Below are 113,831 nucleotides of genomic sequence, written 5' to 3'. Positions count from 1 at the left end.
TTTTTAACGAGGCATCATAGTAGAGACTAAGGGAAAATAGGCTATCAAGACCCTTAGTAGCAAGAAGGTACCTTCCTAATTAATAAAGATCTTTTTTCGTTCATAATATCTCTTATATCCTTATTTATTTTTCTAAGTCCTTCTACGAAACGCGCCGACTTAAGCTCGACAAAACGTGAAAATCCCATGAACCGACCTAGATGGTCGTCAGGATAAAACGGCGAGGTACAAGTCGGCGTAAAGAGGTTACATGAGTCGATCGTAAAAACTCGGAAAACAAATCCGACTCATAAGTCGGAACAACATTCCGAGTAGGTAAACTCGGAAATACACCGATCCTTAAATCGGAGCGTAGAACCGAGTAGAAGAAAAACGCATTGCAAAAATAACCTAAGTCATAAGAACTCGCTAAAATGAAAGTCGAGTATGAGGAACAACAAAAGAGATATGAAAACCTAAGAAGAAGTTTAAAGGGCATCCCAAAAAAAAAAAGTCCTTAAACGAGAAAGTCCGAAAGACAAACAAATCAAAAGGTTTTCGGAAAGAGATCAAAAGGATTTTCAAAATATCGAAAAGCATACACGCACAAGGTAACTCAAAACGCACAAGGTAACTCAAAACCCTTATCCAAAAAAGGGACATTCACTTTTGTTTAAAAACCCTTATCCAAAAAAGGGCACAGATCAGAATATTTTGTTTACGGCCTTAAAAGGCCAAAGGGAAATTGTTCACACAACCACCAACAATGAATAAGTTTAAAAAAGGGGGGACTCACAGGCTGAACCCCCATATAGCCATAAAAAACAAAGTTATCTTTTCAAGGGAGTAGAGGAATCACCACCGCCAGACTCAGGAGGGGCGCCGCCAGGACCAGTCGGAGGAACGGAGGAAGAACTCGGAGCTTCTTTAGAATGAGGAGGAGACTCAATGATCCTCTGCCCCCGAGTCTTCAAATCTGACTCGGAAACAACCTCGGGAACAGGAGGATCCACGATAGCACCATCGATGACGACTTTATCAGGATGTAAAGGAGGAAGGTCCAAGTCGGGAGCGATAACTCTGACTTGTTCCAAGAAAATTCTCCAAGACTCCTCGGCACCATCGGCAATAGAGTCCTCCAACTCGGCGTATGCGTTCCGAGAATTCAGCAAGTCCTTCCTCACAGCTACAATATCCTGAAATAAACTGTGATAGCTGTCTTGTGCCGTTTTCCTCAAATTCGCCTCCAAAGTACACTGAGCCCGCAGCTTACCCTCCTCCTCCTTAAGGTGATCCCTCTCCTTCCTCAATTTATCTCTCTCCTCCTTCAACTCCTTCTCATGTTTTTCAAAAATAAGAAGCCTCCCCTCCAACTCCTCAACCCTCGAGGATGCCCCCAAAGTGCTGAGGGGAGTCTTCTCAAAAATGTCCAAAAGTTTGCCACAAACACCCGCTGCCCTAAAACTCTCCTCGGCCATGGTGGCGAGGTGGTTTCGAACAGAAACATCATCCATACTTATAAAAGGATAGATGTTCTTTCGGACGAATGCCAGAGCATCCGCCTTAACCCCACCATCCAAAGAAGAGCCAAACTCCGAAGTCTTGCGCTTCTTCTTCTCTGGCTCGGAGAGAATTTGGGCAGAAGGGGGTGGTCGAGACAAACTTGAGGAAGAAAGTATAATGGGTTGAGAGGGAGTGCCAGTATTTTTAGGAGGAGGAGGAGGAGGAGGAGAGGTGATCGCCCTGGCACCACCAGACCTAGCCCGGGACTTTGCTTTAGCCTCCTGGACCCTTTGGTAAGCCTCCTGAGCATTCTTCCTCGCCATATCTACAAGAAAAACAACCAACAGTTATAAGTCGGCAACATTCAAGTCGGTAGAAACAACTCGGAAATCAGGAATGCATGCACTACCTAATTGAGATTGAACAAAAGTCGGCGTTCCCTGGAGGATTTTTCTGGTATCCAAGTATGGGGCCCTCCCCCACGCTTCTCGGAAAAACCCCACAATGGCCGCCTCCACCTCGTCCAGGTCATCTGGACCATACTTTTCACAAGGGGAGGCCGCCAACCAATAAAGGGGAAAGCGAGGGGAAGAGTGCTCATCAAGGAAGAAAGGGTGGTGACCCTCTACAGCTTGTACTTTGAAAAAATAGTTTTTGAAGTCATGAAAAGATTCGTCAAAAAGGGTGAAAATCCTCCGACCTTGTATGGCTCGGAAGGATACCCACTGCTGTTTGTTGTTTAACCCACTAAAGGGCTTAGTCATATGAAAGAGAAAGAAGAAAATCCTCAAAGAGGTCGGAAAGTCCAGAGCGTGGCTAATAAACTGATAGATCTTCAAAAAACCCCAAGAATTGGGGTGAAGTTGAGTAGGGGCAACTCTACAGTGGTGCAAAACAGATATCTCGAAATCAGAGAAAGGAAGAAAAACACCCAAACGGGTGATCATACATTCATACATGAAGAAAAAATGAGGGGCCGCCTCATTAACTCTCCCAAAACAGACCCGGTCTTCAGGACCCGGGATTATCAGTTCATATTTTGGCTCGTCCTCTTCTGAAGTACAAAGCCGGTGATGAGTACGAAGATGAGTGATAAACTCAGCGTCGACCAGGGGTTCCTCCCCAAGGACAGTGTCATCAACCCACAGAGAAAGAACATCTACGGAAGCCATTTTTTATATATAAAGAAAAGTGGCAGAAACCTACAAAAGGAAAAAAGAAAAAGAAAAATAAAAAAACACGGCCCCTAAAGAGGAGAGATACGAAGCTAAAATCTACAGGCCAACCTATCCACCCACAAAACAAAACATGCAAACACAAGGCATGACATGGAAGAAATAAAACTAACCTTTATCCAAGAAATGAAGGTTGGAGAGAGCGGAAATCTTCAAGCACAAGAATACAGCACGAACAAGGAATAAGAAGTTTGAAAGATTGCAGAAACGGAAAAACGAAAGAGAGGGAAAGTATTTATAAATAGGCTAAGGGGCATAATGGTAAAAACGAGGCAGTCATTAATGAGACTGCACCGTTACCAAAGCCCTCAATCCCTAAACGCTTCCTCAACGGACACGACGCTTGAATTGACGTAACTGTCAGAAACAAAAGGTCGCGAAAATCACGTCGGTTTCAAAACCCGTGAAAGTCGGCTACGAACCCGAGCTAAATACTTGAACCCAAGCCTTAAGAGGATCTTGGGCTCAAGTAGGGGCACTGTTCATACCCTGGCCCAATGTTAAGGGCCCAGGTCCAACCAAAAGGCCTGATCCAATAGATTAAGCCTAGCAAAGCACCGACCTCCACTTAAGAAGTCGGTGTCAACCACGACTTAGTATAAAGAAGTCGGTTATGAGATTGGCTGGCAGATAAACACTCATTCAAATGAGTAACCGCCCCTAAAATCTCTCTAACCACTTCATAAAGCCATATCTTAACCTCCCTAAGATAATGGGACGGTTAATATCCTAAAGATACGGCACTACTCCAACGGTGGTTATTGGCTCACCACTATAAGTACACTGACACGCCTCAGGTATCTCTAAGCCCAATACTCTCTAGACCTGCTCACACTCTTGCTAACTTAGGCATCGGAGTGTCTTTGCAGGTACCACCCCCCATTCACTCACGCGCGCAAGTCGGACGGAGCCTCCCGAGTTGCAGATACATCCGGAGTTCTCCTCCTTCATACACTTGGGCCGTCAAACGTCATCCATCTTATTAATCTCCGGTTACCCACCGTAACACTTAGTATATAGGCAAAAACTTCTGCAATCCATATAGAATTCGATGATTACATTAGCAAACTTGTCTATAACTCTATATACACAAAATTGGCACCAGATTCAGTGGTTCCAAAATGTTTGGACCATTAAATGATCTCGTAACAAAATATGTTTTTTAAGTTTTTTAATAACTGTTAAATAGTTCTTATCTAATTTTAATTTTAAATTAATCCTATATATTATTTAATTATAAAATCTATTTTTTATTTTATAAATCATTATTTTATCATTCATCTATCATATTTATTAATAATCAAAAACTAAAACAATGACAAATTAGATCTTCCATTAATCGTAATAAATATTTTGCAATCTTAATCAATCATAATTTTATTATTGATCTGTTACATATGTATTGGATTGGAAAAATCGTGTTTGTTAAAAATTCAATCGATTGAATTTTGTAAGACATGTGGGATTTTTCTTATTTAATCGATTGGTCATATTACCCGATCGATTGAAATCATCAAAGCAATTTGGATTTAGTTAATTCAATCGATTGATCTCTGTCACCCAATCGATTGACTTACGCTATTAGAATAATATATGAAAGTTTAATCGATTGATTTGAATCGATTGAAGTTTGTACGTTCAATCGATTGGTATGAGTATTCAATCGATTTAAATGTGACGAGAATAAGGTTTTTTTCTGCATTCAACCGATTGGTATGCAATGGATTAAATTTTGATATGCGCTGTATATTAATCAAGCCTGATAACCATCCGTGTTTAGCCTCCCTCCCCTTTTTAAATTTTACAACTCCATTTCTACATAACCTTTCTTCTCTCTCTAAATTCAGCAAACTTCTCTCTTCTTCTCCAATCTCATCAACATCCACTCCAAACTACATATATATTATTAATCCTTATCCAAATCTCTACAAAATCCACCGAACCAATATTCCCAAAATGGCTAGAACTAAAAATGCAAAAAAGAGCTAGGGTTGAGGATGAAAGTTCTGCATTCATCAATTTATAACCTTAATATTAAAGACGAGATAAGATTAAAATATCTAAATCAAAATAAAAACTTAAAAATTGAAGATAGAATTTTAAAGATAAGATAGATGAATTATAAAATAATAATTTATAAACACGAGTAGAAAAATTGAGAACGACGTAACATAGTGCACAATTCAATTGATTGGATAACACAACTAATCGATTGAATTGTGAAAATTCATAATGCTTTGAAGGCTTAAATCGATTGGGTAACACACCCAATCGATTGAATTGTGAGACCTCATATTGCTTTGAAGCCTTCAATCGATTGGGTAACATGAACAATCGATTGAATTAGAAAAAACTCACATTCTAATCATTATTCAATCGTTACAATCGATTGATTTTTTGAGAAAATCATACTATCGTCCAACATTCAATCGATGTTTTATGGAAATCTAAATTTTAACCAATTGAATTATGAAAAATCTGAAATTCAATCGATTGTTTTATTAATCCAATCGATTGATTTTATAAAAAACACGATTTTACAACTCTATACGGATGCAACGGAACAAAGATAAAATTTTAATCGATTAGGATTGTTAAAAAATTATTATGATTAATGAAAGATCTAATTCGTTATTGTTTTGTTTTTTATTATGATAGATGAATAGTAAAATACTTATTTATAAAATAAAAATAAATTTTATAATTAAATAATATATAAAAAATTAATTTGTAATTAAAATTAGATAAAGACTATTTAACAGTTATTAAAAAATTTAATAAACATGTTTTATTATGTGACTATTTAATGGTCTAAACGTCCTGGACATTGAATACTTTGCTCACAAAATTAGCGTATAGAAAGACGAAGTTGCTTATATTATGGTACTATTTAAATCGTACCAGACTACCAGTATATTTATAATTTTTTAATGAATTTAATTTTTTTTTATTCACATAATTTAAAATTTAAATAGGTATTAATCCGTTGGCTATAACTCGATTCAAGTAAAACTATAAATCAAAATTTGCTTAAACACGTGCTACATTAGGAGTACATGAAGTACTTGTTTTGCTCTTCGAATTTATCCTATAAAATCAAATAACTACATGCCAATCCAAATGGGAGCAGAAATCTCTCCGTAAATCTCTCTAAATAAGGTCACTAAAATACGGTTATGAGATAATTAGCTAAAGTTCTGCACAGTAGTTCTAGAAATATTTATAACCGTCCTAAACATAACAACTTTATAAATACAAGTGATTCATTAGGTCATTGGTATGTTATTCATTTTGATAATTTCATATTTATCTTTTACTCTTACTAACTTGAACGTTAGAGTACCTTTACAAGTGTCCACCGTCACCGTTGTTAAAGAAAACTGACGTATCATCCTTCTTGTCCAAGAAAAACGAGTTCGAACATCAAAAAACGTTAAAGAATCAGTTATTCACGCAAGAACAGGTATAATTTTAATTAATCATAATTTTAATTAATGATGTGATGAACAGATTTTGTATGGATTATAATATCTTTTAATTTGTTTTAAGAATTAATTTTTTTATAGTTTATAATAATAAAAAAAATCTACACCTTATTCCCTAACCATTTTGATAAATAACTTGGTTTTTAATGAAAAATGTCACGAAGATTTCTATTCATTTATTCCGTTAGACATGTTAATCTCTCTATTGGCATTTCAGTTTAACACCAAGGACACATAAGTTTAAGGTGAAACATGTGAAGTTAATAATGAAGAATTGTTAGATAAATATTTAGTTAAATCAGTCAAATTATCTAACGATTCTCAATTATCAACTTCACTTGAAGTTTATTGCACCTGAGTTGTCACCTAAGTTTAACTATTATTTTAAAATAAATAGAAAATTAAATATCTCTTTTAAAAATCATTCTGTTCTCAATTAGAAGTTGAGAATTAATCTGTGCACTTTATAATTTTTCATTAGAATTTTTAATCCATGAACAAAATTTAAATAATTTGTATTGATTCAAATAATGAGGACCACAGCCCCTAAATTTTTTATAAAAAAATTAGTAGTTTTTTTTAAAAAATAAAAATAATTTAATTGTCTTAAATATTTTATTATGACTTAAAGGTATTTAGATTTAATGGCTTTCACAACACATCAAAATTAAAAAATAAAACCAAATTAAATAAACAAATTATTTAATAAAAAATGATAAGAATAAAAAAATAATCTAACAATCAAATCAAAAAAGTAATCTAACAAACAAAAGATAAGAATAAAAAAACATCAAAAAATAAGAATAAAAAAAATCATCTAACAAAATAAAAAAATAAAAACACGCTGCTTTGCTAGCAACTTTTCTATTTGCATTTCGCAACTTTCTATTCCACAAGCAACACTCCCTCCCCTCTACCTCTTTGAGTTTAAATATAAAAAATTAAGTATTTTTATTTATTTAATTTAATATTATTTTATATTTTATTATTTATTTAATTTAATTTTTTATATAATGCAAAATATTAGAATATTTAATAAGAATTGATCTTATTGTATTTATATAAATTGATAAAAAATTTAATAAATATTATAAAAGTTAGTTCAGATTTATTATTAAAGATTTTAAATTACTAAAAATTTAAAGAATACCATTATAAACTATTTTATAGTTTTTTTATCGGTAGAATTATTAATTTATTATTTTATTAATAATAAATTTAAAAAATAATTATATTTATAAATTTTATTTTAATATTAATAATATTATTAAATTTTTATATTAAATTTTTAGTTTTTCCAAAATTTTGTTTCAAGTTTTCCTACCGAATTAAAGAGCAAACAAAACACATATATTTTGATAATTGTTTAGGGAATCTATTATAAACAAATTGAACATTGACAAATTGATAGTTAACCTACAACTAAAATTGTGTCGATACCAATTGACCAAAATATTAATAGAAAAAAACTTATCCAACGAAATGAATGACTAAGGATCAGCATCAACAACTATCTATATCCACATATTACACCATTATGACCTACTTTTTGTAAAATACCAAATTTTTTGTCCATTTAAAAAATAAAAATACCATCTTTATTCTTCATGATTTTTTTTAATTTAAACCTTTTATTAAATAACCAAATTAACTTTCCACGCAGCACGCATGAGTTTGCTGTAAAACAAATTTTGTATAAATTCAATTTAATTAATTAATTACTATTTTAAAAATCATACAAAAATGTTTGTCTAACTAGATGACAATAGAAATAAATTTTATCACTTTATAATCCATAGTCATTAAACTCCTATTTTTTTTTCTTTAGTTAAACAAAAAAAATTACTAACAAATATTCTAAAAAGATTTACTTTTGAATTTTGATCTATCATTAATGTAAAGAGAATTAAAAAAACTTGCCAATTTTAAGTCCACGGGATTTGAAAAGTTTTTAAAAAGATATATAGAGATTGATTAGTTTTTAAATTATACAAACGTAATAAATTTAAATAAAAATTTAAAAAATAATAAATAAATCTTTAATTTTTTAATTTAAAAACATTTATATTTTTAAAAATATATTTAAGAATTTAAAAATATATTTTTAAAAATTTAAAAATTTATATTTTTTTTCATATTTTTTTAATTTTATTTATAAAATAAATAATAAAAAATTACATTTTATTTTTTAAAATAAAATTTAAAATTTAAATATATTTTTAAATTCTCAAAATTAAATATCCACGGATCAAAAGAATGGATTAATCCTTTTCTCTACCAACTAAATTAAATTCCCCATGTTAATTACTTTAAAAACCGATCGTGTAGCTTCAGTTGAGAGTTCAGACTGATTCTGATTCCAGAAAACTTTTCTTCTCACTTCTCGCGTCTCATCTCTTTAGGATGCAATCTTCCTCCCTTCGAATCAATCTTTGTTGCTTTCTTTTGAATTTATGATCCACCCTTCATCCTTTCACACCAACGACTCCGTTCTTATACCCATACTCATGGTCAGTCGCTTCCCCCTTTTCCTTTTTTATTTAAATTCAATTTATAATTTATCTTTGGATAATTGTTATACTCTGTTAATTATGTTTTTATCTTACTTTGAATTTGATTTTTATTTATCAATTTTCTGGGGGAAGGTGGCTTTAGCTGATACAACCTTCTTTTCCCTCGTTGAAATCTGGGTTAATTAATGCATGATGACTATTACTGTTCTTGATTATGCATGTTCCAATTAAGTATTAGTTTCAATTTCAGTTATCAATGTTAATACATGCATAATGCGAGGTCAAATTATACAAATATGAAATATCTTTTGAACAGTTAAAGCTTGGAGATAATACTTAAAAAGATATTATTTTTAAAATTTATGCTCAATTCGCTTTTTAATTTAATAAGTGGAACTATTTCTTTAAAGGGTCAAATGTAGATTCTGAAGGGAAAGTGAATTGTTCCCTTTTTGCTACTCCTGATGGGAAATTGCAAGTGTTTTATATTCTGAAATGTAGTTACAATGCCGAAGCACTAAAAGGGATGAGTTTTATTCAGCATTTTAGAATGGTGATTATTACAGGACTGCTGAAACAAAGCCTATTTGTGAATCACAAATAGTGCATAAAAGAATGCCAAGTGCACTTTTGGTCTTATGAGTTTTGAGTCACTTGAATATAACTAACTTTGTATACTTGTTGTAGGGAACTGTGTGTCTCAAGTGTGGCGACGAAGGTTTTCCAGAGACGTTGGTTTTTTGCAAAGAGTGTCAGGCTTGTGCTTTGCATAGGTACTTATTCTTTACTTCGTCTCTCTGCATTCTTGAATGCCTTTGTTTGTAGCAAGTACTTGTTTCATACTTAGTTATAGATGCCACTACTAATATGCTTTGTGGACATTCTTTTGAATATCTATTTGAGTGTTGGAGGTTGGAGTGTACTCATTGTAATTGGATCATCCAAATGATAACTAAAAGTTTGAATTGAAACAATACTTGGTATTGATACCTTAACCACCTTTTGCAAATAGAATGTAGTGTTTTTAAATTCTAATATGTATAGTAAAATAATAAAGTGTCAACTTCATATGTGAAATTATAAATTGAAACTCTGTCTATTTGGAGAATGTATTTATATTTCCATAGCAGTCCCCAATCCCAAGGATGAAGTTTTCTGAACTGTGAAGCCCATCCTAACTAGTTTTAAAGGATGTCATTGTTTATATTACAAAAGAGAAACTTGAATTTGGATTTTAATTATTGTGCTTTTGGAATTCTGATTTACCTTTGTAGCAGTTTTTTTTATATGTCATCTGTACAAACTACATAGCTTGATTCTTTCTTCTATTGGTATACGTTGGTGTAACCATTATCGTTAGGTTTTGGTAGACCAAAGATACATGAGAAAATGATCCTAATGATACATGAGAAAATGATCCTAATGACTTGGATTTATAACTGCTTCTAAATCCCCCCCCCCCCCCCCCCCCCTTTCTCTCTCAAAAAGCATTTTTTAAAATAGAAATATTTGTGGAATTGATCTTTTTTTCTTTTTCATTTGCGGTCATATGGCCTTTATTGGCCTGAGTTCTTAACTTTGTTTTTCAGATACTGTTTAAATGGTCCTGTGGTGTTTTGGGAGGAAGTTATATGGTTTTGTGAGGATTGTGAAGTAAAGCTCGTGAAGCCATCTTCTTTTGACATACGTGTTTCAGCCTCACCTGAAAATAGTGACTCCATAAGCTTAGAAAATGATGTGAACAAAGCCACAAAAAAGCTTCGGAATTGCATAAATAGAGTGAAGAAAAGCAATCAACAGGCTCATAATATTATTGAAGAACCGAAGCTAAATAAAAGAAAAATTGGCAATCAACTGGCACATAAGACGGTTGAAGAGAAGCATGATAAAAGACAAATCAACAATCAACGGCAACAAAAGATAATTGAAGAAGAGAAGCTGAAGAAAAGAAAAGTTATCAGTCAACAAAAACAAGATATGATTGAAGAAGAGAAGCTGAAGAAAGGGAAAGTTATCAGTCAACAAAAACAAAAACAAGATATGATTGAAGAAGAGAAGCTGAAGAAAGGAAAAGTTATCAGTCAACAAAAACAAGATATGATTGAAGAAGAGAAGCAGATGAAAAGGAAAGCTATTCCTAACTCATTTGCTAAAACTAAGGCCTTGTTATCTGATAATCACATGCCTTTGCCTGCACAGCCTATTGCTAAGCCGATATGGAGGTAAGAAATATATTCTGCTACAATTATTTGAAGTTGGTGAACTTTGTTTTGCTTTGTTGGAATGACATGGTGCTGAATTTTCTGTTTTATAGGGGAAGTCTTAACTTCCGCAATGAAGCTGGTGGTGTTGTAACTGAACTTCTGGCCCATATGTCCAGTTTAGCGTGCTCCAAAGTTGAGGAGGAGACACAGCTTTTGCCAAAGGTGCTTCATGCGGATTTGCTTCCCAGATCTGTGGTGTGGCCTAAAAGTTTTAAGTATGAGGGGCCAACTGATATGAGCATTGCTCTCTATTTCTTTCCTCAGAGTCAAAGGTTATTTCTTAGGCAATACTATAGTGATGCTACCGAGATCTTCCATTAAAATGATATATCTAAAATATCTCTTTCCCTGCAGAGACGAAAAAGCCTTTGATAAGCTGGTTGACAACATCATTCAACTTGAACTCGCGATAAAGGTGGCTGCTCAAAATGCAGACCTCACAATTTTTCCGTCTACCGCCCTCCCAGTTCAACATCGGAGTGAGCTTCATTTATTCTAACCCTTCATTTGGACATCTCAATCTTATCATTTATATAACTTCAAAAGTTTTATTTGAGATTTTTAATTTGATATACCCTCCATAGGAATGCAATCAAAGTACTATTTGTGGGGTGTCTTCAGAGGAAAGCAAACTTCGCGTAAGATGAATGGTGCTGTGTCCATAGCGGATTCTGGTGTTCACAAGTTCCCAAACAGGCAAACCAATATTGGTAGTCATGATTCTAATGCATAGTATTCCTTTCCTTCTGGCCAGTGGCTACTGATATATTAATCATATCTATAGTAATTGCAGAGGTTTCTGCAGTATCAGAGGCCCACGGTAATTAATGATTGTATTATCTCTTCATATATCTAACTATAAAGTTAAATCTTTTCCAGCTAGACGAGATCAACTGATTAAAACTAATTATAAGATAATGAATTTAGAATTGTGTAGCTGGGAAGAGAATTTTGAGTATAGATATGCTGTAAAGAGATGTGTTAGGATTGCTGTTACCCTTTTTATTGTCAGGAGAGAAGCTCAAATATGTGTATATATTATTGAGTGTGTTAGGAAATGTAACGTACTTGTACAATTCATGATTGATGCAAACATTTTGGCACTGCCTGAAGTCTTTGATTGCAGCATTAGTATTATTATTATTATTATTATTATTAGGGAATTGGCTCAACATATTCTAGGGTAAATCTCTTCACATGTTTTTGGTGTGTAGCTTTTGGATTCTAGTCTTTGTTAGGGATCAGTCCATGTAAGAGTGTCCAGTAGATAGGAGTTGACCTACTTCTTTTCTTGTGGGCAAGAAAATCAAAACATAAAACCAATCTTGTATGCATGTCACTCATGATATTGATACCCACTTGTTCCTCTGGAAACAGGTTTTTTATTTTTTCGTTTTTCTTCTCAGGTATTAGTTTTGACTACCACTGTTTGAGGTGAACATGAGATCTAGGAGGGTGTTTGGTTTTGAAAATAAAATAAGATAAAATATTAAAAAAATATACAAAAAACAGACACATATTAATATTTATGTATTTTGTTCAGTGATAAATTAATTATATAATAGAATAAATTATAAAAAATTTAATTTATCTTCATTTTTTCTCACATAATTTAAAAGAAAAAATATAATTAGAAAAAAAGAGGCAATAAAAAATAAAAAATTAGGTTTTTTATTAATGTCTTTATATTTTTTTTTCTCAAAAAAAATATATAATATATTAATTTAATATTTAATAATACAATATATATGATTATATTTTGGTTGTCAAATATAATTTTATATCTGTTTCATGGTTTTAGTTTTCCTTGCTTAAGGTATCTACTACATTTGTATTAAAATGAAAAGGAACAAAAACTTTAAGGGTTTAGTTAATATGTATTCTAGGGATAAATATAAATTTATTATTAATAAAATTTTTTAAATATTTTTATTTAATGAATGTAAAATAAATGTATTGAAAATTTAAATTTTTTATATTTTTAATAAAAAATTTTAATTTATAAATTTAACATATGTGACAAAAGATAGATAAACCCAAATTTCAAATATAGTGAGAATCAATGAAATAATTGACGTGCTTCAAGAAAAATTTAGAATAGGATTCATATCAGTACAGTTCAATATAATATTCAATCTTAAACCTGGAATGCAATATCAGAGTGAGTGGTAAATTATGCAAGCACATAGTATCGGTGAGGCATGTCCACTTTTGCATTGTACAAGTGCACTGACATTAAATCTCTTAAGAAGCAGAAAATAACTATTAGGCTGAAATTGTACTTGTTTGTGATGCTATAGTTTGTTCTATTTCATTTAAGTTTATGTACTTTGTCTGTTATTACTTGTAGTGATGCTAACATCCAACCATATGTTATGTTATGATGTCGTATTGTTTTTTCACTCTATCTTCTCATATATTTTCTTTTATTTTTATTTTTTAGGATTGCGTATTCATCTATCTCCATTTCATGTAATCATTACAACATCCATTTGACGTTTTATATACATAAATATACTAATGATTATGGGCTTAGAAACACGATTATGAAGAAAAATATAAATTGCAAAATTTAAAATGAGTTTGATTTGTGGTTTTATTTTTATTTTTAGTATTTTATATTTTATAAAAGAAAAAATAATAAAAATAATAAAATTTTATTGTCTGTTTTTATTTTTTTATTTTTTTATAAAATTGTAAAAACAAAAATACTGAAAATAAAAATAAAAAATAAAACGTAAATCAAACACACTGCTCCATGTTATTCATTGACGTACAAAAATGTGGTCACTCCCTTAGCTTTAAATGCTATAATGGCAAAATATATATGGCATCCCAAACGTGACATATGGCTGGACCATGTTCTTCTTTCTTGCTTGTCTATTTTTTAGTCACTTTCAACACGTTCATGTACTAACACTTAACACAATTGAATTCATAAAGCTAATTATACTTACAAAATTGCATTGTTTTCTTTGTAAATTGAAAAACCAAAATGTGATTAATCGATTAAAAAACGATAATTATATTTTAGTTAATTAATTTAATAAAATAATTTTAAAAATTATATCTATATTTTTAAAAATTAATTAACTAAAATCAAATTTAAAAATTTTTAATTTCAAATTTTTAGATTAAAAATTTAATTTTAAAAAAAATTGTAAAAAAAAACTTTTTTTTTTCAAAAATCATATTTTTTATCTAAAAATAAATTATTTTTTTAAAATTAATTTTTTTTATAATCGATTAATAACCAATTTTATCGTATAAAATTAATTTAATTAATTAACTAAAATTAAAATTTTAATTAACTAAAAAAATAAATTTAATTTTAAATTAACCAAATCATATATAATCATACTTATTGGTAAGTGGAAAGAACACATTGATGGTTACGTTCCCTTCCTCAATTGGCTACTAATTATAATTTTCTTCTCAAGACAACTTTCAAACCCTAGTCTTTTTTGTCGGCAGAAATTTATGTGGGTGTCCATGGTAGTACAAGTACCATAAATAATGGACCAAACAAATAGTTGGCACACACTTTTTGTCCTTAATTATTAGTACAATTTATGTAATAATATAATAACTTGTGTTGTAACGTACTACTTCATTTGATTGTTTATATTGTAGGCTATTTACTATGGGTGAGCACGGGTAGCGGGTACCCAATTACCCGTCCGAACCCGAACCAAATCAATTAAATTGGTTCTGAAATTAATGGGTAATCGAATTCAATCCGAACCAAATCGATGGTTTTTGTTAGTGATTTGTTCGGGTATCGGTTTTGGGGGTGCGGAACCTAAACCAACCCGTGAACTCGATCATATATTAATTAAATAAAAAAATAAAAAATATATATGCCTTTTTCATTAAACAATGATTATTCATTATTAATACGTTTGAATTTTAATGAGTTTAGTTTTTAATGTATTTGGTGTTTAACATGTTTGGATTATTTCTATTGTTGTTACATGTTTATTGTACTTATTAAATTTTTAAGATAAAAATTTGGGTTTTTTTTTATGAATTTTAAAATCATCGGGTATCCAATTACCCAAACCGAACCAATCCGTTCTTAATCGGTTTGGTTTAGTTCGAGTACATGTAGTCATGTATAAAAAAATACAAATCCGAACCAAACCGAACCAATTACATTTTGATCGGTTCGGTTCTAATTTTACCATAAATCCGAACCAAACCGACCCATACTCACCCCTACTATTTAACATCTCTTTTTAATCTAAAAAAAATACTTAACCCTTTTTTAAAAACCATATTTCATGATCATCGATCGACTGGTGGCAAATAATGAATAAATATATATTAAAGTATCAACACCAAGTAATTATTGTAGTCGTGTAGTGTGTAGTGCCAAAATTCCTTTATATCCCTTTGGCTAATGTATATCAATCAATCAAGATTATTTGGTGAAGAAGTACTAAAATTAAATTTTATTAGGGCTTGTCTCCCCCTAGAAGGAATGAAAGCGAAAGAGAAAAAAAAATCAAATAAAAGAAAAACAAACTTTGTTCAAAGGAAAAAGTTTGATCCATATATATAGTATATGTTGTTGAATTTAATTTTGATCCAAGTATAAAATACGTGCATCTAATTATATAATGCTATATTAGTAAATAAAGATTAAGTACGATTTTTGGTTTTTAAAATATAGGTTAAAATATTTTTTTGTTTCAAATTTTTTTTTACATACAAAATTATTTTTAAGGTTAAAATCAAGTTTTAAAATCGTCATTTTTATTTAAATATTAAAATTTTGGACCAAATTATCTACAACAAAAAAATTATAAAATAAAAAAATAAGAGAAAGAGAGTGTTTCTACTCCTGTGAAGAAAGAAGAGAATAAGAAGAAAAAGTTATCCACGATCCATTTCTGTTTTCGCTTCTGTCACCACCTCGGTACAATTTTGGTCCCTAAGATAAGAATGATTTTAAAACTAAATTAAATTTTAAAAATGATTTTGTTGGGAAAAAAAAATTGGAGATGAAAAAAATTTGACCTATATTTTAGGGACTAAAATCATACTTAACCCTAAAAATAACTACTTTTTATATTGATCGAGTGAATAATCATCTAAAAAATAGATATAATTGCACAACTATATAAAATATTTTATACGATTAGTATATCAAAATTAAAGTCTAAGTTGTTATCGCAAAAGATCCATGCAATAAAATCATGCTATTATGGCATGAAAAATGTGGACCAAGGTTTTCTTCTCTCTAGCTACCTTTAGATTTCGCCCTCACAAATTCAAGAACACAATAATAGGTATACATCGATCTCATCATCGTGTATACGAATTATGATGGGGAAGATAATCATTTCAGTAATGCATGCTTTTTTCTTCCAACTCTTATATTTTAATTTCATTGGAGACGCATGCAGAAATGTTTGGACAATCAAAGAGCAAGCACAAATAAAACTCGGGACCAAAGTTAGGCCAACTCAATTCTATATATATTCTTATTTACTTTTAACAATACTTCAGTGCTTATATAGTTATTATATATAATTAATCATAATTTGTGCGTTCAAAACAATGATTTCGGCAATAGGCGGCTTAACACTTAAAATCTAACATGTGGGGTCACTCACAACTCTGAAAAAGATAACAATTTAAACAAATAAAAGAAAGTCACAAAAACTTGAAAAGCTAAGCTAACATAACAAGGAGAAACGTGTCATAATATAATATGTAAAGGAGACATCAATCTCTATCTATTTCATTTCATTTAGGCTCTATCTTTCTTCGTTAAATCACATTTCAGCATGTGACGGACGTTTTTGTTTCCCTAAGGTTCTTAGGTTTTATATGTCGGCACAGTGCTTTAAGAGAATGAGTACAAATACATTCAGCTAAAATAAACATGCATATGAATCTACAAATTATTAAACCGATTAGGTAGCTTTTCATTGCATGTGCATGTCAAGGTGCATATGATTTGGTCCACTTAGGGTTTAAATAACTAATGTAAGTTTAAATTAGTTAAATTGATTATGAGTCCTGTTAGGAAACCAATAGAATATTTGTACAATGTATATAATGGGCTATATGAGTTAAAAAAATGAACATTATTCATACTATTTGTACAGAATGCTTCTGATACGGGTTGAGAGGAGGATCGGGAACCTGCGGGTCGGATCGGATGTAGGACGGCCCTGATGGAGCGGGGGGTACCTGCAGAGACACTCCGACGCTCAAGTCAGAATAGATCTAAGAGGTATAAGGTGTGTGGAATGAATGAATACCTGGAGGGACCTGGGTCCTCTATTTATAGGTGATGGTGATAATCTTATCTTATCTTATTTGCTTAAGATAAGGGAGATGTTTGAATTCGAAAGTTAGTTAGAGGATCTAGAGGGCCGATTCGGTGCCTTCTAGAAAGTCGGGATGGGTTGACCCGGTAAGCCGGGTTCGGGTTTTGGTCATGGGTCCGGGGTCCGTGGGCCGGATCCGTAACAGTTGCCCCCGCAGCGGGAGAGCGAGTGAGGTCGGTTTCTCGCTGAGAGTTTGAGATGTTCTCTCATCGTGTCTTCGAGTGTTCGTTTGGTGACGAGGTCGGTTTCTCGATTTCGTTCGGTAAAGGATCTGTCCTGACCGCATTTTGGTCTTTGACGTGACCTTTCCGTGCCTGCTGCGCCTGTTGCGTTTTTTGAGGCGTAATTGATTAGTTTGCTTTTCCGAGGGGGCATTTATTGAGGAGGTGTTTTCTCCTTTTTGCCCCTATTATTTTCATTATGTCCAGGGTCAGTTGTGTCCTTTCGTCTTTTTGAAACCGTTTCGTTTTGGCTTCTATTTCCCTCGTCCGTTTTTCTTTTGAAAGAGACCTTCTCCCTTTCCTGAGAAAAAACTGCTTTGGTGGATTTTGCTTTCTGGTGCTGTTTCTGCTTCTTCTTATTTCCCAGTGTTTCTTTCAAGTTTCCTTCTGTTTTTACCAGGTTGGTTTTTTCTTTTCTGCTATTTCTTCCATACGTTTGTTTGTGCCTGTTCCTGTTTTGTCTTGCTGTGTTGGCGTTTTGAGTTTGGGGAAGGGGCTGAGCACCGCCATTTTCTGCTTTGCTTTGTAGTGGTGTTTAGGTTTTTGTTTTTTGATATTGTGCGGAGTTGGTAGGCTGATGGTGGTGCTCCTCCCTTGTTTTAGGTATGCAGCGTCGGCGAAATGAGAGTGTGGGTGCCCCGGTAGCCCCTTCCAGGGGCGTCCCCAATCGCTACGGTTGGGTGACCAGTGATGTATGGGGCGTTCCGTCGCGGATGACGGAGGATGATCTCCAACGGCTCCGCGATCGGGGGGCGATTTGTGGCGGTGGTGAAGAGGAGGGGCGATACGAGCTCGTCCTTCCTGATGCCGACGAGCGCGTTTGCTACTTGAACCTCCGTTCACCCACCGTGCCGGACTGGATGTGGGTTTATGAGTCCATGTTTACTCGGCTCGGTGTGCGGTTCCCGTTCTCGCCTTTTGTTCAGGGTTTGCTTAGCCGGTGTTCCGTGGCACCGTCTCAGCTTCATCCGAACAGCTGGGCGGCTGTTCGGTGTTTTGAGTTGGTGTGCCAGTACCTTGAGCTCCCGGCCTCGGTTCCCGTTTTCCTCTTTCTTTTCTTGTGCACTCTTCCGACTAAGGAGGGGAAGCACAAGAAAGGATATATGTCGTTTCGTGCTCAGCCCCATCGCCGGATCTTCGGGTTGTTTGAAGATTCGTTTCATGGATTTAAATGGGAGTACTTTAAGGTGCGCCCCGTTCGGGGGCACCACCCGTTTTGGCTTACTTTGGAGGGCGAGCGCCGGTTTCCGACCTATTGGAATTTTGGTGCCGGGCCGTCGGTTTTAACTAAGATCTCATACGATGATTTGTCTCGGGAGGATAAGGATATTGCCAAAGTTTTGTGGCATTTGTTTGGTGAACGCCCGTTAAGTCCTCGAGACGTTATAGGGGATCCTGAGGCGTGTCGGACATATATTGGTGTGTTTTGCTTCCTTCTTCTTCTTTTTTTTTTTTTTTGTAATAACTCCTTTCTTGTTTCTTTTTTAGTTGAGATGGCTGGAGGGCTGACTACTTTGGCGAGGTTGAGGGCAGCGTTGGGTCGGGGGGAGGGGTCGTCGTCTCCTTCTTCGGCTCCGACTCCAGCCGCAGATTCTCAGGCTGTTCCTCAAGAGGTGGTTTCTTCGGGGGTGCACACTGGCGTTGAAGCTCCTCCCGGATCGCCGGAAGTCGTTGTACTGGCTTCTACCGAGGCTTCTCGGAAGAGAAGTAGGCCGGAGGAGCCGGGTAGTGAAACTTTTGAAGAGGAGGGCTTGGTCCCTAGTGTGATGGATCGGCGTTTTGATGCCACGGGTTTCATTGATCAGCACTTAATGCCTGGAACGGAGTCATTTTTTGATGGTTGTGACGTCTCGTTTCAGGCTGAGTCGGTTTATCGTGCTCTTCTTCGTTCTGCCGCGGTTGTTCGGAAGGCCGAGCCTGTGATGGCTCAAGTGGGTTTGTTGGAAAAGAAGCTTCGGCAGGCCCAAACCGATGTGAGCAAGTTGAAGGAAGAGCTTGAGGCTGCGAAGACTGCGAAGGAGAAGGCGGAGAAGTCGTCGGAGGATTCCGGGGCGGAGATACTCCGCCTTGCCGGTGTTGAGACTTTGCTTCTTTCTCAACTGGCTGAAGAGCGGAAACGTTCCTCGGATGCGAGTTCTCAAGCTGCCTTGCTTCTCGCCGAGTCGGAAACTCTGAAGGCTGAGGTCGAAGCCTTGAAGAAGGAGAAAGCGGCTTTGTTGGCTGATGCTGGGGAGGCCGTTGCTGCAACCGAGGAGACGATGAAGGCGCAATTTCAGGTGTTGGCCCCTGGTGTGGATGTGTCTATGACGGGAGCATTCAAGACCGTCCGTGATGGGCGGATTGTTGATATTTGAATAGTTGTTTTGTATTTAGTTTTGAACTATGTGTAGATTTGTTTCTAGTGGCTTGAGAGCCGTAACTTTGTTTTGTGTGAAATTTATGACCGTTTTTTGGGTCTTCGTATGATCCGTTTTTTGGATGTTTTGTTTAGCCGTTCGGGCTTTAGGTGTTTCGTTTATCATAACCGTTTGTTTGGTCGGTTTTTTGGGTACCCGTGTGTTCGGCCTGGAGGGTGATCAGTCCTCCAGCGATGGCCGTGTCTTCGTTTGGTGTTTTAAGAAACAGTAGTGACTTGTAATGGGGATGAAGTGAAAATAACTTGTAAAGAATTTTATTTGAATAGTTGGGCCTCGTTAAAACCCTTCGTGAGGGAAAGAGTACCCGAGGTTCTAAAAGACAATGAACAATAAAAAATAAAGGGAAATAAAGGGTGATTAAAAGAAAAAATAAAGAGTGACTTATTTAAGTATAGTATCTTCGCAGGTTGGCCGCGTTCCAAGTTCTTGGTATTTCGCTGCCGTCTAGTCGTTCGAGTTTATACGCTCCTTTTCCTATTACGGCCTTGACCCTGTATGGCCCTTCCCAGTTGGGTGCGAGCTTTCCTTCTCCTGGGGTCGGGAGGCCGATGTCGTTTCGTCGTAGGACGAGGTCGTTGTCCGCGAATTCTCGTCGGATGACGCCGTGATTATACCTTAGGCTGATCCTTTGTTTGAGTGCTAATTCTTTGACGTGGGCTATGCTTCTTGCCTCGTCTATGAGGTCTCGTTCTGCTTCTTCGTCGTTACCTCCAACCGTTTTTCTGGGGCTGGGGTCTCCGATTTCTACTGGGATGACAGCTTCTACGCCGTATGTGAGTCGGAAGGGCGTTTCTCCCGTGCTTGTTTGGGGTGTTGTTCGGTATGACCATAGGACTGATCCCAACTCGTCTGCCCACAATCCATTGGCTTCGTCAAGTCGTTTCTTAAGTCCTTTGACGATAATTTTGTTGGCGGATTCCACCTGTCCGTTTGTTTGGGGATGTTCTACCGAGCTGAAGCGATGGGATACGTGCAATCCTTCTAAGAGTTCTCTGAATTTTTTGTCTGTGAATTGGGTTCCGTTGTCGGAGATGATGACTTCGGGAATTCCAAACCGAGTAATGATCTGTCGCCAGACGAATTTCCGGCATTGGGTTGCCGTGATGGAGGCCAGGGGTTCGGCTTCAATCCATTTGGTGTAGTAGTCTATGGCGACGATGAGATATCTAAGTTGGCCGGGTGCCGTGGGGAAGGGCCCGACGAGGTCGATTCCCCAACTGCCGAATGGCCGTTCAGCCGATATAACGCTGAGTTGGTGTGGGGCGGCTTGGTGGATATTGGCATGCTTTTGGCATTTGTCGCAGCTTTTTGTGAGTTGTATGGAATCTCGAATGATTGTGGGCCAGAAGTAGCCGGCCCTGATGATTTTTTGGGCTAGCGTTTTTCCTCCGATGTGGTGACCGCAGCAGCCTTCGTGGATTTCGCGGAGTATATATTCCGTGTCCTCGGATTCTACACATTTGAGTAGGGGTTGCGAGAATCCGCGTTTGTATAGCTGTCCTGCTATGATGGTGTAGTTAGCGGCTTCTCTTTTTATCTTCCTCTCTTCTTTCGGGTCTGGTGGTAGGATTCCGTCGCGGAGATATTGCAAGATCGGGTATGTCCAAGATTCCCGATTTGAGGATGTTAGGTGTGCGTTGATTTCCGTTGATACGGAAGGCGACTTAACGACCTCCTGGATTAGCGATCTGTTGCCGTGTCCTGACTTCGTGCTGGCTAGTTTGGAAAGTAGATCCGCCCTGGCGTTTCGTTCCCTGGGGACGTGATGTATGGAGACGTTTTCGAATCCTTCTTTTGTTTCACTTACTTTTTTAAGGTATTGTTGGAGCAGGGGGTCCCGGGTTTGGTAGCTCCCGTTGATTTGGGAGCATACCACCTGGGAATCGGTGTTAACCTCGAGTATCTTGGCGCCGACTTCCCGAGCTAGGTTTAGGCCTGCCAAAAGGGCTTCGTATTCTGCTTGGTTGTTTGATACTGGAAAGTCGTATCTTATTGATTGTTCAATTGTGATCCCATTTTGGTTTTCGAGTATGATTCCGGCGCCTCCGTGAGTGGAGTTTGATGAGCCATCGACGTGCAGTTTCCATGGTTCGGGTGTCAGCTTCGTCGGAGTCATTTCGGCGATGAAGTCGGCCAAGGCTTGTGCTTTGATGGCGTTTCGGGGCTCGAACCTGATCTGGAATTGGGATAGCTCGATGGACCATGCTAGCATTCTTCCTGCTAGGTCGGGTTTTTGTAATACTTGTTTGACCGTTTGGTCGGTTCGGACCGTTATGGGGTGGGCCTGGAAGTATTGTCGTAGTCGTCGGGATGCCGAGAGGAGTGCGAAAGCCAGTTTTTCTAGTCGTGAATAACGGGCTTCCGTGTCTTGTAGCACCTTGCTTATGAAGTATATGGGTTTTTGTTCCTTTTCTCGTTTTCCCGGACGAGTGCTGCTGCGATTGTTTCTTCCGTTATGGAGAGGTACAAGTATAGTGTTTCCCCTGTTTGAGGTTTTGCAAGGATTGGAGGTTCTGTTAGGACCTTTTTGAAGTGTTGGAAAGCTTCTTCGCATTCTTTCTCCCATTTGAACGGAATCCCTTTTTTCATAAGTTTGAAAAAAGGAATTGCCTTTTGTGCCGAGGCTCTGAGGAACCGGGATAGTGCGGTTAGTCGGCCGGTGAGCTTTTGGATATCTTTGAGGTTCTTGGGACTTGTCATCTCCAGGACGGCACGGCATTTTTCCGGGTTTGCCTCAACTCAGCGTTGTGTGATCATGAATCCGAGGAATTTTCCTGCTTCCATTCCGAAAGCGCACTTTGTTGGGTTGAGTCGCATTTGGTGCTTTCGCAAGGTGTTCATTATGACCTTTAGATCGTCGGTTAGTTGCTCCCCGGATTCCGTTTTGGCGAGCATATCATCGATGTAGACTTCTATTTTGTTCCCGGTTAGGTTGCGAAATATCTTGTTTACGAGTCGCTGATAGGTGGCTCCGGCGTTTTTCAGGCCGAAGGGCATTACTTTATAGCAGTAGGTTCCGTCTGGGGTGATGAATGCTGTTTTTTCTTCATCTGGTCGGTGCATCGGGATCTGGTTGTAGCCGGAGTATGCGTCCATGAAGCTGAGGTACCGGTGTCCGGATGCTGCATCTACTAGTCCGTCGATGTTTGGTAGGGGGAAGGCGTCTTTCGGACATGCTTTGTTGAGATCTGTGTAATCAACGCACATTCGCCACTTCCCGTTAGTCTTTTTAACTAGTACGACGTTGGCTAGCCAGGTCGTGTAAGGGAGTTCTCGGATGAAGTTGGCTTCGAGCAGGGCTTTTACTTGTTTTTGGACCTCGGCGGCTCGGTCTGGTGACATTTTCCGTCTTCTTTGCGCCACGGGTTTGGCTAGGGGTCTACTGCCAGATGGTGAGACATTAGATCGGGACTTATTCCCGGCATGTCGGCTGGTGTGAATGCGAATAGGTCTCTGTTTTGTTTCAAAAGTTGAGAGAGTTCTTCTTTGAGGTCGTGTGGGAGGTTTCTGTTGATGAACGTGTATTCATCTTTGGTTGGCCCTATTTGTAGTTTTTCCATGTCCCCTTCTGGTTCCGGTCTAGGTTGGCCGTCAAGCCGTGCGTCTAGGTCGGCAAGGAATATTCCGGCCGCGTCCCGGGATTTTTTCCTTAGAGCTAAGCTATTGTTGTCGCATTCGGCTGCAACTTCTCGGTCTCCGTGAATGGTTCCGATGGTGCCGTCATCGGCTTTGAATTTCATGAGGAGGTATTTGGTGAAGATGACTGCCGAGAAGTCGTTAATTGTTTTTCTCCCGAGAATGACGTTATAGGCTGTGGAGTCTTTTAGGACGACGAATTCGGATAGGATCGTCTTTCTCTGATTGCTTGTTCCTATGGTGATGGGGAGGGTGACCGAGCCGTCTGGTTTGAGGAAGTTATCTCCGAGGCCCGTGACGCCGTGGCGATGCGTTTGGAGGTTGTCGTTGCGGAGCCCGAGTTTGTCGAAGGCTCCTCGGAAGAGGATATTGGAGTCGGCACCCGTGTCCACGAGTATTCTTCTTACTAGTCCTGTTCCGATTCGGGCTGATATGACGAAGGGGGCATCTCCTGCCGAGGTGCCGTGCTGGCAGTCCTCGGGTAAGAAGGTTATCGTGCTGTCGGCAATGGTTACTGGGTCGTGGTTTTTGACGGCCATTATCTTGAGGTCTTTTTTCATTGTTAGTTTTGATTTATTTGGTACGTCTTTGCCCGTGATGACGTTCACTATGATGGTCGGATCTTCTTCGGTGTTTTCCCTGGGTGGTTTTTGGGTTCTTGGGTTGCGTCCTTCTCTTTCTGGTGATTTGTCTCTGTCGGCGCGCCTTGGTTCTCTGATGATTTTGACGAACTCGGGGAGTTTGCCGTCTCGTATAGCTTGCTCAAGAGCGTCTTTGAGATCGTAACAATCTTGTGTTTTGTGGCCGTATCCGCGGTGATAGTCGCAGTAGAGGGTTTTGTTTCCTCCTGTCCTTTCCTTGAGTGGTCGGGCTCTGGGGATGATGCCTCGGTCTGCTATTTGGTGGTATACCTCAGTAATTGATGTTGTTAGGGGAGTGTAGTTGGAAAATTTTCCTATTCTTGGTGGTCTGTGGGTCGGTTTAAGGTGGTCTCGTTGGTTCTCTTTGGGTGGTGCGTTATGACGGGGAGTCGGGTTGCCGTGTTGGGTGGCGGCGTGCTGCCGTTTGTTGGCGGCGACGACCTGGCTGACTTCCTCGTCGTTGATGTAATCTTTGGCGACGTTCTGGATTTCGTGCATGGTCCACACTGGTTTGGTGGTGAGATGTTTGCGAAAGTCTTCATTCATGAGTCCGTTAGTTAGGCAGAGGCTGGCAACGGAGTCCGTGAGTCCGTCGACCGTTAGGCATTCGTCGTTGAAGCGGTCGAGGTATTTTCTTGTGGATTCTTCTTGCCTTTGTGTGACCCCTAACAGGCTGATAGGGTGTTTGGCTTTGGTGATTCGGGTTGTGAACTGAGCCATGAATTTTCTTGTGATGTCGTGGAAGCTAGTTATGGATCCGTTTGGGAGGGCGTTGAACCATTTGATCGCTGGCCCGGCCAGGGTTACTGGGAAGGCTCTGCATCGGACTGCGTCGGATGCTCCTTCTAAGTTCATTCTGGCCTCAAAGGCCGTTAGGTGCTCTTGAGGGTCTTTGGTTCCGTCGTACTTCATGTCGGTGGGTTTGTCGAAACCTTTGGGGAGTTTTGCTCTTAAGATTCCTTCCGTGAAGGGCGTAGCTCCCATTATAGTATGGTCGCTTCTCGTGCGTTTGGTGCTTCGGTATCTCCGGTCTTCGTCTGAATCATGCTGACGGTTTACATCCCGAGAATCGCTGCGATGGTGTTTCTTGTCGTATCGTCGTTCGGGCGACTTCTCGCGTCGGCGGTTGCGTGAGGTGCTGCGACCATCTCTCCTATTGTGCTGCCGGATTGGCGACCTTCCGTGGTGGGATCTTGACCTGGAAGTTGCCTGGCTTCCATGCTCGTTATTGTGTTTTTCCCGGTCGCTTAGCTTGCCTTCAAGTTCTTGGACTCGGAGACAGAGATCCTGGATGATTTGTGCCGCTTTGTCCCTAGCTTTCTCGGGATGTTGTGGGTCCGTCGTGACGTCCTCGTTTGCGTGGTGGATGGTGCTTGCTATTTTTGCTTGGTTTGTGGCTTCATGGTGTTCTGAGATCGGACGACGTGGTTGGGAGTCGTCCTGGCTTGATGGGTTATCCTCCAGGATGCCCTCCATCCGGTCCGATTGTTGCAGGTCCCCACAGACGGCGCCAATGTACAGAATGCTTCTGATACGGGTTGAGAGGAGGATCGAGAACCTGCGGGTCGGATCGGATGTAGGACGGCCCTGATGGAGCGGGGGGGGTACCTGCAGAGACACTCCGACGCTCAAGTCAGAATAGATCTAAGAGGTATAAGGTGTGTGGAATGAATGAATACCTGGAGGGACCTGGGTCCTCTATTTATAGGTGATGGTGATAATCTTATCTTATCTTATTTGCTTAAGATAAGGGAGATGTTTGAATTCGAAAGTTAGTTAGAGGATCTAGAGGGCCGATTCGGTGCCTTCTAGAAAGTCGGGATGGGTTGACCCGGTAAGCCGGGTTCGGGTTTTGGTCATGGGTCCGGGGTCCGTGGGCCGGATCCGTAACACTATTCAAAATAACCATTCGGGTACTAAGATAATAAACATCGGATCTAGAGCTCTGATACCATGTCATGATACCACTCATCCCAAAAGTTTAAACTAATCGAAAAAAATAACATTAATAGTTATATCTCTAATACTGAATCGGACATCCATAAACCTCTATTGTACATATTGTACAAATATTCTATTGACTCCTTATACTTCTTCATTTATTATTCGTCTGTTTAAATAAATATTGAATTTTGAATGTTATTTTAAAAATATATAACGAAATAATTCTTGACTCTTAAAATTAAAAGATATTATAAAAAAAACTAATCTCATTGTTATATATATTATATATTCCAATATTTGCCACTCTAAAATATTTTCACAAAAATTGAATAATTTAAATTAATATTTAGTTATGATATAGGTCATTAAAGTAAGTTCTTCCCTTTCAATTGTTTTCAAATTGGGTAAGTATATTCACAAAAATCCCCAGACCACAGCACATTTCAATCACTATTATGAGTAGCTAAAAGAAGTGAAGGAGGAAGAGAATTCTTCTTTTACAGCTAACCTTTCATTATTATAAATACGGCAATAAATAATCCGGCTAATAAAGTTGTCTGTCTTTATATCATTGTCATCTCTACCTATATAACGTGGATTCAATGAAATTAAGAAACATGAGTTGTCAACTTGAAATGATGTCTATTTTTTTCTTTTAATTATATGAATCTATTCAGATCAACAAGATGTGGAAGAATGAGACATATTCATTATCACAATTTACTGGCTTTATGTACCAAAAAGTTTTATTTTTTTTTTTAGTTTTTTTTTTCTACAGTATTATTCTCTAGTTTTACGGACTAAAAACTAATCTGGACCTTATTTAAAATTGTATTATTGGTTAACGGATGATTATATGCATAAAGTGAGATTATGATAAAAAGAAGATATATATGTACATAATTATATTCTCTAATTATTAGTTCATGAAATAATTTGTGATAATATGATTATACAAGAAATTAATAATCTTAAACATAATTCATCAAATGATTACCATGACATATTCATTTAAAAGTTTTAATAATAATAATAATGAAATAATATATATATGAGTGGACATAAAAATTTTATAATTGTCTTCATATGAAAATATTTTTTTTATTTTTGAATAATAAATTGTATGATTAAATTTTAATATATTATAAAAGTATTGTCCTTGTTTAAAATTTGACTAAATAAATAAATTACATTTTTTAACAAAACATCTTTATAAAAAGATGTTTTTGTCATTTTCATCTAAGTTCATAGTTACTTACGAAAAATACTCTTAATCTGAATGAATATTTAACAACAGAGTAAAGATCAAACATATGTTATATAATTTTATATGAAATATATAAAAATATTTATGTATATAATATGGCATTTAGTAATATATTTTTTTTAAATTGTAATAAATATTTTATATTATTTTTCTTTTAAAAAAGATATATACTTATCATTTCGGTTTTTATGTTTTTGGCGAATTAGGCGAATTTTTTGAATCTAGAAATTGCCATAGCTTTGTGAGAAGCTGTGACTGAAAAGGAAAGACAATGCACCAAATAAACCTGCATCTCCACTTACGTCAACAAAGTAATAATGTTCTATTGGGAGGTCCAATCTGGCATGAAAAGAATATCCATTTATTTTGTTTTATGATATACTAGCTAGATTTTTTTATCTCGTTAATAATGATTCTTAAACAGCATATATACTTTCTCTATTTAAAATATCGGTTATTAATTTAACATTTTCATATATACATTTATATAAACATATTAATTTACATTAAATTTTTACTTTATATATATATAATGTTATTTATACACCAAATTAATTATTAAAATTAACTATGCGTTATATATTTATATATAAATACATATATTATTTAAGTAATTTTTAATATATATTTTTTGTAATTTAATATGTATTTTATATTAGTAAAAAAAATTTAAAATGATAAATATTTTAAAATAAATGATAGTTACAAGCCAATCCATTTTAAGATTTGATCAATCTTGAATGTATAGTTGTATCCAAATAATAAAAGTCGGTGCACAACATAATATGCAGAATTCTCAGTAAGTAGATTTCGGAGAAAAAAACAATATATGTACATATATCAACGTAATTTTTTAAATTTTTAATATTTGGATTTTGGATATACATTTATAATATAGTTTTGTTAGAAAATTTCATTTATGCTACTACTGTTGGGCCCAAATGATCTTATCTGAAAATTTGTAATTCTATTCATATATAAATAAATAAATAAATAAAGGAAAATAGAAGTTCTGAGTAGTGCACTACAAACACATTATTCTCGTACGGTCGTACCAGTACCACGTTAGACGTTGTTTTTACTTTTTTGACAAGCAACACATAAACATTATTATATGAAATAATGAAATCATAAAGGAAAAAGAAAAATGGAAAACATGCATGCATGATTTACCTACTTTTGTTTTTTCTTAAAATACACAATATATACGATTTTCTGTACCACGCGGCTTCGAATGTTTGTTTATTCTGTGCACCATTTTGCATTTTTATTTTCCTTTTAATTATAGTTTAATGCACCTGCTTATTTTTGTTATATATTGTCATTTGTCAAATTCTCTTGTGCTTGTTAAAATTAGTGAAAACTCATCTGAAGTTGGTTTTATGTGAAATTATGAAATTGATAATCGAAAACCGTTAGATGATTTGATAGATTTGACTAAATTATCATTTAACGGTATTTGACTATCCAACTTTAAAATCATGTCAAATATAGCTGTATACGATTTCTAGTTTTCTACTCTCTCTTCTGCTAAATATAGTTGTTGAGATTTACATAGAAATAAAATCTAATATCTAATTTAATAAGAGATAAATATTGCATTGATGCAATAATTGTTTCCATTTTTGTGAGTCTCTCTTCACTGAGTGAGTGTACTGTGTACTGAGGCATTGCAACTGCATCTGAGATAGGGCCACTTTTCTTAAAGTTTCTTTGGGACTTTTATTTATTTATTCATTCAGAATTTCAGATACATACACCTTGGAATCTTACATGATTCTTCTTTCTGTTGCTACCTTTTTTATTTTCAGTTCTTGTGACTCTGCATATGCATATGCATGCACTAACAACAACTTACACTCTCACTGAATCACATGCTCACAAGGTTTGCATAATGCATGCCATGATCATCATAATATAAGCATGATATTCTGTTTTTTTAACTGAAGTTTGTTTTTGTCATTCTGTGTTTACAGATTTTGCAGGTTTTGAGAAGAAAAGAGAATAATGGAGAGTTTCTGGAGCATGTTTTGTGGGGAATCTGGTTGTTCAGAAAATCCTTATTGCAGTTATGATTTCAAGTTTTTGAAGGATCCTTCCTCATGTATCAACCATTTTCTGATCTTATGCATTCATGTGTTGCTTCTCATCATGATCTCATCAATCACCATGTTTTACAAGCCCTCTCCACTGAAAAAACAGCATCATCATGGACAAAGCTATTCAAGATTGCAGCTAGTTTCTGCCATAGCCAATGGCTCTTTGGGCTTGGTACATTTGATCTCAGGATTCTGGTTCCTAGAAGAGAATCTGAGAAAAACCAGAACTGTTTTCCCTCTTGATTGGTGGTTTCTTGAATTCATTCAAGGGTTGTCATGGTTGTTTGTAGGATTAACAATGAGTCTTAGGGTGAAACAACTTCCAAGAACATGGCTAAGGCTCATTTCTGTTCTTATTTTCTTGATTTCTGGAATTCTTTGTGCTTTGTCCTTGTTCTATGCAGTTAGTAGCAGAGGAATTTCCCTGAAAGTTGTTTTAGATGTTCTATCTTTTGGCGGCGCAATTTCGTTGCTACTATGCAGTTACAAGGAATCTAAGCATAGAGACTTTGAAGGAGAAGAAAATTATGAAAGCCTTTACATGCCTTTAAATGATGAATCCATGTCCAACTCAAATGATTCTGATTCTGTTAGCTCTGTCACACTATTTTCTGGAGCCGGAATCTTCAGTTGGATGTCATTTTGGTGGTTGAATCCATTGATGAAAAGAGGAAAACAGAAAACACTTCAGGAACAAGACATTCCCAAGCTTCGTGAGGCCGACCGAGCCGAAAGCTGTTACTTTCAGTTCCAAGAACAATTGAACAAGCAGAAGATGAAAGAACAATCAGCACAGCAGCCATCACTTTTGAAAACAATAATTATGTGCCATTGGAAAGAGATTCTGATCTCAGGATTCTTTGCATTGCTGAAGGTGATAACTCTCTCTTGTGGACCTCTGCTTCTAAATTCCTTTATACTTGTTGCTGAGGGTAATGAGAGTTTCAAATATGAAGGTTATGTATTGGCCATATCATTGGTCATTACAAAGATCATTGAATCTTTATCCCAAAGGCAATGGTACTTCAGAACAAGACTAATTGGTTTGAAAGTTAGATCACTGCTTATTGCAGCTATTTATCAGAAGCAACTAAGACTATCCAATGCTGCTAGATTGGTGCATTCTGGTGGTGAGATCATGAATTATGTGAATGTGGATGCTTATAGAATTGGAGAATTTCCCTATTGGTTTCACCAGACATGGACCACCAGTGTTCAGCTTTGTATCGCCTTAGTAGTACTTTTTCGCGCTGTTGGGCTCGCCACATTCGCTTCCTTGGCAGTGATACTTCTCACTGTGCTTTGCAACACTCCACTTGCAAAGTTACAGCACAAGTTCCAGAGGAAACTTATGGTGGCGCAAGATGAGAGATTGAAGGCTACTTCTGAGGCTCTTGTGAATATGAAGGTGCTGAAGCTATATGCCTGGGAAACCAATTTCAGAAATGCCATTGAAAGATTGAGGAATGTTGAGCTCAAAAGACTTTCTGTAGTGCAATTGAGGAAAGCATATAGCAACTTTCTCTTTTGGGCCTCACCTGTTTTGGTATCTGCTGCATCCTTTGGAGCATGCTACCTTCTTGGTGTTCCTCTACATGCCAACAATGTTTTCACTTTCGTCGCGACTCTGCGCCTCGTTCAAGATCCTATTAGAACCATCCCTGATGTTATTGGGGTGGTGATCCAAGCAAAAGTTGCATTCTCAAGGATTTTGAAATTCCTTGAGGCACCTGAACTAGACAGCCAAAGTTTCAGGAAGAAGCATTTTAGTGAAAACATGAGAGGTTCGATTTCAATAAAGTCTGCTGAGTTTTCATGGGAAGGTAATGGATCAAAACCAACTCTGAAGAACATAAATTTGGAGGTTAGAGCAGGGCAAAATGTGGCTATCTGTGGAGAAGTTGGCTCTGGAAAATCAACCCTCTTAGCTGCAATTCTCAGAGAAGTTCCCATTACTCGCGGAACTGTAAGTACTTTTTTCATTTAATTCCATGTAAATTGTGAATGAGTTAATAAATTGGATGACTAAAATTTTTCAGCATCTTTTCTGCATTGCAGATTGAAGTTTATGGAAAGTTTGCCTATGTTTCTCAAACTGCATGGATACAGACAGGTACAATAAGGGATAACATATTGTTTGGATCAGCAATGGATGCTGAAAAGTATCAAGAAACACTTCACAGGTCTTCACTGATGAAGGACCTTGAGCTTTTTCCCCATGGTGATCTCACTGAGATAGGGGAAAGAGGGGTTAACCTGAGTGGAGGCCAGAAGCAACGGATTCAGCTCGCTCGCGCTCTTTACCAGAATGCTGATATATACCTCTTGGATGATCCATTCAGTGCTGTTGATGCACATACTGCCACAAACTTATTCAATGTAATTTCCAACTTCTTCACTTCAGTCTTCACAAATTGTAATCATTGGTTCATTGCTCTTAGTAGAATGAAGAATGGCTTTGAAATTTTGCAGGATTACATCATGGAAGGACTTGCAGGGAAGACAGTCTTGCTTGTCACTCATCAAGTTGATTTTCTTCCAGCATTTGATTCTGTTTTGGTGATTTCTTGGATCTCAAGTCACTTGCTTCTTTTCTCATTCTGTTTTGTTATTTGACTTATTTCTTTGTTTTACAGTTGATGGCAGAGGGGAAAATCCTACAAGCTGCTCCTTATCACCATCTCTTGAACTCAAGCAAAGAATTTCAGGATCTTGTCCAGGCTCACAAAGAAACAGCCGGATCGGACAGGCTCGTGGATGCTACTTCTTCTTCTAACAGACTTACACACAATCCTGGGGAGATAAGGAAAACATTTGTAGAGAATCAGTTGGAAACTTCGCATGGCGAGCGCGATCAATTGATCAAGCAAGAAGAAAGAGAAGAAGGAGACAGGGGATTGAAGCCATACTTACAGTATCTGAATCAAAACAAAGGATATTTGTACTTCTCTGTGGCTGCACTTTCTCACCTCTCATTTGTGATTGGCCAGACATTGCAGAACTGGTGGATGGCTGATAAAGTTGATGATTCTAATGTCAGCACATTGCATCTGATTGTTGTCTACTTGTTGATTGGATTTGCTTCAACATTTTTCTTGTTGATTAGAAGCCTTGTAGCAGTTGCTTTGGGTCTTCAATCATCAAAATCTATGTTCTTACAGCTCTTGAATTCCCTCTTCCACGCGCCGGTGTCCTTCTATGACTCCACACCATTAGGAAGAATTCTTAGCAGGGTAAGCTCTGCACATATACAGATAAAATCAAACAGAGAGAATAATTGTTCTTTCTTGCAATACAAGTAACCCTTTTTTATCCTTGTTTTAGGTCTCCTCTGATCTGAGCATTGTGGATCTTGATGTTCCATTTAGCCTTGTTTTCGCAGTGGGAGCTACTAACACTTGCTATGCCAATCTTATAGTCTTAGCAGTCATTACTTGGCAAGTGTTGTGTGTCTCTATACCAATGGTTTACATAGCAATTCGCTTGCAGGTAAAGGAAAAGATTGTTCATTGTTGTTCCATTCTTAACATGATAAAATCTAAGGCTAATTTTGGTGATCATAATAAGAATGTAAGATTCTTTTGTAGAGCTACTACTTTGCCACTGCAAAAGAATTGATGCGGATGAATGGCACAACAAAATCCTATGTAGCCAATCATTTAGCCGAATCTGTTGCCGGGGCTGCAACAATAAGGGCTTTCGAAGAAGAACACAGGTTTTTCATGAAGAATCTTGATCTCATTGATGTGAATGCAAGCCCTTTCTTCCACAGCTTTGCAGCAAATGAGTGGCTGATGCTACGCTTAGAAACAATCAGTGCAGTTGTTTTTGCAGCCGCAGCACTTTCCATGGTGGTGCTTCCACCAGGGACTTTCACCTCAGGTATAATTATTTTACACAATCAATCAGTTTTCAATCCCGCTACGTTACCAACAGTATTTCTGCCCACTTCTGTCAACTCTTGTTTATGATTGTGTTTAATGGAAGTGTCTTTGTAGATGTATCTAATAAAAATATATTTTTTATGGTTGTGTCTAATGAAAATGTTTTTATATATGTATTTTCTGAATGTGTCTCTTTATACACGTGTTTAAAACATAGTAATTAATTATTGTTGGTATAGTATATTGGTAACCTATACTTTTCCATCAGTTTTATATATAGCAAGTATTGAAATTTGAAGATGTTGGTGTAATTGCATAGGATTCATTGGCATGGCTCTATCATATGGACTTTCATTAAACTCGTCCCTAGTATTTGCAATTCAAAATCAATGCACTGTAGCAAACCAGATAATCTCAGTGGAGAGGCTAAACCAATACATGAATATAGCAAGTGAGGCACCAGAAATTATACAAGAAAATCGTCCTCCTCCCAATTGGCCTATTAAGGGAAAAGTACAAATTCATAATTTGCAGGTACCTACTTTTCTCATAACTTCATGGTATTATTACATGCATGCAAATCATAGAAACTACAGATTATGAAATATATATGAAATGAAAACAGATAAGATACAGGGAAAGTGCACCACTTGTACTACGTGGAATCACGTGCACGTTTGAAGGAGGGCACAAGATTGGAATAGTTGGAAGAACAGGGAGTGGAAAATCTACATTAATAGGTGCATTGTTCCGGCTGGTGGAGCCAGCAGGTGGAAGGATCATAGTTGATGGGATTGATATTTCTTCAATTGGACTCCATGATTTGAGGTCACGTTTTGGTATCATACCTCAGGATCCTACTCTCTTTAATGGCACTGTTAGATACAATTTGGACCCTTTATCTCACCACTCTGATCATGATATTTGGCAGGTAACTAATTAGTTCTAAGAATAAACACCTCACTTTTTTATCTCGAAGACAAATAAGTTATTGACTCGTTAAAAATACAAAAAAAAATTTCATTTTTTAAATTAGTCAAGAGACTTATCTGTCTTCAAATTAAAAAGTTATGGACTTATTATCTTTTTTTTTAATTATAATTAGTATGATTTTAATAAATTTTTTATTTGAATTGGATTGGATAAGCATTCTTTAATTTTTGAGCTAACAATTTTGGTTCCATGTGAAGGTTCTTGGAAAGTGCCAGTTGCTAGAAGTTGTGAAAGAGAAAGAAGGAGGCTTAGAATCTTCGGTTGTTGAAGCTGGGGCGAACTGGAGCATGGGACAACGGCAACTGTTCTGTTTGGGGCGTGCACTTCTGAGGAGAAGTAAGATTTTGGTGCTGGATGAAGCAACTGCATCCATTGATAATGCAACTGATTTGATTCTGCAGAAAACCATCAGAACCGAGTTTGCAGATTGTACTGTAATCACAGTTGCACATAGGATTCCAACTGTCATGGATTGCACTAAGGTCGCTGCTATCAGTGATGGTAATAACTAATAACATTTAACTTCTTCACTTATTCTTAATTTAATTTAATATTGTATGATTATTGTATATTATTTTTCAGGAGAATTGGTTGAGTATGATGAGCCCATGAACTTGATGAAGCAGGAAGGATCATTGTTTGGACAACTTGTTAAGGAATATTGGTCTCATTTTCAGTCAGCAGAATCTCACTGAAGCTAGGTATCTAGAAGTAGAAACCTTGTTTTGATGCAGCTTAATTATATATGTATGTGTAGCTTTAATTAATTTGTGTTGTATTATTAGAAGGGTTCAACAAAGTAAAGTAGAAGATTGAGTGTCTAATTTATTTTATTTTATTTTATAATAAAAGGTGTAGCAAGAAAACTTCATTCCTTTGCTAATTAGTTGGGCCTACTGTTGTAATTTTAGAAGATAGAGAGCTGCATTATAATGATCACTTATATTTTGTAGGAAAGGCTTCCATTTATTCCAAAAAGCCCTATCTAACTATAAAAGCTGACTATAATTAAGAAAAAAAGTTAGATGATAAACAGCCTTTTAAGTTTTATCAACACATATGTAGTCAACAACTTCATTTTTAGTTTTTTTTTTTAAATTAATTAGTTGCAAATTAAAGTTTCATTTAAAATTTATCGTTGACCAATAAATTGCTACATATATAAAACGAGATTCAAATTTCAACCCTTACTTAAATAAATAGAGATAAGTAAATTAACCACTTGACTAATTCAAATTAATTATTTCATTTTTAGTATTTCTTCTTAAAAAAAATGATTAGTTAATGTTGTTATTTTTTCTTATATTAATTACATATTGGCTATCAAAGTGTTAGTTATGTAGTATGACTTGCTAATCATTATTTAACATTAGAATCACGAAAACATAGAATACAAGATTAGCTTTATTAGGCAGAGCATTATTATTATAAACCAGAAACATCAAAATCTATTATATAAATTATCATAGAATAACTTGGTACAATATCATTTTTTACAATAATTTAAATAGATAGAAAGAGATATATGAATGGAAGTATTTTAGGTGAGGCAATGTACTTTTATGGCATTTTAGTACACCATTATGTATTATCATTGAGATTTAAAATAAAATATTTTAGTGGTGAAGATCATGTTAAAGACTTTATAATGTAAACATAAGGGTGTATTATTAGACTTTAACCTAATGCTTAAGTCATTCATTTGCTATATTCATCGAAAGTCAAATTTACCCCCAACTAATGTGGCTGATGGGTGTGTTGTGGCTTGGGTCAATGGCTTGGAGATTCATCTGAAATGGGTTGTGGATTCGGTTTCGGCCTCTTGGTTTAACTATTTTTGGTCAGCTATAACATATGATCAAGATAAAAAATTTAAGATAAAATGTCTTGGGCTCATCATGAAATTTAAAGATTTTTTTATGCACATTCTCAATCCATTTGAACAAGGTTTCTCTAAAAGATGCATGTTCAATTATATTGAGCATCATAGTAAAATACTCTGAAGTAAAAGTAACAAAACTAAGAATGATGATTATTCATGGAATCTAAAATTAGAATACAACATATAGCAATAGTAAACAAGTTACAACATAAGTTTGTACTAATAATATTTAAAAGTGAACCGATTTTTTTTAACACAGCAAAAATAATAATAATAAATTTATGATAAAAGATTAAAGTAAAAATACAGATAAAAGTAATATTAATTCCTAAAACTAATAAAAAAGATAAAATTAAAATAGATTTAAGTTAGTTTAAGATTTTTATGATTATATTGAGATTATTTGTAGTAACAATAAATATAAAATGGATGTAATATACTCTATCATATGATTCCTAAAATCGAAAATAATATACATGCTAAGATTAGAATAGAGGAAAATTCAAAGGACCAAAATTGATTTATATTCACGTTACATTTTTCTTGAGTTACCTAGCCACATTTTTAAACGATAAAAAAGTCACGTGTCTCTGGAAAACCAAATCTATTATTTTTTATTTACTCTTATATTAATTTTTATAATTAAATAATATAAAAACTATTTGCTTTATTTTTAATAATATCAAATAATATTAAATAAAATATTACAAATTAGAATATCATGTAACATAATTCAGCTAAATACGAGAAATAATCAAAATTTCTATATAATGCGATTGTTTCATTCATAATTATATGGGTAAAAAACCCAAATAAGTCAAGGAGAGCTCATTTTTACCCAAATCCGCCAAAACAAATTTTGATACATCAATCCACCAGAACACATCTTTATATAATTCGAATCAATAGGATTCGAATTAGCTTTGCACATAATTCGAATTGATTCAATTCGAATTATGACCAAATACTCTTCCCACGTAGTTCGAATCAATTAGATTCGAATTAGGCATGCAAGGTTCGAATTATATCAATTCGAATTACATGGAGTACGTAGCTTAGGGGAGTTCGAATCGAGTTGATTCGAATTACAAGTGAATTCCCTATAAAAAGGAGTTCGAATTAATTAAATTAAATTAATATTTAAATTGAATTCCCTGTAAAATTCTAATAATATAATATTTAAATTAAATTTTAATTTAATTTTTAATATTTAATTTTTTTCAATTTTAAATGAATTTAGTATTATTTCAAGTTAAATGTGATATAATAACTAGTATATTAAAAATAATAATATTTAATTTTAGTACGTAAATAAAATTGATCTATTAATAAATTAATATAAAAGTTTCTTATTAATTATTTAAATTAGATTTAATAGTAAAATAATATTAAATCTGTTTAAAAATTTTTAAAATTAAAATAGGCTATTTAAATTATTAAAAAATAAATTAAAAAATTAATTTAAATATTAAAAATTAAAATATACTTTATCGTATAAGTATTATTTATACTCTATCTTTCTCCATAAATATTATTTAATTTTTAATATTTAATTTTTTTTTTAATTTTAAATGAATTTAGTATTATTTCAAAGTTAATGTGACATAATAACTAGTATATTTAAAAATTAATAATATTTAATTTTAGTACGTAAATAAAATTGATCTATTAATTATTAATATAAAAGTTTCTTATTAATTATTTAAATTAGATTTAATAGTAAAATAATATTAAATCTGTTTAAAATTTTTTAAAATTAAAATAGGCTATTTAAATTATTAAAAAATAAATTAAAAAATTAATTTAAATATTAAAAATTAAAAATACTTATCGTATAATGTATTATTTATCTCTCTATCTTCTCCTATAAAGTATTTTAATTTTAATATTTAAATTAACTTTTAATTTATTTTTTAATATTTTAAATAGCCTATTTTAATTTTAAAAATTTTAAACAGATTTATATTATTTACTTAAATCTAATTTAAATAATTAATAAGAAACTTTTATATTAATAATTATTAATAGATCAATTTTATTTACGTACTAAATTTATTAATTTTAAATATACTAGTTATTATGTCACATTTAACTTTGAATAATACTAAATTCATTTAAAATGAAAAAAAATTAAATATTAAAAATTAAAATAATACTTTATAGAAAAAAATAGAGAGTATAAATAATACATAGGAAAGTATTATTTTAATTTTTTTAATAATTTTTAATTTTTTTTTTTTTTAATAATTTAAATAGCCTATTTTAATTTTAAAAAATTTTAAACAGATTTAATATTATTTTACTATTAAATCTAATTTAAATAATTAATAAGAAACTTTTATATTAATTATTAATAGATCAATTTATTTACGTACTAAAATTAAATATTATATTAATTAAATACTAGTATTATGTCACATTTAACTTTGAATAATACTAAATTTATTTAAAATTGAAAAAAAATTAATATTAAAAATTAAATTAAAATTTAATTTAAATATTAAAATTATTAGAATTTTACAGGGAATTCAATTTAAATATTAATTTAATTTAATTTAATTCGAACTCCTTTTTATAGGGAATTCACTTGTAATTCGAATCAACTCGATTCGAACTCCCCTAAGCCACGTACTCCATGTAATTCGAATTGATATAATTCGAACCTTGCATACCTAATTCGAATCTAATTGATTCGAACTACGTGGGAAGAAAAAGAGACAAATACTCGTTAGTGATATAAAAATTTAGTAATTTACTATAATCACTAGGTTTGCTTTTAAAAGATACGGTTACAGTAGGCTAAATAACAGACATTTATAAATTTTTAATTTAACAAAATGACAAGGGTATTTTTTAAGAAAAATAAAATCTATGAATAAAGATAAATAGCATAGTTTGAAGGATAATATTGAAGCTATTTTCCAAGACAAATTGGTCAACCAAATAAACAAGAAGTTGCCTATGAATGATGATAATGATGAAGGCAATCTGTCACTAGGTCTTTGGTACTTTACAGAAATTATTATTATACTTGCAACATTATTTGCAATTACAACCGCTGGTATTTGTTGCAGGGAGAGATATTTTTATCTGTGCAAGCTAAGCCTCTCAAAATTCACAGGCATAATAATAAATCCAAGTATGGCAATTTAAGCTGATCTAACATTGTTTCAAGGCTTTCAATTCACACTGTTTTGAATATGCACCAGCAGACACAAGGCCTACTTTAGAAGACAGTAATTTTCTATAAGTATCTATCTATGAATTCTTCTCCCCCAAAACTTACCAAAAATTTGCATATCCAAAGAATTCTTTGAATTAGGACAAAAACAATATCAGCTTAAGAATCTAAAAAGACCAGCAAAGTAGCAACAATTTCAGAATCTAAGAACATAGTTGGTAGCATTCAACATTCAGAAAAGGGGCTAACTTAATTTCAGCTGATATGAGCATAATACATGAACAAATGGCAGAAAACAAGGAGGAGAGTCGTAGGGTACAACTCTGCAGCAACTAGAAACCAAGAATCATGAGAAATGTTGATCCCTTCAAGAGCTACTGAAACTGGTGGCGATGGGAATGACAATAACAAGGATGAGGATGAGAAGAATAATGATCCCAATGCAGAGCCATTCCTACTGTTCCCTGGTACTTTTAGCGCTCAAAGTTCTTTGTTAGCATCCTTAACATAGTGAGAAGCATGGATCACGTGGTGCTCAATGTCATCCATCTTCTCCCCTGAGCCCACCATAACCGCCATGTCCAAGAACACTGATGCAACTCAAGCAAGCTCTTCTCGATCTCTTTCGCCGCATCGTGCGGTCCTGAATCTCAACCACCGTTTCCATCACTTTCCCCTCCCATGCTCCCCAATCGCCTTCCCCAAGAACTCTCTTTTCCCCATTCGAAAATCTTCTCGATCACCTCTTCGTCCGGGTACTCACCGGTCACCGTGAAAGTACCTTCTTCCAACAGTCCTTGTACTCTGTCATCATCCTCTGCCTCAGCCCCTGGAACTCCATCATCAGCTCTTTCAGCTTCTTCCGGAGCCCGTTCGTCACCGCGATCCGAGTGCGGTAGATGGCGGTGTGGTCCCGTCCTTGAGTCCCGAGAGCCTCCTGTTTGCGGAGTTGGCTTTGTCCATGTCTTCCAGATGGGCTCTAATGGCCCGGGCCTTCTTCAGAAGCGTCACAATGTCGGAATTGATTCTTGTCCTTAGAGATTTCAGAGCGTCGGACTTGTGGAGTGATTTTCCCTCCTCGTTGGCCTGTTGGAGCCTCGAGTATCTCGCGGAGGCTCGCCATCTCCGTCTTCACCTTCTCGGCTTCCTCCAAGAACAGGCCCATGTCCGTGTCCATGTGAGTGGTGGAAGAGCTCAGCTCACTCCCTGCCCTCCAAGTCCAATTCTTTCATTGCCGCTTTCTTCAGATCCACGTAGCTCGTGAATGACTTGGTCATTAGGTCGTTCATTTTCGATTCCCTGCAACAACACAAACACCAATCAGAACTCTGCAACAATTAGGTTGGCGAAATTGTGAGTTGAAACAAAATACCTAAGATTTGAAGCACGAAATGTAGCAAGGTAAGTTATGTCTGTGTGTTTGTTGAAGAAGAAGAAGAAGTGAAGGGTGTGTTTTAGAATTCAAAAGTGTAACGGATAGTTTAATAAGGAAACAATAGAGCCGTTGCCCAATTCAACGGTACATTTTTTCTTTCTTCAAATGTTGTATTTTATTCCTTTTATCCCCAGTTTAACTTGTGTTCTATGCGCTTAAGTCTTAACTCCCACTTGTTAATTAGAACTCGCCTAATTAAGTTCTATAAATTAAACTACGCCATAAATATTTTAAGATTATAATACTCAATGTCCATTCTAAAAGTTTGATTTCTTTTTTAGTTTACAGGCGATATTATTTTTCGGGTAAAAAACTCAAATGAGCCAAGGGGAGCTCATTTTTATCCAAATCCGCCAAAACAAATTTTGATACATCAATCCACCAGAACACATTTTTATATAATTCGAATCAATAGGATTCGAATTAGCTTTGCACATAATTCGAATTGATTCAATTCGAATTATGACCAAATACTCTTCCCACGTAGTTCGAATCAATTAGATTCGAATTAGGCATACAAGGTTCGAATTATATCAATTCGAATTACATGGAGTACGTAGCTTAGGGGAGTTCGAATCGAGTTGATTCGAATTACAAGTGAATTCCCTATAAAAAGGAGTTCGAATTAAATTAAATTAAATTAATATTTAAATTGAATTCCCTGTAAATCTAATAATTTTAATATTTAAATTAATTAAATTTAATTTTTAATATTTAATTTTTTTTCAATTTTAAATGAATAGTATTATTTCAAAGTTAAATGTGACATAATAACTAGTATATTAAAAATTAATATAATATTAATTTTAGTACGTAAATAAAATTTATAGTACGTAAATAAAATTGATCTATTATAATTATTAATATAAAAGTTTCTTATTAATTATTTAAATTAGATTTAATAGTAAATAATATTAAATCTGTTTAAAAATTTTTAAAATTAAAATAGGCTATTTAAATTATTAAAAATAAATTAAAAAATTAATTTAAATATTAAAAATTAAAATAATACTTTATCCTATAATGTATTATTTATACTCTCTATTTTTTCTATAAAGTATTATTTTAATTTTTAATATTAATTTTTTTTCAATTTTAAATGAATTTAGTATTATTTCAAAGTTAAATGTGACATAATAACTAGTATATTTAAAAATTAATAAATTTAGTACGTAAATAAATTGATCTATTAATAATTATTAATATAAAAGTTTCTTATTAATTAAATTAGATTTAATAGTAAATATTAATCTGTTTAAAATTTTTTAAATTAAAATAGGCTATTTAAAATATTAAAAAATAAATTAAAAATTAATTTAAATATAAAAATTAAAATAATACTTTATAGGAGAAAGATAGAGAGTATAAAATACATTATACGATAAAGTATATTTTAATTTTTAATATTTAAATTAATTTTTTATTTATTTTTTAATAATTAAATAGCCTATTTTAATTTTAAAAATTTTAAACAGATTTAATATTATTTTACTATTAAATCTAATTTAAATAATTAATAAGACTTTTATATTAATATTATTAATAGATCAATTTTATTTACGTACTAAAATTAAATATTATATTAATTTTTAAATATACTAGTTATTATATCACATTTAACTTTCAAATAATACTAAATTCATTTAAAATTGAAAAAAAATTAAATATTAAAAATTAAAATAATACTTTATAGGAAAAAGATAGAGAGTAATACATTATACAATAAAGTATTATTTTAATTTTTAATATTTAAATTAATTTTTTAATTTATTTTTTAATAATTTAAATAGCCTATTTTAATTTTAAAAAATTTTAAACAGATTTAATATTATTTTACTATTAAATTTAATTTAATAATTAATAAGAAACTTTATATTAATAATTATTATAGATCAATTTTTTTACGTACTAAAATTAAGTATTATATTAATTTTTAAATACTAGTTATTATATCACATTTAACTTTGAAATAATACTAAATTCATTTAAAATTGAAAAAAATTAAATATTAAAAATTAAATTAAAATTTAATTTAAATATTATAATTATTAGAATTTTACAGGGAATTCAATTTAAATATTAATTTAATTTAATTTAATTCGAACTCCTTTTTATAGGGAATTCACTTGTAATTCGAATCAACTCGATTCGAACTCCCCTAAGCCACGTACTCCATGTAATTCGAATTGATATAATTCGAACCTTGCATGCCTAATTCGAATCTAATTGATTCGAACTACGTGGGAAGAGTATTTGGTCATAATTCGAATTGAATCAATTCGAATTATGTGCAAAGCTAATTCGAATCCTATTGATTCGAATTATATAAAGATGTGTTCTGGTGGATTGATGTATCAAAATTTGTTTTGGCGGATTTGGATAAAAATGAGCTCCCCTTGGCTTATTTGGGTTTTTTACCCTAATTATATTATTCGATTAAGGATATTAAAAAGTATTACATAAGCATTTACGCATTTGATGATGACTTGCCTCTTTTTAATATATATATTTTTTCATATAATAGTCTTTGCGTGAACTTTTTGCAATAAACTTTTTTAAATTTGCATAAACTTTTCAATAGGCTCTTTTCTTTTTTTAATTTATTAAAATATAGGACAGTACTTTTATTAAAATTTGACAAATACTTAATTATTAAAAAAAAAATAATCTCATACGATTAAAAATATCAATAATAACTAATTGATGGCTATAAATCATAAAATTTACGATCCTCTAACATTCCTCATTAAGTTATAAAAATTCTGATATAAATAATATTACTTTTTTTTCAAAAATTTAAATTAATAAAAAAAATGCACATAAATGGTATATTTGTAACATAACTTAAGTTTTTTTTGTTAGGTCGGTTTAGCTATTTTGTACATTAAAATGCGTTTGTTTACAAGAATAAAATACTAAGATAAAAATATAGAGACACAAAAATATGTTTAATAGATAAAACATAGATAGAGATATATATTGTGTCTAAAAATATTGAATTAGTATATTTTATGTTATTTTTGACAAAAAAGATACAAAGATATTAATAAAAGACATAATTTTTTAGTTTTTTTTAGTAATTTTATTAAATTTTTATAATTATATTTTTATTATTATATTTTTTTTCTAATTTTTTAATAAAAAAAAAGAATAAATTAAATTTTTATAATTTATTATAATTTATCACCAAACAAAATATAAGAATATTTATTTTTGTATCTTATTCTTACTGTCTTGTCTTGTAATGCATTTTAAGGATACATGTTCAAATTATAATTTTAAATTTTTTATTAAAAATATAAAAATATAAATTTTTAATGTATTTATTTTGTATTTATTAAAAAAAGCTTTTTACTAATAATAATTTTATTAATTGTTCTAAAAATATATATTTGGTAATTTTTTTTATTAATTACAACTTAAGTATATAATCACTAAGAAATTTGAACCTCTAATACTTACTTAAGACTCAAATTAATAATTTTTATATGAGTATAAAGAGATTATGTTATTTAAATTATAATTCGTTAACTTAAAATATATGTATTTAATTACTTATAAAATGGTCAAATGTATTTAGTTACTTGTAAAATGATCAAAATGATATAGTATATATACCAACAATTAAACAAATTAAAGATGCCTGGTCCAATAATATTTACGCCTCTCCCTTATTCTTCATAAAATTCACTTCCGTCTCCTTGAATCCTTGCTACGTATCCATACTATAAAAAATATATATGGCTGGTCTATGGAAATATGTTTTTTTTTTTTTTGGGTTTATGGCTCATATAATAACCAATAGAACATGTCCATAACTATTTCGATTCTCTGTTGTCAAGTAGAGAGAGAGATATATATGATAACGTGGAAGCAGAAAAAAATATGACACTTACTTTTAATGTTGGGAAAGTACGGGGACCTAATAGAAATTTATGAAGTATTAGAAATATAATTATTAGTGTTATTTTTTTTCGTTACATTTAATTTTTGTGAAAAAATAGATGATAATTTAATTTTATCCAAGTAAAAGATTAAAAAATCTTTACAAAAATAATAAATGAATAAATAAAAATTGAGGTTAGCATTTTATGACACATACATATCAGTTATACAGTAAATAAATTTTAACATCACGAGTTACAATCATATGCTTTATTAAAAATTACTCTTAGTCAACATCGAGATTGACTTGGTAGATTATATTATTAAAAAAATTTTAAGTGTTCCTAGATTTTAATGTTAATAATTTTAATCATTAATCTTAATTATAAAAAATATATAATATATTAATTAAAATTAATTGTTAAAATTAATGAAATATCGGTATTTAAAAAATATTTAAAAAAATTATTATTATTATTATTTATATTATATCAGATTCACAAGCTTGAAATCAAACACAAATAAACAAACAAACAACAAACGTAAAATCATGACGCAGGTGCATAATTTCTGCATGCACTATTCAGAGATCACCATCATCAACAGATAGGAAGAGAAAACTTATTTAAGTTTTCTATTTTTTGTTTTCTTTAGTTTAGTTTATTCTTTGATATAAAGTTCTTTATCTTTTTCCTTTTCTTTGGTCGTGACATAAATAGAAAAAAGCTTGATTAGTTTATTCTTTGATAATAAAAGTTCTTTCTCTTTTTCCTTTAATTTTCTTTGGTCGTGACATAAATAGAAAAAAGCTTGATTGTATCGATGAGTCGGTGGGATAACATGATATTTGGGGATAGAAACAATATGAATATGAATAATGTGATACATATAAGTATTTTTGTTAATTAAATTTAATTAAATTGATCTAATATTAATAAAATATAAATAATATTATTTTAAATATTATTATTTAATTTATAAAAAAATTTAAATATATAAAATTACTAAAACATATATAATCACGTTAGTTTATTACCAAACACGGGTAGGAGTGTTTGCGATGCGGTTTGGTTCGGTTTTAAGAAAAAAAGTTATCCAATCCGAACGCTTAATTATGTGCGGTACGGTTTGAATTGAATGGAATTTTTTTGGAAATTCAATATGATCCGATCCAATTACAAGTGGTTTAGATTGGTTTGGATTGACGGTTTTTAAATAAAAAAATTAAATATATATAACAAGTCTCAAAATCAAATTTTAAATAATCAACAATGACATAACAAGTCTTAACAATATCTTAAAAAGTAAATCATAACATAACAATAGAAATAAAATTATTGGTTGGTTAAAATAAATAAATAAATAACATTTTGAATATAAAATATTTATTAAATAATAATAATACATGAATAATAGAAAAATGTATAACAAATTGAACATGTTATAAGTATAATTGTAAATATAATAATAAAATAATATATTATAGCACATTGTGCGATTTGGATTGGATTGGATCGGTTATGAAAAGTAGATCCGAAATCCGATCCAATCCAGCGCTTTGCAAAAAATAGAATCCAATCAAATCCGAATTAGTGCGGTTTTAATCGGTTTTCAGTTTGTATCAGATTGGATGAACGTTTTAATTTGGATCGGTTTAGATTTGAACACCCCTAAATACGGAGACATAGCTTTCATTAAATAATAAATATAAATAATAAAAAAATAAGAAGCAAGTGATCATTTTTGACAGCACTTGAAACTAATAATGGAATGAAAAGGTCTAGAAAAACAATACTCTTTCTAAATAATATTAATAACATTAATTAATAATTATTATTTTTAATTTCTTTTAAAATAAAATTTAAATAACCAACCGTAAACACATTTTAAATAATAAGAATTAGTAAAATATCCGTTTCCCGAATAACGTTTTTTCTCTTTTTTATTAACAATCATAAATCCTTTTCTCCACACCTGCACTACGTCCCATCTTTGCTCTCCTCAACTTCTCACCGGAATCTCGCGAAACACTACACGTATTTTGGCTCCTTCATGCGTCCGCAACCACTCCACGCAATTGTGCTTTGTCGTGTCTCCCCAACCGTCGCTCGCAGCTCAGTCCCGTCGCGCCTCCATCCCGTCCATCGCTGTAGGCAGTCTAGTCTCATCGTGCCACCGCAAGCAACCCAACTTCGTCCTTCATCACGCCACAAGAATTGTCTCTGCCCTCCGTCACTACTATTGTATCGTTGGGTTTCATGTTACTACTACAGGAAGAAGTCGCGCCAATGACACAATCGCAACACCCCTTTGTATCGTCGTCCTCCATCGTGTTCTTCCGCCGCCGTTGGTCTTTTTCTTTTTTTCCTTCCGCGACGTGGGGCGCCCTCCACCTTCCATAAATCATCTCGCAAGCCTCACGGATATTTCTTTTTATTGTACATAAATGTTTAGTTTTTATTGTACATGGGTATTTCTTTTAAACTCGATGGATGTTGTTTTTTATTGTACATAGATGTTTCTTTTTATTGCGACTCTAAGGTCCAACATTGTCGACAATGTTGGCGGCGTGATAGGGGAGGGAGGAATGGAGTGGCTGTGGTGAAAATAAGATAATGAAAAAGAAGAAATGTGTAATTAGGAGTAAGGATGGATAATATATTTTTTCATGTTTAATAGACCTATGGTGTAGTCTGTAAAATTCGGTAAATTAATAAATAATTAAATAATAAATTAATTATGAGTCAAATAAATTAGAAAATTAAATTTTATATTTTAGAAAAGTAAAAATATTTAAAATACGAATTAAAATATTAATTTTAAAGATTTTGACCTAAAATTAAGCTAATGAGCTAAATCGATTGGATCGAGCCGTATTAGACCCAAGGCCTAACATATATATACAAGTTCAGCCTTCTCTTCTCCCTCATTTCACATGAAACACGCTGAGGAAGAAGGAAGGAGATTAAGAACCTTAACTTTTAATTCAATCTTCAATTCCTCATAATTTTTAATCCGAAACTCAGATCGCTGCACTGTTTGTGGCCACATGACTGTCTCGCCGAGCTCTTCAAAACCATCTCAATAAAGTCATAAGAGATTCGAATTTCTCACCCAGCCCTTTCTTCTCTTTTGCATCATATTTTCTTGTCTTTGTCTACCACTACAAATGCACCTTCTGTCAACATTGTTGATAGTTCCCTCTTGGATTCAACACATAAAGGTTTTATTTCATAGTCAAATCTTACTCTCCCTAATACTTATTTTATTCCTAAATTAAACTTTAATCTTATCTCTATTGGTCAACTTGTTGATCTCGATTTTGATGTCAATTTTTCTATTTCTGGTTGTCGTGTGCAGGATTATCGAACGAAACAGATCATCGGGACTAGACGTAAGATCGGAAGTTTGTTTGAACTTGAGAATCTTCATATTCTTTTACGTCAAATCTATGTGTTGTTTCTTCTCCATCTACACTTCATTTTTAGCATCATCGTCTTATCTATAGCTCCTTAAAAAAATTGTGTCGTCTTATGTCTAAAGGTGTTTTAGGTCAGGTTAATCATGAGTTTTTTAATTGTATTTCTTTCAAACTGTAAAACAACTAGCATTATCTTTTCATAATAATCCATCTCTTTCTTACTCTCCTTTTGATCTTATTCACTCAGATGTTTGGGTCCTGCTCCCACCGCTTCTATAGGATGGGATCGATACTTTGTAGTATTTATTGATAATTATTCACGTTTTACTTGGGTTTATTTCATGACTAATCGTTTTGAGTTGCCTCAACTTTATATTAATTTTGCTACTATAATTAAAACTCAGTTTTTCAAGGTCATTAAAGTCTTTTAATACGATAATGCTATGGAATATCGTGACTTCAAACTTTTAAATTTTCTTGCTGAATAGGGTACTTTGTCTGAGTTTTCTTATCCTGATACATCTCAACAAAATGAAAGAGCTGAACGCAAACACCATCATATTCTTGACTCTATTCGTGCTATACTTATTTCTTCTTCGTGTCTTGAGCGTACTTGGGGTGAAGTTGTTCTCACTATTATCCATGCTATCAATAGAGTTCTTTATTCTGTCATTGGTAACACTACTATCGTTGAGCGTCTTTATCATTACCTCTCTAGATTATAGCTCTCTTCATATTTTTTGTTGTGTCTGTTTTGTCCTTCTTCAGTCTCATGAGCATAATAAACTTGAACCTCAGGCTCGCATGTGTTATTTTCTTGTTATAGCACTAAATACAAGAGTTATCATTGTTGGGATCCCATCTCTCGATGTATTCGTATATCTCATCATGTTGTATTTTGGGTGCATTAAATATTCTCTAGTTTCTCCTCTTTTGAGTCCATTCCTTCTACCCAGTCATCATCATTTTTCACTAACTCCCATGTTGATCTTTTTTCTAGTGATGATACTACAGGTTCTATCTCCAGTCAACCTCTTGAGCCTCCTACTCTTGATTATCATTGATTTTCTACTATTCTTCATCACCATGAACCCAAGTCATTCTGAGAAACCTCTACAAATTCAAATTGACAACAAGTAATGCAGGAAAAAATCTAGGCATTTGAAAAAGCATACACTTGGGACTTGGTTGATCCTTCTTCTGATCAAGAAGTTATGGGTAGTAGATGGGTATACAGGATCAAGCTAAGACTCGCTCTGATAGTTTTATTGACCGTTATAAGGTACGATTGGTTGCTCAAGGATGTACGCAAGAATATGATATTGATTATGAAGAGACTTTTGCTTTTGTTGCTCGTCTCATATTTGTTCGCGCTTTCCTTGCCATTGCTGCGGTAAAAAAATAGGCTCTCAATCAGATGGATGTGAAAAATACATTTCTTAATGAGGATTTGAGGAAAAAGGTTTATATGAAATCATCCTGAGATATCATTGTCCTTCTAGCAAAGTTTGTCTCTTTCGTAAAGCACTTTATGGTCTTAAGCAAGCTCCTCGTGAATGGTTTAAAAAGTTCAGCACCACTATATGCAATATCGATTGCACTAGTAACCCTCATGAAAATGCTCTCTTTATTCCTAAAAGTGAACATGGAGTTGTTCTTCTACTTTTGTATGTCGATGAAATGATCATGACTAGAGATTATGTTGATAGTATCTTTGATCTTAAAGCATCCCTTCACCACACTTTTGAAATGAAAGATCTTGGTTCTCTCAGTTATTTTTTTGGCCTTGAAGTCATATTCACAGATGACGGTGTCTATCTCTCTCAAGCTAAGTATGCTTCTGATCTTCTCGAGCCGAAATTACAGATAGTCGCACTGAGTCTACTCTTCTTGAGTCTAATGTTCGGTTTATTCCTATGGATGACACTGTTTTGGATAATTCTACTCTTTATCGATAATTAGTTGGAGGTCTCATCTACTTGTCATGTTCTTAGACAGTTCTTGTCAGCTCCTCGTACTACTCACTATGCGGCAATTCTTTGCATTCTTCGATATATCAAAGACACTTTGTTTCATGGCCTTCATTTTTCTGTCCATTCATCTTTAACCCTTCAAGTGTACTTTGATACTAATTAGGATGGTGATCCCACTGATCATCGTTTTACTACTGGTTATTATTTGTTTCTTGGTGACTTTCATTTTCTGGCAAGTAAAGAAGCAAACGTTCACTACTCAATCAAGTATCGAAGTTGAATATCGTGCTCTCGCTAACACTACTGCTGAGATTATCTCGATTTGTTGGCTTTTCGGAGACTTGGGTGTTCCTCAGTTATCCTCAATTGATATTTTTTGTGACAACTACAGTACTATTCAGATTGCCTATAATGATGTTTTTAATGAATGGACCAAACACATTGAAATTTATTGTCACTTTGTCCGATAACATCTCTTTATCGATGTTGTTTGTCTTATAGCTGTTGGGACTCTGGATCAGACTACTGATCTCTTCATGAAGGCTCATCACCCTACTCATTTTCAAACTCTGATATCTAAACTCAAGATGGTACTTTAGTTCCCATTTGAATTTGAGGAGAGATATTAGAGTATAATTAGGAACAATTAAGATCAGTTAGTATCAATTATATTTATTTAGCATATCTGTATATATATTTATTATAGAATATTACGTTTTTTTTTTACTTTAATTCTTCTAATACTTATATATAACTTTGTATATTGTATCATTCAACACATCAATAATATACAATCACTTTCTTCATATTACTCTCTAGTTGTTTATAACATTTTGGATGACCATTCATCACGTAGTCAATGTGAAAAATAATTATTTTTGCTAATTTATCGTTATGTAATTGAAGGCTCATTCTTAAACGCTCCTTGCTAAGTATGGAGTGCTACACACCTTGTTAATTCATTAAATCTAAACTCATCATTTGTTATATTTTATTTGAATGGTCTGGATTTAAAAAGGTAACCTGTTAATCAGATTAATCATTTTTTACAAGTTTTAGAATTTTTTTATAAGTGTCAGATATTTGGCTAAAGTTCAAAATAAAAAAATAGTATATAAATATTAAAAACAACATGTCTGTAAAAAAAATTATTAGACTTTAAAATTAAAATAAATAATACATAAAAAATAAGTTAAAAATTCATGTACTAAATCTAGAAAAAAATTTAAATAATATTAAAATTTAAATAAATTTTGTTTTATGTGAAATAAAATTATAATATTGAATATAAACACAATGATAAAAAATTTTGTTATATATATATATATATATATATATATATATATTATGTATATAATATTAAAATTTAAATAAATTTTATTTTATGTGAAATAAAATTATAATATTAAATATAAACACATTGATAAAAATTTTTGTGTTATATATATATATATAATTTTATTTTGTGAGAAACAAAATTAAAACATTAAATATGAATAGAATAATAAAAAAATTTTGTATTATATTAATTTAATTAAAAAAACCATATATATAACATAAAAAACAAACAAACATATAATAATTTTATTTTGTGCGAAACAAAAATTCATATAATTTTTTATTAACAATTTTTTTATTGAAATATGTTATTTTACTATATTTATAATATATTATTTGGGATAATTATATTATTTTAGTTAATATATATTATTTAAAAAATATTTAAAATTTATTATTTTGTATTAAGAATATTATTAAAAATATATTGTTAGTTTTTTTTAAAATAATATTTTCTTTTTTTGATTCAAATACTATGACAATAAATTTTTTGTACGTAACTGTGTCTACTCAATAAATATTATATTCATTTATTTCTATATAGTATGTAAAATAAATAATTAATGTTTAAAAAAGTTAATAAAAAAAGAAGTATTTTTTTTACCAACTTTTAGGTGAATATAGAGATTATATCATTTGAATTATAACTCGTTGACAAAGAAAGAAATACTCTTAATTATATTTAAATAGAATAATTATTTATTAGGCTCATTCTTATACAAATAAAAATTTTTTTTAGTTTTATATCTGTAACATTTTATACCAATTAGCTTCAAAATTTAATTATTTTTTGAATAAATTAATAAAAAATAATACAAATTGTTTAAATAAAATTATATTTTAACTTTTCATTCTATTACGTACAAGTTGAGGATAATTTGAAATAAAAGATAATGAACTTGTTATAACTGTCATGTATTTTGTGCTTTGACTGCGTCATCATCTGAGAATCATAGTACCTTCATGGAGACCAGTTCTTCTACAGAATCAGTTTGGAGTTAGCCAACAGCGTCTTCCTTTTCTATGGCAGCAATTTTTTTGGCTTTGAAGGTCCATTTATGGTAGAGGTGGAATGGAGTGGGTTCAAGTGCGTCAAAATCTGTGGCTAGACAGAACAATAGTAAAAACACCTCCTAGTAAACAAAAAAGTGAAAATGCTTGAAGACATCACATCAACAATAACAGAATAACGGAGGGATTCGATTAAATTTTTCTGAGTATTTTTTTGGTGTAAAGATAGTCCTTTGTTAAACGAGCGAATTAACTTTTTTTGTTAGTGTCGGTTTGTTTGTTCACCCCATAACAAAAAAATAATAACAATAATAAATAAATTTAATTTACTTGATCACTTTTAATAGTAGGTTAATTTTTAAAGAGTGCTGTACTCCCTACTTTACCTGGAGTGCACTAGCTTTCGCCGTAATTGAATACACATATAAAATTATTTTATATTGATGACAATGTATTAAAATTAAATTTATTTAATTAATAGTAAAAAAAATCAAGACTTTTTAACGTCCATTTTATTATTATATGTATTGGCAAATATGTGTTTTTGATATTGATGTTATTATAAAAAAAATTAATTTTTTAAATAAATATATAACAAATAATTAAAATTTTAAATTTAATATTTTTATTGAAAAATTAATTTTATAATTTTTTTAATTAATTAAAATCATTTTAATATGTGTATATCCCTATGTCACATATTAACTAAATCCTATAATTAACTTAAATTAGTCGAATAATTAACTCATTGCTTCACTTAAATACACATTAGAATTTAAATATCATTTTATACTTACAGAAATATTGGCTAACAAATTATATTTCTTGACAAAATTAAGTGTTGGACTAGCTATGCTATACTTATTCGTCATGAAACTATTAAGAAAGTCTTTCGCTGTCAATTAAATGATTAATATTATCAAAATGTGATGATATATAGTTACTAGTTAATTAATCAAATATTTAAAAATATATTTTTTCTAAAATATCTTATTGACTAAAAAAATGTGCTTATTAACTATCAATAGTATATTGATATATAACAGTAGAATAAATTCACTAATTCCAGACAAAATATATAATTAAATTGTAAAACATATTCCATAAAATTCACAATAAAAAAATATCATTGATCAACAACTTTGCATGTTTTAATAACAACAAAACATAAAAGAAACTAAAATACATTACTTAGTAAATAAATTTAATTATTATATGCTTAGACTTGAGAGCAACTATGAACATTCCTTAATTGATCTATAAAGGACGACGCATGCATCTTTCTTCATCTCAATTACTGTTTCTTCACAATAATGTAGAATACAGAAATCCTGGAGCCAAACCGAGAGTGACAAATTATGACCCTGAATTTCGGTAAATGAACAAAAACCTTTGAGTGCATCCTCTTCATAAAAGTAGACATGATTTCGAGTTTCAAAATTTTGTAGCTAGGCTTGTATGTAGCTTAGTTAATTATATCTGCACATATATAATAATCACGTAATGAGCCTCAAAATGTGATTTGATACATACGCCTACGTACCCCTAATATGCCAGGAAATTAAATTAAATATACTAATTTAATTAAGAAAAAATATAGGTAGACAATAAAAATATTAAATAATGTGAATAATGGATATATCGGATGTTTAATTCATTAAGTGTGCGGATGGTTACTTAATACTAAGATTTAAGTGGATAATTTAAGAATGTAGTGTATTTTTATTTTATCGAGCCAATTTTAAAGCCTATTGTTCATATTGTTCACAAAAATCATTATCTACCTAACAAAATTCATTAATTAATAATTTAAACAATAGAATCTATCTTATCTTCCGTTCTTGAATTTACCCTACAACCTAAGCTAAGCTTCATGATCATAAAAATTTATCAAAACACCATGTTAAAAACAAAAATATAATCACAATAAACTCTCTTCTAAAAACATGATAATGATAGACACACAAAATAGTTGAAAATTATTAAACTATAATTTTATCCAAGACAATTGCACGTGAATTTCATCGCAAAACAATTGCTAAGTAAGAATTAACGAACCTAGTTATTAGAAAGAGGAGCGAATTTGAAAGCTGAGAGGTGGGCGGTGGTGGTTATGAAGAACAAATTAACCGTGGATCGCTGCCATCCGCAGTTGCACCACCACCACCGCCTCTACAGCCACCGTACTAACCCAAAATTGGTGGAAAGAAATCAGTGATATTGAAATCTTTGAAGCGAAGTTTAGACTTTAGAGAGACCTGAAAGAAAAATAGAATTGGCGGTACAAAATGAATGATTATTAGCGGTCATTATATTTCTGTGAGAAAATAAATCAAGTAATTTAGTGGTCAAATTTCGTTTTAAAAGGCGCTGTATAATGGCCATTAAAAGTAATTATTAATGTAATTAACCTTTGGTGTACTGTTAACGTTTGATTTAATTTAGCTGGATAGCTTGATTAATTAGCATTCAGGTATACGATCAGTAGCTTTCTTTAATTTTGCTTTTTCTTTTTTTTTTTTCGATGCATAACTCACGTTAATTATTAGTTGGTGATTAAAAATTTTTACCAGCACATGCATAGGATTTTTTTCTGAAATAAAATAAAAATAATTATTACTTTTTAAAATTTAATTTTTGAACTTTAATTTTTTAAATATAATTTTTTTTTTTTTTTGCATTTAGGACAAATTCGCAGTATTCACTCTAGGGGTGACAACATACACCCTATTTGCAGGTACCGAAATGCTGAACTAGCGTAATTGCATGACATGGTGGACACTACTTAAACAACGGCGTATTGGTTTTGCACGCAAACCAATGCATAGTCGTTTAAATAATGTCGATCATGTCATGCAATTGCATCAAATTAGCATTATGGGAACGGAGATGATCGCAGGAGTAAGTTGGAGTCACAATTGCAAATATGAGATTTCTAATTGGGGCCAACGAAATTGTGGGGTTATTTCGAGCACCAGGCTAAATTTCAGGGGTCAAATTGAGAATTAACTCATACTTATGTGCTGACAAAAATGAGATATTTTTTAGGGTTAATTCGGGGTCATTAGAGATTGAATTTTGATGTAATTTTTTGCAAACATTATTATAAAAATGAGATATTATTATTCTTAAAATTTGGTAATTTTTTGTTATGTATATATTATTTTGTGATTTTTTAAAAGTATTATTGGTTGTTAACAAAAAAAATTTATAAAAAAATATATACTTACCGAAAAATAACAAATTTTTATTTATAATAATATCTTATTTTTATAATCATACTTGCAAAAAATTACATCAAAATTCAATCTATAAGGTATTTTTTGAAAATATATATTTACTGTTGGGTATTGTTGTTGTGCTTTTAAATTACTTGAAGGCATTTTTGTCGAAGTAAAATTCGGGTGCATTTTTGTCAGCGTATGAATAATTTGGGGGCGTTTTTGGTGGTTAACCCTATATAAATATATGTTTCAAGTGGATGTTGAATCAAAAACCTCTTACCAGTGGCGGAGCTTGAAACAAAAGTTGGGAAGGGCAGATAGAGGATAATTGTCAAGATATTTTTTATATAGACCCCATTTAAGATAAGCTCGTCTAACCTCATCTCTCTAATTTGGGTGATATTGTCAAATTTGAAGTTGTTTTTCAGGGTCTCATTTCAAAAAATTAAGGTCAAAATCATCAGATGCAACTTTTTAAACTTTTAAAGGTTATATCTTACTTTCTTTGTGATTCATTAAAGTAGAAGAATTATCTACGTGTATTGATATTGTAAAAGTGATATGTTCTCCTTCTTAAATATTAGCATTTCTCTTAAAAATTCATCAAAATTTTTTTTATGATTATTTTATATAAAAATTTAAATATATATCCTGTAAAATATGTAAAAAAAAAGTTAAAAGAATAAATATTAAAATTTATAATATTTATTAAATTTTTTTTTATCAATTTATACAAATACAATAATATCAATACTTATTGAATATTCTAATATTTTTTATCATATAAAAAATTAAATTAAATAAATAGTATAATATAAAATAATATTAAATTAAATAAATAAAAAATACCTAATTTTTTATATTTGAACTCAAAGGTAGAGAGAGTGTTACTTATTGAATAGAGAGCTACGAAATGCGAAAGAGATAAAGATTGAACTTGGATACTTTAAGTCATAGTAAAATATTTGAGCCAACAAAACTATTTTTTATTTTTTGAAAAAGTACTACTAATTTTTTTGATAAAAAGTTTGCCCCCTGTCTCAACTAAGCTCTGCCCCTGCCTCTCACTAAACTTAAAAGATACTTAGCCACTAAAAGAAAATTATTAATTGATAATTTAATATTTTTTTTACATAAAAATCAATTCTATTTTAAATTATCATTAACTTATATAATAACGTTGTATTTCTTTTTATAATCTGCGGGTTAAAAATGGGTAGGGTTAGGGTTGAGATATTCTCAACCCGTAGGTAGGGTAGGGTTGAGTTTATATAAAAATCTCAACCCGTGGGTAGAATTAGGGTTGGCTCCAAACCCTACCCTGTCCATTGCCACCCTTAACTCACTCCGGTAAACTTCTATAATTTTATAGAGTTTGTCTTATCTCCCGATAAACTTCATTACGTATTTTCATAAATATCATATTTTTTTTTTAATTTATAAGTTGAAAAGTTAACAATAGCAACCATTATCATCATCTCCAAAGTACATATGAGTTTTTTTTTGAAATACTGATTTTTTTAATTTATAATAGAAAAAATCATTGTTAAATATGGCTTATTTCTGTGTGCCGTGCATTTCTGAAAACGTGATAATGGTTACCATGAGCGCCGGCAATATTGAAGAAGTCATACTTATTGTCTGTGTACTTTGTATATTCCTGTATACTGTTGGAGACGATAATAATGGCTTAAAAATTTAAATTTTGTTCTCAGCCAAGTTTTTAGAGAGAATTTGGATGAAACTCGTTGGGATTAGGTGAATTCTATAAAATTATAAATAAAAAATTCCGCTAGAGAGATAATGAAGAATCTTGAGTTCTTGATAATGTGTACAATGGGCTGGTTATTTAGCCTAATATGAATGAGTGTCGCTAGGGAGCCAATAGAGTATCTGTACAATGGGCTGTTTAATTGGCTCAATATGTTTACCCACATTCATCCTAATTTCAAAAGTAACTACCACCACCTAATCCCTCTCATTATATACATTGTACACTACATATATTAGTTCCCCATACTTTCTCAATACAAATAAACAATGAAAATCACTTAACAAATTACCTAAGAGGAAGTATAGAAAGCCAATGGAATATTTGTACAATATGTACAATGGGTTTAGAGATGTTTGATTCAGTATTAGAGATATAACTATTAGTGTTATCTTTCCCTATCAGCTTAAGCTTTGGGATGAATGGTTTCATGACATGGTATCAGAGCTCTAGATCCGAAATGTCAAGAGTTTGATCTTTGGTGAACCCCAAACTCAGTTTAAGCTTTTGGGATGAGTGGTTTCATGACATGAAATGTTTATTATCCCTGGTACCTGGATGGTTATTTTAGATAGTTTGGGTGATGTTCATTTTATTCATATTGGGCCAAAGATTTAGCTCATTGTACACATTGTACACTTAGACCATTGGCTCCCTAGCAGTACTCAAAAACTCTCATTCAGTTATTTCACATCAAATTTTAAATTTCAAATTCTCCAATTTCAAATTTTAAATTTTCAAAAAATTCAGTAAGTTATTTCAAAAAAATAACCATCCGAAACCCTAATTTATCAAAGCATTTCACTCTAATATATACATTCTTCTTTCTCAACCGTCTACCACTCCACCTTCATCAATAATCATCTCACTTCACCCCTAATAAAAATAACCATCCACTTAAGGATAAAATTAATCATCCACATACGTAATAAATTGAACATTCAACATATTTTAATTATAATCATATGAATATTACATATCGGTTTCTCAACAATTTTCTTGACTCAATCAATTCCTTATTCACTAGCCTTCATCAGCAGCAACACCCTCCCCCCTAATGGATCGCGAACACCAGCAATTTGGAGATCATGAACAGCAGCGGGAGAACGTAGTTGCAAAACAGAAACGGCTGCAGCAGCGCTAGACTCTTGAACAGTAGCAGCAATAATACTGTGGCCGTGAACATGAGCGACAACGGAAGAACGTGGTCACGATGATGGCGAGGATGTGAATTGAAGATTACAATGAGATTAGAAATAATAGTGTGAATGTGTTTAAATATTAATCTTATTTTTTTAAATTTTAAAATTTGAATTAAATAATTAATTAATTATCTAATTTTAATTTTTTTTATTTTTATTGTACATATTGAACATTAAATTTATTATTTTTCAATACTTTTTCAATTAAAAGTTTATCGGGATTAAGCGAACTGATTAAAAAAAATCGTATTCTAAAAATTAAAGTTGGAAACTTGGAATAATAGATTTAGAGAAATAATTATTTTTTTATTTTATTTAAAAAACAAACCACGTGCATGTATCCTAAGAAAATAAGACCACGTTAATTAGTTCAAATAATTAACATGTGTCTTGAATCTTGACAGATGTTAGTTAAATTCTATAAAATTTTATGTAAATAAATATATAATTATTTTATGTATTATAATACTAGGAGAATTGATTTGGAAGGCCTTCTTAATTATTAGCAAGTATTCTAGATATATTAGTTAAAAATAATATTAAGTTTTAAAACTTTTTTACCGTTGTATTCTTAACAAATATTTTAAAGCTATTCTTATTTAATATTTCATCTATTTCAATTTTCAAAATATCTATAGTTTCTAATTTTTCGGTATACTAAAAAAATTAACCTGTCTAAATCTATTTCACATCAAAATACATTTATATTTAAATGTGTTAAAAAACAAAATAATAAATATTTTAAAATTAAATTATTTTATTAATCTCTGTATTTTTTAAATTTATAAATAATTTTCTATATTTTAAATTTTTTACTTTATTTTTACATTAATTTTAAACGTGTAATTAAATATTTTTAAAAATAAATATTATAAACATCTAACGTCACTAACAAATATATCTCAACATATTTTATTAAGTTAAATTATTAAATTTTTATTTTATTTTTATTTATTTATCATCTTATATTTTTTTTAAAAAGAATTATTATACTTATCTTTTTTTTTTAAATTAGTTATACTTATCTTTTTTTAACAAAATCAATTTAATAATTAATATAAATAAATAGCACTGTTCTTCCATTAAACAACAACTTACACTGAAATTCACAGATTAGTTACTCCTGTTGCTGGCAAGGTTGTTTGATGCCGTGGCTGTTCGTGATCTTTTTTCGCCGCTCATTTCAACAAAATTGCAGTCAAATTTTGGAGCTCTCAGCACTCCATGTCTCAGTATAATTCAAGGTGTTACTCTGTCCCCGAGGAAATAATCTCAGACATCCTATTACGACTTTCTGTGAAATCTCTGTTGCGATTCAGGTGTGTTTCCCAGTCCTGGAAATCCTTAATACACTGCCCGATTTTCACAAAACTTCACCTTCAAAGATCTCCTAAGAACACTAACTTCTTGTTGGTAGAAATAGACGTGGATCCTGCTTTGGTATTATCATACTCTCTTCATTCTTTAATGAAGGAAGCAATTCCCTTTAATGCACAGTCCCTTGGTTTTGGAAAAGATTTAACAGAATGTTACTGTGTCAATGGTTCAATCAACGGACTTTCTTGCGTTTCAAGTATTGTTTATCACATGAAATATAAGGTATTCAATGTACGGCTCTGGAACCCGGCTACAAGGTTAATATCTGCAGCGTCACCACCTTTATTTGTAAAGAGAGAATGTGAAAGTATTGTTAAGTTTGGATTAGGCTACGACGATTCAACTAACACTTACAAGGTGGTAGCTAACATAATAGATCCTCGACAATGGAAAAATGAATTGAGAATTTACAGCAGAGCGGGTGACACATGCTGGAGAACCGTTTCAACTTCCCCGGATCTTCTCCTTTCTTGGGAAGAAGGACAATTTGTGAGCAACACTTTTAATTGGTTAGCGGTTTGTCCACGTGGACCAATTGATCGTCAGAGAATTGAGCTATTTGAATACACTTATGATGACTACGTAATCTTTTCACTTCATGTGGAGAAAGAAACGCACAAGCTTTTGCGAATGCCTGTTGATCTTGACCGCTCCAAACGTCAAGAACCAAAGCTCGTAGTATTGAGGGATCACCTCTGTGTTTTTCATGATTTCAAAGGGACTCATGTTGTTGTGTCGCAGCTTGAGGAATTTGGAGTTGAAGATTCGTGGACTATAATAATGAAATTCAGTTATATTTCTCTTCAAATCGACGCATGTAGCTGTTCATTCGGGGATTATTCACAGTTTAATATGTCGGAGGATGGTAATTATTTGTTGATCTATAACGAACGTGATAGCATATTACTTGTGTATGATCAAAGAGTCAAGGAAGTAAGCAAGTGCATAAACCTTTGCAATAATAATCATCGTTGGGTGGGTGTCAATGGTTACGTTCAAAGCTTGGTTTCGCCTCAATGAAGAATACCGGTTAGGGTTTACAAGTTGTGTTAGCTAGGTTAGTAATAAGTTCCATATATGCAAAGATGCAACACAACTAGTTTGAATTTTTTTTTCCGCTCCTTCCTCCTTAGCTTGAGTAGTTTGTTGAATGATTTTAATTTTATTCTTTTTCTAATTATCATATAAAAAAAATAAATAAGATAATAAATAAAAAAAAAATAAAAAGTTGATATAAATATTTTTAAAATGACTAAGATACGACTACAAATTTAAAATTCGTAGATGGATTCAATTAAAAATTTTTAAGTATAATAATCTAATTAAAAATTTATTATACAAAAGACTAATGGAATAATTTTATTTTATTTTAATTTTAATAAAAATAATTTTTTTAATATTTTAAAAATATTAATATTTTAATTATTTTAATAATTAATTTTAATTAATTTATATATTATAATTTTTTTATAATTAAAATCTAACAGCTGAAATTATGAAATACCCACTGCTAAAAAAATGGAATTTAGCCACTAAATTTTAATTACAAACGGTAAATTATGATAAAAATATTTTTTTTGTAGCCTTTGAATTTGAAATTTATACACCTCTAATTCTGTTTTTTCTGTTTACTCCTCCGATCTTATATTGATGTACTATGGTCATCCTTTCTTGAATAAATTTATTATTAATCTATAATATTATTTTTTTTAATATTTTGATATTAACACAAATTTATAAAATTAAATTAAAAAATATAAAAAAATAAATTTAAATAAAATAAAAAAATTATAAAAATAAAGATAATATTCTAATAGTTGAATTAATTATAAAGATAAAATTTATTTAGCTAAAATAATATAATTTGGATAAATAATAAAAAATTCAGTAATTTTTAAGTAAAAAAAAATTTCAGTAAATCTTTTACTAAAAGTAAATTATTTTAGTGTTTGTTAAATTTAAAAGAAATAAGAATAAGTTAAAAAAAATTAGTCTTTATTTACATAATTTAGTACTCACTTCTTCATGACTTTATGAGTACTGTACTTTTATTATATGCATAATTATCTTTTTAAAAATTATTTTGTAAAATTATAAATTAATTTTTGAATAAAATTTTACATCCAAGCAAAATTCTTATCTAAATTTATCAAAGTTGTTGTAACAACTTTTTAAATCACACGCTCTTCTCTTTTTCATCCTCCGTTTCTTTCTCCTTCTTCTCCTTCTCTTCGTGCAAGTTCTTCTCGTATTTCTTCTTCTTCCAAATTTGCAACGGATGTCTTCTTTCCTTCTTCTTCTCGTTCTCTTAGAAATTATCAATTCAATTCAAAACACATACATTCATTTAATTCAAAACAATTCAATTCAATTCATAATGAACCAAACATATTATTAAGGTGAAACAATTGTATAGTACTAAAACATTATCCATTATCCATTATATAAAATTAAATTCAAAACAGCTTAATCGAACACGTTATTACGGTGAAACAATTATATAATACTAAATGAACGGAATATTATCCATCATATAAAATCAAATTCAAAATAGTTTTTCACATAATGAACCAAATACGTTATTAAGGTGAAATAATTGTATAGTATTAAATGAACGAAACATTATCCATTATATAAAATAAAACATAATGAACTGAACACGTGACTAAGATGAAACAATTGTATAGTACTAAATGAACAGAATATTATTCATTATATAAAATCAAATTCAAAACAGCTTTGTGCATAATGAATCGAACACGTCATTAAGGTGAAACAATTGTCTAGTACTAAATGAACGGAACATTATCCATTATATAAAATCAAATTCAAAACACCTGTGTCTACAATTTAGAGATTATCAATTCAATTCAATTTAAAGCACCTGCGTTCATTCAATTCGATTAAAAAAATAATTTGTTAGCAAAATGTTGGTATTGGTGATGACGATGATGAAAGAGGAGAAGAAGAAGAGGAGGAGGAAGAGGAGAAGCAAAAGAAGAATCTACGTGCGCGAAAAAGAAGAAGGAGGAAGAGGAGAAGCAAAAGAAGAATCTACGTGCGCGAAAAAGAAGAAGGAGGAGGAGGAGAAGGTATGCATGAATTTGAAAGAAGAAGATGACGTATACATGTATTCGAAAGAAGAAGAAGCACAACAGAGAAGAAGAAAAAGCGCGTGTAATGACGCGCTTTTAATGAGAGTGGTTTTTGTTAATGTTAAACCTACTTGAATAAACTTGATAAAAAAAATATTTGGATGTGTAGCAATACCCTTAATTTTTTTATTTATACTCTTATTTAATTGGTATATACTATTAATTAATATTTTATAATTATTTTTAGTTATAAGAAAATTAATACTAATTAATGAGTAATTACTCACTTGTATAAAAGTTTGTAATTTAAGTAACCAAGAAATTGATTTGTATAATTTTTTATAACAATTTTATGTGATAATTAATTTTTCTAACTAAATAAAATTTTAGTAAATATTAAATTTTTCAGTTAAAAATATTTACAAAACTGACTTAATGTATAACTCTTATTAATTGTTTCGTGCATAATATGTAAATAATTAAATAATAGTGTATTATTTGAATCATCAACCGTATCAACGAAGGGATATTGAGCGTCATAAATTGATTATTAAAGTGGTTTTTTGGTTATTTATTATTATTATAACAAAAATTAAAGTTAAAAATAATACAAGCTCAAAATTTATTTTTAAAATTTTAAAATTTTAATCGTATCTGACCATTAAAAAAAATAAATACCCATTGTATTAAAAAAAATAATTTAAAAAATATTTAGTAAATAATAAACAGTAGAATAAGAAAAAATATTTTTAAGATTAAAGAACGTTAAAAGACAACCTAAAGACCTAAACAAGAATAACTAAGCTGAATTTTTAAAATTTAAAATTTTAAGATGCGCTTAATTTTTAAGGTAGTTTTTAACAAAAAGTTAAAGTAATTACGGAAAAAATCCTACATAACTTCCCATCACTTCTATTCACATCTTTTGACTTCTATTTTTCTGCAGCACTTGAAAGCACTTTCATTATATAACCACACTATATGAGTCATATGATACAGTATTTTCCAAGTCTAAAATATTGACTTTTTCTTTCTCCATTTTAGTATTATTTGTTGGGTTTTAGCAACCACGACAACCACATAATAGCAACAACAATAAAAAATTTGTAGAAAGTTTGGATGAAATAAGTCTATACTCCTACTAGAAAAGTTTATAATGACCCTTTAGTTGTGAATGTCAAAGGTAATTTCAATTTTTTTACGTGATTTTTTGAATTCTGATATTTGATTTATTTCTTTTATTCAATTTTGTATTCGATTGTAGACACTTTAAAATGACGACAATTCAAGTTTGACATTTGAAAAATGATGAAAAAGTCATGATAAAACTTGATAGCCATGGACAATAGCGCGAACTTATTGTTACGATTTCTGGGTATAATGGCCTATAGAGCAAACGCTGTAAATTGGAAAGGTCTTTGGTGTTGAAAATGTAAGATGTATGCGTGATTTTAGTAGTGCTGTATATCCGGTAGGTTTTGACAAATCTAAACTTATTTTTGAGTTTGCAAACCGTAAAGTCTCCAACAACGTATTTCAACAACAAATAAATTTAGAGAAACAGGTTGAAACTTAAAAAAAAATTATGGATATAAAAAAACCAAAATCAACATATACCAGACATTTAATTAATATATTTAATAAGTAATAGTTAAAATTTTAAATATATTTACTCTAGAAGATATTAGATTTTTGTTATTTATGTTAGAATATTATTATTATTATTATTATTATTATTATTATTATTATTATTATTATTATTATTATTATACTGAATTCTTATTAGCATTTTTTATTAAAAAATATTTAATATTATATATTTAAAAAAAAGTTTGATTTTTGTTATTAATATTATATATAAATATAATTTTAATTTAATAAAATTGTTCAATTAGTCACGGTCAAATTAAAACAAAAACTATAAATTATTAAAAGAAAAAATTCGTTACAGAAAAAGTGTAGTAAATTAGCACACATTAGTCAAATATTATATGTGAAAAACAGTACAAGTTAGCTACAAAAATAGTATGATTAAATAATCTAACGTTAGTCATGAAAAAAATTATAGTTAAAAAATTCTACACAAATTAGTTATAGATAAAGTGTGGACAATAATATATAAATTATGGCTCTTCGAAAGTTTTCGATATTTAAGTCTTTGGCTAATAATTTTAAAATCATGACAAATTAAAAATATAATTTCTAAATTAGCCACAAATATTCTTTCGTATCAATATATAATTGCCACTATTATCTTAAAATTTAGTCAAATTTTTTCGTAATTAATTAAATTCCTTATTTGTGGTAGTGACATCTTTATTCTTCTACCAAGAAATTATGAGTTTAGTTGTAATATTAAGATGACGCCATTCTCATCTCATGTTAGTGTCACACACCTTCTCATAGGTTTTTGTTGGTTTTCTGTTTTTGTCTCTATGTCGTTCATGTTCGATCTCCATTGAAAGTGGATCCTTCAGAGTTCAGACATCAGAGCAGTGGCATTAAATGGATTGTCGCAATCCAATAAATCCATGCGTTAGTCTTTAATAAATGCTGTCAGATATATATAGTACTCCCAGTGTGATGTTTCAATAATGCAGCTTCAAAACCAAAAGATCTCACTCCAAAAAACAAAACAATTCCAGTCATTCATTATTTACAATTTTACATTATGTAGATGTAAGATCCAATAATGATTCATAATCCATTCACCAACTATATATCTCTTTATTAAAATAGAAAAAGAAAAACACTATATAATTAAGGAAGGATCTATGTATGTGTGTGTGCTTTTAGCCAATCTATCTTTCTCCATATTCGAACTTTTCTTTTTCTTTAGGATTTGAGAAAATAGTAACTTATTAGTTCATCGAGAATTTTAAAATTTATATGAATAACCCCTCTTCTCATCATGGAAAAAAAAATAGTTCCTCTGTATAGATTCGTATATTTTTATTAAAAAGAAGTTGCAATATTGTTTATTTCATTTGAATAAAATAGTATTATTTTTTAGTTTATTAATATTTATTTCTAATATAAACTTCTATCAATATAAAATAATATTTATTTCTAAATTTATTTATTTAAATATAAACACTTATCTATAGTTGTCTTTATTTATTTTATTTTATACTCTCATATACATTTTTAAAATATGTAATTTATTTCTTAAAATAAATATGATTCTATTTACTGATATTATTGTAAATAAATTTTGATATTGAAAATATAAAGAAAGATAATAAAAAATATTGTTGTAATTTAATTATTTTTATTTTTATTTTATTTTTTAGATTAATTTTATTACTTTTTTTACAAAAAAATTAGGTCATCGACTCATCATAAAATGGAACACGACTAATAAACTCACTTTATTTTAGGGTGGAATCCTCACGTCTAGTTCTCTTTATGTAAATTTTATATTTAAAAACTCTTAGATGATTTGAAAAGTTTGACTAAATTATTATTTAATAATTTTTAAATATTAGGAAAAAAGATAGATAGGTCCTGACTTTTTAAATTTTTGATAAATATATTCCTGATAAAATTTAAATATAAAAAAATCTCTGACTTTAACAAACGGAGGACAATTTAGTCCTTCTGTTTATTTGCCTCTCATACACCAAACGGAACTGGCTGACGTGACTGAAACGGTGTCCAGGTATCCGTTACGGTGTCACGCTGGAAGGGGAATAAAGTTCAAAAGACAAATAAGTCCTTGACATCATTTTGCAAATAAAGTTCGAAGGACAAATAGGTCCTTGAGATTTTTTTTTCATTATGCTTCTATTATGACAATTTAGTTTATAAAATTATGCTTGTATTTTGAAATCTAGTTAACTTATTATATTGTGCAATTTAAATTATTTGTATTAAAATTGCAAAAATTGAGCTCGTTCTGTTTCTACATTTTTTCTTAAATTGCATTAGTTTAGTTTTAGTGCATTTGTGTATTATATTAGAATTTGTTAAATTGCATTAGTTCAGTTTTCATCATACCAGTGGCATTAATTAGTATCAGTTCATTTATGCATCAAGTTAGTATTAGTTCATTTGTGCATCATTCATGTATTAAGTTAGTATTAGTGCATTTGTTTATTATAGAGTGAATTCCCCATCCGACTCCTGACAATTATCTCGAAAGGACAACGAGACCCCCAAGAAAAAAAAACACCCAACCCGATCCTTGATATTTTTTTGGGACTGATTAGCCCCTGTGCAAAAAAAAACAACATTGACTTTTTTTTGGCACAGGGGCTAATCAGTCACATAAAAGTAAATCTCAGGGCCGGGTTGGTATTTATTTTTGTCAAGGGTCTCGTTGTCTTTTGAGGTAATTGTCAGGGGCTATTTTGGATTTTTCTCGTGTATTATATTAGAATTGGTATTTTTATCCATAATAACATTACGAGAATAATCTTTTTTAAAATTATAGTTCACTTTGTTCTAACAGTATAAATTATGCATGACACAAAATATTTATAAAATCAAACTACTTTTACAAAAAAGTCGTAAGTTGACAAAAGTTTCTGACTAAGAAGACCAAGATATCTACAGATAAAAAATAAATAATAAGATTTTTTGTTATTATTTTTATATGAAAAATTTTAATTTTTTATTAATAATTAATTTTAACATTTGTTATCTAAAATTTAAAATAATTTAATGTGTATACTTTTACATTTAAAATATTTTAATTGTAAAAAAATATTGAATGACATATTTTGATTTGTCAAATTACTAATATAAAATATAATTATATATAGAGTAAAAATAGTAGAGAGAAATATAAAAATGGAGAGAGGTAGATGAGAAAATTTAGGAAAGGAGTTTATTAATTTTGAAAAAAAAAATTTTCAAGGACCTATTTGTCTTTCGAATTTTATTTGTAAAATGACGTCAAGGACTTATTTGTTCTTCGAACTTTATTCACCTTCCAGCGTGGTACCGTAACGGACATCTAGACACCATTTCAGCCACATCAGTTAGTTCCGTTTGACGTATGAGAGGCAAATAGATGGAAAGACTAAATTGTCTTCCGTTTATTAAAGTCAGAATCTTTTTTGTATTTAAATTTTATCAAAAATATATTTATTAAAAGTTAAAAAAGTCAGGATCTGTCTATCTTTTTCTCTAAATATTAACCTCAAATAAAAACAACTGTAGTCGAATCTTTATCTTAATTTAGCAAAATGGCAGGACTACTCCTTTTGCCACCCAAGACATCATTGCAAACCACGATTAAAGGTGCAAGAAAATGTTATATGCTCAGGTACACATTCCACTTAGATCAGCTGCATGTGAATATCATCTAACGAAGAAACAAGATTCGATTCTCAACTTCAATATCCATTATCTTTCCAGCATCATTAGGAGTTCAAAAAGTGGAATGAAGCAAGTTTATTACTAAGTTTATCACGTACACTACTTGAAAATTAGCATGAATGAAGTAAACCTAAAATTTATGAAAGATATATGCAATCATCTCTTGCCTCACGTTTTAGATTTTTTTTTTTTTTTGGGAAGCATTATCCGTTTAGTTACATAAAAGAGACCAATGCTAATATGTTTCGAACAAATTTGTGAGCGTAACATACATTTTTAGAAAGAAAAGTTATTAATTAATAAAGAGTGGAGTGCTAGCTCAAGTGTTTAGAAACTACTCCATACGAGTCTTTTTAAAAGAGTTTTTGTTAATATAGCAATCAAAAAGAAAAAGAATTGTGTTTTTTCTTCGTTCCGAATCTATTTTATATATTTAAGTTTGAATAATTCTAATAAATGATATATACATATACAATTAAATAAGAATTGAATTACATTCCTAACTATAACATGATTTTCAATTATTTTTGGAGTATACAAACTTAACTTGAACACGTCTTCCTGGAACTCTACAAAAGTGTCATTTTCAAAGAACCGGAAAATAATCTATCATGTTCGGCGTTGATTGAAAGAGTAACAATTGTGTGCCAAACATAAAAGGAGAATAATGATGTATATATATGGTAATAAAAAATCATAGACACTTGGTGACTAATTTTTTATATCTATATATCATGGTTGTAACATCTACCTAATGAGAAAAAAAAAAAAATAGCTTCTCAATTCAAAGAAGATAACTATTATTTGGATATAATTATTTTGGCACTATGTTTTGGTCACTTATTACCTTCAAAATTAAATTGATTTACGTCCATCTTACACGAAATTGCATCCCTCCATTCAACGGGTCAACCCATGGTCTTGAAGAGGTTTTCTGCTATCTCTATATATATATATATATATATATATACACGTAGAAAAAGTTTACTGGACAACATTTTTTTTAAAATACTTTTTTATTATCGCATATACTATTTATTCTCAAAAATAAATTTATTATTTTTAAAATTTAAAGTTAATTTTTGTTAGAATTAGGATAAAAATATGTATTTATTATATTTAATAATCTCACATTTAATTTATTATATTACATATTTAATAAATTAAAAAATAGACATATTTAATACACTAGTTATTGTATATAAAAACTTTATAATTTTGGTTTTTTTAGCAAAGTAAATTAGTAAACAAAGTTATAATAAGTTACCCTTAAAATGCATTAGCAAAAGAAGATTATAAAAATGAGAAATAAGAGGTGATGAAATTTGGCGGCTGTATTTCACCCATGTGTCATGTGTTGATGACTAATTTTTAATATATATAATATTTTTATACTAACAAAATATTTACTTTTTGTAATTATCTGACGGATACCGACACGTATATGGGATACGATACGATACGGAACACACAAAACATAAAAATTTAAAATTTTTATAAGATACAGAAATATGTTATATATCTAAAATATAAAATATTTTTTAGATAATTATAATGATATTTTGGTCTTTTATTCATGTGAAAGTATAAAATAAAATTTTTAATTATTTTTAATATTTTTTTAATTATATAAAATATTTAAAATGTATTTTATTTTAATAATTAATGATATATATTATTTTTAAATTTATTTTAAGATTATAGATTAAGAATAAGACAAAACATATTAATATACGATGATATTTAGATATGTATAAACATATTTAAAATTTTTTATTTTTTATTAAAACACAGTTAGATATAAAAAATATGGATATCGAATACTACAAATTAAAAAAGTATTCATTTGTAAATAATTATTATGTAAATAATACAAAACAAATATAATTAAATAACTTTTTTATCATCTAAGTGTGAGTGGATTAAAAAAAAAAAATTAGCTACCGTTAATTTCATGTGAATTTAATAATTAAAAATCGTTAAATAATAATTTAGTCAAACTTATTAAATTATTTAATAATTTTTAACTATTAATTTTGTATAAAATTAATTTAAAAAAAATTCTAAATGACTTCTAATAATTATCTCGAAAGATAACGAAATTGTTAACAAAAAAAACTCTTTTTCAACTCCTGAATTTTATTTTTATGGGACTAATTAATTTATGTATGTGTTTTTTTGACACAAAAACTAATCAGTCTTATAAAAATAAAAATTAAAAACTAAATTAAATATTTTTTAATTTAAAAACTTCATGGTCTTAGGGACGGAATTGGGTTGGGCCGTTGGGTATTCAATCTTAATCTAAATGAGTTTTCACCACAGATTACAAATAACTTGGTATAATATAAAGTAAATGAGTGGCTTGTGGTGTGTGGCAATTAAGTCGTGGGTTGAAGAATCGGAACCGCGGCAACGATTTGTCACTACTCACTAGGCTTAGGCTACCTGCTCCTACTTCTCCATCTCCATCTCAATATTTCCAAACGTAAATTACAAAGAAGATGAGACTACGTGACGTCAGCTATGACGCCATCATGCTCTTCTCATATGCACTTACAAATTCACTTCTCTCTTCATTTCATTTAACACCACCGCCTTCTCTTCTTCTTCCTCACTCGTTAATTATAATTAATTAATTGAATTATGAGTATATGCTAATTGCTAAGACATAACAAAACGTCTTCACTTTCCGCCACACTTTCGGCTTTCTAAGTCTACTACCTACAGGTTTGTTTATACGCCATCCATTATTTTGAACCAAGGAAAAAAAAAAATCTGACGTTTACACTTCTTGCTTTCTAATTTTCAAATGATAGTATTATTTTTCTTCTTCCGTTAATCGGTGCTTGTTTCCTGTTTGTGTTTTTGTCCTGCAGTAATTTTTTGAACGATAGTGTGTATGTATAATATAATCATACATACTCTGTTTTCTTTTTCTCATTCTTCTTGGAATGATCAATGCCGAAACCAGCTCTTTTGTGGCTTTGCATTTTGCATTGAATGGTTTTCTGATAAGTACGGTTATCAAATTCTCGAGTTAGCTCATGAATCTAACTAAATTCATGATTATGTCGCTCTTTGAATCTTTCACTGTCATTATATTCTTACCTACTTCTTCTTGTAGTTAGTTTCACCCTTGGGATGTTTTTCTTTCACTAAATCTTGTTTCTGCACCATTCTTTGTGTTCAAGTAATCAAGTCAATATTTTTAACACTGAAGGCATGATTTAGCTGACAGATTTTTCTCTTGTACACAGAATTTAAGTAACGAAGAGAAGGCCTAAAAAATGGAGGGGTTTTGGAGCATGTTCTGTGGGGAAGAAACATGCAGCTATGATTTCAAGTTTTTGATTGATCCTTCCTCATGCATCAACCACTTCTTGATATCTTGCTTTGATGTGTTGCTTCTTCTCATGCTCCTATTCATTATGATCAAGAAGTTACCCTCCAAACCGTTACATGGTCTAACAGGATCACGAAGACTTTCAAAATTGCATCTAGTCTCTGCCATAGTCAATGGTGCTCTTGGCCTGGTGCATTTGTGCTTAGGCATTTGGGTTTTAGTGGAGAATTTGAGGAAATCCCACACTTCTTTGCCTCTTGATCTGTGGTTGCTAGAATTCTTTCAAGGATTGACATGGTTGTCAGTCAGCATAGCAATAAATCTTGGCCTAAAACAGCTTCCAAGACCATGGTTAAGGATGTTCTCTGTTCTTATCTTTTTGGTTTCTGGCATTTCCTGTGCTTTTTCCTTGTTTTATGTAATTGGTAGCAAAGACCTGTCCCTTAAGGTAGCTTTAGATATTCTATCTTTCCCAGGGGCAATATTATTGTTGCTTTGCACATATAAATGCAGGGAAACTGACATGGAACTTGATGAAAGCCTTTACACTCCTTTGAATGGTGAGTCCAACAAAATTGGTTCTATCAACAACGATGTTCTATATGGAAGAGCTGGATTCTTTAGTACCATGTCATTTTGGTGGATGAATCCTTTGATGAAGAGGGGTAAAGAGAAAACACTTCAGGAAGAAGATATCCCAAAGTTGCGAGAGCAAGATCAAGCAGAAAGTTGTTACTTGCTGTTTCTAGACCAATTGAACAGGAAGAAACAGAATGATCCGTCTTCGCAATCATCGATTTTGTGGACTATAGTTTTATGTCACCGGAGAGAAATTCTGATATCAGGATTCTTTGCATTGCTTAAAGTGATTGCTATTTCCGTTGGTCCACTGCTTCTGAATTCCTTCATACTGGTAGCTGAGGGCAATGAAAGCTTCAAATATGAAGGTTTTGTATTGGCCATATCACTTTTCTTTACGAAGGTCATAGAATCTTTATCACAAAGGCAGTGGTACTTCCGAGCCAGACTGATAGGTGTGAAAGTTAAATCTCTGCTCACTGCAGCCATTTATAAAAAACAACTGAGGTTATCAAATTCTGCTAGATTGAATCATTCTGGTGGTGAGATCATGAACTATGTGACTGTGGATGCTTATAGAATCGGAGAATTTCCTTATTGGTTTCACCAGACATGGACGACTAGCGTCCAGCTATGCATTTCCTTGGTAATACTTTTTCGCGCCGTCGGGCTAGCTACAATTGCCTCCTTGGTGGTGATAGTTTTCACTGTGCTTTGCAATACTCCACTTGCAAAGTTGCAGCATAAGTTTCAAAGCAAACTCATGGTGGCACAAGATGAGAGGTTGAAGGCTACTTCTGAGGCTCTTTTGAATATGAAGGTGTTGAAATTGTATGCGTGGGAAACCAACTTCAAGGATTCTATTGAAAGATTAAGGAACGTGGAGCTGAAATGGTTGTCTGCAGTGCTATTGCGCAAGGCCTACAACACCTTTCTCTTTTGGTCCTCACCTGTGTTGGTATCCGCTGCTTCCTTTGGAGCTTGTTACTTTCTTAACGTTCCCCTGCATGCTAACAACGTCTTCACCTTCGTGGCAACTTTGCGCCTTGTTCAAGATCCAATTAGAATCATTCCTGATGTCATTGGGGTGATCATTCAGGCCAGAGTCGCGTTTGCCCGGCTTGTAAAGTTCCTTGAGGCACCTGAGCTGCAGAATGCAAATGTCAAGAGGAAGAGTTTCAGCGACAACATGAGGGGCTCCATTTCAATCAAGGCTGCTGACTTTTCATGGGAAGATAATGCATCAAAACCGACACTGCAAAATATCAACTTAGAGGTTAGGCCAGGGAAAAAGTTGGCTATTTGTGGAGAGGTTGGATCAGGAAAATCAACACTGTTAGCAGCAATTCTCAGGGAAGTTCCTAATACTCAGGGAACTGTAAGCTTATTTCACCCTATTGAGAGTGCATTATATTTATTTGAAAGATATCTATCTGATTCACTATTTCTGAATTGCAGATTGAAGTTTATGGCAAATTTGCCTATGTTTCTCAAACAGCATGGATACAGACAGGTACAATAAGGGATAACATATTGTTCGGATCAGCAATGGATACTCAAAAATATAGAGAAACTCTGCATAGGTCTTCATTAATAAAGGACCTTGAGTTGTTTCCCCATGGCGATCTCACTGAGATAGGGGAGAGAGGGGTTAACCTGAGTGGAGGCCAGAAGCAACGGATTCAGCTCGCTCGTGCTCTTTACCAGAATGCTGATATATACCTCTTGGATGATCCATTCAGTGCTGTTGATGCACATACTGCCACAAATCTGTTTAATGTAATGACAAATTCCTTTCTTTACATACTGCATTTTATTTCTCCAGTGTTGTTTACTTTCTCTTTACTGAAGGATTTATTTGGAATTTTGTAGGAATACATCATGCAAGGACTTGCAGGAAAGACAGTTTTGCTTGTCACTCATCAAGTTGACTTTCTTCCTGCATTTGATTCTGTTTTGGTAATTTGGCAATCTTAAACCACTGTTTAATTTTATATCATACTTCTCTCCTTGTATTTTTGTAAAAATATATGATGATTGCAAATATATAACAAGTTCTAAAGTTATGATTTTGTGATTTTTTTAATTGAATTATGAATGGACTAATTAATTCGTTTTTTACATTTGATGTCACACGGGTTGTTCATGACTAATTTTTTCATTATTTATTTGATTTGTGCGCATCTGCATCATTCAATTGTTGTTTCGGTCCTTAACACCATTCTACATTATAGTTGATGTCAGATGGTGAAATCCTACAAGCTGCTCCTTATCATGATCTGTTGGCCTCAAGTCAAGAATTTCAGGACCTTGTCAGTGCTCACAAAGAGACTGCTGGTTCTGACCGGCTTATGGATGTTACTTCTTCCCAGAGAAATTCTAATTCTGCAGTAGAGATTAGGAAAACTTATGTGGAGAAGCAGTTTGATGCATCAAAAGGAGATCAGCTAATCAAGGAAGAAGAGAGAGAGAAAGGAAACCAAGGCTTCCGGCCTTACTTACAGTATCTGAATCAGAACAAAGGATATGTGTACTTCTCTGTGGCTGTCATTTCTCAGATTACATTTGTGATTGGCCAGATATCGCAAAACTCATGGATGGCTGCCAATGTTGACAATCCTCATGTCAGCACTTTGAAATTGATTTTAGTGTACTTGGTGATTGGATTTACTTCAACATTATTCTTGTTGGTGAGAAGTCTTCTTACAGTTGCTATGGGACTTCAGTCATCAAAATCATTATTTCTACAGCTACTGAATTCTCTCTTTCGCGCACCAATGGCATTTTATGACTCCACCCCCTTGGGACGGATACTTAGCAGGGTAAGCATACTAAACTATTTCCTCTTGCAGCCGTATGCAATGGAAGTGTTTTGACTGACCGTTATTTTGTTGTTCAGGTTTCTGGGGATCTCAGCATTGTTGATCTTGATGTCCCATTTGGCCTTCTTTTTGCTGTTGCAGCTACTTCTAACTGTTATGCTAATCTTACAGTCTTAGCAGTTGTTACTTGGCAAGTCTTGTTTGTCTCTATACCGATGATTATTTTTGCAATTCGCTTGCAGGTAACAGATTCTTACTTTTAATGTGAAAGTTATATTCTTTTCTGGGAAGTTTACTAAGAATACTTACTTCTAATACAGAGATATTACTTTGCTACTGCAAAAGAATTGATGCGGCTCAATGGCACAACAAAATCCTATGTAGCTAATCACCTAGCTGAATCTGTAGCTGGAGCTGTGACAATAAGGGCTTTTGAGGAGGAAGATCGTTTTTTTGCAAAGAATCTTCATTTGATTGATGTCAATGCTAGTCCTTTTTTCCATACTTTTGCAGCAAATGAGTGGCTCATTCAGCGGTTGGAAACAGTCAGTGCAGTTGTTCTTGCATCTGCAGCACTTTGCATGGTTGTACTTCCCTCTGGAACTTTCACATCTGGTGAGACTGAGTTCAATGTCACTCTGTGTTTTGTCTAATGGCTTATAAATTATGTCTATATCCTCAAACTTAAGCACTTTTTCAAGAAATTTTTCTAACTTGAAACTTTGGTGTTATTTTCCAGGTTTTATTGGCATGGCTCTCTCATATGGCCTTTCACTTAATGCTTCACTAGTATTTTCAATTCAAAATCAGTGCAACATAGAAAATTACATAATATCAGTGGAGAGGCTTAATCAATATATGCATATACCAAGTGAGGCTCCAGAAATTATAGAAGGAAATCGTCCTCCAACAAATTGGCCACTTGAGGGAAAAGTGGAAATTCATGATTTGCAGGTATATTGTTAGTTATTAGAAAAACTTGTGCATGAAGGCATTTAAATAATGGAAGTTGAACTGAAGTATACAATTTGCTTGTTGATAATTCCAAAACAGATTCGATATAGACCTGATGCGCCTCTTGTACTCCGTGGAATCACATGCACATTTGAAGGAGGACACAAGATTGGTATTGTTGGCAGGACAGGTAGTGGAAAGTCGACACTAATAGGCGCTTTATTCCGGCTTGTGGAGCCGGCCGGTGGAGAGATCATAGTTGATGGCATTAATATTTGTTCCATTGGACTTCATGATTTGAGGTCGCGTTTCGGTATCATACCGCAGGATCCTACTCTTTTCAATGGAACAGTCAGATACAATATGGACCCCTTATCGCAATACACTGATCAAGAGATTTGGGAGGTAATGTATAATCCTTTTGTTTTAAGCATGTTGTTGATCAATGACAAGTAGAAGCCTTCCTCCTGTTTATCTCTGTTTTGCATAGTAAATATGTACTAATTGTGGCTTCCACTTGAAGGTTCTTGCGAAGTGTCAATTGCGAGAGGCTGTCCAAGAGAAAGAAGAGGGATTAGATTCCTCAGGTGAACCTTTTTCAACCTCTGCTATTACAATCTTCCACTGCTCAATTCATGCCTAATTACTTATGACTTATTAAGAATCTGTTTTTCAGTTGTTGAAGCCGGAGCGAACTGGAGTATGGGACAAAGGCAGTTGTTTTGTCTGGGGCGCGCACTTCTAAGGAGAAGTCAGATATTAGTGCTGGATGAAGCAACTGCATCAATTGACAATGCAACTGATTTGATTCTGCAGAAAACCATTAGGACTGAATTTGCAGATTGTACTGTAATCACAGTAGCTCACAGGATACCAACTGTGATGGATTGCACCAAGGTTCTTGCCATCAGTGATGGTAAGTTGCATATTAACTGCCACTTGCCATGTGCCATTAGCATCATCAATATGATTGTGCAAATGCTTTTTGAAACTAGTCGTAGATCTTGTTCCTCACTAGAATTCTATTATTGTGCAGGAAAACTGGTAGAGTATGATGAGCCAATGAACTTGATGAAGAGGGAAGGATCACTTTTTGGGCAGCTTGTTAAGGAATATTGGTCTCATTTTCAGTCAGCAGAATCACATTGAAGTTGAAAGACCATTTTTTCTTTTTTGCAAGTTAGCACTTCTGATTCTTTCTAAGGCATTGACAAGAAGCAACGAAAAATGTAGTTAGAATTTAGAAGTAGAGAAAAGTGTATTATACTTAGACCAGATCTGAGGTCCGTTAAATGGGAATCAAATGTAACACGTGATGATGATGTTAAGGATAATGTCATTGCCAATTAAGTTGGCATGTATATCACTATATGTTAATAATTGACACAACATTTTGAAGTGATCTTACAAGGGGACTCATGGGTATATGGCATACTTTTCTTGATGATTGTGGGTGTCAAATACTCTGGTCCAAGGAATTCTTCGCATATGAATATATTGCTGCTGGTAAGATTTCGTTTACAACATTCTAAAACACTAAGCACATTGTGAATTTAATTTGTTGTACTGCATGTCGGAGTTAATTGTCTGCATCACTGGATGGATTAGCTAAGCTTACACATTTGGTGAAGCTAGAGATATGTTTTTTTCTCGTATCTAATAGGAACTTAGGCAAGAGTATATTGGTAAGATTTGATGTATATGTTAACTGGGATACCCAGCAGCATTTATTTATCGTAATGCGTATTAAAAATTGTTATTTGTACACTAAAATTAATCACTAAAATCAGTTACCAATTTATTTTGTATAAATATATGTGTGATTTAATTTTTTTAATATATATTTATATTTTAACATATATTTTACATTAATAGTTAATTATAATGGCTGATTTTAGTATACATGTAGCATGGTTGAATATGTATACATAATTACATATGCTGTTATTTATTTATTTATTCTTAAGTCAGAAATACGTGTCCAAACTCCAAAGCAATTTCATTAAGCATCTTCAGATTGTTTTTTAGCAAAACCATTGGTAGACCTTTTCTGTTTTTGGTAATGGTCAATGCATCGAAAATTTGAGTCAGATACATTAATAATAATAGGTGAGTGGCAAGCCCATACAGCAAGCAATCTGGTGATTTTATAATTGATCAATGATCAGAGTCATCAGACCCATTTAATGGTACAAGCTACAAACTTGTTTCTCTAATCTCTACCAAAAACATAAAGTTGTTTTGTTTATAAATCCAAAAAATAAATATAGCTTTAGCCTTTAGATTACATATTAAAAAATAAACATATAAATGAAGAAATTAACACTACAAAATCATCTAATTTGGAGTGGATTGATTAGCATTTAGCAGACACGTAAGTTATTATTTAAACACTTCTTATTAAATTAAAAATGTTATACTTTCTAGTATATGAATAGATTTTAAGATTTTTGCTATATATATATATATATAATTTTTTGCCAACAAGTTATAGCTCAAATGGTATAGTTTCTCCATACAGAAGTTGTGGATTTGAGTTTTCCTATCATTAGTTAAAAAAAATTATTTTTTAATTAACCAGACTTTTAATAATATGAATTTAAATAATATTACACTTTGAAATTTGAATATTTAATTTAGCGTACAAAATTTGAAAGATGTGGCGCCAATATTTCATTTCCCGCCTAAGCGCAAAGTTTCTCGAAACCACTTTACAAACGACACCGTTTCATCACTCATCCCCTTCAATCCAAATTTGAAGTTGCAGCAAACTTGCACACTCTCACTCTCTCTCTCTCTCTCTCTCTCCACCGTGCCGGCACCGGTTACCATCTTCACTTTCTCTTCACTGCCACCTCCATTTTCGATTTTCCAACGTCATTCTTCTACTTCTTCTTCTTTTTCCAATTCCATTTCCACCACCACCTTCACCTTCATCTTCACTGTGAATGGGTTCTTCAGAGGCAGATCCAGATCCAGTGACACGCTACTCCCAAACCGAACGCATCGTTCTCCTCATCGACTTGGACCCACTCCTCCACCTCCCTGACCCCACACCTTACACCTCCGCCATCCTCTCCTCCGCCGCCACACTCCTCTCCTTCCCCTCTCTCTCCACAGCACTCTTCTCCTTCAGGCTCTTCTTGTCATCCCTCTCCCCTCTCCTCTCATCCTCCACTCTCTCCATCCCTCTCTCCCTCTCCTTCGACCTCCCTTCCCCCACCCTCCGCCACCTCTCCAACGCCCTCTCCTCCCTCCCCTCTCTCCTCCGCCGCCACCACATTTCATCCCCCAAAGCCTCGCACATCGCCTCCACCTTGCGCCAGCTCATCCACGACTATGCTTGGGATCCCGATTCAAGTCTCGATTCTCCAATACCTTCCAGTTTGGTACTCTTGTTCTCTCCCCTATGCAATTCCTTTGAACAATTGTCTTTGTTTCTTGATAGAGAGGTCGGTGATGAGTATTCTTTCCGCGAGATGTTTTCGGAGTTCTTTGGGGGTGTTAGGGATGTGTTTAGTTCTAGAGATATTCACTGTAGTTGGGTTAGTGTTAGCGCTAGTGCTAGATTTGAATTCGAGTGCGGTGATAGTGGTGAAGTTGGAAGGGTTCGTGGGTTTTTTGAGAGGGGGGTTAAGGGTTTGGGTTGGGGTTTTTGTGGCGCAGATTCGATTGTGCTTGGTTCTGCTCTTGTTCCTTTTGGCTTGATTTACCCCAAAATTGGGGTTTGTTGGGGTTCTCTTGGTTTTAATGATTGTTCATCTAAGAAAGCTCAAGTGCAGCTGTGTCTTCAGATGTTAGATGTGAATAGGATTCCTATTCAGTGCAATTGTTGTGATCTTGAGTTAGTGGATTTGAAAATTCCACGTAGGTGTGGTGATGCTAGGTTTAATCCGGATTTGGCGAATTCGCAAGGAGCAGGTTGTCAGCGAAATGAGAGATTTCGGAAACAGTTTTCGGATGGAATCATTAAATTTGAGGTTAAGGCTGTGCAGAAGTCTGATGCTTTTGTGAATGTGAGGCAATGCTTATCTGAATCTGTTATGGTGCGTGAGGTTTTCAGAGAACCTAAGAAGAAAAAGGACGAAAATTCGGATCAGTTTTTTGCAGATAGGGTTCTTCAGATGCTTGCTACTGAATTTGGCTTCCAGTGGAGGAGAAAATCAGTGCCCATTTGGGAAATCCTCTTGAGTTTTCTTTGTAAAGAAGGTTGCTGGGCGTTGGTGTCTCTCACCAATGGTAATGGTGGTTCATGTATGGGTGTTCTGAGGCCTTTTACTGTTTATTCTGCTCTCTTATCTGTATTAGGGGATCCAGATATGGATAATGATATAGGTGGAGCAAACATGGCTCAATATATAAGGACAATGGAACATAGGGTTTTTAAATCTGATCGCAAATCTAAGAAGGACAAGGTTTTCTTGGATTCTCAAGCTAAGGAGAGTGATGCAGCTAATGAGGGTCATGGGGAAAAGAAAAAGATGGATTTGAAATCACTTCAAAACCTTACATGGAGCTCATTCTGTGAATCAGTATGTGATCAATTTGAAATGGATTTGAAGGATGTTTATTCAGTCATTGAAAGTAGCAAGTCAAAAAAGTTGAAGTTTTTGAAATGGTGGATGAAACAGATAAAGAAGTCTAGCTGTAGTGATATAATAAATTTGCCAGAAACACCAAAGTCAAATGAGATCATTGCAGAAAAGAATAAAGATAAATTAACTGAGTCACCTCAAAATATTGAACAGCCGGTATCCTCATCTGCCTCAGCTGGGATTAACACCGAGGCTTCTAGAATACAGGATGACGCTGTGCTTGACTGTAGGTTAGAAACGTCTGCAGAATTTTTCAGTAATCTTTCCACCAAGATCCAACAGGGGATTGAATCAGAAGATATAGACCTTGGGGCTATGGCAAAGCGACTTGTGAATTCATCTATCTATTGGCTGTGTCGGAAGGATAGCAGAGAAACCAATTCTGAGGGCCAGAAGGGTGGCAGAGAAACAAATTCTGAAGGTCAGCATGATGATAGGGAAATCAGTAATGAGGGTCATAATGCTCCTTCCAGTAGCATTGTTGCATCTGAACTGATAAAATTTCTATTGAAAGAACCAAAAGAGTTGGCAGCAAAGTATAAAAGCAGAAATTCTTTCTCTCAGGCCTCCGAACCAAGACGTACTAAACAAGTTACAGAGCATGCAGCTAGAGAGTATCCTTTGACAATGTTTTCCTTTAATTCTGCATATGATGTGTTGAACAGTTGTAAAATTTGCGGTACTTTTACTTCTTGTATTTCCTTAATCACCATTAGATATGAGCTGCAGATTTTGCTTCGGATGGAGATTTTACAATCAGAGGTTGGAAGTGGAGTCGAGGATTCTAGTAAACACAAGTTTATCAAGAAAATATGCCAGCTTTTGGATGACATGCACTGCCACATGGAAGGGGGTTTCTTTGGTGATTGGAACCTTGAAAATTATGTGGCAAAGATCATCAAAAGCAGGTACAGGATTTTACACATGGATTGGGGTGTTTTGCACGATGGTTGATAATTATTCTGAATGTTTAAATATTATTTTTGAAGTGTTAGCTATTTATTTTATTTTCATTCGCTGCAGTTATTCCTATATATACACACTCCCCTATAATTTTCTAGTCATTTTACTATGTAAAGGAGATAGGGTTCAAAATGGAGGGATGTACGTTACCTGAAAGTATACTTCAGTATGGAAAGAGTTAGTATTTTTAATTCTTGCAGAGTAACTTAAAATTGCTTAGTAGTTGTCTTTCTACCCAAACCAGACATACTTTTATCTTTCTCCATAGAAACGGTTGAAAATGAATATATAGGAATAGGATCAAGGAAAAATAGAAAGATCATACTGTATAAAGTATATCGCTGATAGATATGGGATTCATAGCACTAGTTTTCATACTCTTATTTTATTATACTGATGGAAACGTCAAAATACCAGCATCATTGTTACCAAATCTAGTTTCACTAACAGGAAAACTAATAACCATAAGAACAAGAAAAATGGAACTAAGTAGATGACTGCATAACAAACAAACCAGGTAGACTAATGATAGTGGGACCCCTCAAAATTGCAGGTATTCTCACACTCTTGAAGACGTGGTCCACAAAATCTACAACAAAATGGACCTGCTGCTGTTTGCAGATGTGGAGGAAGCCCCTAATAATTTTCTTAACAGTGAGGACAGCGATAAACCCTTGAACCAAATAGTATACAGAGATGAAATGGGTGAAAATGATATCAGTAATGGACCCATTTCATCAGAAAACGAGCCCTTTCAGTTGCAGAATAATGACACTGGAAAACTCCAAAGGGCTATTCAAGAAGATCATGGCCGAAAACTAATTGAAGCTAAGGAAAGGAGAGATAGGGCACGTAGGTTCTCATCTTTCACGAGTTGGATACCTGATTTGCAGAGAGTTTGGGCGCCAAAACACAAGGCTATGAAACCAAAGACAGACCCCTTTAGAAAGGTGCCAAACGAGAAGCGGAAAAGGGCAAGCTATGACAGAGTATGTGAGACACCATTGACAGGAAACAAGCGTTCAATTCAACGGGAAGGGGATTCAGGTTATGACAATTACATAGCTGATGGGGATCAAGCATCTGGCTCAGTTTCCAGGAAATTGTTTCAGGGTGACTGATCTTTGATGTAAGTAACCTTACCTGGCTTCTACAGATAATTTGTATATGCAAACTGCCAAACTTACAAAACAGAATAACCCAAGATGTGTACTTTAGTTTTTCAGCCACAAATGGTGGATGCTAGTGTCTTGGACTCTGGAGGTGTATATTTGCTTTTCCGGTATCAGAATATTAGTGTACTAGCATGATTAGTTGATTCACTTTCATAAGTCATTAGGATTTGTAACTGGAAAAATTTAATTTGTTCAAATTTGATGTATTTGACATATGTATATTAATGAATAATCATTGCAAAAAGTAATGTGATTGCTTTCTAGTGCATTGCTTCTGGCTTTCTGCTACATGCATGACAACTTGTTTCTGGTATTAACTTGTTGGAAAATGGATAGAAAAGAATGGGAAGCTATTTTACATTTCGAAAATATTTGTGTAACTATTGAAAGTTTCTTTTGCATTATATAACTTTCAATTGATAACTTATATAGATAATTCGTAACTTTATTCTATGCTAAACAATTTGTTGGCAAATCATGCATGATAACTTGTTGGTTACCCATGGTTGATTTATCATTTATATATCTAAGTATCTCTGCAATGTATATGCGACTCTATTTTCTGACATTGCTTTATGCATTATTGTAACCTGTTAACTCGCGTCTAAAGTCTAATATAGCTCAAATAATAGATATTATAAGTTGTAGTTGAGTTACACGCGAGTTCAATCTTTAAAAGTGTTACGTTGATTATTATATTCTGTTTTTGAATAGCTATTTACTTGTAAAATTCTGTTTCTTTTTCTTTTTGGAAGGCTGTTTCTATTTCTATATCATCTTATTACTACCTGCCTAGATGCCGTATGCAAATGTTTATAAATTAATTCCAGCAAATTCACGCTAGTTTCAATTATTTAATAATGGACGGTGTATTTTAATTTTTAACTTGAGATGTAGCAGTTAGCATCTTATATATCCTGAACGTTAAAAGACAAATAACAAAAGCATATTCCTCTTTATTCTCACAGGCTAATGTCATAGATAACATTTACAAACACATGAAAACGTCGAATAAACGTTGAAATGCCTCGAAAGGATGTTACACGGGTGTTGAATACGCAAGCATTCAACATGATAAGATTGGTAGATTAAGGTTTTTTCTGGGGGGTTGTACTGACAATTTTTAATATCGAACACATCTTTTGCATGCTTAATTTGATTTCTGAATAATCAAGTGTACTAATCCTATACTACGTGATCTGTAGTTTCTCATCAATAATTGATCATATTTTAAATACCTAGAGACTTGTACATCTTAAGGGGCTAAGGATGAAAGCTACTAAGCTAATAGTAGCGGAACTCACGGGTATTTAATTTGTAATTTGATTGCCCAATTAAAATCGATTTGAACTAATTATATTGATTCTTTATTTAAAGGATAATTAGGGTTGAATCTAATTAAATTTGACCTTAATTAATTTAAAATTTTAGAAATAATTTATTTTTTTTAGATTTTAAATGTTTTTATTTAAATTTTGAATTTTTTAATAATAATTTAAATTTAAATATTTAAAAAAATATAAAAAATATTTTTTTATGGTTCACGATATCTTCCCGCTCGAACTCCATTTAAGGGTTTGTCGTTGGCCAAGTGGCCAATAGATGGATTGCTGCATACAGAATATGGGATTTGGATTCTCTAAAATTTTAAATTTTTACTTTAAAGTGTAAAGTGTGATCTTTTATATTTGAATAGTTTCTCTCTTATATTTTTTTTTTTGTCCCACCTATGAAATAAATAAAGAAAGCATACTCTATCTTCTAAAGTAACAAGTATGTAAATTGACCACCCGGCTAATACGAGTTGATTAACTAGTAAAATTGTTACTTTATTATTTGTTTGGAATATAATAGTAGGTACTACTCAATTTTTAATATCAAACACATCTTTTGCATGCTTAATTTGATTTCTGAATAATCAAGTGTACGAATCTTATACTACGTGGTCCAAAGTTTCTCATCAATAATTGATCACATTTTAAATGCTAGAGACTTCTAGTACATAAGTTATTGTGACCATTATAAATAGGTTACTTCACACTGTCTATGCACCACACTCTCCACTAAAAACAAAACCACTATGGCTTCCAACAAGAGAAGTAACACTCATCAAGCATTAGCATTGCTCCTGTTCTTCCTTCTCACCCTCTCCTCTGCACATGCCAAAGGTGGCATAGCCATCTACTGGGGCCAGAACAATGGCGACGGTACCTTAACCTCCACATGTGACACCGGAAACTTTGAGATTGTGATCCTCGCCTTTCTCTACACTTTCGGTTGTGGCAGAACTCCAGATTGGAACTTTGCTGGCCACTGTGGGCCATGGTCCCCTTGTGACAAACTCGAACCAGAAATTAAACATTGCCAAAGCAACGGTGTGAAGGTGTTCCTCTCCCTTGGAGGAGCCGTTGGGCCTTACTCCTTATGCTCGCCGGAAGATGCCAGGAACGTCTCCGACTACCTTTACAAGAACTTCCTCACTGGCCAAAAGGGTCCATTAGGGAGTGTGTACCTTGATGGCATTGATTTCGACATTGAAGGTGGTGGTGTGAACCTTTATTGGGATGACTTAGCTAGAGAACTCGATGCACGCAGAAAGCAAGACAGGTGCATACTCACAAATATTTATCATTATTATACAAGTTTTATTAATACTTAAAAAATATTACTAAAATTAATTTCATATTTTTTTACATTTTTACAACATCTTTTGTTTTTATTTTTTATATTAAAACGCATAAAAAATAATAATAAATTTTAGAAAAAATAAGAGTGCAACTTTTGTTAAAAATTAATTTGTTATTAAAAATTAAAAAAATTAATTTTAAATTTTAAATATTAAATTTTATATATAAATTATTGATATAAAATATAAAATTTTTTAATTAACTAAAAATGTTATCAAATAATAAAAATAATATTTTAATTTTAGTATAATTATTATAATCATCATAATAATAATCATCGTAATATATACTATGTTAAGAGCGATATATTTCTCTTTTATAATATTAGTTGTGCTTTTGTACTAATTAGGAGCGAAATTAACTTTAGCTAATTAGTTAAAAGATAATTCTCTTACAAAAAAAATTCATTACCTTAATTTTTTAAATTTTAAAATAAAAAAATATCTTAATTAGCTTATATTATAGTTAGTCTTCTAACTTTTTTCTATTAATTATTACAACTAAATTAATCATCAAGGGTCAAGAAAAAAGTTTAAAAGTTAATAATTTTAATTTATATTGACAAATATTTTTAATCGATGAGTGTTAGGCATTAATAAATTTTGTAATTTATAGATATTAATTAGTCATTATTAATATTTTTAATAATATAAAATTACATCTAATAATATAGAATTACTCATTTTTTTATTAATTAAATACTTACCAAATTTTAATAAAAATATTACTTCCTACACTTTTTTTTTAATCAATAGTTCAATATTTTTAGTTTGATAGATTAATGCTATATTTTTAGTCAACATTTTTAAATATTATTAACTAATAATAAAAAATAATACTATCATTTTATATACCGTATTTGATCAACAATAGTTTAAATTCATATTTAAAAAAGTTTACACAATATATATAAATATATATATATATGTAATTTATACCTATGCTTATTTATTTATTTTTTTATAATAAAAAAATTATACCATTTAAATTATAATTCATTGACTTATACTTATATTTATTAAAACATACAAACATAAGTCAATATAGCTTGTCAAAATTTTTATATATAAATTATAAAATTTATTTATTTTAAATAATTTAGTACTAAAATTTGTTAAATCTGCTGGTTCTCAAAATTTTGTGTTATCAAAATATTTTGGATCCGTTACTTCTGTAGGTACTTTTACTTGTCGGCAGCACCACAATGTTTCTTCACAGATTACTACCTTGATACCGCCATTAGAACTTGGCTTTTCGATTACATATTCGTCCAGTTCTACAACAACCCTCCATGCCAATATAGTAACGGCGACGCATCTCTGCTCTTATCTTCTTGGAATACATGGACCTCCTATGTGAAGCTCAATAACACCGTATTTATGGGGCTACCCGCTGCACCTGATGCAGCTCCCAGCGGTGGCTATATTTCACCGCAAGATCTGTGTACTAAGGTTCTTCCAATCATCAAGCAAACTCCTAACTATGGAGGCGTCATGCTATGGGATAGGTTCCGCGATGTTACTAACCACTACAGCGATCAAATCAAGGATTGTGTTAAAGTTGATGATAGTGTTAGGGTTTCGCAAACATTGATGGCAACGTTATCAAACACTATAACTGAATGTGTATCTGCAGCTTTCAACCGCATCATGCCGAAACTAAGATCCTTCTAGAATGAATATCTGCTTTATATGTAACGATGGAATAATAAGTGGCGATGATGATTACTTATTATGAGTTATGTGTAGATCAATATCATCATCACCTTGTGGTATCCAGCTTCTTCAGGCTTTGATTTTTGTAATCAAAGTATGTTGATGCTGTTTTGCATGTGCTGGTTTTTTCTTTGAATAATAAAGGTTTCATACGTAGACCTACTTTAATTATAGTCATCAACCTAGGGTTAATTAATTGCGTTATCTCTATCTTTCATATTTAATTTAAGGGTTAACTATGATGTTTGTTTTTAAGGTTGCTTCTAACTTTTTTTTATTTACAAAATCATCCTTAAAAATTAATTTAATTTTAAAATTGTTCTTTTTGGACCAAAAAATTTTTTATTCTTTCTTTTTTTTTTTTCATCACAAAAGCAGATAAATAAGATAAGAAGCAGAAGCAAAAACAATACACATAAATAATAGAAGCACATAAACAAGACAACCAAAAGATAAACAAAGCAATACACATTGAGAACTAGAAGAGACAAAAATAATAAAGTAGAGTCTTACCTTTTTTTTCAACAAAAGAAACAAAAGCAGAAACAACCAAAAGCATCAACAACAACAATGAAATAAAAAGGAATAAACAGAAATAACTAGAAACATCAACAACAACAACAACAATGGAATAAACAAAAATAAAATACCTTCCTTTAAATTTAAAAAATAAAAAAAATAAAAAATTGAAACAGCACTGCAGAGACTTCAAGGGAAAGTAAGTAATCTGCGAATCACGAGAAGAAGGGCTACGACGGTGGGGGAGGGGCTGCGATGGTAAACTGTGAATCGTGAGGGAAGGAAAGCTGCAGTGGTAGTGGCGGATTGCGTGGAAAGGACTGTGGCAGTGGTGGTAACGCCGTGAATTGAAACGAGAATGGAGATACGGTGGTCGACGACGCTGCGAATTGTGACGAGAACAGTTTTGCGTTGGTCGGCGGCGCTGCGAATCACGAGGAAAATACTGCGACGCACGATGCAAATCGCGAGGAATGACGACACTCTTGAGGGCTGGCAGTGGATTTCCTTCTCCCTCTTCTTTCCTGAACACTGCCGATTCCCTTTCCCCTTCTTCTTTAACTTTTTTTTTAATTTTCAGTTAGGGATAATTTGATAATGAAAATTAAAATTTTAGTAAAAATGACTATTTTTTAATTAAACTTTAGAGGCGATTTTATAAACAAAAAATATTAAAGATAAAAAAAATTTTCAATTCCTATCTTATAACTAAAATCGTACTTAACCTTTAATTTGATTAAACAACCTAATCTAGAAGTTTAGATATGAATAAGAGAAAAAGACAAATAGATTATTGACCATTTGATCCGCAAACATTTAAATTATAAAAAATTTGAATATACATTTAAATTTCTGACTTTTTCAAAATCTGAACATATTGATTTCTCATATTCATTTGTATCTTTTAGACTCAACGAAAAAAATCAAACGTGACTCCTGATATATACTGACCTGGTTAATATGAATACATACGTAAAAAATTTTTTAAAATTGAACAAATTAAACTAAAAAATTAATATATCTAAATTTTAAAAAAATAAAAGATTATCAATTTTTTTTTCTATAAATAATTATTTGATAGTGACTGTATGGTCAGTGGGGTATACTCGCATTGATAAAGGACAAACTTCTGATTCACTTCTAATTTTACGTGTTTCCACATATCTCAACAGTATTGTTAATCACGTGATAATCAAATCCAACACATTTGTAATAAGTATCTTTCTTGGTCTACTGTTAGAAACTTAAAATATTTATTGTCAAGAGTAATTAATTTTTTTGGTTGGGATGTAAGTGCTCTAATAAATAAAGTAGGCAGTCAAAATTGTAAAATTTAATTATTATCTTATTTGTTTATTTTTATGGCATAATACAATATTTTGGAAATAAAAATATTAGGCAATTAATATTTTTTATGTCTTATATTTAAATTTAATACTAATTAATTTCCTTTTTTCAGAAACACTAAAAGACAATAACTTTTACAAAAAAAGGTTTCAAAAAACATTTGAAATCATAAAATAATTTAAAGAAATACTAATTTAACAACTAGAAAGGAATTAATTTATTCAAATACTGATCTTTGATGTAAGTAATCTTACCTGACAGAGTATGTGAGACACCGTTGGCAGGAAACAAGCGTTCAATTCAACGGGAAGGGGGTTCAGGTTATGACAATTATAGAGCTGATGGGAATCAAGTATCTTACGGAAATGAATTTTTTTAATTTTTTTAATAATTGAAAAAGTAAAGTGTGATATTTTATTATTAATTTTATAAAATTGGACTAAAAATAAATATGAGAGAGAATAATAAAAAATTAGAGATCATACTTTACATTTTTAATTTTTTTTTTAACAATTAAAAACATCCATTCCCTCGTCTCGCTTAGTTTCCAGGAAAATGTTTCAGGGTGATTGATCTTTGATGTAAGTAACTTTACCTGGCTTCTACAGATAATTTTTATATGCAAACTTGTTGATAATTAAAGCAACTTGTAAAATCATTCACCGCCATTTACAAAAGTTTAGTCAAAATTTGGTCAAACATTAAAGGAAGTAAATTTGAAATGATTATTATGGAAATAACTAGAAATGTTACAAAGGATCATGGTCAAATGTTCAAAGATTTACAGTTGGATAATTTCTTCTACAACTTTTAATAAGTTACCAAAGATCCAAGCTTAATCATTAAGCTTAGGTTACAAGTTGTTTAGTTTTAAAGCCACCAAATACAACTATAAATAGGTGGTGCATCTCTTATATTTTGTGTCCCATATATATGAAAAAGAATGCTTAGTATTTGTTTTTGTAAAATTCTCTCTTTGTTAATATGAGTATTAGTGAGTTTGAGAAATTAAAAATATGATAGCGTCATTTATATGAGTGAGTGATTTTGGGACCAATTAAGTGTGGGTATTATACTTACATTTGGTATCAGAGCTGGTTAATCCAGCGCCTGGTGTTTGACAGTTTGTAAGGTGTGGGAGAGTTCTCACATAGTTGTTTATTCATAGAATCAGTATGGCAAACACTTTCAATATTGTGTGGTCCGGTCCCAAGTTAGATGGGTAACTTGATTATAGTTATTGGGAGACTTTGATGTTTACCCATTTGAAGGCCCAGAACCTGTGGAACTTCATTGAACCAGGTTTGCAAGAAGGAGCAGATGCTGCTCAACAGAGGAGAGATCAATTGGCGCTATCTCAAATTCATCAAGGAGTAGATTATACAGTGTTTGGCAAAATAGCAAATGCCAAAAGTGTAAAGGAAGCATGGAACACGTTGAAGCTGTCATACAAAGGCGTAGATAAAGCTAAAAAAGCAAAGCTACAGTCTTTAAGAAGAGAATATGAAAGGTACGAGATGTCTAGCTCAGAAACCGTTGAGCAATATTTTACTCGTGTTACAGATCTTGTCAATAAGATGAGAGTCTATGGAGAAGATATGCCCGATAGCAAAGTAGTGGAGAAAATTCTTCGCACCATGCCGAGGAAGTATGACCATGTGGTGACTACGATACTAGAGTCACATGATATGGACACCATGACGATTGTAGAGTTGCAAGGAACCATGGAAAGCCACATCAGTAGAATACTGGAGAAGTCTGAAAAATCAACCGAAGAAGCCCTGAAAAGCCGAGTGAATTTCAACAACGTTGCAGAATCAAACTGTACACAAGAAGGACGAGGTCGTGGTTTTAATTTTCAAAGTAGAGGCAGAGGAAGTTTCAGAGGTAGAGGTCGTGGCAATTACAACCAAGGAAGTTACAACAATTTTACACCACCTAATCAAGGAAGAGGTGGAACGAATTTCAGGCCTGTCAACCGAGGAAGAGGTCGAGGCAATTTTTATCAAGAAAGAACCAATTTCAACTGTTTTCATTGTGGAAAGTATGGACACAAAGCAGCAAATTGCAGATTCAAAGTGATGAATAATAATCAAGCACACGTTGCAGAAAATCAGCATCAAAATACTGAAAACAATTCGGGTACTCAGACTTTATTTTTTACAAGTAATTCATGTGCTGAAGATGAAAATATATGGTACTTGGATAATTCTTGCAGTAATCATATGTCTGGTAGAAAGGAGTTATTTTCTTCATTAGATGATTCAGTTAAACTATTATTAAAGTTTGGTAATAGTACAAAGATCCCTATTGAAGGAAAAGGGCACATATCAATTAGATTGAAAGATGGTTCTCTGGGTTATATTTCTGATGTTTTCTATGCTCCTGAACTTGATTACAATTTACTGAGTATGGGGCAATTATCTGAGAAGGGATATAAGATGATAACTTATCGTGGATATTGCACTGTATATGACAACAATGGAAGGTTCATTGATAAAGCAAAGATGACTTCAAACAGAATGTTTCCGTTAAAAATTCAACATGTTAATCCCTCTTGCATGAGTTCTGAGATACTTGATGATAACTGGTTGTGGCATATGCGGTTTGGACACTTTCATTTTTCTGGCTTAAACTACCTGTCAAGAAAAGGACTTGTTTCTGGTCTACCACGGATTCATATTCCCAATTGTATTTGTGAGATTTGTCAATTGGGAAAGAAGCACAGAGATCCATTCCCTCCAGGAAAGTCTTGGAGAGCTAGAAGATTACTTGAAATTGTGCATTCAGATCTTTGTTCTGTAGAAGTTCCAAGTAATGGTGGTAGTAGGTACTTTATCACTTTTATTGATGATTTTAGTAGATATACATGGGTATACTTTCTGAAGCAAAAATCAGAAGCATGTGATGTCTTTAAGACATTCAAGGCGTTTGTCGAAAAATAAAGTGGCTGTAAAATCAAAATTCTCAGAACAGACAGAGGAACAAAATATCTTGCATGTTCAGAATACTTTAAGCAACACGGAATTCAACACCAACTAACAACTAGATACACTCCTCAACAAAATTGAGTTGCTGAAAGAAAGAATAGAACCATCATGGATATGGTCAGATGCATGCTCAAGTCAAAAATAAATGCCTAAAGAGTTTTGGGCAGAAGCAGTCGCAACAGCAGTTCATATTTTAAACAGGTGTCCAACAAAAAGTGTTCGTGATAAAACTCCAGAGGAAGGTTGGAGTGGAAAGCCGCCTTCCATTCATCATTTCAGAGTTTTTGGGTGTATCGCTTATGCCCATGTACCAAATCAATTAAGGAAGAAGTTAGATGACAAAGGTGAGAAATGTATCTTTATTGGCTATAGCACAGACTCAAAAGCATACAAGTTGTATAATCCAGAAACAAAGAAAGTGATCATCAGCAGAGACGTGACGTTTGACGAGAAAGCCATGTGGGACTGGAACACAAAGACAGAAAAACAGTCGATTGTAATTTCAAATACATGTGATGATAATGAAGAAAGACAATCAGACACAACCAAACAACCAGAATCATCTAGAAGACCTCAAAGAGAGAGGAGACTACCTGCTAGATTAGCAGATTATGAAGTTGGCAATGACAACGATCCGTCCGATGAAGAAATCATAAATTTTGCTCTATTTTCAGATTGTGAGCCGTTGAACTTTGAAGAAGCCTTTAAAGACAACAATTGGAAGAAAGCAATGGATGAGGAGATTCATGCCATTGAGAAGAATGACACATAGGAGCTGACAGATTTACCAGCAGATAAGAAGCCGATTGGAGTAAAGTGGGTTTACAAGACTAAGTACAAACCCAATGGTGAAGTTGATCGTTTCAAAGCATGATTAGTTACCAAGGGATATAAACAAAAGCCAGGTATCGATTATTTTGAAGTATTTGCTCCTGTTGCTAGGTTAGACACTATTCGTATGATTATTTCACTCTCGGCTCAAAATAAGTGGAAGATACATCAAATGGATGTTAAGTCTGCATTTCTAAATGGCACTCTAGAAGAAGAAGTGTATGTTGAGCAACCTGTAGGATATGAAGTTCTTGGAAAAGAAGATAAAGTTTATAAATTGAAGAAAGCTTTGTACGGATTAAAGCAAGCACCAAGAGCATGGTACAAGAAGATTGATTCTTATTTCATTGAGAATGGTTTTAGAAAATGTCCGTTTGAGCATACTCTTTATATCAAGTTCGTTGAAAATGGAGATATCTTGATCGTGTGTCTTTATGTTGATGATTTGATCTTTACTGGGAACAATTTGAAGATAATTGCAGAATTCAGGGAGGCTATGATAAAGCACTTTGAAATGACAGATATGGGCTTGATGTCTTACTTTCTTGGCATTGAAGTAGTTCAAAAAGATGGTGGAATTTTCATTTCTCAAAAGAAATATGCAAATGATATTTTGAAGAAATTTCAGATGGAGCACTCAAAACCAGTTTCTACTCCAGTCGAAGAGAAGTTCAAATTGTTGAGAAAAGATAAAGGAAGAGCAGTAAATCCCACATACTACAAAAGCTTGATTGGAAGTCTAAGATACTTGACTGCGGCTAGACCAGATATTGTGTTTGGAGTTGGTTTGCTTAGCAGATTTATGGAGGAGTCTTGTATCAACCATTTGCAAGCGGCAAAGAGAATTCTTCGATATATCAAAGGTACTTTAAATGATGGAATTTATTATGAGAATACTAATGAAGTAAATCTTGTTGGCTACACTGATAGTGATTGGGCCGGAGATATAGAAACAAAAAAAAGTACTTTAGGGTTTGTATTTCATCTTGGTTCTGGTGCAATTTCATGGTCGTCAAAGAAACAACCAGTAGTAGCACTATCTACAGCAGAAGCAGAATATATAACAGCAGCAAGTTGTGCAACACAAGCAGTTTGGCTAAGAAGAATTCTTGAAGAATTAAACGAGAAACAAAGTACTCCAACAACAATATTTTGTGATAACAAGTCAGCTATTGCACTTTGCAAAAATCCAGTATTTCATGGAAGATCGAAGCATATTGATATTCGATTTCACAAAATCAGAGAGTTGGTGAATGAAAAAGAAGTTGTGATCGAGTACTGTCCAACTGAAGAACAAGTTGTAGATATCTTTACAAAACCGTTGAAAATAGAGTTTTTTTACAAATTAAAAAAAATGCTTGGAATGATTAATTCTGCAAGTTTGATTTAAGGAAAGCAATGTTGATAATTAAATCAACTTGTAAAATCATTCACCGCCATTTACAAAAGTTTAGTCAAAACTTGGTCAAACATTGAAGGAAGTAAATTTGAAATTATTATCATGGAAGTAACTAGAAATGTTACAAAGGATCATGGTCAAATGTTCAAAGATTTACAGCTGGATAGTTTCTTCTACAACTTTCAATAAGTTACCAAAGATCCAAGCTTAATCACTAAGCTTAGGTTACAAGTTGTTTAGTTTTAAAATCGCCAAATACAACTATAAATAGGTGGTGCATCTCTTATATTTTGTGTCCCATATATATGAAAAAGAATGCTTAGTATTTATTTTTGTAAAATTCTCTCCTTGTTAATATGAGTATTAGTGAGTTTGAGAAATTAAAAATATGATAGCGTCATTTATACGAGTGAATGATTCTGGGGCCAATTAAGTGTGGATATTATACTTACAAAACTTGCAAAACAGAATAACCCAAGATGTGTACTTTAGTTTTTCAGCCACAAATGGTGGATGCTAGTGTCTTGGACTCTGGAGTTGTATATTTGCTTTTCCGGTGTCACAATACTAGTGTACTAGCATGATTAGTTGATTCACTTTCATAAGTCATTAAATTAATTTGTTCAAATTTGATGTATTTGACATATGTATAATAATGTATTTTTAGTGCATTGCTTCTGGCTTTCTGCTACATGCATGACAACTTGTTTCTGGTATTAACTTTCTGGAAAATGGGTAGAAAAAATGGGACGCTATTTTACGCTTCGAAAATATTTATGTAACTATGAAAGTTTCTTTTGCATTAGACAACTTTCAATTGATAACTTATAGAAAGGTTATCAGGTGTACCGAGAACATCGGTATTCCAGTTATTTTAACCGTTGATTTAAATTATAAAAAATATATATAATATATATTAATTAAAATCAACGGTTAAAACAACTGAAACACCGATGTTCTTAGGTACACTTGATAACTTTCCTAACTTATATAGATAATTCGTAACTTTAGTCTATGCTAAACAATTTAATTTGTTGGCAAATCATGCATGATAACTTGTTGGTTACCCATGGTTGATTTATCATTTATCTAAGTATCTCTGCAATGTATATGTGACTCTGTTTTCTGACATTGCTTTATGCATTATTATTGTAACCTGTTAACTCGCGTCTAAAGTCGAATAGCTCAAATAATAAATATTATTATAAGTTGGAGTTACACGGGTTGCACGAGTTCACTCTTTAGAAGTGTTAGGTTGATTATTATATTCTGTTTTTGAATAGCTATTTCCTTGTAATTTTCTGTTTCTTTTTCTTTTTGGAACGTTGTTTCTTCTATTTCTATATTCACTCTTCTTATTACTAGCTGACTAGCTTCCGTATGTAAATTTTTATAGCATTTGTAAATTAATGCAGCAAATTCACGCCAGTTTCAATTATTTAAGATGTGGCAATTAGCATCATATATATCCAAATTAAAAGACATATAAATAATAACAAAACCATATATTCCTCTTTATTCTCACAGGTTACTGTTTACAAACACATGGATAAACGCTGAAGTAATCTTATAGTAGAGTAAATCGATAGTAGCTGCAGCATGTTACACGTGTGTTGAACACACAGAAGCATTCAACATGATAAGATTGGTACATTAAGTTTTCTTGGGGGGATGTACTGACAATTTTTAATATCAAGCACATCTTTTGCATGCTTAATTTAATTTCTGAATAGTGAAGTGCACGAATCCTATACTACATGATCCAAAGTTTCTCATCAATAATTGATCATATTTTAAAATTAGGACTTCTAGTACATAAATTATTGTAACCATTATAAACAAGTTACTTCACACTCTCTCACTAAATTAAAAACAGAAAACCACTATGGCTTCCAACAAGAGTAGTAGTACTCATCAACCATTAACATTGCTCCCCTTCTTCCTCCTCACCCTCTCCTCTGCACATGCCAAAGGTGGCATAGCCATCTACTGGGGCCAGAACAATGGCGACGGCACCTTAACCTCCACATGCGACACCGGAAACTACGAGATTGTGATCCTCGCCTTTCTCTCCACTTTCGGTTGTGACAGAACTCCAGAATGGAACTTTGCTGGCCACTGTGGATCATGGTCCCCTTGTGTAAAACTCGAACCGGAAATCGAACATTGCCAAAGAAACGGTGTGAAGGTGTTCCTCTCCCTTGGAGGAGCCCTTGGGTTCTACTCCTTATGCTCGCCGGAAGATGCCAAGAGCGTCTCCGACTACCTTTATTACAACTTCCTGAGTGGCCAAAGGGGTCCATTGGGGAGTGTGTACCTTGATGGCATTGATTTCGACATTGAAAGTGGTTCAAACCTTTATTGGGATGACTTAGCTAGAGAACTCGATACACGCAGAAAGCAAGACAGGTGCATACTCACAAATATTTATCATTATTATATACAAGTTTTACCAATACTTAAAAAATATTACTAAAATTAATTTCATATCTTTTTACATTTTTATAACATCCTTTGTTTTTATTTTTTTTTATATTAAAAAGCATAGTAAATGCTAATTAATTTTAGAGAAAATAAGAGTGCAATTTTTGTTAAAAATTAATTTGTTATTAAAAATAAAAATAGGAAAAAAATATTATAAAAATTTTAAAAATATTATCTTAATTTGATATAATTAATATAATCATCATAATAATAGTCATCAAAATATATAGTGAAAAAAATCTAGCCAATACTTTTATTAAATTTTAATCAACAGTTAACCATAAAAAAAGATTAAATAATCTTACACTATTAAAAATATTATTGATGTCTACAAATCACATCATTTACTTGCCCTAATACTCCTCATATACAGTGTTAAGAGCGATGTATTTCTCTTTTATAATATTAGTTATCACAACTAAATTAACCATCAAACGGTCAATCCAAGAGAAAAATTTAAAAGCCAACGATTTTAATCAATAATTCAATATTAACTAGTATTATATTTTTAGATTCACATATAAAAATCACGTAATTTATAATTATATTTATTAAAATTTTTGTAGAGAAATTAATAAAATTTATTTATTCTAAATAATTTAGTATTTTGGATGTGTTACTTGTGTGTAGGTACTTTTACTTGTCGGCAGCACCACAATGTGTCTTCACAGATCACTACCTTGATACCGCCATTAGAACTTGGCTTTTCGATTACCTCTTCGTCCAGTTCTACAACAACCCTCCATGTCAATATAGTAACGGCGACGCATCTCTGCTCTTATCTTCTTGGAATACATGGACCTCCTATGTGAAGATCAATAACACCGTGTTTATGGGGCTACCCGCAGCATCTGATGCAGCTCCAAGCGGTGGCTATATTCCACCGGAAGATCTGTGTACTGAGGTTCTTCCAACCATCAAGCAAACTCCTAACTATGGAGGCGTCATGCTATGGGATAGGTTCCGCGATGTTACTAACCACTACAGCGATCAAATCAAGGATTGTGTTAAAGTTGATGATAGTGTTAGGGTTTCACAGACTGTGATGGCAACGTTATCAAACACTGTATATGAATGTGTATCTGCTGCTTTCAACCGCATCATACCAAAGCTAAGACCTTTTTAGAATGAATATCTGCTATGTAATGATGGAATAATAGGTGGTGGTGATGAATGATGATTACTTATGAGTTATATGCAATCAATATCATCATCACCTTAATTAGCATCTACAGGCTTTGATTCTTGTTGTGTTCAAAGTATGTTGATGCTGTTATGCATGTACTGGCTTTTGCTTTGAATAATAATACAAAGGTTTCACACGTAGACCTACTTTAATTTTAGTTAATTGCGTTCTCTCTATCCCTAGTCAAAATTTATCATATTTAATTTGATTAAACAATATAATCTAGAAGTTTAGATATGAATTATTTGATAGTGATTGTATGATCGGTCATCAGTGGGGTATACTCGCATTGATAGAGGACAAACTTCTGATTCACTTCTAATTTACGTGTTTTCACATATCTCAACAAGGTGAATCTCAACAATTTCAACAATAAAAATTAAAGTATAGATAAACAATATATATATAATAAACAATACAAACAATAAAATAATAAAAATAAAATGATTTTTAAAATTTAAATTTTTAATTAATTAAATAATTATTATCAAATTTTAAATTTAAATTTTAAATCAATTAAATTAAATCATCCTTTTAATTTTTTTTATTTAAATTATTGCTTGTTCTTAATTTACAAGACAACCATGATTCGGAAGGTGATTTGGACAATGGTGGAAGCAATACAGTTCTGCGACACAGACCTAAAGGCCGTCCCTCACAATGACAAAATTTCGTAATGCTGCTGTCCTCCCCTCTCCGTAGCCCGTTTAGATGACGTAGCGCAGCCACACTCATCCGTTTTTATCACCTTCTTGTACTGCCTCTGTCTCTTCCATTTACGTGTATAGGAGCGTCATCACCGTAATTGTTGTCTTGCTGTTTTTGTGTCTTTTTTTTTTGGCGGCGTTGCTATGGTGCCGCGCAGTTGTTGTGGTGTCGCTGTCGACTGCTGTCGCGCGGGTGATGCCATCGCGCGTGTTCTCTATGTGCCACTGCTGCTGTCTCACGTTGTCTCGTCGCCGTCCTCCATCTACTATCGTGGTTCTCCTCCTTCTCTTTTTCATTCTTTTTAATTTTGATTGGATTTAAGTAGATACAATAAAATTTGTCTAATGCTCATTTTCTAGCTAAGTAGATGGTTATCAATTAAACCCCTAGCCATCAACTAACAATTCGAAGCAGCGGCTAGCGACAGCACTAAGAAGCTTAGCAGCGAGCTTGGTGTCCGGTGAGGGAGAAAGTCGCCGGGTGGCAATGGTTGCCGAAGCAGTGACAGCGGCCACGAGCCCGTCGGCGACAATGATGTCTGGCTGGGAAGAGAGCGATGCTTGTGCAGGAGTTGGTTACAAAAGCAGTGATGACACTGAAAAACCAGGGGAATGACGATGATATCCGATAAAGAGAGAGTAATACCGGTGGAGCACTGACTAGAGAGCAATAGTGCTGATAGAATTTTTAGAAAAGGTAGTAGCGACGGATGGTTAAAATTTAAAAAGATAATTTGAGTGGATTTTTTTTATCTTCAATAGACCAAAAATTCATTTCATTATTCATATTATTCAAATTTTCTGTTGTTTATTTAACTGTATTAATTACGTGATCATTAAAAACCAACAAATTTGTAAGTATCTTTTTTGTTCTACTGTCAGAATATTTATTGTCAGAGTAATTTTTTTTTTGTTGGCCTGTAAGTAGTTTAATAAATGAAATAGTCAGTCAAAATGTTAAAATTGATTATCTTATTTGTTTATCTTTATGGCGCAATTCAATATTTTTAGGCTGATTTTTTTATATATATAAAAAATGTGGAGTTTAATTTTTAAAATATATGCGTATAAAGTAATTACACGCACTAATATGATATTAAAGTAAAATGCAGGCAGTGATTTATTTTTTTAAAATTTTTAAATTAAAGCCGGTTACGTTTGATGATTTAAATTTTTATAAAATAATTGTCTACAAAACATAAGTTGCGTTTTAGTTTTTCTTTTTTTTTCGAAATAACAAATAGTATCTTGCATTTTATGTTTTTTAAATTTTTTTATTGAAAGCTACAAAATAAAAAAAAAATATTTTAATCAAAAGTCTTGCTTATAAATATGATTGTCAATTCATCTGTGATTCATATCTTATTTTCATTTCTCTTTCTTTTATATTTGTGAGTTTTTTATAATTAGTAGTGTCAAAAAAATTCGGTAGGTAAAATTGAGGTTATGAAAGGTATTGTAAATTTGTGAGTGTATAATAAACATCTTTTCAAAAATTTAAACTGATCTTCGGGTTCACCAAAAATCAAACTCTTGACCTTTCGGATCTAGAGCTCTAATACCATGCATGTCATGATACCACTCATCCCAAAAGCTTCAACTGATAGGAAAAGGTAACACTAATGATTATATCTCTAATACTCTCTAAATCTCCATTGTATACATTGTACAAATATTCCATTAGCTCCTCATACTTTTCCTTTGTAGAATTGCAAAATATTCTTTGTGAGAACATACAAAGTCACATTTTAAATAAAGCGAGCAACATTTTATATAGGAATCTTATACAAATATTTGGTGAGTTGATACAGTTTCAAATGATGTTCATCACTAACGACGCATGTATGCAGCAAATGTTCTCTATTTATCAACAAACCCGATTTTACGTGCCGATGATAGAGTTGTACGTTGAGTTTAAACAACATATGAGGTCGGACGCGGTTGGCGAGGAGGTGAATATTGATGAGCTTATGGATATAAATTGGCAAAAAGATAATAACGACAATGAAAGCAAATACACTTGTAAACCAATACCCTTTGGTGTTTTGTCCTTTATGCGAATTCTAGATCTCGCAGCCATGCATGTCTCCAGAATTTTCTGAGTATGTGAATATAGATATGTTATATTTATTAATTAAAGTTACCACTATCATTTCTTTTATTTGCCTTGACCAATTAACGGTGGTTTGCATGTTGTAGACGAATTGTGGCGGAAGATGGTGAATTTAGTGTTCGAATGAAATTTGGTTCTAGAGAGTCGATGATCTCTGTAATCAAAAGCTATATTATTTCTAAAGGAGTTGATTTCATTGTGTATGAGTTTGAATCACTGACATTCTATACAAAATACAAAGAGTATGGTGCAAGATGCGATTGGCTTATCCAAACTAGTTTGATTCGGAAAAAAGGTTGGTGGGAGATCATGAGATATAATGACAAATACACGTGCACCATGGGAACAATTTCACAAGATCATGTCAAGTTGGACTGACACACGATTGCATATATTATTATGCCGTTTGTTAAAACAGATCCGTCGATAAAGATGAAGTCTATCATTATAAAAGTTCAATTCAGGTTTAACTACACTGTACGTTATCGTAAGGTATGGTTGGCAAAGTAAAAATTTGTCACAAAAATTTTTAGTGTTTGAGAAATTTTTTATCAGACTTTGCCAGTATAATTGAAAGTAATAATTGCGAAAATGCTAAAATTTCATGCTCAAATAAAAATATTTTTTATTTATTGTGAGAATGAAGAAGTAAATGGTGTAAAAGTTTTCTATCCCATGTTTTAGAATTTTTATTCGTGTAGATACTATAAAATTTTTAACGGTTTCGCTACGTTATCAACAGCATATCTGTCAACTTCTGTCAATTCTTATTTATAATTGTGTTTCATGAAAGTGTGTTCGTAGATGTGTCTAATAAAAATATCTTTTTTATAACTGTGTTTAATAGAAGTGTCTTTATAGATATATTTTTTGGATGTGTCTCTTTATATATGTATTTAAAATATATTAATTATTAGACACATCTACGAACACACTTCCATGAAACATAAATATAAATAAGAATTGGTAGAAGTTGACGGATAATATGTTAGTACTTTATACTTTTCCAATTTTTAATAAAAATTGATGACACGTGCTTATATAAAAAATATAAAAATATACTTTTAGTTATTATAGTACAAAATAGAAATTAAAATATTGGGTCGATTGCTTTTGTAGATAAATTTGGCCTATTAACTCGCGTCTAAAGTCTAATAACTCAAATAATAAATATTATTATAAGTTGAAGTTGAGTTGCACGGATTACGAGTTCAATCTTTAGAAGTGTTAGATTGATTATTATATTCTGTTTTTGAAATAGCTATTTCCTCGTAATTTTCTGTTTCTTTTTCTTTCTGGAATGTTTCTATTTCTATTCACTATTCTTATCTTAATTATTACTAGCAGGCTAGCTGCCGTATGTAAATTTTGACAGCATTTGTAAATTATTGCAGCAAATTCACGTCAGTTTCAATTATTTAATGGACGGTGCATTTAACTTGAGATGAAGGTTAAAAGACAAATAACGAAAGCATATTCAATTCATCTCTATTCTCAAAGGTTACTGTCATAGATAAGATTTACAAACATATGATGAAACGTCGGATAAACGTTGAAATGCCTCGAATATGTTAAAATCAGGAACGGACCTATTCACAATATTCTGGGCGTATTTACTCTTGTTGAATCTTAAACATAATATATATATATATATATATATAAAGAGTCTATTGTAATAATGTTTGTATTTCTATATTTAAAGAAAAATATTTATGTGTACAAAATTTATATTATTAAATATTAATATAATAATAAAATTATTGTATTATATGAATTTGATCTATTGAGATTAAATAAAATCATATTTATTCAACTAAAAAGTACAAATAATAATAATATAATTATTTAAATTCAAATTTAGTTTTTCAAATATAAATAAACTATTTGTATTTAGGGATTTTTTCTAATAGTTGATTGATATATATATATATATATATATATATATATATATATATATATATATATATATATATATAATTTTGGCAGTGTTACATATAGTTAATAATTATTTTTGTCTAAAAGACTTCTATTATAAGAGTATAATAAGTACGATAAACTGTTCAATTGAATGCCGAAAATTGTTGAATAATTGTTTAATAAAAAAATAGTTTCTATATCTATATAATATATATGAAAAAAATTATGATGATTTGATTTGAATTTTTGTCTTTTTAATATTTGTTATTTATCTCTTCTACACTATTATATTATAAATAAAGAAGAATAAAATTCGTTCAATTTAAATTATATTCTCTATAAATTCTTCAATTAATGAGTAATAATTCTCTTTTGTATTATATTATATTTTGTATTACTAATAAATATATTAAACAACATGACCAAAACATTAAATAAAAAAAATATCTTTAATTAACATACTTTAAATGTGTTAATTAAAATGAGAAGAATTTTAATTAATAAACTTTAAATTTTAGATATCTAAATATATTAATATTAATTTTTATAATATTTTTTTTATATTATTATTGTCTCCACTACTAAAAATTTTTGAGTTTGTCACTGCTTGAAGTGATCTTATCGAGTAAATCAATAGTAGATGCAAGCAACATGCAGGTTACACGGGTAATGAAATTGTGATACTTAGACAGACATACAAATTATAAATTTCTATAAGACATAAGAAACAATATATATATATATATATATATATATATATATATATATATAAAGTATTTTTTAAATAAATTATAATAATAATTTAATATTTTATTAATATTAAAATATAATTTAATTTTTAATTATTTTTAATATATTTTTTAATTATATAAAATATTTAAAATAATTTTTGTTTTGATAAATAATATATACTATTTTTTAATTTATTTTAAAAATACATATTAAAAATAAAACTGAATATACTGACACGTAATAATATTCAAGTGTGTTTAAACGTGTCTAGAGAAATATTTTATATATTTTTATTAAGGCACGCTTATTAGACACAGAAGATACGCATATTATTAGACAAGTGTTTAATGAGTATTGTATTCAAAATGTATCTGACACGTAAATACGATAACTAAACAAAATGTTTGTACTTTGTAGTTTTTAAATAATTAAGTGTATGATTATATACTAAGATTTAATTTGATAAATTTTTTAAAGAGTGTCTTTATACTTTTTAAAAGTACAAACTTTTTATTTTATGTTTATTAAATTAAAAAGACTATATACTTATACTTATAGATCTAAAAAATAAAGTATTTTTTTATAGAATTTAAAGTAAAAAATTTTAAAATTAATTTATACTTATCAAAATTAAAAGGTCTAATATAACTTTATCTATTAATTAATTTTTAAATTTAATTCTTATATTTATGTTTATTATATTATTTTTAAATTTTAAAAATTATTTTATCAAATATTATTGTTGTTATTTATATTTATTAAAAATTATTTTTAATTTATTAAATAAAATATTACAACTTTTAAAAAATTATATTTTAAAGACTATCTTTATATAAGCTACCTTTAAAGGAGGTACAAAGTTTCTCATCAATAATTGATCATGTTCTAAATTGTTAAGAAAATAATAACTTAAAATTATATATATTTTTTAATTTAATATCTATAATTATACATATATTATATCTAATATTATTTAATAATTGGTTTAATTATTCTGCAGGTTCTTATAGTTTCACCAAATTTTCAATTAGGTCCCTATATTTTTTTTCTTTTTAATTGGGTCATGTACCTTAAATAGGAACCTAATTGAAAATTCGGTGAAATTATAAGGACCTGCTTTAAAATAATTTTTTATTATCTTTTAAATACTTTTTATTTTAAGAAAAATGCTATGGGTCAATATTTTTTATTAATTTTATCTCATACTTTAGTCAACTCCTTACGTTTATACTATTATTACAGTTTAAGATCTAGAGTTTAATTTTTAGAATTTAGTTTTTAATATATAGAATTAGCAAGATTCTAAAAATTAAACTAGTCATTCAACCAGTGAAATTAAAGGTTCAAAAATTTAATCAAAATTTATCCAGAATTATGTAAATATAATAAAATAATATATTTATATATACAATATATAATTATTTTAAATATTTAGATTTTTTTTAGATTTTAGATTATTTTTGAAATAATTTTAGATGTTTATATTGCTTACTTTTGGATGTTATTTTTTTCAATATTTTTTGAATAATTTGTTTATTAAGTTTTAAAATTTTTATAATGATTTTAGATATTTTAATTATATTTTAGATGTTTCTTTTTGGTACATTTTCGAGTGTTTTGTTTTATTAATAATTTTTAAAATAATTTTAAATATTTTTTTAGATTTTAATTTTTTTTAATTTTAGATAATTGTTATGATAATTTAAATTCATATTTTCACTAAAAATTAAAAAAAATATTAATTATCTGAAGTTCATTGTTGCAATAATTAATTGGAGCCATTTAGATAAAGATGTTAAAAACGTCTTCTTTTAAGATGTTTTTTAATAATTATAATTCAACACATATAACTAATTGAATTGTGTTATTTTTATTAAAATTAGACTGGACAAATCAATTTAACCGAAAAAATAATAAATTAAATTTTGAATAAGTCTAAATTAATATTTTTTTTAGAAAATGATAATAATATTTTTATTATAAAAAATAATTAAAATACTCCTATTATATATATATATATATTAATTTTAAAAATTCTAAATCCTAATCATATGACTGCAGAAAAATGCTGGAATTTAGAATTTTTAAAATTAATATATATAATAAGAATATTTGAGTTATTTTTTATAAAAATAATATTAATTTAAACCAATTTAAAATTTGATTTATTATTTTTCAATTAAATTATTTGTTTGACTTAATTTTAATAATAACAACACAATTTAATTGATTATATATATTACATTTTAATTATTAAAAAATATCTTAAAAAAAGACGTTTTAAACGATTTTATGATAGTGACTCTAAATTAGTTAGCTAGGGAGATTATTATTTTATTATTTGACTGGAGTAGAATAGTATGTACTCCTCAATTTTTAATATCAAACACATATTTTGCATGCTTAATTTGATTTCTGAATAATCAAATGTATGCGAATCCTATTTGTTCCTACCCTGACCCAACGGTATGGCCTAGGTCCAAATACATCAAAAGGTCCAATCTAAAGATTGGCCTTCGTTATTCACCGACCTCTTTAGAAGAGGTCGGACTCAACACAGACTTCTTTCCAAAGAAGTCGGGTTCAAGAGATAGCTGGCAGATAACACTTATTCAAATAAGTAACTGCCCCTAAAATCTCTCTAACCACTTCTAGAAGCCATATCCCAACAATCCCTAGATAAAAGGGACGGTTATCCACCTAAAAAGGTGGCACTACTCTAACGGTGGTTATTGGATCACCACTATAAATACCCTGACACTCCTCAGGTATCTCTAAGTTCCAATACATTCTAAACCTGCTTAACCCCATGCTGATTTAGGCATCGGAGTGTCTTTGCAGGTACCACCCCCATCTCTTGGAACACACAACTCGGAGGCGGCTCCCAGACGTAAACCAAGTCGGAGACCACACTCCTCCAGCGCTTGGGCCTCAAACAAGTCCAACCACCGTCCGGTTCTAGGTAACCCTCGGAACATTGGCGCCGTTGCCGGGGACCTGGAGCTCAACTCTTGATAATGGCGGATGATCAATAACATAGTTAGACAACCACTCGACATGAATAAGATGCAAGCATGTTAAAAAGAAGCTGGAATACAGTTTCTATGGATACCAGAAATCCCGTAAAAACTTCTCCCAATTGGCAGAGGATATCAAATAGGGATGATGATTCTACTTCTACAGTTAAATTGGATTAAAAGAGAAGAAAGCACCGTCCCAAGGCCATTGTAGAAAGCAAACCAAGATGAACTCGAAAGCCAATTGAATAAAAGAATTTTCAATTCAGAAAATTCAATTGGCAAAAGAAGTTACGTGAAAAAAAAAAGACGAACTCGAAAGCCAATTGAATAAAAGAATTTTCAGTTCAGAAAATTCAATTGGCAAAAGAAGTTACGTGAAAAAAAAAAAGACGAACTCGAAAACCAATTGAATAAAAGAATTTTCAATTCAGAAAATCCAATTGGCAAAAGAAGTTACTTGAAAAAAAAATGAACTCGAAAGCCAATTGAATAAAAGAATTTTCAATTCAGAAAATTCAATTGGCAAAAGAAGTTACGTGAAGAAAAAAAAAAAAAGAGGAAAAGGGAACGTGACTAATCCCAACCTCTTCGTGAAATAGGATGGACAATGACATCTGTGCCAACTTACAATCTCGGAAAAATCCATGATACCCACTCATGAAATGGAACAGTTGCATGTTCCAAATACACAGTATCAGCCAATTTGAACGCAACCCAATCCGACAACGGAGTGATGAGTCCAGTTTTTTCTTCAGTGGATTCACCTGTCAAATACAACAGTGAATAACACAAAGAATTCTCATGGTACATCCTTCGTTGTTTGCTCACAAATTACATCATTGCCAATGAATATGGAAAGAAATATTCCTGTGGTAGAATTTGATGTTGTTTGCACACCAATAAAGATGGATGTCTTCCAAGAAGAAAACTGGAATCCGATCCAAAGAAAAGAGAAAGTCGGGGTGACAAAGGCCCAGTCTTCATTGGAGGGAATGATGGTCAGACTTTTCTTCAAAGGTCGGATGAGCCGGGAGCTCACAAAGAAAATCCGACCTCTTTTAGCGAGCTCACAAAGAAAATCCGACCTCTTTTTAGAGAGCTCACGAATAAAAGTCCGACCTCTTTTAAAGGTCAGACTTTACAATAAGGTCGGATGAGTTGGGAGCTCACCAAAGAAAATCCGACCTCTTTTAGAGAGCTCATGAAGAAAAGTCCGACCTCTTTTAAAGGTCAGACTTTACAATAAGGTCGGATGAGTTGGGAGCTCACCAAAGAAAATCCGACCTCTTTTAGAGAGCTCATGAAGAAAAGTCCGACCTCTTTTCTAGGTTAGACTTTACAACGAGGTCAGATGAGTTGGGAGCTCACCAAAGAAAATCCGACCTCTTTTAGAGAGCTCATGAAGAAAAGTCCGACCTCTTTTCTAGGTTAGACTTTACAACGAGGTCGGATGAGTTGGGAGCTCACAAAGAAAATCCGACCTCTTTTAGATCCCACGAAGAAAGTCCGACCTCTTTTAAAGGTTAGACTCTACAATGAGGTCTAAAACCTCATTGCTCAGAAGAATCCGACCTCTTTAGATCCGACAAGGAAAAAATCCGACCTCGTTTTGGAGTCTGTAAAAAATCCGACCTCTTCTAAAGATTCAAGCTTATGAAGATAATTTGACCTCCTCTGAGGATTCAAGTCTACAAATAAAAATCCGACTTTCTTTAAGAGCTTACAAAGAAAAGTCCGACTTCTTTCTTGAGGTACAACTTCGAGAACTAGATCCCAAGTATAAATGGCCATGAGAAGGTCATACGAAGAAATTTCTCAACTGACAACCTCGTCTTAATCCAAAATGACATCGGACCAAAAGCGGACGAAGAAAAGCCAACATCAAAATGAAAAGATCCAACAAAGTCACTTAAGACTTGAAAAAGAACTACTACAACATACTCAACTTACTCGAAAACAATCTACCCAGATTGTGCCATGTTTACAACAAAAGGGATACTACAGCTAGAAAGTGCACCTTACTCACTGACTTGAAGTGATGAGATCCAAAGTGGCGTAAGAAGTTATAAATGCAAATCGTGGTCCGACCTCATTAAGCCACTTGTACTAAATCAAACTGGCAAGGGGCAAAGCCTAAAACGAATTGCACAAATAACTTAAGGACAACGTGATCATAATCAAACATCAACACGAAGAGGGTGTAAACCCGACGTCACAACAATTTGTTTAAAACAAATTGAGAAAGGATGGCGATTTATAAGAATGCCTCCTCAAGCCAAGAGATAAGTATCCAATCTTACTAAGTTGACACAACAAGTATAAAACAAGTTATCCGACCTCCCAAAAAGAGAGTCCAAAATAACTTGTAAAAGTCACATAGCAACAAATAGTAAGATTCAAGAATGGCATGACTGAATACTCGAGTCCGACTTTATGAAGCTCGACCTCGAGTAGGGGCACTGGCTTATCATGAAAGCTAAGTCCAAAATTATTAAAAACTAAAGACAATATTCTACAATGATGCTAGAGCACGAAAGAAGAACGTGACCCCCTTCCAGAAACCTGAGAGCAAACTCAGATAAGGAAAGAGCTCTTGAGACAAAGGATGGCTATGAGATTCGCCGCAAAAGACCGCATCTTGATAAGAAAAAATATCAGGCTATTGAGCTCGGGCGAATGAAAGCTGACAACAAAAAGGATAGGACCCTACAAGATTACTGAGATCTTAGGAAAATGTTATTACAAGGTGACCGACTTAAACAGCACCGAGCTACCAAGGTCGTGGCATGCTTGAAACATGAAAAGGTACTATAGCTAAAAGCGAACTCTACTCCCTGATATACTCTTTTTCCAACTTCATGATTTTTTCCCAAAAATTAAAGGATTTTTTCTGAAGAAGGGTTTTTAACGAGGCATCATAGTAGAGACTAAGGGATCATAGATAGTGAAAAACCCTTAGTAGCAGTGAAAGTACCTTCGTAAATAAATAAAGATCTTTTATCTCTTATAAATTCCTTCTCGTTTTTCTTTCTTTCTACGAAACGCGCCGACTTAAGCTCGATAAAGCGTGAAAATCCCATGAACCGACCTAGATGGTCGTCAGGATAAAACGACGAGGTACAAGTCGGTGTAAAGAGGTTATAAAAGTCGATCGTAATAAACTCGGAAATTATCTGACTTACAAGTCGGAAAAACCGAGAAAAAGGGAAACGCATCGCAAAAATAACCTAAATCATAAGAGCTCAATAAATCAAAAATTGAGTATAAGGAATACCAAAAAGAGATCAGGAAACCTATTGAAAGCACTAAGGCAAAAGGCTGTCCCGAGTTGTTAAGGAAAACTTAACTTAAAGAAAGGGACAGTCAGCCAAGAAAAAGGTTTTTCAAAATAAAGATCAAAAAGGTTTTTTTTAAGATTACTGAAATCTTAGAAAAGGGCTACTACAAAGTGTCTAACTTCGAGGGTGAAAAACTACCCAGGTCGCAACACACCGCCAACATAAGGAGATAAAACAATTCCTTATGAAAATTGATTTTCTACAATTAACACACACCAATTGAAGCTCGATAAACCGCGAAAATCACGGGCCGATTATATAGAAATCGCCTGGATGAAGCGACGAGGAACCAATTGGTGGAAAAAAGTTACATATGCGAATTGGAAAGAAAACACCTCGAAACAGCTCGGGCCAAACGGGTTGAAAAAGTTGTGTTTAGAACAAGTCGCAAAAGTAACTTAACTAAATATGCCCCCTTGAGGCATAAATACGATCTAACAACTCGATCCACACGGATAACAAATGGATCGTACAAAATCTCAAGCCCACAATCTCATCTCTACAAGTTCTAAAAATAAACGACCTAGTCGTATAAAATGGAACACTTTCACAAAAATAAGTTGTTCCAAGAAAACTCGTTCTAGCATTCACAACAACATAAGGATAACTTGGATTAAACGAGTTATGCCAGTCAACCATATTTTCAACGAAATTGTGTTAAGCACAAGTCGTGTCTATCTAAAAGCAAAGCTTTAAAAGTGATTTGTATCAAAATGAATCACTTCAACCAAACGACTTGTATAGAAACGAGTTAAAAAGGAAGGATTGTAAACGTTTCTAAACAAAATCGAAACGTAAAAACTATCCTCCAAAACAACTTGGATAAAACAAGTTGTATCATACACAAGGGCGACAACCTTGTAAAAACTAGAAAGGGGAGGGAATAAACATATAATCCCTTCACCTAAGGCGCCAATTTATGCTCGACAAAGCGCAAAAATCACGAGCTGGCCTTTTTCAATGGTCGCTCGGATAAAGCGACAAGGTATAAATTGGTGTCCAATGGTTATAATACGGCTTGATGATTTAAAACAACTCAAGCCCATGAGTTGAACAAAATCGAGTAAAAAATAACCATATGATCTAAGTAATTTAAATTGCGCAAAACAACTTGATATATAACGAGTTGTGCTTCAAAAAAGTGACTTGTATAAAAAACAAGTCATCTAGAAAACTCAGAATGAATGAGTTCAACAAAAAAAGGCTTCATTCGAAAATCCTTTCTGCTTGATTGCTCGAGTCCGACTTCATAAAGCTCGACCTCTAGCAGGGGCATAATGGATAAAGCAACGAAGTCTGATGGTTATAAAGATGATCTGATAGTTTAAAAGGACTCAAAATAAACAATTTGTACTTGAAACAAGTTGTGAAGTCCTAAAAAACAGCTCGAATTTAAATGAGCTGTATGAAATTAGATCAAGAAATAGCCACGTTTTAATTAAACGATTTGAAATGAAACAAATCGTAAGACCTTAAAACTACTCGCATCGAACGAGCTAGATGAGGTTATACTAAAAAATAATTACGAGTTTTGAAATAAACGATTTGTATCAAAACAAGTCGTAAGAAATCAGAATAAGTTTTAGAAAGGTGATTTGTATTAAAACAAGTCATGCATCCTCAAAACAGCTCGAGCTGAACGAGTTGTACAAAATTAGGATAAGAAATGTTTTCTGGTTAAGCACGATGTGCTAAAACCAGTCATACAAAGCCTACAAGCCTTAAATAACTCAGAAAGAACGAGTTGTACCAATCAGTCTTAGAAAAAAGACTTGGCCAAAAACAAGTCGTTTAAAGAGGGAAAAGTATTTATAGCACGCCAGGGGCATAAGGGTAAATTGACGCGATCATTAAAGAAACGCGTTGTTACCAATGTAACTGCTCCCACGTGTAAATGCGAAAACCCCAACAGACGCGACGTTTGATTAGACTTGGCGGTTAAGAAATTTAAAATCACGTCAGTTTTAAAAGTCACGTCAGCTACAGACCAAGTTCAATACTCGAATCCAACTCATAAGCAAAAGAGATTGGACTCGAGTAGGGGCACAGTTCCTACCCTGACCCAACGGTATGGCCTAGGTCCAAATACATCAAAAGGCCCAATCTAAAGATTGGCCTTCGTTATTCACCGACCTCTTTAGAAGAGGTCGGACTCAACACAGACTTCTTTCCAAAGAAGTCGGGTTCAAGAGATAGCTGGCAGATAACACTTATTCAAATAAGTAACTGCCCCTAAAATCTCTCTAACCACTTCTAGAAGCCATATCCCAACAATCCCTAGATAAAAGGGACGGTTATCCACCTAAAAAGTGGCACTACTCCAACGGTGGTTATTGGATCACCACTATAAATACCCTGACACTCCTCAGGTATCTCTAAGTTCCAATACATTCTAAACCTGCTTAACCCCATGCTGACTTAGGCATCGGAGTGTCTTTGCAGGTACCACCCCCATCTCTTGGAACACACAACTCGGAGGCGGCTCCCAGACGTAAACCAAGTCGGAGACCACACTCCTCCAGCGCTTGGGCCTCAAACAAGTCCAACCACCGTCCGGTTCTAGGTAACCCTCGGAACACTATTATTCTACATGACCCATAGCATTTACCTTAGCAAAAGTACGATGAGCCAATAAAATATTTATACAATGTGTATAATAAAAATTTATTAAGTATTAAAAATATAATTATTAATATTATCTTTTTTTATCAGCTGAACCTTTTAGAATAAGTGATATCATGACATGGTATTAGAGTGCTAGATCCAAAAGGTCAAAAATTCGGTCTGGATCCTTCACCTTCACCTTATTATAAATAGGTTACTTCACGCAGTCTTTGCACCACACTCTCCACTAAAAACAAACCACTATGGCTTCCAACAAGAGAAGTAACACTCATCAAGCATTAACATTGCTCCTCTTCTTCCTCCTCACCCTCTCCTCTGCACATGCCAAAGGTGGCATAGCCATCTCCTGGGGCCAGAACAATGGCGACGGCACCTTAACCTCCACATGTGACACCGGAAACTTTGAGATTGTGCTCCTCGCCTTTCTCGACACTTTCGGTTGTGGCACAACTCCAGAATTGAACTTTGCTGGCCACTGTGGGCCATGGTTCCCTTGTGACAATCTACAACCAGAAATTGAACATTGCCAAAGAAACGGTGTGAAGGTATTCCTCTCCCTTGGAGGAACCTTTGGGCCCTACGCCTTATGCTCGCCGGAAGACGCGAAGAACGTCTCCGACTACCTTTATAACAACTTCCTCAGTGGCAAAAGGGGTCCATTAGGGAGTGTGTACCTTGATAGCATTGATTTCCACATTGACGCTGGTCCAAGACTTTATTTTTGGGACGACTTAGCTAGAGAACTCGATACGCACCGAAAGCAAGACAGGTGCATACTCAAAAACATATTCATTTATACTAGCAGTGACCAACCCAAAAATTTTTAGTAGTGCGACAATAATAATACAAAAAATAATATTATAAAAATTAACAGTAATATATTTAAATATCTAAAATTTAAAGTCTATTAATCAAGATTCTTCTCATTTTAATTAACACATTTAAAGTATGTTAACTAAAGGTATTTTCTTTTCATTTAATGTTTTGGTCATGTTATTTAATATACTTATTAGTATTACAAGATATAATATAATACAAAAAAAATTATTACTCATTAATTCAAGAATTTATAAGGAGTATAATTTAAATGGAACAAATTCAATTCTTCTCTACAATATAATTGTGTAGAAGAGATAAATAACAAATTTTAAAAAGACAAAAATTCAATTCAAATCATCATATTTTTTTCATATATATATATATATATATATATATATATATATATAGGTGTAGAAACTATTT

The 113,831-nt window shown here is 32.1% G+C and overlaps 8 protein-coding genes and 1 pseudogene across 9 annotated transcripts; 8 read left to right on the top strand and 1 right to left on the bottom strand.

The window, feature by feature from the left end:
* Positions 1 to 8,482: 8,482 nt before the first annotated feature.
* Positions 8,483 to 12,091, top strand: LOC130951659 (uncharacterized). The gene is made up of 6 exons (XM_057880353.1): positions 8,483 to 8,712; positions 9,403 to 9,488; positions 10,305 to 10,937; positions 11,030 to 11,251; positions 11,334 to 11,458; positions 11,564 to 12,091. Exons 1-6 carry the CDS (start codon positions 8,656 to 8,658, stop codon positions 11,710 to 11,712), a joined length of 1,272 nt encoding a protein of 423 aa, XP_057736336.1. The 5' UTR covers positions 8,483 to 8,655; the 3' UTR covers positions 11,713 to 12,091.
* A 17,005-nt stretch (positions 12,092 to 29,096) lies between these two features.
* Positions 29,097 to 35,399, top strand: LOC130951188 (ABC transporter C family member 10-like). 2 transcript variants are annotated; one of them, XM_057879822.1, is made up of 11 exons: positions 29,097 to 29,334; positions 29,426 to 31,514; positions 31,607 to 31,927; positions 32,021 to 32,107; positions 32,185 to 32,781; positions 32,873 to 33,037; positions 33,136 to 33,430; positions 33,752 to 33,966; positions 34,058 to 34,363; positions 34,623 to 34,926; positions 35,008 to 35,399. In XM_057879822.1, exons 2-11 carry the CDS (start codon positions 29,457 to 29,459, stop codon positions 35,118 to 35,120), a joined length of 4,461 nt encoding a protein of 1,486 aa, XP_057735805.1. In that variant the 5' UTR covers positions 29,097 to 29,334; positions 29,426 to 29,456; the 3' UTR covers positions 35,121 to 35,399. The 2 variants fall into 2 exon arrangements, with proteins under 2 accessions (XP_057735805.1, XP_057735804.1); XM_057879821.1 differs by having other exon boundaries at positions 31,607 to 32,107.
* Positions 35,400 to 39,444: 4,045 nt separating this feature from the next.
* On the bottom strand, positions 39,445 to 40,897 carry LOC130951949 (syntaxin-related protein KNOLLE-like; annotated as a pseudogene).
* A 19,075-nt stretch (positions 40,898 to 59,972) lies between these two features.
* On the top strand, positions 59,973 to 61,145 carry LOC130950342 (F-box/kelch-repeat protein At3g23880-like). Its single transcript, XM_057878847.1, has one exon. The coding sequence runs from the start codon at positions 59,973 to 59,975 to the stop codon at positions 61,143 to 61,145; it is 1,173 nt and encodes a 390-aa protein (XP_057734830.1).
* A 9,897-nt stretch (positions 61,146 to 71,042) lies between these two features.
* On the top strand, positions 71,043 to 78,006 carry LOC130948457 (ABC transporter C family member 10-like). Its single transcript, XM_057877199.1, has 12 exons — positions 71,043 to 71,275; positions 71,806 to 73,848; positions 73,929 to 74,249; positions 74,343 to 74,429; positions 74,705 to 75,292; positions 75,370 to 75,534; positions 75,613 to 75,907; positions 76,032 to 76,246; positions 76,346 to 76,651; positions 76,770 to 76,833; positions 76,923 to 77,162; positions 77,283 to 78,006. Exons 2-12 carry the CDS (start codon positions 71,836 to 71,838, stop codon positions 77,393 to 77,395), a joined length of 4,407 nt encoding a protein of 1,468 aa, XP_057733182.1. The 5' UTR covers positions 71,043 to 71,275; positions 71,806 to 71,835; the 3' UTR covers positions 77,396 to 78,006.
* Positions 78,007 to 79,194: 1,188 nt separating this feature from the next.
* LOC130950341 (uncharacterized) lies at positions 79,195 to 83,175 on the top strand. Its single transcript, XM_057878846.1, has 5 exons — positions 79,195 to 81,266; positions 81,318 to 81,455; positions 81,558 to 81,749; positions 82,358 to 82,660; positions 82,700 to 83,175. Exons 1-5 carry the CDS (start codon positions 79,195 to 79,197, stop codon positions 82,923 to 82,925), a joined length of 2,931 nt encoding a protein of 976 aa, XP_057734829.1. The 3' UTR covers positions 82,926 to 83,175.
* A 1,842-nt stretch (positions 83,176 to 85,017) lies between these two features.
* LOC130947776 (hevamine-A-like) lies at positions 85,018 to 87,636 on the top strand. The gene is made up of 2 exons (XM_057876486.1): positions 85,018 to 85,586; positions 86,844 to 87,636. The coding sequence occupies exons 1-2, from the start codon at positions 85,060 to 85,062 to the stop codon at positions 87,337 to 87,339; spliced, it is 1,023 nt and encodes a 340-aa protein (XP_057732469.1). The 5' UTR covers positions 85,018 to 85,059; the 3' UTR covers positions 87,340 to 87,636.
* An 8,678-nt stretch (positions 87,637 to 96,314) lies between these two features.
* On the top strand, positions 96,315 to 98,266 carry LOC130951037 (hevamine-A-like). Its single transcript, XM_057879650.1, has 2 exons — positions 96,315 to 96,876; positions 97,582 to 98,266. Exons 1-2 carry the CDS (start codon positions 96,353 to 96,355, stop codon positions 98,075 to 98,077), a joined length of 1,020 nt encoding a protein of 339 aa, XP_057735633.1. The 5' UTR covers positions 96,315 to 96,352; the 3' UTR covers positions 98,078 to 98,266.
* Positions 98,267 to 112,831: 14,565 nt separating this feature from the next.
* Positions 112,832 to 113,417, top strand: LOC130950339 (hevamine-A-like). The gene has a single exon (XM_057878845.1). It carries the CDS (start codon positions 112,832 to 112,834, stop codon positions 113,414 to 113,416), a length of 585 nt encoding a protein of 194 aa, XP_057734828.1. The 3' UTR covers position 113,417.
* The last annotated feature ends 414 nt before the right edge of the window (positions 113,418 to 113,831 follow it).

Source organism: Arachis stenosperma, chromosome 9 (assembly GCF_014773155.1).
Source record: "Arachis stenosperma cultivar V10309 chromosome 9, arast.V10309.gnm1.PFL2, whole genome shotgun sequence".
NCBI lineage: Eukaryota > Viridiplantae > Streptophyta > Magnoliopsida > Fabales > Fabaceae > Arachis > Arachis stenosperma.
Note: the sequence above shows the minus strand (reverse complement) of the source record. Positions and strands in the feature narration are given on the sequence as shown.

Excerpts from the sequence above, each read along its gene's own strand:
- LOC130950341 (XM_057878846.1), top strand. The coding sequence starts at position 79,195 with ATGGGTTCTTCAGAGGCAGATCCAGATCCAGTGACACGCTACTCCCAA. Across the intron at positions 81,750-82,357 it reads GCAAAGATCATCAAAAGCAG|GTATTCTCACACTCTTGAAG; the intron begins GTACAGGATTTT and ends TCAAAATTGCAG. Across the intron at positions 82,661-82,699 it reads AGGAGAGATAGGGCACGTAG|AGTTTGGGCGCCAAAACACA; the intron begins GTTCTCATCTTT and ends TGATTTGCAGAG.
- LOC130951659 (XM_057880353.1), top strand. The coding sequence starts at position 8,656 with ATGATCCACCCTTCATCCTTTCACACCAACGACTCCGTTCTTATACCC. Across the intron at positions 9,489-10,304 it reads CAGGCTTGTGCTTTGCATAG|ATACTGTTTAAATGGTCCTG; the intron begins GTACTTATTCTT and ends TTTGTTTTTCAG. Across the intron at positions 11,252-11,333 it reads TTCTTTCCTCAGAGTCAAAG|AGACGAAAAAGCCTTTGATA; the intron begins GTTATTTCTTAG and ends CTTTCCCTGCAG.
- LOC130947776 (XM_057876486.1), top strand. The coding sequence starts at position 85,060 with ATGGCTTCCAACAAGAGAAGTAACACTCATCAAGCATTAGCATTGCTC. Across the intron at positions 85,587-86,843 it reads GCACGCAGAAAGCAAGACAG|GTACTTTTACTTGTCGGCAG; the intron begins GTGCATACTCAC and ends TTACTTCTGTAG.
- LOC130950339 (XM_057878845.1), top strand. The coding sequence starts at position 112,832 with ATGGCTTCCAACAAGAGAAGTAACACTCATCAAGCATTAACATTGCTC.
- LOC130948457 (XM_057877199.1), top strand. The coding sequence starts at position 71,836 with ATGGAGGGGTTTTGGAGCATGTTCTGTGGGGAAGAAACATGCAGCTAT. Across the intron at positions 75,535-75,612 it reads TTTTTGCAATTCGCTTGCAG|AGATATTACTTTGCTACTGC; the intron begins GTAACAGATTCT and ends CTTCTAATACAG. Across the intron at positions 76,247-76,345 it reads TGGAAATTCATGATTTGCAG|ATTCGATATAGACCTGATGC; the intron begins GTATATTGTTAG and ends ATTCCAAAACAG.
- LOC130950342 (XM_057878847.1), top strand. The coding sequence starts at position 59,973 with ATGTCTCAGTATAATTCAAGGTGTTACTCTGTCCCCGAGGAAATAATC.
- LOC130951037 (XM_057879650.1), top strand. The coding sequence starts at position 96,353 with ATGGCTTCCAACAAGAGTAGTAGTACTCATCAACCATTAACATTGCTC. Across the intron at positions 96,877-97,581 it reads ACACGCAGAAAGCAAGACAG|GTACTTTTACTTGTCGGCAG; the intron begins GTGCATACTCAC and ends ACTTGTGTGTAG.
- LOC130951188 (XM_057879821.1), top strand. The coding sequence starts at position 29,457 with ATGGAGAGTTTCTGGAGCATGTTTTGTGGGGAATCTGGTTGTTCAGAA. Across the intron at positions 33,431-33,751 it reads ACCAGGGACTTTCACCTCAG|GATTCATTGGCATGGCTCTA; the intron begins GTATAATTATTT and ends GTAATTGCATAG. Across the intron at positions 33,967-34,057 it reads TACAAATTCATAATTTGCAG|ATAAGATACAGGGAAAGTGC; the intron begins GTACCTACTTTT and ends AAATGAAAACAG.